Source organism: Oryzias latipes, chromosome 7 (assembly GCF_002234675.1).
Source record: "Oryzias latipes chromosome 7, ASM223467v1".
Lineage (NCBI taxonomy): Eukaryota > Metazoa > Chordata > Actinopteri > Beloniformes > Adrianichthyidae > Oryzias > Oryzias latipes.
In genome coordinates, this window is record NC_019865.2 from 16,448,468 (window position 1) to 16,592,646 (window position 144,179).

General features: G+C 39.1%; 5 protein-coding genes and 1 pseudogene across 10 annotated transcripts; 2 read left to right on the plus strand and 4 right to left on the minus strand.

Annotated features, from left to right (window-relative positions):
• The first annotated feature begins 2,767 nt into the window (after positions 1-2,767).
• On the plus strand, positions 2,768-7,172 carry LOC101167287 (14-3-3 protein beta/alpha-1). Its single transcript, XM_004070523.4, has 6 exons — positions 2,768-2,898; positions 3,974-4,275; positions 4,359-4,482; positions 4,883-5,046; positions 5,191-5,286; positions 5,367-7,172. The coding sequence occupies exons 2-6, from the start codon at positions 3,982-3,984 to the stop codon at positions 5,421-5,423; spliced, it is 735 nt and encodes a 244-aa protein (XP_004070571.1). The 5' UTR covers positions 2,768-2,898; positions 3,974-3,981; the 3' UTR covers positions 5,424-7,172.
• Positions 7,173-7,302: 130 nt separating this feature from the next.
• Positions 7,303-19,611, plus strand: LOC101167536 (embryonic polyadenylate-binding protein). 3 transcript variants are annotated; one of them, XM_011477242.3, is made up of 17 exons: positions 7,303-7,464; positions 8,557-8,763; positions 10,092-10,285; positions 10,384-10,499; positions 10,647-10,733; positions 10,999-11,138; positions 11,210-11,304; positions 11,940-12,077; positions 12,632-12,727; positions 12,949-13,209; positions 14,730-14,817; positions 14,908-15,027; positions 15,119-15,255; positions 17,439-17,547; positions 17,638-17,768; positions 18,141-18,217; positions 19,459-19,611. In XM_011477242.3, the coding sequence occupies exons 2-16, from the start codon at positions 8,571-8,573 to the stop codon at positions 18,201-18,203; spliced, it is 1,968 nt and encodes a 655-aa protein (XP_011475544.1). In that variant the 5' UTR covers positions 7,303-7,464; positions 8,557-8,570; the 3' UTR covers positions 18,204-18,217; positions 19,459-19,611. The 3 variants fall into 3 exon arrangements, with proteins under 3 accessions (XP_011475544.1, XP_020560398.1, XP_011475546.1); XM_020704739.2 differs by lacking the exon at positions 19,459-19,611 and adding an exon at positions 18,290-18,443; XM_011477244.3 differs by lacking the exon at positions 10,647-10,733 and having other exon boundaries at positions 19,459-19,505.
• A 1,039-nt stretch (positions 19,612-20,650) lies between these two features.
• On the minus strand, positions 20,651-26,668 carry LOC101167788 (RNA-binding protein 39). Of its 3 annotated transcripts, XM_004070525.4 has the most exons (16): positions 26,451-26,659; positions 25,818-25,875; positions 25,479-25,529; positions 24,336-24,385; positions 24,061-24,258; positions 23,867-23,920; positions 23,475-23,592; positions 23,232-23,384; positions 22,873-23,010; positions 22,726-22,791; positions 22,451-22,655; positions 22,287-22,373; positions 22,116-22,209; positions 21,487-21,592; positions 21,284-21,362; positions 20,651-21,208 (listed from the first exon to the last, which is right to left on the minus strand). In XM_004070525.4, the coding sequence occupies exons 2-16, from the start codon at positions 25,866-25,868 to the stop codon at positions 21,108-21,110; spliced, it is 1,551 nt and encodes a 516-aa protein (XP_004070573.1). In that variant the 5' UTR covers positions 25,869-25,875; positions 26,451-26,659; the 3' UTR covers positions 20,651-21,107. The 3 variants fall into 3 exon arrangements, with proteins under 3 accessions (XP_004070573.1, XP_011475547.1, XP_011475548.1); XM_011477245.3 differs by lacking the exon at positions 25,479-25,529 and having other exon boundaries at positions 20,992-21,208; positions 26,451-26,668; XM_011477246.3 differs by lacking the exon at positions 25,479-25,529 and having other exon boundaries at positions 20,992-21,208; positions 26,317-26,647.
• A 453-nt stretch (positions 26,669-27,121) lies between these two features.
• On the minus strand, positions 27,122-30,007 carry LOC101168039 (annotated as a pseudogene).
• A 1,381-nt stretch (positions 30,008-31,388) lies between these two features.
• LOC101167708 (solute carrier family 12 member 5-like) lies at positions 31,389-70,051 on the minus strand. Of its 2 annotated transcripts, XM_004070771.4 has the most exons (26): positions 69,761-70,050; positions 51,334-51,437; positions 51,074-51,214; positions 49,435-49,581; positions 48,768-48,822; positions 48,557-48,687; positions 44,472-44,719; positions 44,182-44,393; positions 43,916-44,083; positions 42,108-42,206; positions 41,835-41,892; positions 40,534-40,708; positions 40,173-40,291; positions 39,997-40,095; positions 39,056-39,175; positions 38,824-38,928; positions 38,558-38,726; positions 38,274-38,469; positions 36,314-36,483; positions 36,093-36,224; positions 35,845-35,952; positions 35,641-35,757; positions 33,630-33,811; positions 32,426-32,440; positions 32,201-32,334; positions 31,389-32,120 (listed from the first exon to the last, which is right to left on the minus strand). In XM_004070771.4, the coding sequence occupies exons 1-26, from the start codon at positions 69,813-69,815 to the stop codon at positions 32,029-32,031; spliced, it is 3,351 nt and encodes a 1,116-aa protein (XP_004070819.2). In that variant the 5' UTR covers positions 69,816-70,050; the 3' UTR covers positions 31,389-32,028. The 2 variants fall into 2 exon arrangements, with proteins under 2 accessions (XP_004070819.2, XP_020560399.1); XM_020704740.2 differs by lacking the exon at positions 32,426-32,440 and having other exon boundaries at positions 69,761-70,051.
• Positions 70,052-86,793: 16,742 nt separating this feature from the next.
• On the minus strand, positions 86,794-96,460 carry eif2d (eukaryotic translation initiation factor 2D). Its single transcript, XM_004070772.4, has 15 exons — positions 96,172-96,460; positions 95,733-95,923; positions 95,541-95,624; positions 95,374-95,464; positions 95,155-95,262; positions 93,338-93,603; positions 92,905-93,022; positions 92,786-92,831; positions 92,593-92,699; positions 92,346-92,498; positions 90,704-90,793; positions 90,159-90,254; positions 88,953-89,073; positions 88,147-88,321; positions 86,794-87,568 (listed from the first exon to the last, which is right to left on the minus strand). Exons 1-15 carry the CDS (start codon positions 96,225-96,227, stop codon positions 87,498-87,500), a joined length of 1,773 nt encoding a protein of 590 aa, XP_004070820.1. The 5' UTR covers positions 96,228-96,460; the 3' UTR covers positions 86,794-87,497.
• Positions 96,461-144,179: the final 47,719 nt, after the last annotated feature.

The window sequence follows — 144,179 nt, forward strand, 5'->3', positions numbered from 1 at the left end:
CAGTCAGTCTCTGGAAGAACAGACGGCCACTGTCTGGAACTGAAGACGCGCAGCAACATGATTTCTGTTATTTCTAACATTCCTCGTCAGTCAGTGTCCCCCCTCACCTGTACAGGATTTGGCTTCCTCTGAGGGTGGTAAGACTCATGGGTCAGCCCGATTTCTGAAAGGCTAAGCTCCTCGGGGTGTGGAGGGGAGGTTGCTAAAGATTTGGCCTCACTTCTCTCTATTTAAATGAAACTTAAAGCTTGAAAATAAATAAAAAGCCTAAAAAATTAAACGTTTTTATTAGTAAAAGATCTAATTTATCCAGGTGACGTATTCTTGAAGTTGAGTCACGGCAAGATTTTAAATTCAGATGCTGTGACTCAATGTCAAGATGAATACTCTTGGCCGAGTCGATTTTGCTTTTTTATGATTTTGGTTTAAAAGAGAAATCAAAAGTGATACTTCATTTTCTAATTAGTAGAATAAATCATAATTGGAGAACCCTACTGCCCTCATTAAATCAAATGTCACACAAAAAACAAACACAAGTCTTTTTCTTCCAATTCCATACAATGTTCTTAATAGATAGATAGATGACTTTATTAATCCCACAATGGGGAAATTTCATTTATCTGTGGCAGCAACACAACATTCAGAAATAATCTATATAATATAACATCAATAAAGGACATCACAAATTACAATTATATTAGATAATTAAAAATATTACTAAAATTATTATGAAAAATTATTATCAAAAATGAGATTCTTATTAAATAAAGAAATAAATATTAAATAAATACAGCTGCAAAAGTGTAAAAATGTTAAAAAACATGCGGGACCGCATGTTAAAAAACATGCGGTCTGCAAAACATGTAAACTGTAAAAAAACATTACAAATTTTTTCAAAATACAGAAATAACTAATGAAGTTCACACCAAGAACAAAAACAAACAACTGTTCAGGAACAAAAAACAATTTAAAATTGAAAAACAACAACTACAACAAAAGTAAATGAATCAATGACTAAACTAAACAGAAAAACACCCCTGGGACCGTGGAGTGTCACTTTGACACGGTGTTGTACAGTCTGATGGCTGTGGGGAGGAATGACCTGCGGTAGCGCTCCTTCTTACACTGAGGGTGCAACAGTCTTGTGCTGAAGGAGCTGGTCAGCGCCTCTACAGTTTTGTGCAGGGGGTGGGAGGGGTTATCCATGATGGATGTCAGCTTAGCTAACATCCTCCTGTCCGCCACCTCCTCGATGGACTCAAGTGTGCAGCCCAGGACAGAGCCGGCCTGGGCTTTTGCAGCCTAAATAACGTGCTTTTGCAGCCTAAAATACAAGTTAACCAGGTTTTTAGAACAAATTTATCCAAATGGGTTCAGATAAAACTGATGACTGTTATATATTTTAGCTATTGTTGACTGGTCTTTTAAATCCTATTTCAATCATTCTTAAAGAAATGAAAGAGAATTTTTTAGCTAATTTTGAATTGAATTACAAATTTCCCTTCCATTCAGGACAGTATTTAAACCTCAGATGATTTATTACTTTTTTTTATTGTTTTCTTAATTCTACTGTATATAACCATGACTTGTATAGGAATTGAATCATGGCCTCTGTCTGTGAGGTTGATCCAGTAGTCTATAACAAATTACAAAGGGTTAGGAACATACATTCACTTTTTGAATAGACAAGGAATTTGTGAACAGTTTGAAGATGGATAGTTGAATACACAACAACAGGAACACTTTGACTGAAGATCTGCAAAACACAAATAAAAAAACCAGAGTTGGGATAAATGCTTAATTCACACAAATAAAATTTGGTCAATTTGAGAAAAAGAAAATATTTTTGTAGGCAATTTCTCTTTTTAAAACCGTTATCAAATCTATAACTTTATTAAACCTTTCTCTAAAAGAGTTTTTAAATAGGCATAAATTAAAGGACAGTGTTGATTAGTGTATTCATATTTACGTATTTTTGAGAAATTTTGAAGACCAGTTTATTTATTTTTTTAATTTGCAAACCACATTTGACTATTAGGTGTATTTTAATTGATAAAGCAATAGCTAAAAAATGTGTAGTTTTTAGCTGATTAATTTAATAATAGTTATGTTCCTCTCCTGGTGTGTAAAGAATCAGTAAAATGTTAAATGGACTTGCAAATGCAATGATTCTGCAATAACAATCTATAGAGAAAGTTGTACTTATCTTAACTTAAAGGTTGGAGCCACTACAGTGACCTTGATCTTTGACCTTGGTTTGCAAGATGGAGAACAAAGCTTTTAAAAGCACAAATTAATGAAAAATGTGCTTTAAACATTTTTTGAAGTAGTTGTGGATGTTTACTGGTGGTTTTAGATGTTTATCGATGTTAAAAATGTCAAAAACAGCAATGACAATGACCAAAAATGTAGTTTTAAAAAGTATTGTGCATAGATCTATAGGTTTAATATAGTAAAAATCGATCTTGTGAGTTACAAACAAGGACCAGCACCCATATTTTAGAGTAAATGTATGTTGTAGTTTTTTTTGTATTTTTTTTTTTTACATTTTTAAAATGTAAACGGGTTTTAAAATGTAGAAATACATAGTTGGATCCTTCAAACTGAGAGGCTGACGAGGTTCCAGAAAATTATAGCTGACAAAAACGTCAGAAACGTCAGATCTATTAGAGTATTTTTGAGTATAAATATTTCAAAAGTTAAAATTGTACTATCTTAGTTACACCTTTGCACACAGGCAGCGGCTGCATTACGTAAGGCAGATGTGCGGTGAGAAAGAAGGAAACAGAAGTGCCAGTGTAGCGGAAGTGGTACTGCCCTGTACGTTGAGCGAGACGGAGGACGGAGGCTGAATCGTCCAGAGAGCGAAAAAAAGCAGGATTAAAAGTCACACATTTTGTAAGTATACCGATCTAAATTGTTCGAATATCGCACGATAATACTGCATTTTCATTGGTACCTTATCGGATGAAGAGCTGTTGAAATTGTGTCCGGTTAAATTAATTTGAGAAGCCATCACCAGCGAGAGGCTAGCTAGCTGGTTTGTGAAAGGCTCGCTTTAGCGCTCTAGCTAGCTGCAGAGCTAACCGACGATCGGATTCCATGACACTTTGTTCTGACAGGCTCGTCTGCTCGGGCGGGCCCTGGTGTAGGAATTTAAAATGTATTTAGTCCCGAAGCAGTACATTAAAATACAGAACGTGAATCACTCACAGTTCAACCAAGGATGAATATATTTCGTAGAAAGCCACCACTGGTGTTTTATTTTATTAACGAGTCTCGCGCTGGCCTGCTTACTTCCATTTGGGCAGCGGCAGTCAGACGACGGTAGCTAACAGATTGTTAGCAACTCTTGTTGTTTTGCGTTATCAAGATAAATTAGCATCTTTAACCAACTGAAATCAGTTTGTAACACCCGTTTAAAGCCCAATTTGTAATAATTTCGATTTAGTTCCTTCTCATTTGTCATTTTTAGGGTTAGTGGACAGTGAAATGAATTAGCCCGCTAACGCTGTGTTAGCAACCCCTAGTAGGGGAGGGCATTAAAGCCTGACCCACCGAGGCTTCGGTTAGTTGTCGCAAAAGGATATAAAAATCAGAAGTAGAATATGCAACGAAACACCCACGAGTGTTTTAAATTTGACATAGTTTCGCTTTTTAGTTTCGGTAAAATTCATAAAGAAGAAAATGGGCGTAAACGGAATTGATAGTAGTTGAGCATCGCTAAAACTAGCTAGCAGCTAACCTTAGCAAATGTTGAGAATTGCTGACCCAAATGCCATGAGGCCTAGTGAGAAGTAAAAAAAAGACTAAATTCAGATTTTTTTTTCTGGTAATATTTACAACTGATTTACCTTTTAAAAAATACAAGTGGATTGTAGGTGGGCAAACACACATACGTGCACACACATTCTTTAATATCTGGATTCTTTGAATGTAATTTGATTTTATTCTGTATTTTCTTTTCTTACAGTCTAGAAAATGGATAAGAACGACCTGGTACAGAAGGCCAAGCTGGCTGAGCAGGCTGAGCGCTACGATGACATGGCTGCAGCTATGAAGTCGGTGACAGAGCAAGGAGCTGAGCTGTCAAATGAGGAGCGCAACCTTCTTTCTGTTGCCTACAAGAATGTGGTTGGAGCACGTCGTTCATCTTGGCGTGTGATTTCCAGCATTGAGCAGAAGACTGAGGGTAATGACAAAAAACAGCAGATGGCACGTGAATATCGGGAGAAGATAGAAACTGAGCTGCAGGACATCTGCCACGATGTGCTTGTAAGAGTTTATTTTATTGTTTTTAGTTTCCCAACTCTTGTATACAGGAAGTGTGAACATCATGTCTTAACTTTGTCTTTCAGGGGCTACTGGACAACTTTCTCATTGCCAACGCATCTTCTGCTGAAAGCAAGGTGTTCTATCTGAAAATGAAAGGTGACTATTATAGATACCTTTCTGAGGTTGCCTCTGGAGACATCAAGAAGGGTAAGTTGGAACATAACTTGTATTTCTGTTGATCTAGTGGGTAATTAGTACATTTAGTGATTATCTAAATGGAAAATGAGGTGTAGTTTTTTTTCCCTCTTATATAATTTCCAGCAACAGCTGCATAGTCTTATTAGTTTTTAGGTATTTTGATAACATTTACACACCTACCAGATTTAGAGCTGGTCATTTTGTGCAGGTATGCTTTACGATTTTGCACTAAGCTGGCAAACCATAAAGAATGTTGCAGCTAAAGAGCTTGTCCTTTTACTGAGATGGTGAAAGTAAGAAAAAAAAAAATGAAAAGGGAGTTTTAGACTTTAAAAGATTGTTATCTGGGTTTTATTTTAGTCTTCCACGAGTGTTTTTTCTAACAAAAAAAATTCTTGTTGTTTTGCAGATACCGTGGATAACTCCCAGCAGGCATACCAGCAAGCCTTTGACATTAGCAAAGGAGAGATGCAGCCAACACACCCAATCAGGCTTGGCTTGGCCCTTAACTTCTCGGTGTTCTATTATGAAATCCTCAACAACCCAGACAAGGCCTGCAGCCTGGCTAAGACGGTATGAAATGCTTTCTAAAGTCATAACTTTGAAGATAAGCTTTATGTTTTAACTATCGCTAAAGACTTTCCAAGCTGTGCCTCCTTCATTTCATGTTTAAAGTTTTTTTTTTTAATGCTTCCTTTCATTCATTCAATCTTTCAGGCGTTCGATGAAGCCATTGCTGAACTTGACACTTTGAACGAGGACTCTTACAAAGACAGCACCCTGATCATGCAACTACTAAGGGACAACCTGACTGTGAGCTTTACTCTGCACACTTGACTTTTTTTTTCCTGTTTCACAGGAAGTTGTAACGTTATCTTCTCTTTTCTTGCCAGCTGTGGACATCAGAAAACCAGGCAGATGAGGGAGAGACCGGAGACGGGGAAAACTAATGGAATTGCACTGTTTATCCACCTACACTCTTATCTTAAACACAGACAGCTTATATACATCCCCCTCCACTCCATCAGCCCCTCCCACTTCTGTATGACAAGCAGCCTGAATTGCTCCTGACAAACTAGTTTACCCCTCTCAGTTCACTGTGAGGTGACAGGGTAATTTTCAGTTGTTAGCAGATTCAGTCACTTTGTGGAAACATGTTGTATTGATTAGTGAGTCCATGTTGCTGTTCTTTTTTTTTTTTTGGTCAGCTTTGTGTGTAGGCCTGTGTGCAGTGTGTGAGCAAGTGTGAATGGATGTGAAAGATTGTGTGCATGTTCTGGGGTGGGGTAGGGGTGGGTGGGTGTTGTGAATTCTAATTGTCCTTCCAAATTCCTTTCGTCCCGGCTAGATTGTTGTGCATTTTTCACCCCATCTTTTGTTACTTTCTTATTTTGTGATTCCTCATATTTGCAGGTTTTATTGTATGGTAATTAAACTGGCAGTTAATTTTCCACCAAACACTGTGATGGTCGGTGTCCCCCCCCCTCCAAAAAAAGCAGGTCTTGTTTTTCCAGATGTGTACAATCCTATATCTAGCTAAATGCAATTCTGCTGTGGACTCATACAGAAGGAGGCTGGCTGTATTGTGACACTGACAACTTGGTGTAATGCTTCTTAAATCATGTTCACGAATTCACAGAGACAAATTTCTGAGGGACCCCATAAATTGTTATGTTAGATTTGTTCAGACATTAGGACATTCCACATTTAGCTTTTGGAAATGGCAGTGCTCCCTTTTTGGTTTGCCTTTTTTTTTTTCCCCTTTTTGAAACTAAGTATGGATTGTCATTGTAGTTTTACTCACTGTTCAGGTGCTGCTTGATCTAAGTACAATGAAAATTGTATGTGCGTAAAGATGTGGTTCCATGTATTTTTCAAGATTGACTATCATCTGTATGTAAAACTTAAAAGTAACCTTTTATTGATGTTAATTGAAAATGTCTTACCACACTGTATCAACCCTGCTTGCAAAAATATTCCTCTTAAAGCGGTTGTTTTCTCCAAAAAATATTGTGCCTGGCTTTCTCTTACAGCATTTAGTATTTTCTTATTAGGTAGCAGCATCCGCTTGTTTGGAGTCATAGAAAAGCTTAGAGCAGCTAAAGTCTCACCTCAATTTTTATCCAGGTGAATCTGTCTACTTGTGGAAAAATGATGGGAATTTGCTTAAAAAAAAGTCTGGTTGGTTTTAGTGGGTGGAAACAGCCATTTTATTCCTCGGGAAAGAACCTCAGTGTCACAATACCATTTTATCACCACTACATTCCACATTACTGTAGTTCAAGACACCATTCCACACCATAGGTGGTGGTCTGTTTACACTGACAGTGCTCCATTGAATTGAAACCTGACCTGTTTGGGGGAAAAAAAATGTCAGTTCATTATCATGCTTGATGAAAATGCAGTTAGTGAATGTGGAACGAAGCCTGTCTGTATATCAGGTATCTATTTGCTTTGTTTTTACTGATAAGTCTTATGGCTAAAATTTGCTTCTGTAACAGTCTATTACCCAGTGCACACACGTGGTTGTGAAAATTTAGAATAGCTATAAAATGCATTGACAACATGGAGATAAACAATGGTTGGTGTAATTCTAGCTTTGTGTTTATGTACTTAAAACCATTCTAGTTTCACTATACATGTAAGAAATAGGGAAGTGTCAAAGACCATTCAGTGAAATAAAGTTTTGTTTCAGATAAGAGGAAAATTACGTCTTTTTTTCTGCTCACGTTAAAACTGTAAAATAACGAGTAAAAAAGAAAACATAAAATCTCAAAAAGTTTTTTTGTCTAAAACATGTGATGACGTGACTAGTTTTAGGGAACTATTTCTTACCGCGGAAAGTGACGTTCCATCCAGGCCTTTCCACAGCCTAATTAAAGTAGTGTTGTGCAGTACAGGTGTGTTGCGGTTATAATTAAAAAAAAAAAAAACTACTGACGTGATCCAACAACTTGCTGCTCCAAAAAGTTAGACGTCCACGCTTTGAAAGTAAGTTTTTAAAAGTTAATTTGCCTGTCCCGCATTTAGTAGATTGAAGTCTGAGTCTTCGCCCTGCTAACCATGCTAGTTCTAATATATATGACGAGAAGAAAATAACCGCACTAAATTAAAATTTCACTTAATATTGTGGACAATTGTTACTTTTTTTAAAACGGTATTTACTCTACTTTAAATTTTAACTTCCCTTTCCACATAACATCCGTTTTTTTGAAATTCGTAAATTTAGCTTCAACGTTCACAGATGTCCGTCGTGTAGAACGCCCCCCCCACCCCCTACAATTTATCTTTCTTCAGGCCTCAACACCGTTAGGCTAAAACTCTGTCTACAAACAATGACGTGTGCTAAAATTTTAAAAATTAAATGTAATAGATATTTTTAATGGGTTTTGATAACACAAATTTATCAAAGGTTTTAATGGGGGGGGGGGGGGTAACCTATTAAATACAGCGTACGTAGTCTGAACGTAGAACTGCACGCCTTGATATTACTATAAAGTTGAAGATTTTTTATTTATTTTTTCTTTGCACAGATTTATTTCAAAGCTATGAACCACCTTAACATTTGAAGCGAGGGCTGAAACTACGATGAGGTCACAGGTGTGGAAAATTGACCAAAATTGCAAATGAAAAAGCGGGGGGTGTTCATTTTGTATTCGATCGTCATCGTGTCCTCGCTGAGGAAAACTCTTTAACCCTTGTGCTGTCTTAGATGACCCCACCCTTACATTGACGTGTTCTCCCTACCATGACAAAGGTGGATGAAGGTGGAAAGATTTCATTTAATCCATGGACACCAGTGAAGATTACAAATCATTAAAGAAAATAGGTTCAGAGCACTGTCAAGTGGGTCTAGATGACCCAACTCCCAATGTTAAAGTGCCTAGGATAGCACAAGTTATTTAGAATCATCATGTGGGCAATATCAGTAACCTTAAGACACACGGAATAATATGTGTTGATTTCACTAAGTCTTTAGCTGTATCATCATGGTTTTTGCAAGAGTATGCAAATAAACAATTGTGATGATCCAACGACTAAAAGTCATGTTTACAGCAATACTAATGTGACAATGTTTTGCAGCTGTCAAACACACGATGAACAGCGGTGGACCAGGGTATCCTCTCGCCTCTCTGTATGTTGGTGACCTACACCCTGATGTCACGGAGGCCATGCTTTACCAGAAGTTTTCCCCTGCTGGCCCCATCGTATCGATCCGTGTGTGCCGTGACATTATTACTCGCAGATCTCTGGGATATGCCTACATAAACTTCCAGCAACCAGCTGATGGTAACGCGTTTCTATCTAAACCACTTATGAGTTAACAAGGAGTGTGTACTGATTTACTAAAATATGGTTATTTAGAGTTTAAATGGATGCAGAAATTATTTTAATCTATAATGGAAATGGCAAAAAAACATTTTCTTTAGGAAATCATAGGTCTTGGGTAGATTTGATTAAACTGCAGAAATGACAACCTTTTTGATTTAAATGGCAACTTGCTTGGCAAAAGTCGTGAAATATTTTTTAAAACTTAAAGGGTGTATATCATGCTTTTCTTAAAGTTCCCCTAAGACTTTTTTTTAAATAAAAATGTTCCAAATTGTGTTTTAATTATTATTAAATTTTAACCAAATTCCCACAAGCTAAATGTCTTAAAAAGCCATTTTTCATGTTTTTGCTTGAATCCTGTTTCCAAAACCTCCTCTACATGGGCGTGGCCATTGGTGCTGAGCTGAGTAGCCCCGCCCTTGGCCCCCCCTTTCTGCAAGCTGCGTTTTGATGAGTGAAGAGCTTGACACAATAGGCCCCAAATGACACAGACTGACAGTCTCAATCCTCAAAAGTTTATCTTTAGAGATAAAGAAACGCTGAAAAGTGATTTATTTTTTAAATTTTTATTTTCAAAAAAGGCCATTTGAAAGAGGCTAATTTGTGATGTAGAAAATACGCTGGGTGGGCCACTCCACCCCTCTCCTCCTGGCCTGCTCATGTTCAAGTGTGCATGATTAATGGAAAGATGATGGAAAATAAACACCTATGTACTGTATTAGTCTTAGAAGAGCTGCAGTGCTCCCCCGCTTATTTGCGTTTAAATATTTGTAGTTTCACGTATTCGTGCATTTCTTTTTTCAGTGAGGCGAGTCCTCGGTTCATCCCAAAAGCTCAGACTTATACATAAGACTTTTCAGTCTGAAGGTGCTGCTGCAGGAATTTCTGAGGAAAGGTGGCGGAGATGAAGAGCACACGGTTCTCCGTGTTCATGAATTCTGCATACTCGCCGGGATCTCTGGTGTCTAGCCCTCATGAATATGGGGGAGAATACTGTATAGATGCTAGTATCTGACTCTAAATGTCTTAGAGAAAAAAACACAAGTTTTTAAAATTTTTGTTTAAAATGACACACTCCTAATTAAAATACCACTGGGAAGGCTTTTCTAAAACAGATCAAAAGATGATCGGAGTGGGACTCTGAAGACTTTACAACTTTGATTTGTACTACTTGCACAAATTGTGGGAGAGGTTAAACCCGGTGCAGGACTTTGGTGGCCCGTGACTAACCTCATTATTTTTAAAATAAGGTTTGTTTAGCGTCATTGTCTAAAATCTTGTTTTAGCGGAGTGTGCCCTGGATACCATGAACTATGATGTCATCAAGGGTCGGCCAATTCGAATAATGTGGTCTCAGCGAGACCCGGCTCTCCGGAAGTCTGGTGTGGGTAACATCTTTATCAAGAACATAGATGACTCTATCGACAACAAGGCGCTGTATGATACCTTCTCAGCCTTTGGCAATATTTTGTCCTGTAAGGTAAGTCATAGAACACAGTCCCTGTTGGCTCTGTGAATGGTTCATACTTTGCTATTATATGAAGTGGAAAGTCTCCATAGTTAAGTTTTGCTTTGCAGGTTGTCTGTGATGAGAGAGGATCCAAAGGCTATGGCTTTGTTCACTTTGAGACCCAGGAGGCGGCAAACCGAGCCATTGAAACCATGAATGGGATGCTGCTTAATGACCGAAAAGTGTGAGTTTTTATTTTGAACCCTTGCATAGCAGGTGTCTGACTGAAAAGCTTGGGCAGTGTAGAGAAGAAAGTGTTTAAATTTCACATGAAAATCAATGGAAAAAATGGCATAGACTGTTTGCAGATTACCTCTCTGTTTTTGCTTAGTGAAAAGACAGGTAAAAAGGTGGAACATGGTATTATCAACCCAGAACTCCGCTCCCTGTGGAAAAAATGTCAGTTCTTCCAGAGTAGGTCAGTTGTTGGTAGGCTTTGTATCCAGGGTTTGTTTTATTTTGTCTTTTGTAATTTTTTATAGGGATGGGCATGGTGATGCTAAAAAAGATGAGACTATTTGAAACCCATTTATCATAAGTTCTGAGATATTTTCTGTTTTTGTTCATTTGTATTAACTGTATTGTTTTTTTTTTTTTTTTTTTTTTTTTTATTAATTTTTCTCATTCTTTGACTTGTAATTTAGATTTTTCTTTTGGGGGGGGGGGGTTGTTTCTTGCTCCAGGTTTGTTGGCCACTTTAAGTCTCGTAAAGAGAGGGAGGTAGAATTTGGTACTAAGGTCATGAAGTTCACAAATATCTACATCAAAAACTTTGGAGACAACTTGACGGATGAAAAACTGAAGGAAGCGTTTTCTGCATTTGGTAAGAGAAGTTTAAACTATTTCCTACAGGGTCAAAGGATCGTTGTTTAATGCCGTCTTGTCTGCTCTCAGGGAAGACCCTGAGTGTTCGAGTCATGAGGGATGAGAAGGGACGCTCCCGAGGATTTGGCTTCGTGAATTATGCTCATCATGAAGATGCTCAGAAAGTAACATCTGTCTAATAGTTTGTCTGTCAAGCATCATCTAAGAATGTTACTTCCTAATTTTCTTTATTTTTTTTCCCACCAGCAAAGAGCATGCTTTTAAAACCCAACATAAATATATTTAATACGCCTATTTTCTCCACTTTTTTTTCTTTTTGCGCTCTAGATTCATTTTCCCTTTTTTTATTTAAACAAAAGAAACTGCACACGCTTTTTGCATAAACATGAAAGAATACTTTATTTTAAACCCCCTTATATTGGTAAAAGAGACGGTGACTAAAAAGATTTAGTAGATTTGATAGATATAGTTGAGATCTCATGATGCTGCTCTTAGACCACCTCCATTTTTATGAAAGTGTAAACTACTAGTGTCTAACCTTTCTGGTGACCTTTTTAGCATCAACGTCGCTGTTTTCCCCTCATTTGTTTTTGTTTTTTAGACATGCATTAAATTTATTTCAATATAAATGGGCATTGGTGCTGGAAAGATTAATTTAAAGGGGGGGGGGGCTATAATTAAATATTACAAACTTGATGTCTGGGTAATATTGGAATTTCTGTGACTGCATGGTAATTAATATAGGTACATTTTTTTTGTATATTTTTTTGTGTTTAACTAAACGTGACTTTCTACTCAGGCTGTGGATGAGATGAATGGAAAGGAGATGAATGGGAAGATCATTTATGTAGGGCGAGCCCAGAAGCGTCTAGAGCGCCAGGGGGAGCTGAAGCGCAAGTTTGACCAACTGAAACAAGATCGCATACAGAGATATCAGGTCTGTGTGGTGTTTGTAAATATAATTACCGGTAGACAGATTTCTTTTAAGGAAATGAACCTAACATCCATGTCTTTTCTCACTCGAGTAGAATGACAGGCATTTACCCTTTTCTTGTTTCTATTGGCTTCTTTATATTTGCAAATGTCATGGGCTTTGTCACTATCACTTTGGACTTATAATGTTTAAGTACTTTTGTCCATTATAAAACTGCAAACCAATCGATGTCTACAGCCGGTTGGAAGTTTGGTGCCTTGCTGAGGGATGAGACCCTTGTAGAATGCTCCAGTGTTTGGCAGAACGTTCTTGGTCATGTTAAAATAAAGGTTTCTGTGATTGAAGAATCAGTTTGGAGACTGACCTACAAATGACTTCTTCTAGTCACTGTTGTCTTCAGTGTCTTTTTTTTGCCTCAGTGGATTTTTTAAACTGTTAACTTTATAGATTTAAACATCATGCAGTTAGGAGTAGACATCCTCTTCCTTTTTTTTAATAAGTGCCCTGTGTTTAGTGGTGCAAAACACTGAAAAGAAACTTCTCTAAAAACTTTTTAGGGCGTTAATCTGTATGTGAAGAACTTGGATGATAGCATTGACGATGAGAGACTAAGAAAGGAGTTTTCCCCGTATGGAACCATCACAAGTGCTAAGGTGGGATTTACTCATTCAACTAATTCACGAGTAAAAATGACAAGTGCATTGTACTAAATGAATCACTGTTTTGATAAAATTGGGTTCTGGGAATGTTATCATCTTGCAGGGGTGTCTTACAGCCTCTTGTTCATCTGCCTGAACTTTTCTTATTCCACAAAGTTTGTACTTTAAATACTATAGTAACCTTTTCTGAAGTTGATCTCTTGTGCTTTTCACAGGTGATGACTGAGGCCGGCCAAAGCAAAGGCTTTGGCTTTGTGTGTTTCTCCTCTCCAGAGGAAGCAACAAAAGCAGTAACGGAAATGAACGGCAGAATTGTTGCAACCAAGCCGCTGTATGTCGCTCTGGCTCAACGCAGGGAGGAGCGTAAAGCCATTCTTACAAATAAATACATGCAGAGAATGGCTACACTGAGAACCATGCCCAGCCCAATCATCGATTCATACCACCAGTCTGGATACTACATGACTGTTCCGCAGGTATGGACTTAGAAACAATCAGTGGACAAAAGGGCAGCGTTCCCTTGTTAAATAACCTGCAATAGGTGAAGTAGTATTGCTGATGTTTTCCACTCATAAACCACTCAATAAACACTAAATTCACTTTTCTTTGACCGCCATTAACATTTTCTCTTGCTTAAACTCTATGTTCAAACCTTTATATAGAAAAAAAAAAGTCTAGTATTGTAGAAATAAAAAAAATCTGCTTCGGATGAAGATTTATGTAAGTCTGGCAAACTGCATGTGCTGCGTCTCTATACAATAGACTGAAGAGATTGACTGACGAGATCGAAAGCCAATCAGGATTCAGAACACGGTGTGCTGTTTTAAAAGAGCATAAAAATTTGTGGTGGAAAAACAAATCTGCAAAGCAGCAAGACTGCAAAGGTGAACCAAAATATAGCGAGGGAACAGTGTACAGTGCTGTGAAAACTCAACTGCCTCTTCCTACGTTTTTATATTTTCTTAAATATACATTTGTCATACTTGAATAATTTCAATCCCCTTAAGTAAATATACCAGTATTAAAAAAACACATGTAAAAAGTAATATAGAAATGTTAGTTTTTAGTTTATTTTGTTTGTTAGCCCCGTCTGTACTCATTTCTTTAGTAGGAAGACGAGAGTTTAACCGTTTTTATTTTTGGTCCTGTTAAATGTCATAAGTCCTCTGTGGTGACAGAACACTGGTGAGCAGAAAGGGTGGAGGTAGCAGACAGTAAACGTTTAGCTTTATTACTGTTTTCCACATTTTGCATTTTTCTCACCTGTCTGAGCAGCTTCTGTCAGATTCAAGATTGTTTTCATTGAGACATAAAGTAATCTCGCCTTATGAGCTCAAACATTGTTACATCCAAACAAAGATTCAGGGTAGATGGTACCAATAGTTACTGAACTGTTTTCTATACGCTCTTAATTTGTACTAAGCAATAACAAAGTTTATGTCTTGAAGTTTAGTTGTGGTATCTGGATTTATTGTCTTCTCTTTTTTAAATATTTGCAGGGTTCGTACGGTCATGAAAACCTGGAAAAGTTTTGGAAATTAAAAATGCAATTTCTATTTTAGAAAAAGTAATGTTGGCGTTACTATTGCATTCAATAGAAAAACATTCACAGGTGATCTTCGCTCAAATCTTTTGTGATTTTGATTCTAATATTTTTTAAGAACCACAAAAGCAAAGAACTCCAAAAAGGCAGCTACTAAGCTCATCTGCTCATAAAAACGAAGACGAGCTGCAAATAAAAGTTGAAAAGCCACATTGTGTCCGTGTCATAGACACGATCCGTTCTGTTGACGTGTTCATCACTGTCGCCAGTCTTTCTTCTTCCTACTCTATCCTCAAACATTACACATGCCCTCTTAATTATTTTTTAAATTCTTTTATATTTGAAGTTGAGAGCAGATAAAACCACGGTTGAGAAAGATCTCATGAGGGCCCAATTTTTCTTCGACCATTTCTGATGTGCATACCTTGTATTTGAAACCACTTGTTCCTGCAGCCTCCCACTCGCTCTTTCTACAACCACAATGCTGTCAGCAATGTGAGGCCCATCCCTCGTTGGCCAGGACAACCGCAGAGACCACAGGGTGAGTGAGGTCTTATGTCTCTTTAATCCTTTATGTAGCTGCAGGTAAGTACATTTCTTTAGTGTGTGCATGTTGTCTTCATGTTTTCAGACCCTTACTCATCCCATATTGTTGGTGGCTCTTTTGCTCGCCGTGGATCAACTACAATTACTACAGTGAAGCAGGCTTCCACTCAGGCTCCACGCATCATAGCATCCACACAAAAGACAAGTACTTAATCTGTGATGGTACACATGTATCTCACCCGTTTCTAAATGTTTCAGTCATAAAGATGGTTTGTGGCATGTTTGATATTCTTCAGACAACATTGGGACTCAGACTGTAGGGGGGCGCGCAGATGTAGCTGGTGTCCTCAGAAGTGGCCAGTACAAGTACTCCTCTGCAGTGAGAAACCCACTGCATGTTGTGACGGTGCCTGCACCTATGACGAGGTCACAGGTAATGTTGGCTTTGCTCTGTAGCTCTGAGCTGCTAGGTCTGACCAACTGATAACATTTTACACTACACTGCCAAACCTGCTGTTCACTATTATGAAGTTAGGTGAATTCCCATTTGTTGTCTGTTAGTATGACATTGGCTCATCCTGCACAGGTCATAGTTTCAGATCTTCTGGGAAGGCCTTTAATAAAGTTCTCATTGTCGGCTGACTTGCACTAACATTTTATCTGGTCTGCCATTTTGTGAAGTTCAAGTCCTTCCCAATTGGTTCTGCTTTGCTGCGATATGACTGACAGAGGAATATTTAGTGGAAATGTCATGACCGAGTTTCAAGCACATGTTGGATCCTGTCACAGTACCACCCTGGAATTCTCTGATCTCCTAGGGATGTCCCATTGTTCATAATTCAAAGAAAACATGGTTATACTCCCGATTTTATACACCTTTAGTCATTGAGGTACACTGGAATGGTGTGGGCTAAAGGCAAGGCAAGTTTATTTGTATAGCACAATTCGTACAGAACGTAATTCAAGGTTCTTCACAAAACAGGAAAATGCATTAAAATCACAATACATAACCGTGCAAAGATTAAAAACATACATAATCATTAGAAAATTTACTTTAAAAGAAAGGAAAGGGAAAATAAAATGAAAAGAGGTGCGAATAAGGACCATTCAGTTATATACACGGCTGAACAGGAATTCTTTGACTCTGGATTTGAACCGTAACACAGTAGAGGCATGTCTGAACCTCAGGGAGACTGTTCTAGCTTTTAGCTGCACAAGACTGAAACGCTGATTCCCCTTGTTCAGTCCTGACTCTGGGCACCCGCAGAAGGCCGGTCCCCGAGGTCCTCAGAGTCCGAGATGGTTCTATGGTGCTAACATGTCAGAGATGTACTTTGGTGCAAGGCCATGGAGAGACTTGTAAACGAGCAGAGCTGCTTTAAAGTCTATTCTTTGAGCTACAGGAAGCCAGTGCAGAGAGCTGGGCATAGGACTGATGTGATGGTACTTCCTGGCTCTGGTCAGGACTCAAGCAGCAGCGCTCTGGATGTACTGAAACTGTTTTACAGCTCGTTTAGGGAGGCCAGTGAGCAGGCCGTTACAGTAATCTAACCTACTGGAGACAAATGCATGAATAAGTATCTCCAGGTCTGGCTTTGACACTGTATTTAATTTTGGCAATGTTTTTTAGATGGTAAAATGCTGCTGATGTTACTGACTTGGGATGGCTGTTAAAGTTCAGGTCAGAATCCATGATTACCTCTAGGTTTCTGACTTGATTTGAAGCTTTTAGAGACAAAGAGTGAAGGTAACTGCTGACACTTTCTCTTTGTTTCTGTGGACCAAAGACAATGACTTCTGTCTTGTCTGAGTTTAGCTGGAGGAAGTTGTTTTGCATCCAAGCACTGATCTGTTGGATGCAACAACTGAGTGAATCCAACAGCCCATATTCACCTGCTGTCAGTGACACATACATCATCTGCATATTTGTGATAAGATATGTTATTACTGCGAATTAACTGACCTAGTGGGAGCAGGTAGAGGTTGAACAAAAGAGGTCCCAGGATGGATCCCTGGGGCACACCACAGTTCAAGGCCATGCATTCTGAGACACAACTCCCAATTTCAACTAAATATTTCCTGTCTTCTAGATGGGACTTGAACCAACAAAAGGCAGAGCCAGAACTTCCAACCCAGTCTTGGAGCCTGTGTAAAAGGATCCCATGATCATTAGTGTCAAAAGCAGCGCTCAGGTCTAGCAGGATTAAGACAGACTTCACCAGCGTCTGTGTTTAGGTGGATGTTGTTAGTTACCTTGATAAGAGCAGTTTCTGTGCTATGATGGGTTCTAAAAGATCAGAAGAATTGTTTATTAAAAGAAAGTCAGTGAAGTGTTGGTAAACAAATTTTTCCAGGACTTTTCCTCTAAATGGCAAGTTTGAGATGGGTCTGTTATTGTTCAATACTGTGACATCAAGATTGCTCTTCTTCAGGAGAGGTTTAATAGCTGCAGTTTTTAAGGCCTCTGGAAATGTTCCAGATTGAAGCAACATTTTAACTATTTGAGTAATTGGTGCTGACAAAATGTTCAGTACAGTCTAATACATGAATACACTGCAGGAGGGTCTGAAAAGGCTTCTAGCAAAAAAGGTTTACAGTCTGACTTGATGTGCATAGGTTGTTCCTGTTTCCATGGTGGAACCACCTGTACATATCCTTGGCCCAGAGCCGCTCACTGCCTCAATGCTGGCTGCAGCTCCACCCATGGACCAGAAACAACTTCTCGGTGTGGATTGCAAACATTTATTTTTATTTATTTAGTATACATATTGTAGCAGTTTTTGAATGATTGTTTCTCTCCCTCTCTCCCACACAGGGGACCGGCTTTACCCTCTGATCCTTGCTCAACAGCCAAACCTGGCAGGAAAAATTACTGGGATGTTGCTGGAGATCGACAACTCTGAGCTGCTGCATATGCTGGAGTCGCCAGAGTCCCTGAAATCCAAGGCAGTTGGCTTGTCTAGAGCACTTTATGTTGTTATGTATACAATGTTTGTTCGTTAAGATGTGATTTGTGTTAGGAATTAGTTTTTGTTGAGTATGTGTAAAGAAATTATCTTAAATCATTATCAGAAACATGCAAAAGAGTAGAATTGATTCATTTGAAAGATGTCTTGCCTGCATTTCATAACCTGACATATTGCTACAATGGGATTGACTTCTGTTTCACTCAGTTATTTAAATTTGTCCACTTTGCACTAAGTTAAAATTTTAAGTATAGGGTCCACATTCACTACCTTTGAGCTTTATGGTGTTTAATCTGGTAAATACCAAAAGGGGGAATGTTGTGTAATGACTGTATTTTTTGTGTCTGGTAAGGTGGATGAGGCCATTGCTGTCCTGCAGGCTCATCAAGCAAAGGACTGTTCTCCAAAGAAGTGAAGCCATTCTTTCAGGTTTGCAAAAGCTTAATTCAATAGTTTGTTTTGTTCTGTATCCATTTTCTTAACCCGCTACAGTATTCGCAGGGGTTAGGGACCAGAGACACCCGTGAATCCGGAGAACTACACCCCACCCACCCCACGCTCAAAGAATGTTTCACCGATCCCTTTCAAAAACTCTTCAGAAACCTTTCTGATGCTTAATAAAACATGTATTAAATAACATTGGAATATTGCTCAACATAGAGGTTATTATTTTTTCGTTCAGAGCAATAGATTGTAGCACAACGTACTTTATAACACACATTAGTGTGTGCCTGTGCTCCCTCCATCAGTTAAGTGTGAGAGGTCCTGCATCACGATGTGAGCGTCGGGCATGTAACGTCAGTCCAGAGGGGAAACAAATTCTGGCAGGGGAAACATTTTGGCACAACACCGTTCCATCCATTATTCATTCATTCATTCAGATGAAAATATTGTCACCGATTTTTTTTTTTTTTTTTATTTATTTATTTATTTTTTTAATTATCTTCAGCGTTTCAGGATAAATAGGGGACACTTTAGAGAAACCAATGCGATGTAGCATGTTTTTGGATTGTGGGAGGGAGCTAAAGTAACCAGAGAGAGACCACGCATGCACGAGGAGAACATGTAAACTCCTCACAGAAAGGGCCCTGCAAGAACTGAAACCACGGCCTTCTCACTGTAAGGCGAGAGCGCTCACCACTGCGCCACCATACAGTCTGCTCTATGTCCATCAAACACAAGATGGAAATGAGACGAGAATGTTTAGAATGTCTAATTTTAATTTAGATCAATAGTTAAGCTCTAAAGAGCTCCATCAGTTGTTCCCCTCTGAGTCAACCAAGCTGTTTGGTTACAGTTTGTCTTCAGTTTATTTGATTTTATTTTTATTATTTTTAGTAAAAATTGATTTGGTTTTGAAGACATTTAAGATGGCGGTTTTGTGGATTCTGCTTCTTTATTTAATCAATAAGTGCTTTGTTCCCACTTCTTTCTCCTGAGACGTCAGAAACCAAAAAACAAAAGCCAACAAACGGTTGATTTTTTTTAAAAAAAAAATTCGTTTTGTAAGGAAAGATGGAAACAGTTCTCTGAGAAACATGAAGGAACCGCAAGAAACGAGAAACTTTTTAAAAATGTTTTTCATTGTTTTATATGTGAAAAAACGTTTTGTTTATATAATCCAGTTAATGATTTTCCAAGAAATGCCTAAACATTTTCTTTCTTTTCAGGTGTTGGCGGGTTTCTGGTGGAAGTTAAAAGTTAATATTTTGGGATGAAAAAAAAATCCAACTTCATGTTAACATTGAGAGGTTTTCTGAAGTCAAATCTGTTTTGTTGTTCAACTTTTGTTAGAAGATAAAGTTTGCAGGGCATGCATTAAACCTGTGTGGTGTCGTTTGTTGGTGTTTTTGCAACATTATACAATTTTATCTCAATTACTTTATTGCCATAAGCAGAAGTTTCACTACAATTTACTTAATACTAGTTTCTTGCACCATATTTTCTTCTTGGCTAAATTTAAATTAAAAAGGTTAACCCTTGTGCTATCTTAGATGACCCCACCCTTACATTGATGTGTTCTCCCTACCATGACAAAGGTGGATAAAGGTGGAAAGATTTCATGTAATCCATGGACACCAGTGAATATCACAAATCATTGAAGGAAAAAGGTTCAGAGCACTGTCTAGTGGGTCTAGATGACCCAACTCCCAATGTTAAAGTGCTTAGGATAGCACAAGGGTTAATTAATGGTACTCAAATTAGTTGGGTTCCAGTAGAATTACATTTGGTTTTGTTTGTAACTAACATTCATTTTAAACGTTTCTTAAAGCCATTTTGTTGTGGAAAAAGCTCCTTTAAAATAACTCATTAAATATTCGTTGGAAGGGTGTTTAGTTTTTTCTATGTTTTTAAAACTATTAACTTAACGTTTTTGCTAAAACCAAATAAAACTGTTGTTCCCGATAAAATATCTGAAGTATCCGCGGTAAATCTCGCGATAGCAGAGATCTCGTTGCTACACCATTATGTTTGCCAAATATAGCTGATGCACGGGCGCCATCTTCTTTACAGCGCTGATGCGGTAGAAGCTCAGCGCTGGCTCATTGACCTGTTTTTGACGTTTATATTGTGATGGTAGTCCAAATAAAATAAACGCCGACTTTAATGAGATTCGCAGAAATAAATCCCTCTACCGCTCGATAATTTGCCGTTTAACTTGTATTGACTTGAAACTTTCAATTTGGCCATTAGCGCTGGTTACTCGAATACTGAAATGAGTTGCATTTGTCAGTGAAAGATGCGACATACAGCCAACGTGGTCCCTTTAAAACGTGACAATTGCATGAAGTTCCAGAACTTCGTTTTCACCAACTTATGCATTGCAAATCTTATAGAATAAAAAAATAGAAATGAGTCAAATGAGTGGATCAAATGCTGTAAAGACTTTAATCACAGAAGCATTTCAAATTGAACCTGGACTGACGCTTCCCCTAATGTGGTCAAACAAAACCGACAGGGAGCAGTCTAGAAAGAAAAAAAAAGTATAAAATTACAACCAAGTGTTGACATTTATACACTATTTTTGGCATTTTAAGCCTATAAACCCAAAACATTGAACTAGTTGCAATGTATGAAACTGTTTTAAACAAGCAGGCTAATATTTAAAAACACAGACCAATAGATGCCTGCAGATTATTTATAGGTGGAAACTTACAATACAAAAAGCAAAAACAGCTAAGAAAAAAAAGGGAAAATAAACATTTATGGTGAATATGATGCCAATTTATTACACAAAGCCATCTAGCTTGAAGCATTTGCTTCAATGACATTTCCATGACTTCGTACAAATGTATTTACACAAACTGAAGGTGTCAAACTATCGACGAGAAGGCATTAGAAGCTGTTTTGCCGTTACAGAGTCTGGGAAAAGGTTGTGGTAGGTTGGTAAAGGAACATAGGCAGCGGTTATCATCTTGCCTGAAAGGGAAAAAATAATTTTTACACAAGTTCACTTTGATGCATAATTTGAAAGCAGAAATAAATGTTACATACGTGCAAACCAACGTCCGTGAAGTGCGTTTACTGTTGCCATTGCTGCAGGTATTGAGGGACACTTGACATATACATTGCCCTGTATCAAAAATGCAAGGAGAAAATATTGATATTTAAGATAAAAGACCTTCACATACACTTTATTATTTTTTGCCCCCTCCCCCAAAAATGCTCAACATTACTGACTGAATGCTTCCACCTACCTGGGGTGAGTTCTTGTCAACATAGATGTGAACAACTCCTCCATGCTTGTTGCACTCCTCAATTACATCATCTTGAATTTCTGAGGCCCAGGCAGGATCATTCTCACTGGGAGGAAGGGGGAAAAAAAATTGGTCTGTTTTTCCCCTTCAACTAATTCAGAAAAGCAGAGCTAACAGGTTCGTAATTCATCTGATCTTATATTGCATTAACTTGCTTTGATGACGGATTCATTAACACTAAAGCTTGATTTCTAAGTAAACAGAGATTTAGAGTGCAAGCATCTTTTTTTTTTTTGCAGAAGTTCAATATTGACCAACCACACAAATGAAGAATAAACAACAGGAATGGATCTGCCAATGAAAAATTAAAGTCTTCATTTACCACTGAGAATCAACATGTAGTAAATAAGCATTAAGGATTATCAGTTAGTGTGTTTTTTTCCCTAAAAAACAAAAGTATAAAAACGCCTCATGAGAAGCAGAGGATTTTCTTTGTTCTGCTGTTGAGTGATTTAGCCTGGGCTTGCCTTCAAACTAAACCAGGTTTTATGCACCAGGTTCAAAAAGTCACTGCCTTGAATCTAGAAAATCTTTGGTTCCCTTGCAGGGAAATTAAAGAAACTCCTTACGCTTGTGGGTCAAACAAGTTGGACAACTGAAGGCAGTGAGTGGCCAGTGGCTGTGATGGGAGGTTCAAGGCTTGACTTGGAGCCGGAGTTGGAACTGCAAAAATACACAAGATTTCACTGTTATTTTCTGTCCCCCCAAGAAATACAAAACTGTCTGTTGCTTTGACTCACTTGCTGGAGCAGCCATGTTCCCAAAGGGTATGGACCCGGTCATCTGGAGAGCCTGCTGGGCTGCAGGGGGTATCTTCAAGCCAGTTCCTGGAAACACAGCAACAGTGATTATAGATTAACAATTCTCTTGTGGCATAACAAAAACATTGCTTTCTGTCACACACCTTCTGCTAGTCGAGCCATCAGCTGTAAACGGCCTGTTGTGCCGAGGTCGATTCCAGTCCTCTCTAGTTCATCGTTATCCAGGAACGAGCTAGCTGTTGAGGAGTCGGAGCGCTCTGTAACGTGCCCCACCTTCATGGGACGGCCAGCCAGCTCAAAGCCATTCAGCTGCTCCAGAGCCTTTTTTGCACATTCAGCATCTGCAAACTTCATGGCAAAAATATTAGTTGTGTGACTGGCAGCAAACAACTGTGCAAAATATGGAAATAGTTGTTACCGATATGAAGCCATAGCCTTTGGATCTTCCTGTTTCGCTGTCCATCATGAGCTGGATTCCTTCAATCTTTAATGGAAAAACAAAACTTTAGATGGAAAAATGTAAATCTGCAGATATAAAAAGTTGAAACTTTTGGAGTATACAGACCTTTCCAAAAGGCTCAAAGATTCCTCGCAGCATTTCTTCAGTGATGTTAAAGTGCAGTGATCCAACGTACAGTCGCATTGGACCTGCACTGCCCTTCTGCAGATTGTTGGCCGCAGCTGCAGCTCTGTTTTTCTCTGCCTGTAAATTCAGGTAAAACATTTAACTCTGATGATAAGAATTCAAAAATTGCATGTACGTCACATAGAATATTTATATAAACAGTGAAAACTACACAACAGAATAAACAAGTGTTTAAAACATTCTTTAGCAGTTTTTTAGTTTGCTATGGCTGGCCATGTTTAACGAATTTGGTGGCACAACTAAACAGCTGTAATTTCAAACAGTTTCAGGAAGCAGACCTGAGATGCCTGGACAATGATGGGAACTCCCAACAGCCTCTGACCCGTCAGCCCGATTGCCAGCGGTACAGACGACGTCTCCACAAATTCTATGTATGCAATGCCCTTGGATCTCCGGGAGTTTCTGTCAGAGATTATTCTCACATCTCTTACCTACAAAGGAAATGATTAACAGTTTGATTCATAATCCCAGAAGGGAAAGTTCTACGATTTTTGTAAAAAATTCGGGGGAAAACAACTGACTTTGCCGACAGCGGAGAAAAAATCTTCCAGGTCTCGAGCTCTGATTCTCGCAGCCAGCTGCATGCAGAAGACGGTGCGAGCATCTCTCTCCTCGGGTGTTAAATTGTCAATGGGTTGCCTTTAAAGTACAAGAAAGATTTAGTGCAACATTCAACATTATAATATATTCCTAAAAAGGCTTTGAATCAAGTTTTAGTAAGGAGAAAACTTGAATACAAACATTGAAAGTATTTGAAAAGTATATCTGATTTTTTTAAATCATTAAATATCTTCCTTAAACATACATTTTCTGATAACCATTACAGCTCAATTGTAATGAGGTGTTAAAAACTAAGCAGAAATGCTTCTGAGAGAGAAAAAATATATACTTGGGGGTAAAAAGCATCTCATACCTGACAGGACTTCTCTCTTTTTTAGGAGGGCTTCGACTTTTGGTCCGTTTCCGCCTAAAACAAAAAACAAAATATTGTTTAGTAAAATAAAAAAAGACCACTTTTCAATTTTAGCCTATATTCACAGCATCAGAGAAAAAACTACCTGGACAGCATTACATTGTAGAAAAGAATCAATACTAAAGGGGGCTTACACCGGGCTCTTCCGTGCTTTGTAACGTCCAGTACGATCCTTGCTCCGGGATCGGCTGCGATGATGCTCCTTGCTGCGACTTTGCTTTCTTTCTCGACTTCGGCTTCTCTTCTTACTCTTTTTTCTGTCTTTGCTTCGGCTTCTACTTTTCTTCTTCCTTGAGCCTGGGCTCCGACTTCTGCTGCGACTTTTCCTCTTCCTGTAAGAAACCACAACCCAGAGAAAAGTCAGCAAAATGTAAGAAACAATGAGTAATAACAACAACCAATAACTTACTTCTTGTTGTGATCATCATGTCCATTTGCATGAGAGGACTTGTTCTCGTCCTAAGCAAGGTTTATAGAAGAACATCATGAAGACGTAGAGGCAACATTTCAAGTCGTCAAGGTAAAGGGGGGTGGGGTGGGACAAGAGAAAATGTAGAATACATTTAATTAATATAAAACTGCAAACTTTCAAGTCTGGACAGTGAGCTTCCATCACCCCAATAGCTTTCCATCCCACTTTTTTTTCTTTACATAGCTGCTTAGTACTTAATGCAACAATGCAAAGGTAAGGGAGAGTGTCCAACATATTAGCACAAATCAGGAAGCTTTGACAACAGTCATTTCCATCATTTCCCCTCTAGCAGGTCGTACCAATGCCACTATTTGTGCCTAATCATGTGACCACTCATTGCCCATGGACACTAAAAGAGATCCTGTGTGGTTGGTGTCAGTCCAGTGATCTTCACCCATTTTCGTTCTTGGACTGTAAGAGCTCGATGCCACCTCTGTCACACATCTTGCCCTGAAGCAAACAGGGATTCACACTTCTTAGTAATATTGATGCCCAAGAAAAATAAAAAAGATTAAATCAGCCACCTGTTACATTACCAACATAAGTAGTTTGCTTTATTAATACTTACAATCGTTTGTCTTCAGAAGGAAAAATTACTGATATTATATAATTTTAAAACATCTGGTATGCAAACATCTAATTTTACTCATTCTAATAATGTATTTTTTAAAAAGCCTTTCGTGTAGCATGCAATAAAATAAAAATGCTGACTTAAATGTACAGTTTTCCTATGCAAAGAGGCAGTATTCACATTTACAGATAAAAAAGTGCTCGAATTATTTGTCCTTCAAAACCATTACGGGATTTTCTCAGTCTGTCAGTAAAGTGTTGACATCTCTTCTTCTGCGGGTAGCAGGAAAATGGAAGACTTGGGAAATATCTCACAAGTTCTAAAAGGTTTTGAAAGCATCAGTAGCACATTCTATCTGAAGAAGGTAATTTTTTTTTCCTAACAGCATTTTTAGATTGTTGTTTACATTAAACAGTGGATCTAGGGCCGGCATTAAGATGTAGATTGTAAATATGAATACCACCTCCTTTGCGGGAAAGGCAAATATGGGCTTTTCCATTGGTATTCACCTTGTAGCAACCAAATAGATTAGATGATCTAGCTTGGATCTCTTTTTTTTCCTAGAGTGAACCACAGTACATCAGTATATGCACAATAACTACCTTCCTTTTTTTTCACAGTTCACAGTGGAATCAAAGATGAATTCATGGGAGTAGAGGTGAGATATCATTAGGGAAGTCTACAAAGAGAGATAGATGTGGATTTATTTATAATTCCGTACTGTCTTGTTTACACTCACACACCACAACATTCAAAGAAAATTGTTTTTCACGATAGCAAATCTAAAGTTCTAGTAGTACTATAACAGTGATAAACGAAAGCCTCGGGAGAATACATTTTAATCCCACCTTTCTATATGGAGCTTCCAGCATGGCCTCAACATCAAAGTCGTCAGCCATAATGACCCTGCAAAACAAAAACAATCGAGAGAGAAAAGTGTTACATGTGTGCATGAAACCACGCAGAAGCAAACCACGAGTTCGACGGTAAACGACATGGGGCTAGCTGATTCTCACTACATTTATTTCCCTTGTTTTGTATTTATATAACTGAGACGCCAGCCTCAAACCCTCATGTTAAAAAAAATTGAGTTGCTTTAGAATTAAGAATACTGATGGCATTTTAGTAGCACAAGACTGACAAAATGTTGGGATCTGCAGTTTTGGTAATTTGCACGCGCTCATTAAGCTAATGCTAACACAGGCCCCAAAATCTGGTCTACGCGACCGTCGTAATGTTCACAAACTACAAAGCCTGTTTTTTTAAAAAGGTTTGACGGCCAAACCTAGAAAAGAAATTGACACGTTAAAAGCATGTAAATGGGGAACATTTGGAAGGATATAATACTTATAAACGACCAAAGAACCGAAGATTCTAGTTTCTGACGAAGAAAAAAAGGCGATCTCAGCTCGAGGCAAAAATGGCCGCCAGCAGCATTTCCGCGACAGCGCGCAAGCTGAATTAGCAAACAATGCATTTACCGTCAAAAGCTGATCAAACGACGTCACAAATCCAAAATATCACGGCCACCGTGTAGTTAGAGGTATTCGGGGTGCTGCGTGCCTCTGAAGAAAACACAAAGCTTGGGAAAAGTAAGTTTTTGATGTTATGCAACCCTTTGATACACCCCACCAGTAAGACGCGGGCCAGTGTTCTTCTTCCGCTCCGATCCGCGTCTTCCTCTGCAGTTTTTCTCTGCGTGCCGTAGCCGAGACTGCCACCTGCTGGACAAACAGCGTGAAGCGTTCGACCTGCACCGACGACAGTGAAGCCAAAAAACTTAATGCTGTAATTCGCTGTTTGTCATATTGAATGCACTTTATCATAAGCATGTTTAAAACAAATTTAAATTAAATACATCAATATTTTTGAATAATTAAATGGATGTGTGGATTTTGTTTGAAATGTCGTGTGGTAATTGGAAAGCAAATAACCAAGGTTGGCTTTGAAGTCAAAGCTGAAGGATAAGTGCTTGTTTGTCGTGCATGAATAGTAAAAAAAAAACAGTTTATTACAATTAAACTACATTTTACAATTAAAAATTAACATTTCTGAATTTGAATATTGTGTTTAAGAATGAACAGGATTGAGCCCATCACCATATTTCATACTGTGTAAGTGGTTTTACCAGACAGAACAACAAAACATGATCTCAAGGAATCTGGTTTATTGATAAAATAGATTTTGGCTTCCAAGTTCTACTCGAAAAGTAATAACGAATATTTTCTGTAAATACATGTATTTAATTAATAAACTAGTTGGTAAAATTGGTTTTATTGATATGATTATATGGGAAAAGTGGAACATTTTTGTTTTGATCAAAGTGCATTACATCAACCCTTTAATTTTTTACGATGCACTTGAGATACATTATTACTTTCCTCAGCCAGTCTCAGTTTACCATAGTTTACCACAATTTACCTTACCTTACCTTATCTGTTTTCAAACTCTTCTTATAACAATTATATATAAAGTTTTAATAGATAATTAGAATCACTTAAAATAAATACAAGTTATAATTAGCCTGCTCTTTTCTGTGTAGTTTATTTTAAATACTTAGTCTGCTGTTCTGCATGTAGAGTATATGACGAGATCTCAAACATTTTTAGTTATTCATTATTTTCCTGCAGTACTGAAGATAAACTATTTTGATAGCTCCTTCCTGCCATCTAGTGAACAGTTTTAATAATTGGAGCTTGATTCATGTGTGAGTTAACAAATTAGGGCAGTGGTGCAACATGGACTTTAGGCTGGAGTGTACCTGGTTCCAGTCTCGGGACCAACAGGATTAAACCTGGATGTTTCTATCAGAGTTTGCTTCATCTTTGTCACCCTGCTGTGGTGTCCTTGGGCAAGGCTCCTTAGCCTGATGCAGCTATTCAGTGGCTTACATGTTAATCTATAGAAGCTGAGTGGAAATTCATGTAGTTTTGAGTAAGATATTAAATATAATTAGAAATTATTAAATATCAAATGGAGGTAAAAACAAACAAATGAATATTACCCGTTTATATGTTGCGTTTCACCTTTATTCAAAATAAGATTTGATCATTTTTTATTATCTATTATTTATTCTATCATCTATGGATCTTTTTGCTACTTTTTCCCCTGAAGATGCTTTTGAATTGTTTGATTTAAAATATTGATTTTCTTAAGTCATCCCCTTATTTACCGCCTCCACAAAAGATTATATTTTTGATAAATTGCAAAATAATTAAGTATACACATTTTTACAACACACTGCAATACAAAAACATGATCAGTTGTGCAATGAAACACACATAGATAAAAATATCATTTTTTTGGCAGTAAGTAAAATCTCAAAGGTTACAAACTCTCTTGTCTTTGTGTTGGTAATGCACATCATGCAGAAGTCTCTTCCATCATTATGTTATCAATTCGAAGCGGTGAGTCATAATCCCAGGGGACCTCAAAAAATAGTCTGTCATCAAAGCAAAGGTCATCAGAGGGGGATGCAAAATACGGCAACCTCAACACAAAGCCTGTGAGGAGGCCTCCCAGTGCTGCGAGTCCTATTGTGGAGAAAACAGCTGCGACCTGGAAGAGAGCCTGTTCTTGGGCAGTCCTGCCCAAACCTGCCTGCAACCCTGGAATCAACATCTGGAGTTTTACGAGTTGAGGGTCGCCTTCCACAGGGGCTCTGTGGGCAAAGATCTCATACAAGCTGGGGCCATAAACCTCCTCATCAGCCACCAATATGGCCCAGATCCCTGCAGCGCATGATATGAGTCCTGTTAGTCCATGCAAGTTGTGTATGCCACACTGGTCCTGGATTCTGCAGTGCTTTGCCAAGAAGGGGCTCAGATACTTGTAACCCAACATACATGCAGTACAGCCTATCATACCCAAAACATATGCAGCTGCAGGTGAAATCATCATATCCACTGATGCCCCGACTGTCACACCTCCAGCTAGAGTCACATTCTGAATGTCAGCCATGGTGAGTTTTCCATTTTTGTTCAGCAAAGATGAGAGAGCGAAGGCTGTGATGGTGGATGCGCTGAGGCCGATGAAAGTGTGGAGGATGGCTCTGTGCTGGTCGTCTCCTTTGAAGGCCAAAGCTGAGTTGAAGGAGGGCCAGAAGACCCAGAGAAACAAGGTTCCCATGACAGACAGGATGTCAGACTGGTAACTGGTGTTTTCCTTTGCATGTCCTTCATTTAGACTTGGTCTGTGTAGCACAAACGTCACACCCAAACCAAAATAACAGGCGAAAAGATGAATGAGAATAGAACCTCCTGCATCATTGATCTTCAGATAGTTCAGAACAGCCCACTCTGTGACTGCAAACGCCGGCACCTCCAGCAGAGCCATGACGAGCAGCTGCAATGGGCTGGTCTTTCCCAGTACAGCCCCGAATGATATGAGGACCACGGCACAGGCAAACTCTGCATTTATAAGATTAATTACTCCGAGGTGGATCTTACCATCATGGTAAAACTGAAAGTAGCCCTGCACCAGGATTGCCCACTGGATTGCAAAAGTTGCTGTCAGGAAATTGAAAACCATCCCTCCAAAGCCATAGAGTCGAAAAAAGGCCAGCAGGCATCCAAATCCAAGGAATATCATGACCTGTATGTCAGCAAAGATGGGATAGTCCCTGTAGACTGCATTGTACATTGGAATTGTCTGGTTGGTCTGAAAACTGGCATCAGCCTGCTCATCATAGGTGACAAAAGCAGCGTAAAGGGCAACAATGATGACCTCAGAAACAAACACAAATAAAGGTAACCTCACTCGAAGGTTGGCCGCCCGTGTCTTCATCTCAACAGCTCTTTGGATCTAATGAAAGTCCCTCGTTTCGAGCCTCTGATTATCTGTGTCTAGATAAAGAAGGTCAAAGACACCGGCCTAAGCTGCAGACACTGACAAAGCTGTATGTGGTCTGACACAGGGAAGTTTGACTGTCTGGACTTTGTCCATTGTAAACAGTTACGAAATATCAGCATTCCTGCAGCGGATTTTAGAGCACAATATGGACATCTGAAAAAATTCGAATGTGCATCTGACATCCAGGTGAATTTACATCCAAGCTAGTATTGCCAATCCCTTTACAAATACTTTACAAGTTAAAGTTAAAAGTAATTTTTTAAAACTCTAAAATATAAAAACACAGTTTTGCTGCAAAGCTAGTGTTGTTCACATATGTACAAAAAATAAACAAATTAAAGTGAGTACAAAACCCATGACTTTGATATGATTTGGACTTAATCATGAATTATTTTATTTCCGACTTGATCACAAAACAAAAAGTTGTACTTCTAGGGCATTCCTAAATTTCCTATGTTTTAGCACATTGATTGTGACTACTGAGCCTGCAAAGCAAAACCGAATTTTTCACCCTTTTTTTAACATTTTATCTATGTAAAGATTTATGCGGCAACAGAATGCAAGAAAATCCTGATGTCTTTGCTCAATTTAAGATATTGGATTTAGACAAATGAGACATCACTGAAGTAAAAGTGATTCAAGGTTTTAGATTTTGGATGTGTAGCTTTTTTTACTGCTGAGATCTGCAATCATTTTGATGCTGGTGCCAAGACTTTTCCCTTGGATTGTTAATTTTAAGTCACAGCCAGTTTGGCAGCGCAGGGACAAAAGTGAAATAAAAAATACAAATAAGTTGCTGGTTTTGTCAATGTGACTAAAGATTTTAGGATGCTGTTTTTATGAAAACCCAGGTTTAAATAATATGAGATTGACCACATTTTGGTCTGTTGTAGTCAGTCTGAGTGTAGAATGTAGATCTTATGCTAAGCAGCCATTGTGTTCAAATGTTATTGATAAAGTTAAGTTCAATTCTTTTAGAACAGGTGGCAAAAATATTCTTTTAGATAATGATGCAATTAATTTAATTTAGTTAAAATTCAATTTTTTTGTACAATATTTGTTATTTAATTTATTTAAAAAATACCTTGATGTTTGTATTTGTCAAAATTTATGGTTAGCCATTATTAATAAATCATGGAATGTAAATGGAAGATTTTTGAGATTGTGGAAAAGAATATTTATATTTATCGGACTAAAATAGCTTACAATCCCTTAATGAAATCCTTAATTATTCTAAATGTGACCAATTTTTGTTAAAAACAAAGCAGCAAGGTGTGTGAAATAAGCTTTGACAGGAACCTCAAAGTGATCTCTAAGAAAACTTTATGAATTCACAAAGTTGCACCAAAAACAGCTTTTTTTCTGGAGGAGAGTAAAATTCTAGAACTAAAGTTATTAAAAATGAAGCTTCAGGCTAAATAAATCCCTTAGCTAATGTGCAGGATTGATCTGCACATCATTTATGTCTGCAAACACATTCACAGCAGATCCTCATGATGGGTAAAAGAGGAGGAGTTTCAACAGAAATCACCACAAGCCTTTCGTCAGAGAAAGCAAACACAGCATAATGCCAGATAAAACATTTTTTTTATTATGATTTTACACAATACATCCTTTATATATGCTACCTTAAGGTACTTTCATGTAGATGATGCTATCAGCAAACGAACAGATACAACTACGTATGTTGTATGTGGAAGTATGCAAGAAATGTTCTAATGGCACCACTGTTCTTTCATCACCCTGTGCAGTTTTTCAGACTGTGCAGGTCTCATTTAGTACAGAAAACCTCAATTTAATCCATTCAAAGAGGAAACAAAAAACATCTTCGTTTAGCAAACTTTCAGCATTACTTCCAAGCATACATGGAAAGACAAAAAAAAAGACGAACGACAGTCAGAATTACAAATAGAACTTAATTATTGAAGATAGAAAAGCAACGGTCAAACGTGAAGATAAGAAGACGTCTCTTAAACAGGAATAAAATCAAGGAAAAATCTAATACAAAGGGGACTTGAAACTACAAGGACATCAAGATTTTTCTTGGCCTAAATTCTTTCCGTTTTTTGAATTGCCCAAATATTTAACTGGTAGCTAATGTAGAAAGACCTACATGAGTATATGACACCTGGAAACTCAACTGTCTGAGCACAACATAAAGAGTCAGGTGAGAGGATAGGGATACTTTGGGGGACATTTAAAAACCCCTCAAGAGTAAATGGTGATGACTTCACGTCCACCTCCACGCACTAGCAGAACCCGATTGAGACCTTCAGTGAGCACCTCAAGAAATTCCATGTCTGAGAGAAATTCAGAGTAAAGGACTACAATTTTGCATTTTTATCGCCAGATTTGTTTTCTCTTTTGAATTAAAGGATACAGTTTTCATCGCCCACTCGGTTTTTTGGTGGTCCAGGCATGTTAAGCAGGACAAGCTTAGCCTCCTTGGATTTTTTGGTGATGACGTCATTGAGCCTTACGGCTGTGTGCATGCGCCTCAAGTCGACCTGATTCCTGATCGAAGAAGCATTACAATAAAGTAGATTTTGTTTCCAGATCAGCAGACGGAATGTTTCACACTTCACTACAAAATGCTGATACTCACAAGTTTTCCCATTCCCTGCAGCATGATTTGGAGAAAAGTGTTATCAAGTGGTGCACAGAAAGGGGATGTCAAGACACACAGCGAACTGTAAATATTGGTTATTTATTTATGAGAATTTTTACATGTATCAGCGTTTTTCTTTTCTTGGAAAATCTATGAATCCAGCCTCAGATACGTAGATAAGGGATGTCAATTGACAAAGCTCCACTATTCAGCTAACACAGGTAAACTGACTGGAAACAGTTAACCTTTGTTCAGTTTTGACTGACTTTAAAGATAAGAGCTGAGGATCCGACAGAAAGGCAAAAGTTCATGCCACTTTTTGATGTACTTTCTTGCAAAAGCTACATCCAAGAAATAAGTGCAAAGTCTGAAGAGAGAATTGATTCAATTTTAGATTTGATGCAGATTTGGATGACTTCAGAAAAAAACTGGGGAAATGCAGAAATAAATTTCATGGAAAACTTGTACTCGTCTTGTTTTTTTAACTCAGATTTGTATCATATTTAGCTCATGGATTTTAATTTTTATTGGCTGAGAAACATAAAATCAGAGCTAGTGCGGTTCTTTGGAGAAATGCACTGAATGAATTGTAATATGTGTAACTCGACTTGCTGTATTTACACGTACATTTTCACACTAAGACTTGATGCCATATCACATGTTGGGGTCACCTAAAGTTTTTAATGTTCCCACTTTTTCTTTGACTGACACTCAACTTTATGGACAATTTGGATTAAGAAGTTTCTGATGTAATCAATCTTGTTTTTACTTTGTGCAAATATTTTATTGATATATGTAAATTGAAAAACATGTCCTTTGCTTGCCATCTTTTGAAATTACTTTTTTGATTATTTCAAGTCAAACGTATTTCAAACATGAACACGAAAACAACAATTTACTAAAGTGTTGCAAAATTGCGGTTATTTTAGGTTTTCTCTTGCCGTGTCTCTGCCAATGTTGTATTTTTCTCACTCCTCCGTTTTGTTATTGTATGCTCATTTCTGATGAATGTTTTACCCCAACTTGGTTTGTTCACAAAAAGCAAATTAATTTTAAAGAGGTGTCAAAAACCTCATTATCTAATTATCTAAGGACTTTTTAAACGGGATTTTCTAAAATCCAATTGTCTTTAGTTTAATCACACAGCTTTTTGCCACCTGTGGTGCAGATTTTGAGTACAATCGAGTTCCATGTCACTCACGGTCTCATGCTGAAGAGGTCTTTGCCTGCCTCTGCAGGTGCTGCAGGTGAAAGGGTCCTCCCTTTGTCTGCGCCCTTACTGTCTGTCCAGGCTGCAGCGCCTCCTGCAGGGGGCTCAGCAGGTGGCGTGGGGCTTGTAGGGCTGGTGGGTGTGGAGGCGTTCTTGTTGTAGATCAGCTGGACCTGGAAAGGGTAAGACTCTACTGTCAGTGAAGAGAGTCCTCTGAAAGTGCAAAGACAAACCTCTGTGCGGTCATTGGTGTAAAAGAGACAAAAGAACATCTAAGGTAGTTTTTAATCCTCCACACAGTGGCGGTTCTACCCTGAATTACTCCCCGGGCGAGACCCTCCTCTGCCCCCCCCCCCCCCCCCCCCAATAAAGTCACTTTGTCCGTTTATTGTAACTGAAACTAAGAAATTGATATAAAAAAAAGATGTTTATCAGAATTCTGCACTGCATTATAACAGTTATCGGAACATAAAAATAAAAAAAAAAGGCTACCAGCATGGCAAAAATACAGTTAGGAAATATTTAATCAAACACAAATAAATAATCTAAAATAAATATTATAAACTACAAATCACACTAATAATACACTAGAATAAATGTAACTGCAGCACTAAGAACAGAAAACACTAACTAAAACCTAACCTTTGTGGCCTTCCTGATGCAAGCTTGTCAATAACGTCATCATATGAAATCTGCTCCCCCCCTGAATGATTGATACTAACAACAGCAGGTTAGTGAGTTGCTCCTGAGACTTTGGTGACCTCAGGTATGACTTGATCAACTGGAGTTTTGAAAAGCTAACAGCAGCAGCAGCAGCAGCAGCAGCAGCAGCAGCAGCAGCAGCAGCAGCAGCAGCAGCAGCAGCAGCAGCAGCAGCAGCAGCAGCTGCAGCAGCAGCTGCAGCAGCAGCAGCATGCTACCATCACAGCTTATTTAACATTATGAACTAATATACAACAGTAAAACACAACAAAAACTTTGATAAGCAGAGCAGACAGACACACGAATCATAACTAATGTTACAAGTTAAGGCAGAGCAAACACTTAAGAAGAAAATCTTAAAAATGACGTTATTTACAATATGTGGGCCTACTTCAGTTTTGGTCATGATAGACCAAACAAGAGATTTTTCCTCTGCAACGTTGTTGTTGTTGGAGGGCAGGTAGCATTCGAATTTAGAAAACGTGCATCTAGCTATGTGATAATACCCTTTTCTTTGTCTCTTTTCTCCTCTTCTTCTCTTTTCTTTCTAAATTGGGCACCAGCTTTGACCTTTTTTTCTCCATATTTCAGATGTTTCTGCATTTAGCATAAATGTCCTGACATAGGTATCAAGTCTGTCGACTAAACCAACTGTCATCTTAGTGAAAACATTGTTTTGTTTTCCCATTTTTATTTGGGCATTTCACACAAAAATAACCAAAAAAGCATGATTTTTTTATACCTTTTTTATACCCGACCCCCCCCCCCCCCCCCCCTTCGTCACACATTTCCAGCAGGAGCGCGTGCAGCTGCACCCAGGGGCACCAATTCGCTACATGGCGGCGCAGTTTTTATGTTTTCAGCAAGCACTGAGCCCTGGCCTGTGACCGTCGCACCCCTGGAAGAAGATCCAGCCAGGTTTTGCGCTCCCTGCTCGCCTCTCAACCTGCACCCTTCACCCCGCGCCCCCTCCCTTCTCCTTCTTCACCCCGCGCCCCCTCCCTTCTCCTTCTTCACCCCGCGCCCCCTCCCTTCTCCCTCTTCACCCCGCGCCCCCTCCCTTCTCCTTCTCACACACATTTGCGTGTACTTCTCAAAGACAGGAGGGAGCGCAGGGCGGGGCGGGGGCGCCGCCAGGTTTCAGGCTGTTACAAACTCTGTGATATAAAAAAACCAATAGTGGTGCATAAAGTATTTTACAAGGGCTGAGCCGCTGGCGCCGCCCCTCCGTCATTTTTCCGCCCCGGGCGATCGCCCGTATGGCCCGTGCCTAAAACCGCTACTGCCTCCACAGAATCACCTTTTCCTCTGGTTTTTCTGCCACAGCGTCTCCGCCCTCGGCCTTGTGCTGGGACTGCAAAGTAGACGGATTTTTACGCCTTATGGATCCACGAGATGAATCTGTGATGCTTTGTATCTGTAACAAGTAAAAAGAAGTTTTGATTGTTATTGCAAAACATGTTACCCGGCTCAACAATTTCCGAAAAAGATCATTCTCTTTGACCTCTCTCTCCATCTCATTCTTTGTCAGATGCATTTGTTTGAGGATCTGCGATCGTTGCTCCATTACCAGCGTCTTCTCATACGTGTACGCTGATATGTCATTGTCCAGCTTTAAGATACATAAAACAATGAAAGTAAGTTGTAGAAATGGTTTATCTCATAAATGAAATATGGGCTTAATCAAAACTCAACCATTTTGGAGCCTTGTAAAGAATTGTAAATGGACAATAATTGAACAGATTCTCTCACCATCTCCACCACTTCCACAACTGCATCGAGTCGCAGGTGGTAAAGAAACATAATGAGGTCTTTCTTCATCTGGATGCTGTTGTCATCCATTTGAGCCACGGTAAATATGCGCATCTTGCACTTCCTCCACACCTGTGGCACAAAACAAAAGGCTCATGTTTTATGATTTATGGTGCTATATTCTGTCAGCGGTGTCATCAAACCATGTTTCAGATTCTGACCTTATGCTGACGCAGCAGGAAGGGCAGAAGCATCAACATGCCTCCATCATGGACGATCCACCACACATCTATGTGGCCTTCAGTGAAGCGCTCTCCATTGGATGGATAGCTGGAGATATTTTTTGGGACCAGTAATGCCAAACTTGCTAGAGTTGTCTCTCTGACCACCTCTGCAGAAGAACAGTGTAAATGTAAACAGTGGGAGTCTTTAAAAGGCACATGTCAGTTTTTTACAGTTCAGGTTTATTCATAGAATAAACATAAAGTTAAGAGTCCAACAAATGCTGATTTGCTGACTTTTATAAAGAGCAATAAAAATTCAACTGTACAGTTTGATGCATATTTTTATGTAAGCCTTCTTTGCAGCAACTAATCTGGTGATTTTAAATCGGGATAATGCATCATAATTTAGCCATTAAACTTCACAATTCACAAACATATTTATTAAAACTACTTGATAAATAAATTTTTTTACATTGCATATGTTTATAATTTTTGAAAAAAAATTGCATTTCCTTTATAGTTGTCTAATAATGTATCATGTAATCTATAGATTCACCATCCGCACACAGTAATGAAATAATGGAATAATGATAAAGAGTCACGAACAATTGCAGTCCACCATTATATGTGTCTGACTACGCTCTCTCCAGCAGTTGTTAATCTATTTCAGATTATGATCACAGCACAAGATTTGATCAACTTGTGTGCTCCTCCCTCCACTCGTATAGGTCAACCTATGCTCCTATCCGTTTTGGAAAAATGTGTTAACCACAGTTATTTCCATGTAAGTCCACCACCCTCTTTGCTTCTGCACTCCTTTCCTACACTGAATGTATCCATAATTTCCTTATCACTTCTGTTTCCCTCTGTTTTCCACTCTAGGGATTTTCTGGATCACCTCATCCATCTCCCTCCAGAGTTTCGTCTCCTCTAGCTCGCATCCAACCTGGGATGCAGAACCACTAATAACAATTAGCATCTTTAACTTCCAGCTTCAGACTCATCACTCAGGCTCATTCAATTCTCGCATCACTTCCAGAATATTTTTTTTCTTGCAAAGTCCTCCTTCTGGATTGCTCCTCCCTCAGTCTTCTTACAATGATAACTCAGCTTCAACTCTGCTCTATTATAAACCCAGCTCCCCTTCCATCTGATTTATTGAACACACAATGTGTCCACCTTTCTTCATTCCATCACGTCAGGCAAGTCTTTCATGTCAAACCCCCAACATCCAAAGTTCCTCATCTTCCCATTTCTTCAGAAAATGATTCTATGGTCAGAGAAAAACAAACAGGTAGTCCCATTGGAACTGTCTACAAAAACAGACGAGACAGTTAAAAAGTGGAATTAGGAGATGCTTGATCCTTGAAATGCTAAATACTTTCTATCCAAGGGTTTCATTGGATAACAAAGCAAGAGTACCGCTAAGAATGATTGCAGGTTAAAAGTAGAAGAAAGATGCTGAGAAATTATTCCTCTTTTTACTTCTTTGCATCTATATATTTCTCTTCTTGCACTCAGTCTGCTTGATATGTATTTTCTGCCATTTTTTAAATGGCAGTCTTACTTTTCTTCTATTAGTATCTTCATTTTGTGCATTTTTATTTTAAAATTGTCATATTTATGACTGTAAGTCATTCAAAGTTTAGATGTCACAAAATGCATCCTAAAAAATTGATTTTCCAATTCCTCATTAAAGACAAAACTCACTGACTTTTAAGGCGACTAAAAAGATTTCCTCAATTTCTTTGACTAACTCCAATTTTCAAGTCAAACTTAGTATCTGCCACTGTTCTGAAAGCATTTAAATATTTTTTTTTAATGTGTGTTTTTATAGGTGCCTCACATATTCACACAAATGCAATATCCCAGTAAATACGAATCTGAATTTTTGCCACAGAAGCTCAGCAATGATCGATGATTTTTAGAAGCGATGTCTCAAAATGGGATGCCTTACCGATGAAGTTTCTAAATTGCTGGTAGTATTCTGGCTGTTTCCAGTTACAGGGCCAGCTGACCATAACCGTGTTGTGTTTTAGACCTCCAAGCCCTCCAACTTGTATCAGGTGGGAGGTTCCATCTCTTAGGTTGGAGGAAATGACGACCTGAGAGAAGCCTTTCACTTTCTCTGTCTCCATCAGCTTTCGCAGTGACTACACCAGGAGAAAAATTTCTGTTTTCCTTCACAAATTTTAACAAAAATTATGATTTCAATCACTGTATATAAAAGAAGTAAAGGACCTGATCAGCCCTCTGAGCATCAGTATAATTGCTGAGGAAGGTTCCTTGAACGGTGGTACCAACGATTGTGAGACCTTTGCCTGCTTTCAGCTGATTGGTCAGTGAGAGCAGACGAGGCTGTTCCACATTCTGCGTTGCATCCATGCTCACCAGAACCAGAATCTGAGGTCTTACAGACAAAAGGAAGATAAAAAAAAAGATCAAATTGCTTAAATATCTGTTACAACAAAAAACATCCTTAAACTCTAATGGTTACACTTGCTCACCTCCAGTTCTTTGTGTGTGGAGGTCCCTCCTCCAGCCTCATCAGAGCAAACCGTGCAGCACTGAGCGAAATGCCACGTATGCCATCACCCCACTCCTTCTCAGCTCTGTTTCACAGGAGATTGTCAGTGAGATCTGGATTCAGGGAGACTGAATCTAACAAATATGCCATGAATAAAATAGCAAGCTGCTCATGTCACAGCATTAAAGACAAGTGTTTCAACTAACACTTACCCACAAAACTCAATGTATTTATAGATGCAGGTGGCAATGCCCATGGCAACAATGGCATAATACCAAGAGCAAATGAACATGAGCGACAGGCACAAGCTCATGCCCAGGAATGACAGGGCCCTGTGGGTGAGGACATTGTTTGTAAATCTACACAACACCATGACAGTCAAAAATCAAGAACAAAAACATAGAATATATTAGTGTTTTGACTTTTTGGATCAGTTTTTCTCCACTTCCTAACATTTTCTGCTCATAGATTGCCCTCTGAAAGGATTATTCTTTCTCTAAAATAACTTTATGTTGACATAACCATAGTCTTAATCGTTTTAATCTTATTAAATGTATATATCCACATATGTGTTTAGAAATTCTTTTCAACAGAGACTCTTTTGTCAAGTATGTGGGATAAATTAAAACCTGCAGAGGCAGAGCTACAAGGGTTCAAAGGGAGTCAATGCAAAAGGCTTTGCCCCCTCTCGCCCCCCAATTTTTGAGTCAATGTTAATATAATTGTTGACAAAGATTAAGAAATCATCAATACAAGCTTCTTTAAGAACTGCAAAATGAACAAACAGTTTTTAACATGAAATATTAAGCCCTTGGAAACATTTCCTTTGGCAAACCTTAGAGCCATTCGGCCCATCAGGGACATCAGCACTCAGGCCTTGGCCAAAATTTGTGCCTTTTTTCATGCTAGGGCAAGAGGAATTTCTTATTTTAGAACTCAAAATTCCTGTTTTAAGAAGCTAATCATGACATGGATTGGATTTATTTGTTGGGTCTGAAGTAATCAGTTTTACTCAGTTCGTTTATGTGTACAGTTTGGTGAACAACCCTTTGAGCTGAGAGGAGTAATGGTTGTCATTTGCCGCCCCTCCAAAGTTTTCTGCTCCCCTCCTGAACCCCCGTGTAAAATGTTCTAGCTAAGTCACTGAACTTACCAGTGGTAAAATTTAAATCGTGGTCTCCAGTTTGGCGTCCTCAACAGAGTCTGCAGGGCACATGCAAGATTGACGAACATGTAGCACATCAAGAAAAACCTGGACGGGGGGCAGTAAAGGTGAAGTGAAGACATTATGTCGTAGCTGTTGGGTTCAGTGCACTTTGTAGTCCTTACATGGAGAGGATGGGGGCAACTGAATCCAAGGATGCAATGATGATGCCAATCTCACAGATGCTGGCTGTAAGCAGGAGGGCCCAAGTTGGCTCCCCATTGGCTTTTCCATGTCCAAAAACCTGTAATATTGTAAATATTCTATACTGGAGGAACATTTTGTGGATTTTCCAAAGCATTTGACACAGTCGACCCTGTCTTGTTGTTGACGATGCTACGGGATGTTGGGTTCATCCCAAAAGTCCAAACTCAATTCACGTTCAGTGCTGAGAACTGTAGTGGGTTGTGGCTGGTAGACTGTGTGCTGATTGGACTTTCAGCATCATGCAGGTGCATTTGAAGGTTACAGTACACATGTACTCACTCTAAGAAATGGGATGATGCCATCTCTTGAAATTGCCTGAAGCAGTCGAGGAGCTCCAGTCAGACTCTGCAGTCCTGCTCCACAGGTGGAGAAGAAGGAGCCGAATACAATGACCCACGGAGATGGCCAAGCCAGCGTTCCGATCACCAGATTACCATTGACTCCTTCACCAAATCTGGAAGTAGAAGTGGCGTGGACCTTTTTTCTGTTAAAATCTATATTTTTAATTTTGTGTAGTGAGAGTTATTTTGTGGTGTGAGAGTTGACACAGAAACTTCAGACACAAACATTCTATATAAGATCTATTAGACTATTAGGTCAAGGATGATAAGTCATTTTTAAACAATCTTTTGACTCTTCTTGATAGAAAGAGGTGTCTTTTTAAGGAGTCAAGCTTTTAAAATACATTTTGTGAAAGTTTAAAAACTTCTGCATTCTGAACTATGGAATCCCATCAGGAAGTTTCTGTTTAGGCCTGTTTTCAATTTCAAAAATTATTTTGCTTTAAGAATATTTATACTGTAATTTGTTTTTAACGGATATGATGAGTCAACAATCTCTAACATCCATGTTTATTACATTCACAGCAAGTTCCTTAATGGCAATTTCAATTGTAAAGATGATTTATCAAAATAATCAAGATTTTTGAGAAATACATGAATAAAAGGACATGAACAGTGGAGTTGGCTTTTTTTTGTTGAGTTTAGGAAGGCTTTTTTATATTGACATTTTTTTTTAATGAATATGCATTATGATATGAACAGAGTGAGATAGGTATTTTCAAAGGTTCTTTGTTGTTTTACTGCTAATAGAAGATAATCTTGACTCGCTGTCTATTCACAGTCAGACTGGGTCAATGATGTGTCATAACGGTCTTCTGCTGTCGTATAGATTCCCGTTTTGAGAAAGACCTTCAAGCTCAGATCAGTAAGGTAGAACGTGGTAAAAAATGATTTTTTCGAACCTTTGTCAGAAAGTCATTACATTACCCTTCAACATTATCCTAAGAAAATCTAACACTTTTCTTTTTTTGTTTTTCTTGTTTTTCTGTTTGAAAATAAAAAAGCAGGAATCTAGAATTCTAGTGAAGAGGATATTTGAGTAAGCAGCATAATGAATGTTTGCATTTGTTAAAAGCAGCAGTAACCTAAACCCTAACTTCAGCCACAAACACGATGATGTTCAAATATAAAAGAGCTTGCAAAGATAAACAAAGCAGAAGATATCTAAATGTAGCAGTACTGTAAATAAATAAAAACAGGATAAAGAAATCCTAACAAAATTTGCTTAGTCAGACTCACTTGTCTCGTAATACGACTCCTTCAATACAAGCCCCAAACAGTATGACACACGACATATCTGACAAAAAATGCTTGTTAAGGTAAGAGAAACATGTAAAAATTTGAACATCAATTTTCATGAAAGGAACAAATAAATAAATGAAATGAAAAAAATTAGGAAGGTATGCAAGTGTCAGTATGTTTGGCCCACAAAAAAACACATATTGGACAATAATTCCAAGTACATCTCTATTTTATCATCTTATCCATCAACAGGGAGGCAGTGAAAGATACACACAGTTGATGTGGTGGTGATAGCAGCAATGGTGCCGATGGGGATCGACTTCTGAGCATCACGCAGGTCCCCAGAGCGGTTGGATCCAGCCATGATACCTGTGATAGATGAGATTTCACTATGTGACCCCAGAGTGAGAATTATGATCATTTCATTATTTTTGACGTACCCGTACTTTGAATCCATGTTCTAAATATGACAGTGAAATGTTTAGCTCATGAAACTCTCTTTTGCACAGTTATTCTCAGCTGAATTTGCACAATAGCTGATTTGTACATAGGTTTGGTCATTTACTGATGCACAGTAATATTTTATATTTGGTGTGATTGTTTCAGATATCCTGTAAATATGCTATCCTATATTTATTTATATAGCCTTTAACCTTGTGACATTCAGAGTGGACAGCAAAGTAAACATCTCATTGTACAGGGAAACCAGTTTCTTTACTGTACATATATTCAAATTCAAATTCAAATTTTTTTTGTCACACACACAATCATACACCGTACAATGTGCAGTGAAATGCTTAGGCGACCGCCCGCGACCTCAAACAAAGAAAGAATATCAATATGAAAATAGATATAAGAATATAAAAACATAAAAACAGAATATCCGAATGAGTGCAAATATGGTCTAAAGTGACATATGTGAAAGTGGCTTGTGTGTATAATGTCCATGAGTATGGATGTGCAAAAGAAAAACGGGTCAGTACTGTGTGTTGTACTGATTACTGATTAAGAGACCGTATCGCCGTATCGTGTTTATATAATAACAAACACAATGAATCGATGAATCCTTTGAAAAATAGTTTTCACTTAAGAATACAGCATTGGTTAAGGTAGGAGTCTCACCCTAATTGTTCAGTCTAGGGGTTAACGTTTTCAAAGTCAAAATGCATAAACTGAACACTGACATTTATCATTAAAATCAAAGTAAAGGGAGATTTACAGCATGGAATTGGCCAAAAATGAGAATTGTTTTTTTGTTTTAAATAAGTACTTGTTCTGTTTCTTTCCCAACTCTTTTTTTTAAAAAGGTTTTTGTTTTTTGCAAGTCAGTTACAAAACTCTCATGTGGAACTTGTTTACTTCAGTCCTTCTGAAAGTTAAACCAGCAGAGTTTTTGTCCACTTGGTGGCAGCAAATACAACTGTAAATGCAGAAATTCTGACTCTTTAAAAAAAAGGAGGCATTCCTTTTTTCACATGTTGTCTGACAATACCACAACTCTTGCTCATTTCCTTGGAGGAAGTGGACCACTTATCAGATATATTAACTCCAGTCCTGCCCCTGACTGGGAGAGGTTAATCACAAGTGGATTGATCAACTTGATAGTGATTCATTTGAAAAGTTTAAGCAACATCTCTATATGTCTTAAAAACAAACAACTCTTCCACCCCCCATCCGCCCTTCCCAAAATCTGGAAAACTAGTTGGTAAGAAACTTGACTTAGACCTTAATGATCTCTCTATGCATTACTCTATTCATTACTGTGTTTCTTTTGTTTATGTATTCCAGTCACCTGGCTTTCTCGTGAGCTGAACTTATGGGTTTTCCATCATTTCTTTGGAGAGAATAAAACCTTGAACAGAAAAGCAGATGTGCATGCGATCTGATCTTGATAAGCATTACATTTCTGTGATTCAAATAGTACTGGAAATGATCACATGAAGCAAGCAGTTTCACAGTAGGGCGAGTAAGTGTGGATACTTATGAATCTTTTGGGGTGTTTTCTTTTGTGTTTCATAAATGAAGAAAAAAAAATCGACAAAATGTAATGCCATTGGAATTGTGTTTTCAGTTCTGACCTGTGACGGAGGGGAAGTAGATCCCAACCAACAGGGTGAAAAAGCTGGTGATGTCTGCCAGGACATAACGGTTACTGTTGGTTGTGGGACTGTCAGGATCCACATTGGAGAGGAGTCCACGCTTCTCCAGGAACATGCCTTTCTCCAGATAGTAACCAAACAGGTTCTCTGCAACGACAAGGGATAACTATGGTGATTGACAGACAATGAACAGATTCTAAGGCTCTGTTAGTTCACAGAGCCAACAGATAACAGTTGAAATCTACCTGCCAGAATACCACTGGTAACTCCTGGAATTCCTTGTATCTCTGTGACGTTGTTGTTGGTGAAGTATTCATCGCAGGTGGCGTTAAGGGAATCAGAATCGCAGAAGGAACTCCAGAGTTTGGTGGTAACGGTCTCATTGTCTATTTCTATCACCTTTGCGCAGACATCATATCCTTTAGAGATGAGTGTTCTGTTTCCAAGCAGACAAACACTGAAATAAAAGACAGAAGAATTCACTTCACACACCTAGTATCACAACAGATCAGGGGTCCATAAAAACGATGCTTACGGGAAGGTTGGGGGCTCGAAGGCCGTATTGATGACTCCTGCGTAAACAGCCAGAATAGAGAAGATAACACAAGCCAAGAAGACCAGTGCCAGTTTGTTGACGTATTTGACTCCCACAAACACCACCAGTGCCATTAAGCTCAGCACGATGGTGCCATACACTCGCATGTTGTTAAGCAGAGCAATCTCTGCCTCTGCTCCCTCCAGGCCCTCCAGTTTAAAGATGGCAGCCTGAGGAAAAATGTAAATCTGGAAGAGCAAACAAAGAGATATAATGCAGATAGGACTTAATAAGTGCAAATAAATCTTTAAACTGTGACAAGTGAAGGTGTCAGGCATGTTTAGTTTTTACTTTTATCTGGGGGTAAAGGGCCTTTATTTTGTACTAAGGAGGGTTGTTGGATCTCTATCAGGGGTCACCAACCTTTTTGAAATTGAGAGCTACAGTACTTCATGGGTACTAAGTCATATGAAGGGCTACCAGTTTGAATAACAAATTTGCTTAGTTTTCCTTTAGTTATTTATTAATGATTAATGATACTCATATCATTAATATTTGAGTATATGAGCTGGAGGTCATTTTGCAATGTTATGATTTCAATCTCCACTTGTCCAGCATCCAAGTTCTTCGTATTCACGGGTTTTGGGACCAGAGACTCCCGCGAATATGGAGAATCTGCCAATACGGAGAACCACCCCTCATCCCCCCACGGCTGAAGAATGTCCGTCACCTACTCTTACTCATCAAAAACCCTTCTCTGCTATTATCTTCTTCAGCGTATCAGGATATTTTCCGTCTGCTTCTGAGTCAGCTGATGCCATTTCTCCTTCCAGGGACACACTTCGGTCATAGCGATTCAGGAACTGCTGGAAATAGCTGTTGGAAGCCGACAGGCCAGCGTGCTCTTCATCTCTTCCCCCCTTCCCCAGAAATTCGCGCAGCATCATAATCAGTGCATGTGAAACCAGGAACATTGTATAATTAACATATTTTTAAGATATTGTAATTTTAAAATCTATATAAATGCAAGTGGGACTTAAAAAGATTAGCAACATAAAAGTAAACTTTAGACACAGTTCACTGTTGAGTTGTGCTATTTTTTGGAACAGGCCTGCTGACGATGTGGCCCCCTCTGGGCGACCTGGTGCCCGTGGGCACCGTGTTGGTGACCCCTGCTCTACATTAACACTGCATTAAATCTTAAATGTTAAGGAAAGTTTCTGAATAGGAACAGTAGAGGTCTTTCAGAATCTAAATGCCCTTTATATAATGTGATTTTATGTAGCTATGTGAACAGGAATATTGTACATTTCTAATGTCTTTGTAACAAAAAAGAAAAAAAAAAGAAAAACTAGGCTCTGACCTACAGCCAAACAGCCAAGTAAGGATTCGTTCTTCATTGATTATTTATTCTTAATAAATAAATAGATAAAATTTAATTAAAAATTGAATTGAATCTCGATAAGCACTGCAACAAAAAAAAGGTTCATGAGGGTTTTTCCAGTATTAAATGGAAATAGTAATAATACTTTTAAATCTTTTACAATATTTAATACAATATAAAATTTGACAAGAAATGAGAAAAACTGATGAATTTTTGAAATTGTATGTAAAACTAATCTGTGCATTGGTTGTTGTTCACTTTCTGGCATATCCTTTTGGCAGTGACTTTTACATTAGATGCTCTTACTGACACAACCCTGTATTTTAGCTGCTGGGGACCTGCAAAGGGGGAACCAGACTTGGTTGCACCCCTGGGAATCAAACTTTGGTTTCCCATGTGCCAGTCCTGCACTTTACCAACATAGCTATCCCAGTGGCTATATTCCTATTATCAGGGATTTCATGCAGACAGGTAAAACTCTCAAGGGTCAATCAACTTTGCATGCAATTTTAACCCTCCTGTTATGTTACGGGTCAAATTGACCCGTTTTAAAGTTTGAACATCTAGGAAAAATTGTTAAAAGTATTTTTTCAGCATGAAACTTCTTCTGCTTGCCTTAATTGGCGTAATCAACATAAATTATGAAAATGGTTCATCCCACATGTTTGCAACCACACCTGCATGTTTATATCATTTATATCATCATGTTTGGGTCAATTTGACCCAGCAGTCAAACTGAAGGGAAAATGACGTCTTATTATTATTAGTATTCCTTTATTTGCAGCTGTGAGACATATTTCACCCCAATTACACTCATGGACACAAACACACACACACCCACACGCACGCACACACAGGTGGATATGTGTTATGACTTTTGACAGGAACCATTTATGTTCTCGCGGGAAAACTCAACCCACATTCAGTAGACACTTAACAGGGGAGGGGCAAAACATATAAAAGATTCTCTGCATGGGAGTCCTTCCAACATTACACTCTGTCAGGCAGACCTTTAGAAAATGAGCAGCAGAAGTAGAACGATGACAGTCCAGGAGGCTCTGGAAGTCATCAATGATCATGATCAGAAGAAGGCTATCTTTAGCTAAATTCTGATTCTAATGATTTTGATTTTGAACCAGATGAGGGAATTGCTATTCCTGTTCCTCCTAGCAAGACATTCATGTCAAAGAATGGTGAAATACATTGGTCTTCATCCCCAAATATGCGTCAGACAATCCTATCTGCCGAAAACATGGCAGTGACTCATGTGACCATGTCAATTCAATTCAATCTAATTCAATTCAATTTTATTTGTATAGCCCAAATTCACAACAGTCGTCTCGATGGGCTTTGTACCGGTAATTGAAAGAGTTAAACATAAAATCAAAAGGATGATGAATACATAGAATTCAATAGGAAAATACTAAATTGAACTAACAAACTGACTAACTTAAAAAAAACATCCCTGTCCTTAGACCCCCCTTGGCGGTAAGGAAAAACAGATTCCGGAAAAAACGAAGAAACCTCACTGATGTCCACATGAAGGAGGGATCATCCCCCAGGACGGACAGGCGAATTACCAGAGCTCATAGAGAAGAATTAACTTATCTAACTCTACAACTACAACTACATATTTAAAGTCCAGCAGACGAGCTTCATCCAGATATAGTTGGGGGGATGGCCGGGGGCGCGAGTCGAGCCGGAGACAGGATCCAGGTCAAGACAAACATAACCTTTGCGAAATGTGCAAAATTAATTTGCACAAAGCACAGTGTGATGACTGATCACTCTTGTGCTGTGTAAATGTACAGACACACACACAACTTCATATTGCAATTGCTTGTCTGTTGTATTGTGATTTTGTTTTTTTCTGGTTCACGGTGGATGTATGTAAAACAAAATTTCAAGATTATGTTTCAATGTTATGTAAAACTATTGTATTTTATATGTTAGTCTTTCAAAAGTAATACAGTAGTGACATTTTTTTTTTAAAGTTTGAACATGTATATTTTTAAGAAAAACGAGTGAATTATCTAATAATTGAACCACTGCCTGTTAGAGGTAAGGAACACCATTTCACTAAGTTTTGATAGAATAATTAGTAATGCAGTTAGTACTAAAATGTTTACACTGCTTGTTAGGATTTTTTGGGTTCCAGACATTTTTTAATTAATAAAACATGCACCGAGTCAAATTGAACCAGGAACGTCATCTCTGTTCCTCACAAATGAACATAACAGGAGGGTTAATAGAAAAGTCTGAATTAGAAGAGTTGTAAAAGTTTACAAGTTCCAAATAAAATGCTGTTTTGTTGAGAATAAATACATTTATTTGCACTCAGCAGGGATACTATCAAACAGCGAGAAAAAAAATCTCACTGTAATGAATGGCCTTGTCTGATATAAAACCCAAAACAAAAGTTTACAAGATAAAAGATCTGAGATGAAGTCAAGATATAAGACGAGCAAAAAGAGCCTGTTTCACGGTTCATGTTTTAATATGGTTTATTTGGAAGGTCACAGGTGTAGCTAATGAATTTGAATCTAAACCCCATGTTGCCATTTTACTACAAATGGGGCCAGCTCTAATATAAAAAAAATATTGATGTAGAAAGTGTTCTCAATAAAAATCACAACTGTGGAAAACAAGCACAGACAAAAAAAACAAAAAAACAAACAAACTGTAGGGCGAGTTTACTTACAAGAAGAATTTCAATGCAGCCTAGGATGTACATGGCTCCAGCAAATGTTGTGCCCAAGTAGAAACAAATCCCAACAGCTCCACCAAACTCGGGCCCCAGTGAGCGAGAGATCATGTAGTATGAGCCTCCAGCTGTAAGTCACAAACAGAGACAGGACTAATTGAGCTGACCTGTTGTAAGGTACTGAACGCGCCCTGGGATGTCCATTCACCTGGTACAACCCCATTAGTTGCAATAGCACTCATGGAGATGGCAGTGAGCATGGTCTGTAAAACAGCAGCAAAGAGCAGGTAAGAAAACAAACTCTACATTTCTGGTGAAATTAACAAATCTATGCTAAATTGAGAAGAAACATCTGCCAACTAAAAGAAAAGACTGAAATGTTTGTCTTGTTACAACACTTCAAGGATGATAGCATCACTGTGACTCTTCTTTCTTTTGCATCTGGATTTGTACAATATCATCTATTTTTGGACTTTATGTGCTTCTGTCCAATACACAGAATTTATATTAAAAAAGAACTATAACACTGCTTTAGCCTTCAGTACAAATTTAATATATTTTTAAAACTTTCTGATAGTTTATGGATTCTTAGCTGTAGCAGATGTGACGACATGTGTGAATCCCATTTGAACTGTTGAAACAAATGACAACTGCTGCATATGTATACATGGAATTATTTTTTTGTTTATTTAATTAATAAACATAATTATAGACAAATCATTTTCCTGCATGTCTTCTGCTTCTTTTTTGATTTCAGAATTATTATCATTTTATTTATTTGCATTTTGCATTTAAACTTGAAGCATCAGAAGAAGAAATGTGTGATTTTCTATGGGCCAATGCATTGCGGTTGGAGCTTCTGCAGGTTAACACACCGTGGAGCAACACATGAAAACGATTATGAAGGAGCCAAAGACTCCTCCAATCCCAACCATCCACGTCATCCTCAGGAAAAGAATAACCCCAAAAATATTCTGGATACATGGCAAGTAGACTCCCATCAGAGTGCCCAGCTGTGGTGCCTGAAAAAAGAAACAAAAGGACAGACACACAAGATTGATTTAAAATTTCTGTTTATAAAAACACTGTCAGACTCTCACCTTTTAGAAACAAAGGAATTTCAGTGTTGCTCCTCTGTGCAGGAGCCTAACTTTAGAGTCTGTGGACTGTTCTGTGATTCTGAGGTGAATTCATACTTATTTGTCCTCTTAACTGTCAGCTTTTGGCATGAACTTGGGTTTCTTCTCCACATGTCAGTTTTTAAAGGCCAGTATGACGTCAGATTCTTAAGTATTCCTCCACCAACAGAACCAACAGTGCCTCTTTCAGGTGGTCCAAGATAATGAGGCTGCATACAAAAGCAACCTTATCCCTTCCTGTTTGAGGCCAATTTGAAAATGAAAATGAGTGCAACAAGGTCAGTTCACCAGCTATGCGCTGTGAAAGAGTGCTCAGTCACATGTAAAACAGGCCTGTGTTAGAAACAGGAATATACATACACTTCTGAAGACAAGTTTGTTTTTTTCTCTCTGTTTCTTGATTTATTATAATCCACATTTATTATTGTTTCTGACTGACAGTTGACTGTTTTAACTCCTGGCTGGCTTTACTGGTTAAACAGCTGAGAGGCCTGTTTGACCCGTGCATTTCAATTCAATTCAATTTTATTTGTATTGCCCAAATTCACAACAACAGTCGTCTCAATGGGCTTCGTATCGGTAATTGAAAAAGTGAAACATGAACTCAAAAGGATCATGAATACATAGAGTTCAATAGGAAAATACTAAATTGAACTAACAAACTGACTAAGCTATACTGGCATCCCTGCCCTTAGACCCCCCTTCGCGGTAAGGAAAAACTCCTAAATCACATCGAATGCATGTGCGTGCTGGTTTGTCAGTGCTACTTTCAAAGCACTTATAGATTTATAGCATCTTAAGCCCTCTGCTGGGATGTGTATTTTGTTTGAAATATATACCAAATAATTATTTTCGTCCCTATTGAAAACATCTGAAAAGATATTAGGCAAAACACAAAAAACAGTTAAGTGTTGACAACTTAGTTAACATGCAGACACACCACACAAACCACTAAACACTCTCATACATCAATATAGTTAAACAATCCAATCTTTTCAGCATCAAGCATTCATAATTTCTGTTTTGATCAAGTCTCGAACATCTGCAGCAAAAACAACCACACAGGCAACCAATTAAAAAATGAAACGATAAAAGTTATAATCTGTCTAAATGTATAGTATTTTTGTAGTTTTCTGGCTAAAAATAAATCAGATCTTTGGATTTACTTAAAAATATCCTCTAATTTACACTCCTATTGTAATGGACAATAAATACATTGAATTTTCTATCAAATTTAGAAAAATTTCATAAAAACTGAAAACATTTCATGCTTTCTGAAATGTATATATTTTTTTAACTCTCTCAATTTAATTTTTTAATTTGTCTGCACTGAGCAGCATGAAGATAAACAAAACCCTACTATTTACTGGTCTACCTTGACAGGTTTTTTTGATGGGCGTGGGCCTTCCTCATTGTTCTCAGCCTCCTCATGCTCTTTGCTGCCAGTTGGCAGGTTGGAGTAGTTGGCCAGAGTGCTGAGCAGAGAGGAAACCATTGGACTGGTGTCCATCTCCTCCTGTAACATAAACGCATTCTTTACGTTCCTCAAGTTAACCTGTGACGGTATCCGAGCATCTGCATCACGCCCGACGTGAGAACTTATTTCTCCTGGTGCATGCTGACGTCAGACCACACCTCAAACAGTGCCATACTCTTGCTGTCATACTGCTGGCTCTTCTCCACATCAGTGGCTGCAGTGCTGTTGATGAAAGGGCTACTCTCTTTAGGGTTTGCATCACCTGAAACACAAAGAAACAAGCAGAGCATGGGTCAAAGTCAACAGGGATTTGATTCTTCTCTACTTTATGTAAATATAATTGCTTGGACTTAAATGTCTCAAAAAACAAAGAAATGACCATCTGTTTCCATCATGGACACTCCATCACGGACACACTTTCTGTTAATAATGAAATAATTGAACAAGTCCACACATATAAATATCTTAATTGACCACAATTGACCACCATAATTGGTAAATGCCAACAATGCCTCTTGGCGGAAACTTCAGAAAGTCTAAATCCATCCAGCCTTGTAGCTTTTTAAGAATGCTTTCATTCAAAATTTGAGTTTGGTTTGGTTCACTCAGTCTCAGTAATCCTAACACAATTAACAGAATCATTAAAATTAGTAGCAACATTGTTGGCCGGGAACAGGAGTCACTCACCACACACATCCTTCTCAACCACTGCAGTTTGTTGCCCTCAGGGTGGAGATGCTGATTATTACCATTCAGGACAAAGAAGGCTGCATCAAGATTTGTATCAACCTTAATTTGAACGCCAAGAATCTTAGGCTTTTAATTGTTATTTCGTTCAATACATTATTTTTCTTGGTTGCTTCAGCAGGCCTGAGTTTACGTTGTTTATGTCATGCTGAGTGTATGTGTGTTGTATTAATTCTACTGATTTTATTGTTTTGATTTTATTGATGATTGTTTGTTTCTGCTCTGTGTTTCCACCAGCAAAGGAAGTTCCTACCGGGAAAATGAAGTAACTTTGATTTAATTGATTTGATTACAGTTTTAAGGAATTTCGACCAATTGATGCATCACAAAATACTGTGAGTTGTCTGTGTGAAGAAAGGGAAGGAGTAAAATATTTTATTAAAGTTCCACTACAATCATCTTTTGATCTATTCTAAAAGCGTTCCCATTGGTCTTTTAATTATGATTATGCAATTTTTAACCAAAAAATAAATCAAAAATCATGTGTTTTTTTAGGACATGGTTTCTGCAGGGCGGTAATTTGCCTCTGAGTTGTAGGTGGGACTGTTGGAGCGGTGCAACCCCGTCCCCCCTTCCCCTCACCATTTCTGAGAGTTCTCTGTTTCTGCTATAGCTTACAGCCCCTCACATCCCCATCCTAACAAGCAATCGTACAGCGTATTAGTTGCATTAGTCGCATTAGTCGTATTAGTCGTACAACCAGATGCATAATCAGACGAGAAAACAAATACATACATGGATCTTGTCATCTAAACTTGTAGATGACAAGATCCATGTATGTATTTGTTTATCAGAATGGAGTGGAGCAGGAAGCTTGTGACCTGCCCAGCGTATTTTCTACCTTTAAAATACGCTCTTTTTCAAACAGCATTTTTTCATCTGCTTCAGATTCATAACGATTTGAATAAAGAAATATTAAAAAATACAATTGTAACCTTAATTTTTTTTATATATATCCTAAATCATGAGTAAAATTCGACAAGAACATTTTCATCGGAGTGGGTCTTTAACTGTTCATGACAAATCAGCTTCCACATCTGAGAACAAAGACACGTTTTAGTTTTTTGGCATTATAAGGAGTGACTTGATACATTTGAGAGGGTTAGAAATTAAAATGTTGAAGGATACCAACATATATGACATATTCTTGCCAGAACAAAGTATTGAAACCATCAACGACAGTTTGAGAGTAATTTACTACTCTCAGAATGGTCTGTGTAAAAGCATGGGCCTGTGCACAGAAATAGGAATTCTTGGCCCAAAATCCTAGAAATATATTTTCTTTTTCGTCTCAAGAGACATGGTCACAAATGGGTTCCAAGGCTGTTGCTTGTGGGAAACAAAAGTTTCAGGTTCTCATTTATATGCTGGCAACACAGATGGATCAAAAACATTAAGCGAGAAAACAGAGTCATGTGGAACAAATTTGTGAAAAAAGAAATTTGAAGGATAATTACAGAAGATACTAATAGCATGAGAAACAACAAAGAAAAATAATTACGAGAAGACAAAAAAACAAAATTAAGAATGATCCGGATAATCTTCTGGAGAAATTACAACCAAGAAAGAACAAGTTAAGCAGAACTCCCTCCATATTTATTGAGATCTATGAGCTTTTGAATGCTGAGGCTGAGACAGATGTCCGAGATGCAGATGTTATTGACAGTATTTTTAGAAATCAGTAACAAAAGCCATCTTCTCATACAGCTGGTCAGGGTAAACTCTCCAGACACACAAATTTTTGTTTCAGGGTCTTGATGAAAGCACCACCAGGTTATGTCTGCTACTTTTATTAATTGATTTGGTTTTTTGTACCTTTCAAAAAGCAATGCCTTGTTTTTCTTTTTCTGTATTTTTAAAGAAAATTCTTTATTTTGCATTGGAGCTGGCTCAGACAAGAGTCAGAATCAGGACAAAAATGTTGTGGGTAGGTAGGAGCTAAAAGTTCTCTTTGTGTGCTTCTTTTTGACATTTTGAGAGAACAAAATAGATAAAAGTAGGTATAATATCTCATTTTTTATACTATTATACATCACAGGAGTAGCTTTAGTTCCAGCGGAAACTTTTTAACAAGACAGCAAGCAGGAAGTTAAGTTTAACAAAGCTCCATCTGTTAGCTATGCTCACATGAGAAAACAAAAAACATTTCTTTCTACCATTTTAGACGCACGAGAGAAATCATTCACAATCACATTTACATAAAATCCATATTTTGCTATTGAAAGAAAAACTTGAGACCTAACATTAGCATCTGCAAAGCAATCAAGAACTCAGTTCAACTCCCAAAGCCAGAGCAGTGTTATTCGCTAATCTTTAAAGCAAAGAGAATCAAATGCCTGCCAAAATACTTGCACACATCTGATAATCCACTGAAGGACAGACTAAGCCTGAAAAGACACATTTCATTGCACACTAGATTAGAAACATTTCGATTCCATGTTGTTCAGATTTTGTGACCGGCTGAACTCAGTATGCCATCTTTCTGTGTCACGGAGATCTTTTTAGGACCTATCCAGTCGATAAATTCTGGTAAAAGAAATCGAATTATTAGACAGGTAAAAGATATTCTTCCTTGTTGACTGGAAGTGAAAACACCTCTTTTACTTTTAGATCTATAAATATTCTTTTTAAAATTTGTTTTATTTCATTGTTTGTTTTTACTTGTTTAGTCAGATGTCAGAAATGTTGATTTCATATGCTTGTACGGCTGTAATAAATGGAATTTTAAAAGTTTAACCCAATAATACTAACCAAGGTTATCAAATTTTACAAGTTTTAAAACTCAGTAGCTCTTGAAAGGGCACCAAGAAGGAAGGACAGTCACCCATTGATTACAATTTTTCAATCTGACCTCAAAATGATGATTGTGCAGAGTAATCACATTTATCAAAGAAAACAAGATGTTCACAAAATTGTGACTAAACAAAATAATACTCCGAAACATGCTTGGCACAAGGCTTAGTTATTTAATGTAGGAAGATGAAAGAAGAAGACAAAGTTCTAACTTTATGGCTCTAGGAAAGAACAGGAAAGCAGGAATTATTACAAAAGCAGACTGAGCATTTATCAGACAGTGGAAACTGGCAGAGAGATGAAAAATGTGAAGTGTTAGAGTTTCCTCTTTGTCAAATTTGTTTGGATAAACCAATTTAATGCTCTCCCAGTTTATACTTTTTCTCTGAAAGACCTTAAACTTCTGTAATACAGGAACTACAAAAAACCTTTTGTTCTATTATTTTTAAACTCTGAATGAGTCTCATAAAGAAATAGTTGTCAGTAAAGCTTATCAATTTGTTAAACAGAGTTGCATGCATTAATTTAGCAAGTTATTGTAAAATACATTTTATAGAAACAATACATTTCCACAACTATTTGTTCTATTTGTTCATCTATGTACACTTATACAAAATGAAGATGTATTATTAAACCCACAGTCCTGTCTACCTTTGACAAAAAAAATATAAACTATAAATTTACTGTGGCTGTGCATCTGCTTAATGCATGTCAGTCTGAGGAGTCTATGTGAAGTAGGATATGAGCTATAGAGCTCAGGATAATAATAAGACCTGAAAGAAAAAAAGAGATTTGGAATAAAGACAACCAATATAGATTTATCAACATGGAGTAACCTGTCATAACCTGTCACAACCTGTCATAGTTTAGATTAATTTATTACATATGTTTTAAGAAATAAATCAAATACTTCTCTTTGGATCTGACAGTTTGACTGTAATTTTATGTTTTTTTTCTCAAAAGAAGACCTTGCAAAGCTGTGCTATATTTCAAGACCCAATTCTATTTTTGCTAAAGGCCATGAAGTGATCCATATTACAACTTTTCTGCACAATATATTAGGATTAAGGGTCTTGAGAAGTTTAAGCACTCTGTCTGGTGAGTAATCCTCGAAATTTATCCTACCATTCTTCTGAAATCTATATACCCTGAAAGAAAGTGTCTTTCCTTCAGGACTAAAACAGCAAATCTAGCTCTCCGAAAACAAAGTCAAAGCCCACTGGGCAGCAAACCATTTTCCTTCTCTAAACACCCAATTTAAAAGTAAAAAAGTTGTTTACGTAGTTTTACAACAAAAGCTATAAAATGTCAAAGTTTTTTTTTACTTTCATGAATTCAATTTTCTTTTGTGCAGCTGTTGTGTGATAAAATTCAAGATTATTACAAAGGGGTCCCAAGTCCCAAGCAAGTCAGGAAATACAATCTTTACTTTTGCTTGTGTCTACCACCAGATTTACTCTTAGGTTATATTTAGTGATGATCAATTAGCCTCCATCCATTCATCCGTCCGTCCGTCCGTCCATCCATCCATCCATCCATCTATCCAGTTATCCATCCATCCATCCATCCATCCATCCATCCATCCATCCAGTAGTAAGGGTAGGATCAGTTCACTTGGTCTTGCCTTTTGGGTTAGCTCTCTTCTAACTGAATTAGTATGGGCTGGTAAACTGGACAGCTGGGACAGAAATATGGACCCTGAATCACTGGAGACACATCATAGATTTGATGTGTTCTCCCCTCTCATTGATCTCCAGCTTGTAAAAGAAACCACTTCACATGAAACAGTAACTTTTTACCAACCCATATTGACATCTTTCTGATTCTGATTCCAGCAGCACTGCATTCAGTTGAAACAAGCAGCATATTCAGTCACAGTTCAAGGATGTGAACAACAGTAAATCATCTGCAACGAGCAGAGAGGAGATTCTGAGCCCCTGGGCTGGAACCCTTTTATCCTTTGGCTGCACTGAGACGTTTTGTCAATAAATATTCTAAACAGATTTGGGTGTTGGACATGCATCCAAATGTCTCCTTTGTGTACAAGTCGGTGTTTTTAACTCATCTTTTGCCAGTTTGTAATCCTCTCTTGCAACAGACATTCCTGCATTCTGTCAGGCAAGCTTGCTTCTGGTTTTGATTCAGCTTGGACATGTTTGACCATGCTGTATACTGGTTTGTATAAACCTCTGATTGTTGAGCTGATCATCTGGCAAATGACAAAAAAAACACTACTGAAAAAACATGCATGTTTGGAGCTATGCATTTGACTCTGAACTTTAAAGCTACTTGTTTAACATCAATTTCATCTTAATTAAACTAAATAGGAGGAACATCATAAACACAGATCCATCCCTGGAGACCTTCATTTGGGTCTACCTGGTTGCAATGTACCATTACACTTTATGTGAGAGCCAGCTTCATCACAGCTGTGCCAAAGTTCATCTAGCGGGAGGGCTTTAGGAACCAACCCCACCATTTAGAATTCTGAGTACCCAATCCAGTCTGCTGCTCAATTTTCTCCTAAACATTACCACTATTTGGTGAGTATGGTAGTGGATTAACGTTTTTTTTTTGCCATTCAGAGCTGGAGATAATGTATTCAGAGATGGAGCCACAGTTAATATATCGCTTGTTTTGCTTGCAAGAGCAACTTTCTTCTGTTGTAGAGTCTGTAGACACATGAAATGGTAGTACAGCATTTTTGGATGGGTGGCAATTTATTGAGTGAAATATTCAACATTGCAGTGGTGTGTCAGCAATAGCATTGGGAATTTTCAAGCCATCTGGACCAAAAATATGAAAGTGCCAGAAAAAAAGGTAAACTTAAGTTAAAAAACCAGCTCCAGATATTTTGCAAAAGATAAACCATAAAAAAAGAAAATGAAGAACAGAGGCTCTGGGAAGCTCCTTGTCTTTCATGCTCTTGGGGTGGGAGTCTTTATGAAGGTCTGGATGCTACGCATCCTTGAGTGGGTCCCATTGGTAAACCTGAAATCACCTCATCAGACTGTCTCAGGTCATTAGATCTGCCCACCTAGATTATCTTGAGTTCCTAAAAAAATTATTCTGGCAACTTTCAGACTTTGGCTGCCTTAAAGCTGTTGACATCTTTGTTTACAGGTCTGAATAAAGTCTACATCAAAATCCACAAGAGAATTTGATATCACCACCCTCGCTTTTTTACACAGTTATTTAAAAAGAACCATCCCACAATTTCTGGCAAGGCAGTGGTGCATTTTTATTATGTTATCAGTCTGAGAGGGAACAGTGTTTTCTCTGATAATGCCTATAAATCCACTGGGTAACACTTTATATTAAGATTCCTTAACAAGCTTTGTTAATCCATTAACAAGCATTATAATTTAATTTGTAGGGTGTTAGTAAGACATTTATTAGTACAATAAGTCTAATAAGGTTTATTAAATTACTTAGTTAACACATTTACAAGCATTATTATTAGGATGTTTTTAAAGATGCTTGATACATTTATTGGCATTATAGTTCCCTAACAAATTTGTCAGTGTAAATAAGCTTAATAAGATTTATTAACAACCTTTGTTAATAAATTAAGAAGTATTATTATTGTTTGGGGTTCTAATAAGAAATTTATTAGCATTATAGGTGCCTAACAAGCCTAAGTGTTAATACGCTTAATAAGTTTGATTAACTAACTTAACCGGTACATAATCAAAGATGGGCGGGGCTTTTTTTGTCCCCTGTGTGAAAGCTTAGAGAAAGTCTAAGAGGCCATTCAATTGGCTGAAAGCGAGCACGCCTGTTTTGCTGATGAGTTTGATTGACAGATTCATTAAAAAAAAATTGTTTACCTGCCCATCTTTGATTCTGTACCGGTCGGTCGTTAGCGTGTTAGCTTTAGCATGGCTCAGGTAGGTTTATTGCCATGGTCTTCAAAAATTTCTGGCTTGTGCAACTTTCCAGTGGATTTGGAAACAAGGCAACAGTGGTTGAATGCAGTTGGCATTGAATGCAGAGAACTGTGTCCTGGTGATGGGATTTGCAATGAATGTTTCACTCAGGATAGTTTGCTAATACTTTATCCATATTAGCTATGATGCTAGCGTCATCCGACACCGGTCCCTATGTGTTTTTTTTCTTTTTTTAAATTTGTCTGAAATAAATTATTATATTTCTTTTACAGAAAGATTTTTGTATGTTTAGTCTGTTTTAATGTTTAAAGTTCTTTTTACAAGCTTTATGCTTTAGTGTTGTTTGTGGTTGAATGTGGGTCACAGAGACACGGATGTTACCGCTGAAAGCTGCTTTTGCGGCCGGACGGAGAGCATATCCTGTTTATGAATGACTTATGACGTGAATACTTATTTCGACTTCATTATTTTGTTCGCACTAATTAATTATTTAGAGGGAACGAAACAACGGAATAATAATTAGTGGGAACGAGATATATTTTAGTTTTTTTATGTCAGGACAAGGGCTCTGTATTGTTATATTTCTTTTACAGAAAGATTTTTGTATGTTTAGTCTGTTAATGTTATAAAGTTCTTTTTACAAGCTTTATGCTTTATGCATTATGGTTGTTTGTGGTAAAAGCATTTCTCACTTTAGATGAGGTGCTGCAAAACAATTAATAAACTGTTAACAAAATGAATTAATACATTTGTAAAGCTTATAACCAGTTTAGTAATATGGATTTTGAAGACAATGGTTTGACTTTAGATGTTCTTCTTTCTCTTTGGGCTTTTCCCATCAGGGGTCGCCACAGCGAATCATCCTTTTCCACCTCACTCTATCATGGACATCTTCTACCCTAACATTAGCCAACTTCATGTCCTCTGTTAAGACATCCATGTATCTCCTCTTTGGCCGTCCTCTTGCCCTCCTGCCAGGCAGCTCCATCTCCAACATCCTTCTACCAATATATCCACTATCCCTCCTCTGAACATGTCCAAACCATCTCAGTCTGGCTTCTCTGACTTTGTCGCTAACACAGGCAACATGAGCCGTCCCTCTGATGTACTCGTTCCTTATCCTGTCTAACCTGGTCACTCCTAAGGAGAACCTCAACATCTTCATCTCCGCTACCTCCATCTCAGCCTCTTGTCTCTGTCTCACTGCTACCGTCTCTAACCCATAAAGCAGAGCTGGTCTCACCACTGTCTTGTACACCTTTCCTTTGAGTCTTGCTGACACTCTTCTGTCACACAACACTCCTGACACTTTCCTCCACCCGCTCCAACCTGCCTGCTCTCGCCTTTTCACCTCTTTTCCACACTCCCCATCACACTGAACTGTTGACCCCAAGTACTTAAACTCCTGCACCTTCTTCACCTCAGCCCCCTGTAACCTAACGCTTCTACCTTGATCCCTCTCGTTCAGACACATGTATTCTGTCTTACTACGACTGACCTTCATGCCTCTTCTTTCCAGAGCAAACCTCCACCTCTCTAGCTGTTCCTCCACCTGCTCTCTACTCTCACTGCAAATTACAATGTCATCCGCAAACATCATTGTCCAGGGAGATTCCTGTCTTACCTCGTCTGTCAGCCTGTCCATCAGCATAGCAAACAAAAAAGGACTCAAAGCTGATCCTTGGTGTAGTCCCACTTCCACCTTGAACTCCTCTGTCTGACCTACAGCACATCTCACCATACATGTCCTGAACTACTCTGACATACTTCTCTGCCACTCCAGACGACCTCATACAGTACCACAGCTCCTCCCTCGGCACCCTGTCATACGCCTTCTCTAAATCTACGAACACACAATGCAGCTCCTTCTGACCTTCTCTGTACTTTTCCATCAACATTCTCAAAGCAAAAATGGCATCAGTGGTGCTCTTACGGGGCATGAAACCATACTGCTGCTCACAGATCTCCACCTTCTTCCTAAGCCTGGCTTCCACTACTCTTTCCCACAGCTTCATTGTGTGGCTCATCAACTTTATTCCTCTATAGTTGCTGCAGTTCTGCGTGTCACCCTTGTTCTTAAAGATCGGAACCAGAACGCTTCTCCTCCATTCCTCAGGCATCTTCTCACTCTCTAAAATCCTATTGAACAACCTCGTTAGAAATTCCACTGCTGTCTCTCCTAAGCACTTCCATACCTCCACAGGTACGTCATCAGGACCAACGGCCTTTCCGCTCTTCATCCTTTTCAGAGCCTTCCTAACCTCATCCTTTCCAATCTCTGCTACTTCCTGCTCCACAACAACCACATCTTCCTCCCTTCTTTCCCTGCCGTTTTCCACGTTCATCAGCTCCTCAAAATACTCCTTCCATCTTTTCTGTACACTCTCTTGGGTTGTTAGCACCTTTCCATCTCTGTCCTTAATCACCCTTACCTGTTGCACGTCCTTCCCATCTCTGTCTCTCTGTCTGGCAAGTCTGTACAAGTCCTTTTCTCCTTCCTTTGTGTCTAACCTGTCATATAGCTCATCGTAAGCTTTCTGTTTGGCCTTTGCCACCTCTCTTTTCACTCTACGCTGCGCTTCCTTGTACTCCTGTCTACCTTCCTCAGTCCTTTCTACATCCCACTTCCTTTTAGCCAACCTCTTCCTCTGGATGCAGTCCTGTACTTCCTCATTCCACCACCAAGTGTCTTTACCGTCTTTCCTCTTTCCAGATGACACACCTAGCACCTTCCTACCTGTTTCCCTGATCATCTCTGCTGTAGTTTCCCAGTCATCTGGAAGCTCATCCTGACCACCCAGGACCTGTCTCAACTTCTGCCTAAATTCCTCACAAGTTTCTTCATTCTGTAGCTTCCACCACTTGGTCTTCTTTTCTGTTTTCCCTATCTTCTTCTTCCTGACCTCCAGAGTCATCTTACACACCACCATGCGGTGCTGTCTGGCTACACTCTCTCCTGCCACCACTTTGCAGTCACTAACCTCTCTCAAATGACCTCGTCTGCATAGGATGTAGTCCACCTGAGTACTCCTACCTCCACTTCTGTATGTCACTCTATGTTCCTCTCTCTTCTGGAAGTAAGTGTTGACTACAGCCATTTCCATCCTCTTCGCAAAGTCCACCACCATCTGTCCCTCCAGATTCCTTTCCTTCACACCAAACCTGCCCATCACCTCCTCATCACCTCTGTTGCCCTCACCAACATGCCCATTAAAGTCTGCTCCAATAACAACTCTCTCTCCTCTGGGGATACTCTCTATGACCTCATCCAACTCACTCCAGAATCTCTCCTTCACTTCTAACTCACAGCCAACCTGTGGCGCATACCCACTGACTACATTCACCATCACCCCTTCAATTTCTAACTTTAGGCTCATCATCCTGTCTGAGACTCTTTTCACCTCTAGGACACTGTTTACAAACTCCCCCTTCAGAATCACACCTACTCCGTTTCTCTTCCTATCAACACCATGATAGAACAGTTTGTATCCTCCTCCAATACTACGTGCCTTGCTGCCCTTCCACCTTGTCTCCTGCACACACAGTACATCTACCTTCCTTCTCTCCATCATGTCTGCCAGCTCTCTGCCTTTCCCTGTCATTGTGCCAACGTTAAGAGTCCCTATTCTCAAACCTATGTTCCTGCATTTTCCCTTCTCTCTCTGGCCACGGACCCTTCTGCCTCCCCTCTTTCTTCCACCAACAGTAGTCAAATTTCCACCGACACCCTGTAGGTTAACAGCATCGGTGGCGGTCGTTGTTAACCCGGGCCTCGACCGATCCGGTATGTCTAAAGTGTTGTGGATGATTCGCATGGTTATTTTGGCAATTTTTACGCCGGATGCCCTTCCTGACGCAACCCTCTCTATTTATCCGGGCTTGGGACCGGCACAGAGGCAACTGGCTTGCAACCCCTGTGGCTAGATTTTAGATGTTAATGAATCTTATTAACACTTTCAGGCATTTGCAAGACATCTATAATGCTAATAAATATCTTACTAGCATCTGACACATTAATAAAGCCTATTAATTTGTTAAGTTAGTTAATAAAACATATTAAGCTCATTAACACTTAGGCTTGTGTGAGGCATGTATAATGCTGAATGTCTTACTAGAACCCCAAACAATAATAATACTTCTTAATTTGTTAACAAAGGTTGTTAATAAATCTTAGTAAGCTTATTAACCCTGACAAATTTGTTGGGTATCTATAATGCCAACAAATGTATCATTAGCGTCTTAAAAAAAACATCCTAATAATAATGCTTGTAAATGTGTTAACTAAGTAATTGAATAAACCTTATTAGACTTATTGTACTAATAAATGTCTTACTAACACCCTAAAAATTCTATTATAATGCTTGTTAAAGCTTTAACAAAGCTTGTTAAGGAATCCTGATACAAAGGGTTACCTCCCACTGTCATATTTCATTATAGCTGCTTTTCCCAAATTCTTGATTTGTTTTCCATATACATAGGTTTTTTTACTTCAGGTCCACCTTGGTTGTCACTTTCCTTATTTGTTCCTCTGTGGTTGTTCTGAGCATAAAATTTGTTCCAACTCTTGCAAACATTTGTAAAATGTTTGCATAGAATTTGTAAAATGTTTGCAAGTTCACTGTTGTGTTCAAAATATTGTTTAAAATTGAGATATAGGCTACTCATAGGCTACTCATCATCACACAAATGTGACAATAAAGTGCTGCAACTGACCAGACCTATGTAATTACTTATCTGGATCTATATATTTAAACAAATTATGAACCACTGGACATGACATTAAAAAAACAAAACCATAAAAACACATTGTTGCCTCAAATTATTAATTTGTGTGGACAATAGTATTTTGTGGGCAAAAATGAGCATTTTGTGTGGACAAAGTAGTATTGTGTGCACTAAAAGTAGCATTTATCCACACAAATTAGTATTTTGTGCGCTCAAAATAGGATTTTGTATAATAGTAATAGCGTTTTGTGCGCTAAAATACTAATTAGGAGCCACGATTCACAAATTTGAGGGAACAATTCATTTATTTACATTTGAATGTAATGTCCAGGGCTCTGTAAAAAATGAAAACTTACGGCAAAATAATTTTAGAAAAAAATTCAGTATTTTGAAAACTTTTCTTATTGACTTGATTGGACCTGAGAAGATTGGAATAATCTCAGGCTCCTGCTTGATCACAAAGTAAAGCGAGTCTACAAGACTGGAGATAAATTATTGTACAAGCAATCTTCCCAATGATTGTGAAACATATAATAAGGAGAAATGGTATCTTTGAGTTAAAGAAAAAGGCTAGACAAGCCAGGCAGGTGTTTTTCCACCATGGCTACTAAAGCCATTCAATAAACGGCGCCCTGAATCCTTCAATGTTTGACAACTTAGGTGCTGATTTTATTGGAAGAGTGATTGAAAAAGCTGTTTTGATCCAGCTAAACTATCTATTGAATCCAACAGCCTTTTAGACAGATTTTAGTCTTTAGACTTTGGACAGCACCACATCACTGAAATGTGTCCAATTGGCTGTATAAGAAAAAAAAAGTCTTTATTGAGGTGTTGCTTTGTCTGTCTTTCCATTGGAGACTCAGAAATACAGAACTTCCTTCATGACATTTTCTACCACTGTTGTGTATGAGGAAATCTAATTAATTTCTGTCCCAGCTGTCCAGTTTACCAGCCCAAATGACAGTAGTGTTATCTGAAAATTTAACACACCTATTTGAAGAGTGAACTCGGCCATATGGTGGGTAAATCAGGTGGAGCATCTCTTTCATAGGGTATAACGGACAACGTTTTTTATAAATTTGTATCCACTTTCAAATATCACCAGTCTTTTTGAACTTGGGAAAAGTAGAATAATAACGCATTAAACTCCATGTGCATGAAGTTTGGGAAATGCTATTGTTGATAAAACATGAATGAACCAATAAAGCATGACTTTGCTGATAGAAGAGTGTTTGCACTGATGCCGTGACGGCAGCTTTACCATGCTGTGCTGTAAAAAACGCCATGGCTGCATGGGGGGAGATTTGTACCCTTGATGTGACATGGCTATTAAAAATGAACTGTTCATACCAGCTTTTTAAAGCTTAATAGGACACAAGCTCAAGAGGATTATCTAGCAGCTGCTGAGGTTCAGAGAGAAAGGCAAAAAAAATTAACCTTTAGATTGGAGAGGAATGCTTTGGTTAGCCGCAGCACAGCCGCTACAGCAGCACAGCCTCAATAGCAGCACAGCCTAACCATCAATCATTTTTACATTGCCTGCTGCAACCTGGGAATTAAGGCTCATTTGATTAAGTAATTTGTTTAATTGACTGTTTTTTTGAAGGACGTTCAGCTCTCTGCATAATGCTTAATAATATTGACAAATTTTTAGCCAGTGAAGGGCAAAAGTGACTGGATTGGTCCATGGTAGTCTCATCAAACAGAAACTAACAGAAAATTTATTACAGAAATGACATAAAACTTTTGAAGCATCAAACTAAAACTTTGTTTTTTAAGCTTTTATTTGTTATGTTGATCATAAATGTGGACATTTTTAGTACATTACCACACAATTTCCATTTCTCAAGTTGATTTTAAATTTAGAGTCCTTTTATGAATCTTCTCTGAAGCTGTTGGGGGTCCTTTGGGGCGAGGAAACAAACTCACATGCTTGGCAACTGGAATCCATGTCCACGTGTTGTTTGGATTTGGCTGTTTTAATTCTAATTTGTTTCGTCTACAGGTTATTACTCTGAAGGTTTTTGAAATTGCTCCTTTTAGGGTTGCTGCCACTAAACTACCACATTAAGATTACTACAGCATCTAAACACATAATGACCTTTTGATAAACATGTCATGATGTCTCCTCTGCAATTCTGGAAACTAATTTGATCGTTTATTCTCTAGGACATTTGTAATGCAGACTGAGTGACTAAACCTTTTAATCAATTTACCCATTTCAGGTTAATTTGGGAGAGGCTGCCCCTCTTTGGAATAAATGATTCATTAAGTGTGTTATATTATCTGATGAAGTTATTTTCCAATGAAAAAGAAGTGCAAGTATTGTGGTACAATGCACTGAAGAACATGATATCAAAGCAAACAAACAAATGTAATGGTAAAAAATAAGTACTGCAGTTAAACAGTAAAACTGATTTCTGTTATTTTTGTTTTTGATTAATTTTAGAAGTCAGTCAGAGAACGATGCCAAACTGAAAATCATTTCTCTGTGCGGCTTTGTCGTTGTGACCTGTGCTCTGTGCATTTAAATCTTCAACGTTTGCAGAGTCAGCAGGGGATCTGGAGTCTGTCCCCACTGTCATCATGCAAAGAACAAAACAAACAACCACAAACAAATAAACCCTTTCCTGAATCCAGATTAGAATAATCTGCATAAACAACAAACCCCTTTGCAGTGTGGAGCGACTAATGTGGTTCACCCAGGCTACGGACCCCAGTACAGTGCGTTTTTTGAATAAAAGCTATGGGCTGTGGCATAGGGTTATAGTGCTTTTAATTAAGCCAAAGCAGTAAAAGACTATCTAGTATGGACCAGTCATGCATCAATTTCAATGCACTATCAAGCAAGGACACCCAAAAATCTATTCCCTGCAAAAACAGGGATATTATGTTTTTAGAGAAAGCTGTAGTATGTATGTACATAAAAATAACAGAAGGTATGAGAAAGCATGAGAATTCAAGAAAATCATTATTTAGTTGTTTATTACTACAATGAGAGAATGACGATTGAAACCATGACGCCCCATGAGCTCTCCTGGGCCTCAGGTAGAGGAAAGTAAGAAATGAAATTGTTAAAAAGCAGCTTTCAAATTTATTGCTAATTTAATAATCCATTATAGTTTTAGCCTGTTAAACTGAATGAAGTTTCTCAACACTTAACAACATGATAAAATATTGAAAGAAAAAAAAACTGGCATATTTTAAAACACATCTGGTAGTTTTAGTATCAGTTAAAGGAAAATTTGATTTCTTAACTGGAAATACTTACTTTTTGACAGATAGCTGATCACGTAAAAGTTTTTTTTTTAGGCTGATGTTATTTGTACGTATTTTGGTGCGACCAGCACAAAAACTGATGGAAATTCATGTTGGGCATGTGTAATAAGTGCAGCCAAGATGCACACTGCCCGCATGCATTTTAAGTGCGTCCAAGGTTGCATTTCGTTGGCTGCACGTGTTTAAAATGAAACTTAAAGTTAAAGTTCCATTATATGTCACGCACCAAGGTGTGTGAAGTGTGTTCTCTACATTTGATCCATCCCCTGGAGGAGCGGTGAGCTGCAGAAACAGCCGTGCTCAGGAACTATTTGGTGTTTTAAACCTAACCGCAACAATAATCCTAACCTTAACCCTTCAGTTCAGGGCTGGCCACTCATATTTAGAAACTTAAGTGTGAACAGCAACCGTTGATTTATTACGAGTCAGTGTAAATAACACATCTCAGTAGTAACATTGAAATCCTTAAAATGGTATTACGAGAAGAGTTTTAGATAGAATCATTCTGCAAAAAAAGAAAAAAACACAATGTACAAACAACCCTATGCGTTTTTGCTGCCATAGCAACCTAAACCTTAAAAAAAGAAGGATGGAGCTTGTTCTTCATTTCCTTTCGGCTTTTCCCTTCAGGGGTCGCCACAGCAAATCAGCTTCCTCCATCTAACCCTGTCTTTTGCATCCTCTACTCTAACACCAGCTACCTTCATGTCTTCATTCACTTCATCTTAAACCTCCTCTTTGGTCTTCCTCAGACCTCTTGAAGAGGAGCTTAAACTGTCTTCATGTCATGTCAGACACTCTGGGCAGCATTGTTCCATGATGATGAAGTGAGTGCGATCTGATGATTGAGACATTCTGATGAACTCTTAAAAAAACTACCGTTTACCAGGTCAAATACCTGACAGCATAAATCTGATGACACTTTTCAACAGTGAAGCAAAACAGAAAATCATTGTTGACAGCTTTCACTCTGCATAACTAGATAACGTATGGGCAATAAATCAGATTGATTTAGATTTATGCATCATGTGGCTGAGCTATCAACATCTGGCAAACAGATTAAACCACTGACTGCTCTGTGGATGTAATAGTGAGGGACACTAACTGCATGATTGCACAACATTTACTTTATTTACTCGTGCGTGATTAACACATTTACCCGCCCTATAAGATAACTAATTACAAGTGAAAAAAATCCCTGTAGAAAGGAGAAAGCCATATCTTGTGATCATCAGAAGTAATCAGCACATTATTACAGATTAAACAGATTAAATATACTTAGTTTATGCATTTACACTGGGAAAGAATTTCTTATAAATGTAATTGTTTCACGTTTTATGTTAAGCTGAGCTGAAGAGTGAATAGATGAATAAATCCTTTCCTATAATAGTGTCTCGAGAAAGCCAGTGTTTCATCTGATCTGCAATTTTAACTCACCAATTTTTTTTCTCAAAAACAAATTGGAGAGCATTTTAAAATGGTTGTATTTTCTAGCATTTATACCCCTGCAGGGACAAAGGTTTCACTCAATTCACTGACTTTAATCAAATTTTGGTCAGCATGATCCTGATGTCAAAACCCTCTTGAAGGTCAAAATACAAACCTTTAATAATAATAGTACAGTTTGTTTACGAATAATGTATATATACATATCTTTTTTTTAATTTGGCTTCACACTGAGGGACCTGAAACAGAACACCAATGGGGGACCTTTCTGTGTGGAGATGCATGTTCTCCCTGTGCATGCATGGTTTTCTCCTCCTACCGTCCAAATACATCCTTCATAGGTTAATTGCTTACTCTAAATTGTCCATAGGTTTGAATGTGAGTGTGAATGGGTGTGTGATTGTGGCCCTGCGACCAACTGGACTCCTGTCCAGGATGTACCCTGCCTTTGTCCATGAGTAGCCAGGATAGGCTCTGGCAGATAAAAACAGACAATAAGTGATGAAGGAATCATACATTCTTAATCGTTTTACACTTTTTACAGATTTGTATCAGACCTGCCAGTCATTTTCATGTAAAGCAACAAAGTGCCATTTTTTTTATCTGTCCCACATTGTCTACTACAATATTTTTTAGATCTATCTGTGTCAGCTTTATTACATTACAGCATATTCAGATCATCATCTTTGACCCTTCATCATTCACACATGATTTCATTACACTTATAGAGGCCGTCAAATGATGCTCATCTGTTGCTCTGCAGCATCTGGTCCACATGATCAAAACCGTCTATCTGTCTGTCTTTCTGTCTGTCTGTCTGTCTGTCTGTCTGTCTGTCTGTCTGTCTGTCTGTCTGTCTGTCTGTCTGTCTGTCTGCCTGCCTGCCTGCCTGCCTGCCTGCCTGCCTGTCTGTCCATCTATCTATCTATCTGCCTGTCTATCTATCTGTCTGTCTATCCATCTCTCTGTCTGTCTGTCTGTCTGTCTGCCTGCCTGCCTGCCTGCCTTCCTGCCTGTCTGTCTATCCATCTGTCTGTCTGCCTCCCTGCATGCCTGCCTGTTTGCCTGTCTGTCTGTCCGCCTGCTGCTTACCTGCCTGTCTGAGCAGAAACTTTGGTCATGCTTTCAAACTGCAGACTTGTTTCATAATAAAGGCAGACATCTTCAGGCGGATGATCTTAATGGGCAAAGACAAAGAATGGGCCAAACAATAAAAAGCTTGTTCATTCAGAACTCAACACACTTGGAATTGTTTTGCTTTCATTTTGACCTCTGGTTAACTAAAATTCAGATTTTGCCATTTGTTAAATCAATATTTATTTTTTACTAATCTCAACCAAAAAAAATTAATTAAAAAACACAGTGAATTGACCACAAAATAAAAACAATTTGACGGGTTAGAAAGTTTCTAAACATGTCTGCTTAAAGGAGAGTGCGTTCTGACGGCTACAGTTTAAAGACTGTTTTTGCAGCCTAAACCACTTATTTGTAAAAATCTTTTTAATGTTTCTTTATGTAAAGATCATACGATTAAAAGAAATGGCTTAAAATGATCTACATAATCCCTTCTTAATTCTTCCATAAATGTGATCTTTTCCAACACTCACACTGAGACTGAATCACACTTTAAGTGATGCACCCACATGGACACACTCACAGACACATGCTGCTCCCTCATTAGTCTGTGAATGGACTTATCACTCACCCTGGCTGTTGGGTCCTCCTTCTCCCTCCTCACTGTCTGTCACGTTATTCATCATCCTTTGCACAGAATGTGCACATTGAACGGGTTGTTAAATTTCCCAGTAAAAAAAAAAATTCTGGACTGGACGGAGCTTTACTTCATCTGACTGTTTTTCCTCCTGCTTTTATATCACTAAGCAGCAACTGAGAGCTGCTGCAGGGGCAAAGTGGATGCTGGTGCACAGTGTCACTCTGATGCACGCTCTCTACATGCCACTTGCCCCCCAGTCAGTTTAAGCCTGATGACTACTTTCATCATGTATTCAGAAGGTATTATCCTCCTCCTCCCTCCCTTTTTTGCTTCTCTCATGCACTGTCACCATCATCCATCTCATCACGAGAGATGGATGGAAGAGGATTGAGAGATCCACGTCACGTATCAAAGTAGTGCCTACTCATACAAAGCGTCTCTTTTGATGTTCTCTTTGGACAGAAAACAAGGTTACATTTCAGAAATATGTGTTCATCCCCTCTTTGTTGTAAAACCCCCTCTTACACACACACACACGCACGCACGCACACGCACACACACACACACACACACACACACACACGCACGCACGCACACACACACACACACACACACACACACACACACACAGACACAACACACTGCATTTGTCTTTTATACTTTTAATATGGTCAAACTCATGCATGGAGAAGAGCTGGAAATTGCATTTCCATAATTTTGTGTGCTTTAGAAGCAAATTGTTTTAAATGATAAATGGTTTATTCTTTAGAAACTGTGTTGCTTCACAAAGTACTGTACTGCTAACAAATGTTCATGCAATAATGATGGAAAAACTGCCATGCATCAGCAAGGCATTATTTTCACAATTTACACTGACCCAAAATATAAGCGCAACACTCTTGTTATTGCTCCCATTTTTTATGGTATGAACTCAAAGATGTGAAACATTTTCAACATACACAAAATAACCAGTTCTCTGAAATATTGTTCACAAATCTATCTAAATCTGTGATAGTGAGCACTTCTCCTTTGCCAAGACAATCCATCCCATCTCGCAGGTGTGCCATATCAAGATGCTGATTAGACAGCATGATTATTGCACAGGTGTGCCTTAGACTGGCCACAAGAAAAGGCCACTCTGAAATCTTCAGTTGTATCACACAGAACAATGCCACAGATGTCGCAAGTTTTGAGGGAGCGTGCAATTGGCATGCTGATAGCAGGAATGTCCACCAGAGCTGTTGCTAGAGAATTGAATGTCCATTTCTCCACCATAAGCCGTCTCCAAAGGTGTTTCCGAGAATTTGGCAGCACATCCAACCGGCCTCACAACCGCAGACCATGTGTAACCACACCAGCCCAAGACCTCCACATCCAGCATGACCACCTCCAAGATCGTCTGAGACCAGCCACTCGGACAGCTGCTGAAACAATCGGTTTGCATAACCACAGAATTTCTGCACAAACTGTTAGAAACCGTCTCAGGGAAGCTCATCTGCATGCTCGTCGTCCTCATCGAGGACTCCAGTTCGTCGTCGTAACCGACTTGAGTGGGCAAATGCTCACATGCGATGGGGTCTGGCACATTGGAGAGGTGTTCTCTTCACGGATGAAACCCGGTTTACACTGTCCAGGGCAGATGGCAGACAGCGTGTGTGGCGTCGTGGGGGTGAGCGGTTTTCTGATGTCAATGTTGTGGATCGAGTAGCCCATGGAGGTGGTGGGGTTATGGTATGGATAGGCATATGTTATGGACGAAGAACACAGGTGCATTTCATTGATGGCATTTTGAATGCACAGAGATACCGTGACGAGATCCTGGGGCCCATTGTTGTGCCGTACATCCAACAACATCACCTCATGTTGTAGCATGATAATGCACGGCCCCATGTTGCAAGGATCTGTACACAGTTCTTGGAAACTGAAAATATCCCAGTTCTTGCATGGCCAGCATACTCACCGGACATGCCACCCATTGAGCATGTTTGGGATGCTCTGGATCGGCGTATACGACAGCGTGTTCCAGTTCCTGCCAATAGCCACCAACTTCGCACAGCCATTGAAGAAGAGTGGACCAACATTCCACAGGCCACAAAAGACAACCTGATCAACTATATGCGAAGGAGATGTGTTGCACTTCATGAGGCAAATGGGGGTCACACCAGATACTGACTGGTTGTCTGAGTCCCCTGACCCCCTCAATAAAACAAAACTGAAGATTTCAGAGTGGCCTTTTCTTGCGGCCAGTCTAAGGCACACCTGTGCAATAATCATGCTGTCTTATCAGCATCTTGATATGGCACACCTGTGAGGTGGGATGGATTGTCTTGGCAAAGGAGAAGTGCTCACTATCACAGATTTAGACAGATTTGTGAACAATATTTCAGAGAACTGGCTATTTTGTGTGTGTGGAAAATGTTTCACATCTTTGTGTTCATATCATAAAAAATGGGAGCAACAACAAAAGTGTTGCGTTTATATTTTTGGTCAGTGAAATTAACCAGGAGGAAGAAAAAAGTGTCATGTAAAATCTCATGCTGAGGATAATTTTTCATATTTTTAATGGTGGGACAGTTTAAAGCTTACGTCAGTATCTTAGCCAAAAGGTTTATAATTATTTTAAAAATTCCACCAATTAAAGAATATAAAGATTTTTTTTACTCAAACATCTGTTGTTTTTAATTCCAAAAATCTAAGTCCTATTTCATTATTTTTTTAATGGACAATGCTCATGGACTCCTACAACTTTATGCATCTTTCAATAATAATGAAGTCTGGCATTTGTATAGGAATTACCATGTATTCCTATTAGGCCTTTATTTAAGCAAAAGTTTACTGTGTAATTTCCCTCTTAAAGTAAAGTAGGCAACCTCCCCCACCACAAGTAAGTTGTAAAAGTTATGTTCTGCTCGTAAAAAACTTGGATTAAGATTGAAAACCTTTTAAATAAGGTCAACATCTTTGATATGAAAATGTTAAGTGAGTTTTAAAAAATATAAGTTATTGTGAAGGTATTAAATTATTGAACTTTTTTTCTCCAAATTCCATCAAAGAAAACTTTTAAATATAATAATCTGAGAATAAAACTTCATTTTTATTTTGATCTTTTTTTTAAAATCTTTTTCTAGTTGTGTACATCACTTCAGTTGTATGCAATTATTGTGCCCTGGATGACACTGAAATGAATCAAAGCCCCAGTGTCTTTCTTTTTTCAACGTAAGAGGAATGTGGCATCCCTTCATTGGAGAAACAATGAACAGACAGTATAAAAAAGAATTACGCAAAAAAAAGGGGATGTTATTTAGCTGAAGGTCCAAAGTAGAGTATGAAAAAATCAAAAGAGGGTTATTCAGGAGTAAAAGCTGCAGCCCTGGATTAACATCTTTGTATGAGAGACTGTTCATGTTTTTGAAAAACGTTACTAATCCACAGCACCTGTTTCACAAAGCATAATACAATAACCTCAAACACAACATGCAAAAAAAGGCTTTTTAGAACATTACTGTACTTAGGTTTTGCATACTATCCAAAGTAAAGCTGGACTTTACCTAATAACAATCTTTAAACATTACTTCCTCTAACTTGACTTTTGTTGATATTCAAATAAGAAAAATAATCCTCATCTTATCCCAATCTGAGGAAACTGCTCTGGTGAGATTAATAAATTAATATGCTATAAGCCCCGTCAGTAAAAAGGAGTTTTGTCAATTGTAACACAGTAATTTGTTAGATTTCCTGTTAACTGAATAAGTAGTTGTGTCCCTTTAGGGATCACTAATTGCCAGAGCCTCTCCTGGCTACTGTTTGGCAAAGGCAGGATACACACTGGATTCTGGACAAGTTTCCAGTCTGTCGCAGGGCACACAATCACTCCAAAATGCACACCTGCGGACACTTTACAGTAACCAGTTTAACTATGAAACATGTTTTTGGGCTGTTGGAGGAAGGTAGAGTGCCCAGAGAAAGCCCACGCATGCATGGGGAAAACATGCAAACTCCACACAGAAAGGGCCCAGCAGGAATACGAACATGAACCTTTTCACTGTGAGGTGAGAGCACTGACCACTACACCACTGTGCAGCAATAGTATTGCCATGTGTTCATAATTCTTTTATACGTTCTTCTGTCTCATGGTTCTCCCTCTGGTCATATTTAGGACATCTGCAGCTGCATGGATAGTCCCTGCATAAACAACACATGAGTTTGAATGTGTAACACAACTCAATGAGGCAGTACTGTGGCTTTGAAAACAGAAACATCACAATTACCGGTATACTGATTTTCACAAAATCTAAATGAAGAGGGAATGGATTTGAATGGGTTTATTGGCAGTTCATGCTGGCTGACACTCCATAAAAGTAGTCTGATCTTTAGATGAGAACTGTGAGTACTTCTCTGATACAACATCCGGTAAAATATACTATTTCCAAAACAAGAAGGTCTGTGGTCTCACAGGCAAAATGCAATTTTGACAGTGGAATTAAATGCAAAGGCCTGGAAAAGCACAAGAGTATTGTCATAAGTTGTGTGTCTGTCTGAGGGGGTAATTTTGTGAGACAATGTGAGACCCATGCTTGACAGGGGATAAGAAAAAGGAATGTGGGAGGTCAGAAGGGAATAATGGGATGTCTTGCTGGATAACTGCTAAAGGAAGTTGTTGGAGAGCCAGGGTCTTAAAAAAAAATAAAAGTACAGTGGACTGCTGAATTGAAAATGAAAAAATGCAGGAAGTGAATCACAAAAACATTTGCAAAAGTTTTTTCTAGTTCATAAAACATTTTTGCCTTTTTTTTGACAACATTTTCAGGTTCTGTAATTCTGATGTGTGATGAATCACTGCAACCAGAAATGTTCAGAATATAATGAAGCATCAAAACGAGTAAAGAGCTCCTCAGGTTTTCCTGTTATTGCCATAATAAATAAAGCTGTGTGTTGCTGAATTTGACAATCTAAAAAAAAAGAACGTTTATTCGAACATTTATTTTAAATGAAAAAAACCCAAACAGCAAAATATCAAGCTTACAGTTACTGAGATTTATTCAATTTTGCATCTATCAGTAACCACAAAATTTAATTCCTAAATCTCAAACAGATGGTTTTTTTTCTTAAATTCCAGGGTTATCTTTGAGTGGGCTTCTTAAGAAACTAGTTTAAATTTTCCTAAAAATATCTACAGCATATTCCAAATGCAGATTGTAGCTCACATCTTTATCTTCACATACAGACTCTATATTCATCCACTAAGCCAGATTTTAAAACAGAAAATGCTCTGCACTGAGCTCATGTCTGCTTACGTCAACAGGCTTTCACAGCTGGATAAGTGAGCCAAGAGCACAGATTTTAATTTGAAAATAAATGTCTGACGACGAGCTCGCAAAGAACTGCTGGTTCCATGTTTTTTTCAATCAACCCAGATCAGTTCTGCATCACTCTCTGTTGAGCTAATTTTTGTGAAATTAGTCAAATAAGGATGCAGAACAAGTTGTTTGACTCTTTGCTCTTCTTGAAACTTAACATCAAACATCTTGAGTAGTGAATTCTACAGAATTTTAGATACTTTTGAAATAAATACAAGCAAGTTATTGTGGGTTTAAGATGACTGAATAGTCAAGCAAACACTTGACTGTGGTTGTCTTATTAAACTGTAAGCACAATCCTCCTTGTTTCTAGCCATGCTTGTTGCTTAAATGACTCTTTTTCCTGTCTGTCAGTGAGGCTGTTGGCTGAACTCCAACAAGCAGAAAGCCAAAGAGCCATCTTCCTCCTTGCCAAGCAGCTTTTGCTCCTAACTCCTCATCACTTAGCTACTACACATGTGGCATTTCATTAGAAATAATACACATCTTATCTTTGCAAGTGTGCAATGCAAATACAAACAATCCTTATGTACATGTTTATTTTTTTTATGATAATCTTATCTTAAATGCACACAAAAACACCTAGAGTGACCTTTCTGACAGCCCAATCTGGCAGATTAAGGCAACGGAGAGATGAGATGAGATGATGGATGATATTTTTAACCATGGCTGTTTGTGTCCTTAACTGATTCATTTGTTATTGGCAGTTATGAGCTGTGTAGTTGGGGATTCCAATTTTAGGATTGACCGTCTTTCAATCCTAGTCCCCACCTTCTAATCTGAAATTTGACACAAACCAGGAAATGCCAGATGCTGCAATTCCACAGAAAAATCAATGGAGGCGGATTTATTAATGGAGTTATTTTTCTACACCCAAAATAAAGAGTCTTTTCCATGCATATCCCTATATTTCGTAATTAATAATAGCTGAGGGTGTGTGTGGGTGTGTGTGTGTGCATGAACGTGTATACAGAAATAAAAAACTGACGTAGAAGTCAGTAAATTTTTAATAGCTCAGTTTTCTTTTTTGAGAGTTTTTTTTCACTGAGCTTGAAACTTTGCTTTGTCCCGCCCACATGCCTTTTTTAAGTTGAGCGGTGAAAACTCTAGCCAACATAGTGACGTCAAAAATCCAGTTTCATATGTCTGTTGTCCTTGAGGAAGACACTCAGTCCCACTTGTCCTTCACTGAATGACGCTGCTACTCTGTTATAACTATAAGACCTATCATTTCTTCCTTTTCCTTGTGTATATTCAGCAGCTGAAGTAACAGCAGCTGATGAAAGTTCAGTGTCTCTAGTGCATTTATAGTCGCTGACGTACACAGTCTTTCTCTAGTATTTGTTAATTAAAAAAACACCACTCGTTGATTCCCCTTCCCACAGTTTGCCAAAGCCGTTTTCATTCAAAGTAAATTAATGATCATGCTGACTGAGTTACATCCCAGTCAAGGCAATAAAACCCTTTTATTCTCCTGTTAAAAGTTTTTTATACTTGTAAGTTTAATGCTTTTCTCCAAAACTTACCTATTATTTCAACACCCAAGATTTGGATCCTTCAAGTATCTGAAGAATCCTGCTAATAAAATCTTTGTGGGACACACAGCTTTGGTCAAAGCTCCTTTTTTTAATTGATAAATTAGTGTAAAACAATCCCACCCATACCTTATTAGCCACACTGACTTTTTCAAAAAAATGAACAAAAAAACAAAAGAAAAAAATGAGGACAAATTTTAAACTAAAGTAAGATCCTTCCATCAAAAGAAAATGTTAACACAATTCAAACCTTATTTTTTGCAAAGCAAGATGTACCGAGAACTCTGCTGCTGTGAATTAGCTGATTCTGATGTGGAGAAAATCGGCTTTGCACTGATATGCAACACTTCATAAAGTGTTGCAAAACCAATTTTCTCAGAATCAGCTGATTTCCGTTGATTGTGTAAATTCTTCACTACTAAAAAGGGTTGCTTGTCAGTGCAAGGTTACTTTTATCCAAACCAGCATCTGATGAAATTACGTTAACTGCGTCAACGAATGATGAGTCACGGCAGTACAAAGAATATCAACACTGGAGCTAAAGCTACCTTTCTTTTTTAGTTAGGACAAAATGTTTACACTTTGTAAGGCATGGTAAAAACAGAACACAGTGCCAATGGGTAATAGTAACCAATCAAACATATTTTGAATGTGCGCACTTTCTTTGTATTTCCCAAATCAAACCAGCAGATGGTTCAATCTATGTTCCATTCTTTACAACAAATGAATGGTTTACATCTGTTTATTTAAAATGTACTCAGAAAGATCAATAAAAAGTTGTTTCATAAGTGTAGCTGAGTACATTTATGTCATATCTTCTGATGATATTTCTAAGTGGCAGCATGTAAAGATTAAATGGATCCAGCACTTAGTTTATGGGCTTGGCAGTTTATAAATCCCTTTCTGTGTGCACTTTTTTTGAATGCTGTGGTGTAGGTTTAATGATCCCAGTCTCCCTATCCATTACCTGGAATTTCTAAGGGCCTGTGACACCCCACCACATGGAGGTCCTAAAGAAAAAGAGAACTAAACCAATCAAAAGGAAAAAATGAAACTCAAAAACCTGCAACCAATTCCAGACATTCATACATATGGGAAAACATGAAGATTAGTGAAAGCTGCTTCGCTGTGGCGACCCCTGAATGGATAAGCCGAAAGGTGAACAACAATGATGGAAGCTTTCAGCTGCTAAACCAAGCTGGCGCTCTAAAATGGAATCAAATTGAAAAACCCCTAACCCAAACTAAAAACATTAAAGACTATACGATATTCTTACTGAAATATGTTTACAAATCAATATCACCAAAAATACTTTGAAACAAACAGAAATTGCGGCAGAAACATCTGATACAAATTCTAAGTGTTTATTGGTTGAAAGAGCCCTGGTAAAAACCTGCAAGTAAAACACAACAATTAGACAGCAATAGGAAAAGAGCAAGACCTAGGATAAATAAAACACATACCAATATTCAGACATGCTTCAAAAGAGATTTTAACACAAGCACCTTTTTTATGAGCACACATTGTTGCTTTTCCCATGACTTACTGCAGATTCGTTGCAACCATAAGGTTGCAGAAAAACAGCAAACCTATATTTCCTGTATTGGGCAAAAATTGGAGAAATGTTGAAAAAAGTGCATCTCATAATTTACTGAACTAAACAAAATATTATGCAAACCTCTTAGAGGCTGCAACAAAAAATATTAATAAGATTCATAGTGAAAATGGATTCAAGCTTTTGTAATTTTGGGTTAAAATGTCAGTACTACGCATTTTATCGCACAAGGGTTTCAATTTAACACTTGAAATTAAAAGCTATAATGGTTCCTTAATGATCAGTTTTTATGTCATGATTTATCACTCGAAGAACAATTGTCATCTTTGTTTTCAAAATTTTGTGGTACATGTGTTGTATGTTATTTTATACTGTTAATATTCTTGGTGCATGCCTAATATATTAGATATTAGGTTCAAATCATCTTCATATGATAAAAAAAAAAATTATAATCCACTTTAGAGTTTTGTTTCACTACTTTCTTCAAACATGTTTAACATCACAGTAACAAAGACTGTTGCAGGGCAGGATTTTGGTTTGTGCAGCAACTTCAGTACATATTCAGTTCTCCACTGTATTTTTCCACAATCAGTTTTATAAGCAGTTTTTTAGGAAACACGTCAAATAGTGTAATCTTTTTTAGCCATACAATCCTCTTATGAGCACATGAAGCTCAAGAGGGATTGTTGACTGCAGGGAGACATTTTAGTGATGCAAGTCGAGTAATGTCAGGATGTGACACATCCAAATTTCATAATTTTAGATTTTTATTGCTGAATTATAAAAAAGAACATTAAGTATCACTCTTTGACTTATATCTAAGCATATTACAATAATGAGAAATCTCATGTGAGTTTAGACTTGTTTGTGATATATTTAGATGTGAATGAAATAAATGTATAATCCTTGGCAGGTAGAGTTTTGGATCAATGACATCTTGTGTCCTTGGGATAAGCTTGGACTATAAAACCCAGAGTCCTGACCCTGAAGGTGGTTCAGGGCCAGACAACACCAAAGCATCACCTCTAGCGTACAACAGGGTGGAGGAAAGCCAATAAAACATTCTCCAATGCCGAGAGAAAACCATCCATGAATTTAAAGGCAAAATAGGATTGAGATTGGTCGAGAAAAAAGGCAGCAGAGTTAGCCATTTGTTCAGAGTAAAGCCTAACTGATCAGTATCATAATCTTTCTTACTGAAATTGTGCCAAAGCTTCTTTTAGTAAAGTGTCAGGTTGACATCTGAAATTTTAGCCTTCTTGATTTTCACATTTTTTCTTACATTAATGCACATTATATTTTGTCTGTTATTATTATCTTAAAGACCCACTCCGATTTATTTTGATCTATTTTAAAGCATTCCTAGTAGTCTTTTTAATTATGAGTATACCGTTTTCAGCCCAAACCTAAAAACCTGTGTCATTTTCTAAGACATGGTTTCTGCAGAGCAGCAACAGCTCATTAGAAATCCGCTTCTGATTTGTGGGCAGGACTATTGGCATGAAGCAAGTGCCCCACTTCACGTCACCCATCTGTTTACATGTTCTCCCACTAGCCTGCAGCCCCTTTTACTCCCAACTGAACATTACTGGTGCAACAAAAATGGCAAGGAATATTGGAGCTAGCTGCATGGTGGCGCAGTGGTTAGGGCTCTTGCAAGAAGGCCCCAGATTCAAGTCTCGGCTGGAGACCTGAAACAGAACATCAATAGGGGACCTTTCTGTGTGCAATTTGCATGTTCTCCCCGTGCACGACTGGATTTTCTTTGGGAACTTCCTCCCTCCGTCCAAAAACATGCTTCGTAGGTTAATGTTTTTACTCTAAATTGTCCCTAGGTGTGAATGTGAGCATGCATGGGTGTGTGATTTTGGCCCAGCGACAGACTGGCAACTTGGATGTTATTTTGCCCACTACGAATAGGCTCTGGCAGCCCCGTGACCCTGAAAGGAACAAAACGGGTTTAGAAGATGAATGAATGAATGAATATCAGAGCTGTCCAGCCAATTTTATCCAGATACCAGCTCAGATGAGGAAAATGAAGATGTACATGGATCTATTTGTCCATAAGTGGATGCATCATATTATAGCAGACCAGGGAGCTTGTGACTTGCTGTATTAGCTTCTAGATCACGGCTACAAGCTTTTTCAAACAGCATTTTCTTGTCTGCTCCTGAATCACAATGATCTGAATAAATAAATACTCAGAGATGCAATTGAGCTTTATTTTCTTTATATACGTCCTCCATCAAGAGAAAAATGCCACGACAACAAGTTAAAAACACAGCTTTCATGGGAGTGAGTCTTTAACAACTAGATAAATTATGAAGCCAGACTCCACTTTTCAGTTTAAGTCGGCGTGCAGGCTGGTCTGAAGTCTCTTTGTTTTCTGTAATTTCAATGGCAGAAGTAGCAACACAAAACAAACCCTGCAAAAAGCACAATTTCTGTGCCTCAATTAAGTTTTATGCTGATTACCACAGATGTTTTTCATTGGGACTCCTATAACAGGTGACCATGCCAGTCATGCTTTCAGTCAGTCCGGTGCAGGCCTCGTGGACAGGATTCAGTTACACTGTTCTGGTTTGTTAGATGTGTCCAAGTTTGTTCCTCTGCTTCCCTTTGATGAATTGAACTGTGGAGGAATCATGTTGTTTTCTAATAACCAACAGATGGTGACATTGAGTGGGTTAGCTTGCTCCTTGTCTGTTCTTGGTTACATGTCTTTTCTCAGAGAATCATTTTGTATTGTGCTTCGCCCACTGTGTTAGTGTGCTGCATACATAACCCAAACCATTCTGATATTTTTGAATTTGTTTTTAAGCACATCTGCTTTTTGTGCATGCCTGTCCTGAGTTTTTTACTGTTTTGTTTTGTAACACCCCACCGGAATTTAAATTTTCAGCATCCAACTGGGTAGGGCAGTTATAATCTGAGTTTCCACCAAAACTGTGAGAAAGGTTTCTGAGAAATATTTTAATCTGTGTCCTGCAGTGGCATGACACATCTAAAAGGTATGGAAAATATGCCAGGAGACATCACTTCCTCACAACAGGGGGGACAATGGAAATGTTGAGAACTGAACAGATTTACGAGCTCAGTATGCTCTTTTGCCGTTAGCATCATGGACCACATTAAAAGCTCACAACATTGTGGATTACCATCCAAATCCCTGTTTTTCCCCTTCTTCTAATCATCTAAGCTGTAAATCATATATCAGACCAGAATGGGTCCAGTTGGCTAAGAAAAAAAAGCTTCACTTCTCTCACTAAGCTTACACAGTTAGAAAATTGTTATCTAAACAGACACTGACGCACAGATGTCTGTTCGCACACACTACCTTTTTTAAGGCCTTTTTAGCAACAAATATGAAAGAGCTCTTCAGCTCTTCTTGCACTACTTGAAAAAAACAACAACAACAAGACTTTATTCCCTCTGGTGCTAAAAAAGAATACAAACCTACGAGGAAAATTTTACAAATTCAACTGAAAAATTAATTTTTTCCCCACAGAAACTGACAGGAAGTGACACAACTTGCATCAAAGTCTAAAAGACATGTTTGCAAAATGGAAAAAAATAATCTTCCATAACGACTGGTCTGCAAGCTTGTGTAAGTGCGCAGTATGTTTTTGGCAGAGCATCCATAAACTCAGATACTCCTCAGTGGGTTGCTGCAAGGAGCATGGACCCCTGCTGCACACTGAACTAACCAGAGCCAGATTGCTGTGTGCAGCCTGGGAAGACAGTATGTGTGAATTATTAGATGACCCTCTATGCAGTCAAAGACATTAAATCTTCTCCAGATGGGTCCTCTCACTCAGCAGAAAGCAGATCATAGAACTTTGTATCCACAGCAACAAAGCAATATGGATGACATAGCAACAGAGTATGTGCTTGAAGGTGTTTTTCTCTCTTTTCTTTCAGTCTTTTTTGTTGTAATATTTAATCCAGACTCATGCTTCTGATGTGAAGATTTGCTGAATGACGGAAGACTTCAACAAACTGTTATCCATCAGCTGGTTTGTAGAGCAGTTGGAAAGATGAGAAACTAAAGACAACATTAAGAACTTTGAGGAGAACTAAGCCAGAAACTTTATCTTCTTTAACGTTAGAGCAAGGTTAAAGTGTTCTTTCCCTTGAGAAGCAGTCTAACCCTTGTGCTATCTTAGATGACCCCACCCTTACATTGACGCCAGCTCTGGTCCAATTGGAGGCCACACCTTCATTCACCACACCTGCAAATAATCACAAACAAACACAAAGATGCACGAGAAAACAGAAGTCCCACTCCCATACAGAAATAATACACAAAACACAGAACAAACGGAACCAGACAAAACCAAATACGGCCACAGCCGTGACAGGTCTTTCAAACATTAATTCTAGTCTAAACTATTCCGCAGTTGTTCGTCTCTGTGCTCCCCTACAATGGTCTGGGTGTACCCCATCTTTGCCCTTGAGTAGTTTGGTGGTTTCCTGTATTCCCTGGAATCCAAGAAGGAGCAAAACAGGTTCAGAAAATGAAAGAATACATTTTTTTAGGGACACTGGTGCCTGTTCTGTTTTGTCTCATTTTTTTCTTTTTCAGAGTTTTCTCTACATTTTTCAAATTTTCATAAACTAAACTGTCTTGAGCTGACAGGCATTTTCAATTCATTATTACGCCATTTTGCCCCTCATATTAATGAAAATTTGTTGGTGTTGGTGGTAAAAATGAGTGGTACTCTTGTCACTTTAGATTTCTCATGATGAAAGTAAGCTTTAAATAAAACAAGATTCATGTGTCAACAGAGTCATTTGTTAGGGCAAGATATTACTTTTGAGCAACAATAACAAGTTATCTGTTATGTATTATAGCTTAAAAAACAAAACTTGAAAATCATTGCAAACCAATTTTAATCTTCTTAATCCCAGGGTTCTGAAATGTTGTCATTCAAATCATAGTCACTCTAGATGTGGCTTAATGACGACCTTTAATAAAATTTGCTTTAACTTTCAAAACCTGGGTGGTTGGGGCTTGAAATTTCAACCCAAAATTTTGGGAGCCTCAGGTCAGGGATAAATTATAAATCTGTATGTTTAGCATTAAGCAAATTTACAATAATTGAATAAATATTTTTTCTCTTCTCCAAGAAGTGACATGATCCAAATTGTATTTCAAAACATACTTATATGAGGCAATTATTGAAGTTTCTCAGGATGAATTGATAACAAGGCTTTATAAGCTTTCCTAGTGAGTGTTTGGCAAACTAGAAAAATAAATAAAATAGCAAGCTAGACATGAGACTTTAACTACTGGGCCAAAAATAGAAACCTTTAAAACAATTTATCACAGACTAGAGCCAAAAGCAAAGTGAATAAAATATAACATTTAACTAACCTGTCTGATTAACTAGAAAATGTCAGATCATCATCGAATTTTTGAAATGCAAGGAAACAATCTTGACTGGCCCTTAATACTTAATGGGCTTTCGGGACAGCGTGACAGTGTTTTAATACCTTAAAAACTTTTGTAGAAGGATGTAGAAGAAATTCAAATGCTTGAGACATGATGGAAACCCATCTTGGAAGAGCTTTACAGGCCTTTGCATGCGGAGGATGAATAATCCACCAATTTATTTGGACATTAAGTCAAATTTCTCTCATTAAAAAGCTATTTCCAAACTAAAGACGCATGATTAATATTTATATCCTTTGTGTGGCTGTAATAGAACTTGTTGGTGTAAGCAACAAAGCTCTGTTTTAATGCTGGAATGGACAACAAAGCTCCTCAGATTTATGGTCCCTAAACCTCGTATTCCTAACTTTGTAAATGAAATCGCTTGTTAGACTTTTTGCTTACCACAACAGCAAACTGACTTTTCCTACAATGAAGGGATCTTAGCGAACTCTACAAATGTAAATTTGCTGGCCAAGATGTCAAAAACAAGAACAAAGAGCAACAGTAACTAAAGAATAAAAAAAGTTACTACAAGGAACAATAAACAAACAGAACTTTGTTTAAATAGGCAACTTTTTTCTCAGAAAAGTACAATCTTGATGGGTTTTTTCTTAATCAAATGACTAAAAATAACAAATTTTAGAATAAGTGTCATAATTCGAGCACAGATTTTCCATTTTTTTTTAATTGTATAAATGCATCTACTTTCTACTGCTGCTTTTTCCTAAATAAGTTTGTGGGACCAAGAGTTCTTTAAGTTTACATGTATCACACAAATATCAACCACACAAACATTTATCTACAAGCACTTCCTCAGAATCCCCAATCAACCTTCGATGTGTTTTTGGACTGTGGAAAGAAGTCAAAGGATTCATTAAAATACTCCACAATAATCCTTGCTGTAAATTTTACATCTCATTTCTGCAGCTCCTGTATCAACTTCCATATGTTTGAATTCCAGCAAAAATTGTTGGATATTGAACATCAAACAGTGTTGAGGGTGGATTCATTAAGACATTCTAATGAGTTTCTGTGTTTTTTTTCTAAGTTTGTTGTAAAACCTTTTTTTTTATTTCAAACCTACAGGAATTTTAGTGGTTTGCTTCGGAAATTCTATTAGTTCATTTCTACAGCTCATAAACAAATACTTAACACTCCAAGTCCAAGAACAATTATTTTTAACCTATTCCATAATATTTCACATTTAAGTTAAGACACATAAATTTTGACAATGACCAGATGACGCACAGGACGTTTATTAGGCCCATGTTTCTTTAATGGCGTTGCACTTTACAGCTTCATCCATGGAGGTAATCATTATAAACTTTTCTTGATGGTGATGGTGCTAGTAATTTTCCAACCGCACGGTTGTAGGTATTCACCAAAAAACTCGTTTTTTTTGCCAGATGGTAGTGAAACTACGAAGTCTGCTTGAATGTGAGAACAAAGATGCTTCAATTGTTTGTTTTTCTCAGCCATCAAGAGTCATTGTGGCGTTACCAGCTGTGCAGCAGCCTGAGGGGCGTGTTTTTTACTTTGGAGTTTTTGGTGTTCACAGTGAAATGTTTTACAAGCAAGACATGGAAAGTGAAAACTAGTATCTGCATTCCTGCATGTGTTACATGCACCATGGCAATTTCTCTGTTTGGCAGTCTGTCAGCTTTCAAACAACAGATCTTCTGCTTGTTTAAACAGGAAGTCCCCAACACATGTATTTGCTTTGGTTTCAGGTTCCCCTTACTCCCTTGTCCCTTGTTTTAAATCTGGACCATTCTGTGTTTGATTGGTTCAATATAATTGCTTATTTGCAACTATAATAGCTCTTAACTTACAATAACCTTAATGCGGTTCACAGAGTTTAGTTCTTTGTAAGTTTTAGACAGATGTATTGCATAGAATAAGAGAAAAAATCTGTGTGCTCACCAGATAAAAGCATAAACCAATAGTGTTGTATGTGCAGATAATTTTACAATTTTTATTAAATTAAAAAAATATATTTTTGTTAAGGTCCTAAGCAGCTGTTGTGGTTTTTTTAAGGAACAACAATAAAACTGGTTCGTGATATGGAGACAAATGAAAAAAAAAGAAAAGGTCTGAAGGTGGTTAAAGGTAAACTCCAAGGTCAAGGTCTGCATAATTCTGTTGCTGTCTGAGTCAAGGAGGATTTTCTTATAGATGACCAAGAAGGACATCACTGCTGAAGGCAAAACATAGAACAAGCAACATTGGAATATTTCCCAATTCATGTCAATACGTAACGATGCCTTTGGAAGAGCGGATGAGACTAAACTGGAGCTTTTTGGCTTTTTGGTAAAATCAGATCCATGATCACAGAAACAAAAAAATGAAACACGCCAAGGTATCCTGCTGGTTCCAGGGTGGTCTGACGGTTTTCTTAGGACCCGGCACAGGACCCCAGGCATGGTGGCAGGAACTACATCTTTAAAGATGCCAGCTCAGACAAGGAAAAGGAAGACATACATGGATACGTACACGGATGCATCAGTATGGAGCTGAGCAGGGAGCTTGTGGCCTGCCATCTAAAGAGGGCAATTTCTTGTTGGCTTCTGATTCACATCAATTTGAATAGAGAAATACTCAGAAACACAACTTTGATTTTCTTCGTACATGACCTCCATCATGAGAAAAATGCCAGAAGATCATGTTCGGAAAAAAAAAAGATTTTCATTTGGATGGGTTTATAAAACATAACATATCTTCTTTCAAAAGCCAGATAAAACCTTCGTGCATTTCATATATTTTAAAAAATGAAACTCATTCATCTTCTAAACACCTGGACTATTTAGAGTAACCAATTAAGCTATGAAGTATGTTTTTGGACGGTGGGAGTAAGCCAGAGTCCCCGGAGAAAACCCGTGCATGGGGAGAACATGCAAACTCCAGACAACTCTCCAGTTGGGACTTTAAATGAAACTCATTCCAAATGATTGTTTCAGAGACCAGTTTTGCAGGACATGTGAAGCTCCTGTCTGGCACTGTTTGATCTCCAGTTCATATTTTTAGTTTTACTACTGTCATCTTGTCTAACTGCTGGACAGGAAAACCCTAAAGCTCAGCTGCCAAGCTGCATGTTTCCTTTTGTTTACTGCCGCTCAGAAGAAATGAAGGCAACACTGTCGTAAATATCGCTCATGGTTTAATAACTTGTCATTCTTTGGACATAAAATAATTGAAACAATTTTAATCACAATGGCATGGTCGGGTCTGCTTCAACAACTGTTAAGGGGACATTCTTTCATCAGCCTTACTTAACCTGTTTTTCCCCTGTTGCACATGACTTCTGATTTTAACCGAAGAGCTTCGACAGACGAAACGAAACATGGGTGTGGCTTAGCATGTTTCACATGAAGATGCTGTTCAAAGATTCAGTCCAAAAGCATGTTCTTCACCGGTGAGGACAATTTAATGCTGACTGCCAGCTGCGTAAAGCTTCAGTTAAGATCCAGCTGAGCACATTTGGTAGATATCATCCGCTGTCTTTATGAGATGTTTCATAGCTGAGAAGCTCCATTTTCATCCAGTGTCTTCAGGTTCAAACTGCCATGTATAACATACATCAAACTGGTGGAGTTTGTTCATTTGTGTGTGCTTTAAACACGGACAACATGGCGGCATTGTGGGAAAAAAATAGCAGAAAAAGAAGTACAGTGACAAAGTGGTTTATTTTAGCTGAGTTCTTAAAGAAACCAAACACCTTTATTCTGAAATGTATTTATTTATCTACTTGAAATATGAACTAGCATTAGCTCAATGAAATGGCTGATCAAAAACATGGTTTTCCAGGACAGACCATTGTTAAAGTTGGTGATAAAGTCTTGAATTGTCACTTCTTCTTGCCACTTTTAGAAGCTTTGTCGAGTCCTTGGATGTACTTGCGGGCAATATGATAATGGTCTAAAAAGAAAAACAGAGTGAAACAGATCACAGCCTAATTTGGTTAGAAAAAAAGTGAAATTGGTTAAAAAAAAAAAATTCTTTTGTTTGAAATCTGTTTTTACAGCATTGTTTTAATAATTTAGGATTTCCGGGGATTCTTTACTAAAGGTCTTAACTTCCCCATTTTTATGGAGTACTGCATTTCAGTTAGGTTAAGGCCTTGACTGGTCCCATTTTATGGCCAAAATGAATAATCGCTTCAGTTTTTGTACATAATTACCATATGAGTGTTTAAAATCATTAAGAAAATAGTGGCAGGCCTGAAACTTGATCTGCGATTCTCCATCAAGCACACAAACATCTACAGTTTGCTTGAAAATGTTCACTGAACACTTAAACCAGCAAAATGTTTGTTATTTTTTTAATGACATGAACCGTAACATTCAACAGGTTTTCCTTAAATCCTCAATGAAAGACATTTGAGAAAGTGAAGCTTTATCAGATAAGGTTTAGTACATTTTTTGGTTTTGTATAATTTCAGAAAACATTCTTTTTTTATGACTGCATCATTTTAGTCAAATAATCATGGTTCATACCGAGTAGCAAGTTTCCAACTTGATGAACCTGGTTGCCTTGGATCTGGACCAGGACTCTGTCTTTGGCTCCGGGTACAGGTTGCAGCACCGCGCTGGCCTGGACTCTGTGCTGCAAAGTGGAGGCAATGACCCCGGGATTCAAACCATACACTTCCAAGTTCTTTATTAGAGTCACCTACAGGAAACAAAAACAACAAGACGAGCTGTCAGAAACAGAGACACAAAATAAAAACCAAACAAACATCATTTATATTAATAAAAGTAACTACAATATTTGGGATTTAACTGCAAGATAACCTCGTTGAACAAATGTATGGAAGCTAACGGCAGATGTTTGAATGGTTTATTTTTTATCTCCAGATATTTTGTAGATACATTTTCAAAGAGACACAAACAAAAGGTCAGAGTTTGTTGGTGGAGGGGGTAGGAAGGTGAAGCGGTGTAGTTTGACCAAATGTGGATGTTTTACCCGAGTTTGAATATTCAAAAAAGGCTTTTATTCTGCTAAACATTGTTGTTCAGCTTCTTAAAAAGGAATTGATTTCACAAATTTAGACCTCTGTTGTCTGCGGTTCTTTCAGGTGTGTTCTGTACTTGACTTATTCTACTCATGGGTTCAGCTGACTTGGTGATTATATTTCAGATGGCCATCGAGGAGTTTATTTGTAAAATGTGTTTTAATTATCCTGGTGTAATATGATTCCTGCCCTGAGCTCAAATAAACCTAAATTCAGGACAAGGCAGTTGAACATCAGAAGTGTGACACAAGTCTTTATGTTTTAAGCAGCTTTAGTGAACAAATTCACCTTCTTATTTGAGCCTCGAGACGCCACAGAAATATCTATAGGCTCCACATGACCCTTCTTTATTACAGGCGCTCGTCCAGGAAAGACCAGCTGATAGCATTCATTCATTCGTCCCAGAGTCCTGCAAAACAAAAGCCTTTCGGTAAAATCTGTGCCTATAATGACATGGACATATCACTTCTGTCCTCCGTTCTAAATGCAAATTGTATTTACCATAGAGTGTTCAAAGTTCTTCTAGACACAGGCATGTTTTCTCAGCCAAATGCCAAAAAAAAAAAAAAAAAAAAACTCCGTCTCAAAAAGACGGTAAAGTTCTTTCTCAGAAAAAGAAGAAAACTGCTTGGTAATGAAACTTGGACCTGCTTTGAAATGTAATTACAGCCTAAATCTGTTTTTCACTAGAAACTGAGCACCTAAAATTCAGCTAAACAAGGCATAGAGTTTAACGTAATTATAGATCACAGACTTCCTGCTGCACAAAAAGCATCTCATCAATTCAGGGTTTTTTGATTTGTGTAACATTTCAAACTTCCATGTAGTCGTTGTAAATAAGAATAAGTTCTTAATTGACTTTCTTGGTTAAATAAAGGTTGAAGTTTAATTTTATGAAAAAGGAAACACTAGTATTCTATTGTTCAACTAAACATGTACACAAATGTAAAGTTTTCACAACTTTTGCAGGCCACTTCTAGACTTGTAGGCGTTTGTGCGCACACGCTCACTTCATGTTTTCTGCCAAGCAGCCATGCAGATGACAGGTCAGCACAGCTGCAGTTCAACTGATGCAAACAAACCCGCGTTGACAAAAAATCCCTCAGATGATAGATTTAATCCTTACAGGTTTTATTTTGTAAAACATACGTGAAAAGATTTGCCCACCAAACTAAGCATGAAAAAGGAAAGAAAAAACATGTATATAAATGAAAACAACCATGAAATCATGTAGAATAAAGGATGCCTGTGCTGTTTTTGGGTTTGTTTACATGCTGTAAGTATTGCTTCTAGTTTTTATGACTGCTGTGTAGGGTAGCAATGCTGTCTGCAGCTTTTTAGGGATTTCCTCTCTTTTTTATAGCTTTGAGAACCTGCATTAAATTATACTTAAGTACTAGTAAGTAGAATAAGTGTACAAATATGGGCTAAAAAAGATACTAGAGCTCTAGTGAGGGAAAAAGGAAAAAAAACAACAACAAAAAAAGCTTTTACCTGCTAAAAACGTCATCCCATTTCAGAAACTCCACTTCTTGGTATTCCATTTTTTCTAGTAAACAGTCACACAGAGTTGGGTTTATAGTCACGTAACTGTTGAAGCAAAGAAAGGACTTTGGTTAGGAAGGAAAATGTAGCTGGAAACTAGCTTCAAAGCACCAATGGCTCCTTCACAGATTTAAAGTAATTTAATTTAAACACTTGTTTAAAATTGGCTTCGTCCCAGACTCTTCGTTTCATGGTACAAAGAAGAACTTTTGTATTGTCAAAAGTTCTTCTTTCTCAGCAGTGCAGTCACATTTAAACATTTAGGATGATTGTTATTATATTACATGGCTTAGAAGCCATCACTTAACGTGGCTCCAGAAAACAACTGAGACATGAGAGCGTTCGGTTATGTTAGAGTAACTCCTGCCTTTACGTCAGCTGACAAGCTAAAAGAATGCATTAGTGAAATGAATTCAATTATTTTCAAATAGTAACATATGTAAAACATCCAAAGTGGGTCTCCTATGGGGCGTTTTTGTAAATCATGCACTTACTTCTTATTATTTTTGTCCACCAGTTCATTGTTCTTTACATAATCTGTGATAATACTTCTTACTTCAGCAGGATGCAGTGTTGCTCCTTTCCTGCAGAGGCACCAAAACACAGCATATCATAAAAGAAAACGTTTTATAGTTTAAACATCCTACAGATAATGTTTAAGATAGTTTCTCTGCACAGGAAAACTTTATAAATCTTAATTTCACAAACAAAACATTTAAATCTTAAAAGTTGTCTTTAAACTGTTTTTTTTCTTATTTTATGGACTACCACGGTTCTGATCGTGACCTCATTTGTGCAAAAGGAACTAAAGCAGTGATTTTTACTTTTTCAAAGTTGTTCCTTATAAGTCAAATAAATAATTGTCAATAAACAAATTGTCATCTTTTTTTCCAAATATTTTGATTAAAAAATATGTTGTTGGAGGGATGAATACACCAACAAACGTAATAACCTGTCACACCTCAGCATGGGGTGGCTTGAAGAGCAACAATGAATCAAAATTAAATCTTCCTTAAAAAATGGACCATTATTTTACCCAATTATTGATTTTCCTTTAAAGCAATTATCTTGCACTTGATTTTCAGACAAAAAAGCAGATTCTTGTTAGTTACTTTTGTAAGAATTTATAACTATATTATCAAAAAGGCTCCTTTGTTCAGCTTATGTGAAAAATGTTTTTAAAACCCTAAAAATGTGGTTTTAAATGCAATTTTGGCAAAAAAAAAGACATTTAGGTAATCAATTTACATAGAATCATTATTTCAATCAAATCGGCAACTTGTGAATTTTAAATATATATCTGGTTTGCGGCGCCTTCCGTCCGTGAAACCCGGGTTCGACTCCAGGCTGCTCCCTGTTCCCTTCTCTACCTCTGCCGGTCCCAAGCCCGGTTTGAGAAGGTTGCGTCAGGAAGGGCATCCGGCGTAAAACATTGCCAAATCTACCATGCGACTCGTTCGCTGTGGCGACCCCAGATGGGAGAAGCCGAAAGTGGAAGAAGATCTATATATAGATATAAAATCAATATTTTTGCATTAATTTTCAACCATGATTAAACTTTTGACTGAAACATTCTGAAAAAAAAGAAGAAGAAAAAACTGAGTTTAATGAAGAAAACAGGTAAAGTTTTTATCCCAGCACTAAAATAAACATCTTTTAACTAAAACTAGCTTTGGGGATGTATCTCCACATAGTTTATAATTTGGTTTTTAGTCTTACTAAAGATTTCTCATAAAAATACAAATGCAGGCTGTTTGTTGTAGTTCTGTTTTTCTTTTTTTCAAAGTCATGGCAGCAGTGCAATTTGCATGCATGGCAGAGGATTTCTGCACATCTCTGTTATGCTTCTAAGCCAGTCTATGACTTAAGTACCAGAAGCAAATTGAGCATTGGAGGAACTGAGTGAGTCAGACCAGCCTTTAACAATAAAATGATTCTCACTAAACTGACAAGGCTCGGGCTCCCTGCTGTGTTTAAGTGCACACAAATGTTGGTGGTCTCTTTTCTTGAATTGCTAACAGAGGACAGCTGTACTTTTACCAGGAATGTTTTTTTCTTTAGCTGCATGCCATGATCGCCTTGTGAAAATGATCCCACATAAAAAGTTAAAGTGAGGAAAAAGAAAAACAAACAAACCTCTTATTTGCACCAATAAAGAGAGGCTCCACCCGAGCAGACACAGAGTACAAAGTTGTGATCTCTGGAGGGTAATACGATTCTTCTTCCACTTCTTCCTGAACAGGAGTTGTCTCCACACTCGTCTCCTCTGGAACTCTAAAGGAACGCAAGCTATACAATTAAGAGATAACACAAAGGGGGAAATGAGATTAAATTACAATTCAGAGTTTGAATGAAGCATTTCTTGAAGTTGGGTTCAGCTTACTCTGGGTTTTTCCAGTCCACTTCCACGATGCTTTCGACGCCTTTGGAGAGTTCTTTCACTCGCACAAAATGATACTGCTGCTGCATGACCTGCAGAAACTTAGACAACTGTTGAAAACACAAACACAAAAAGATCTTAATAATTCCAAATTAAATATGTCATGCATCTATCTCTCATCCTGCAAACTGCATACCTTCTTATAGCTGGATTTTTTTATATCAAGTTGCTTTCCACTTGGGCTGGAATATTAAACAGTGTCAGACATCTTTCAAATCTACCAGAATAATATCAAAAGGATGGAGCATCATTTACCAGCAGGAGAACATGTGGTTCCGAAGAAAAGTGCTGGTTAACAGAGGGAGCTCCGACTTCCTCACTTTGCTCTTGAGGGCATGAAAGAAGCACTGCAACAGCAGGGCATCCATTTCCTCTGGAAGAGCAAGGAGAGCATTGTTTTACTGAATTATTTTTTTTTTTTCTGAGAAACAAAATCTTTTTCTCATGGCAACGGAAAATATGAATGAAAGAAGTTCTAAAGAACTGGACAATATTTCAGTATCAAAACAGATTGAATTTAAATTTATAACCACACATTTAATTGGACCTAAAGAAAAAATATCTTTAGGTTACTTTTATAAAATATTAGAAGTAGTCAAAATATTGAGAAGTACTTACATTTTTTTAAATAAACTTTTACCATTTTTATATCTGATGATGAAAAGGCAGGTGTGCATTTAACAGGTACCTTGGGGTGTTTTCTTTTCTTCCTGGTGCTCCTCTTCGAGTTCACTGGAAGGTTCACCTTTATCTTCCTCTGTTTGAGTTAGTATCAGTTTCTCCAGACCACAGCATGCTGGATCAGAGACAGTTTCACCAAAGCTCTGGCGCTCCTCACACTTCTCAACTTCTGTCTCTGCTTCCTGCTCACTGGTCTCACATTCCTCGCTGTTCTCTAGATCTTCACTTTCTGTATCAGACAGTGAAGGTGGGCTTGACTTATCCCCAAATGCCCTTAAAAAATAAAGACATATGAAAAGGTTAGCCCAGTGTTGGACCCTCTGCATGACTGGCATTGAGGTGTTGTGACCTGCCTGATGCACTTATGGGGTCTTTTCTCAGGAAACCACCAGAAGAAATGTGACTTCTCTAGAGCTTTAACACCATCAAGGCCTCAAACTTTTTAGAATTTCAAAATTACATGGCATGAAGTCATTAAACCACAAAAATGTATCTAACACACTGCAAAAACTAAACATCAAGAAAGTAAAAAGACACTTGCTTAAAAAAAAAAGTTTATCTGTCTTGTAAGAAAAAAATTCTGATTGAGAAAGTTTTTCCAAAAACTAAATTTTCTTAGTTTGAAAAATCTACTTAATAAAACCTGAGCTGGATGACTAAGACAAAACCCAAAGCATTTATGATGCAGAACAACGTTTTATGCGTAAAGAACAACCAAACTATGTATAAGGAGTTGCAGCAACAGGAAAAATTGTCGAAACAACCAACCAACCTAAAAAAGTCTGGGGAACCCTCCGTAGGATGTTCAGCTCTGAACTATCAAAGTGTGTCGCTCTGCTGTAAATATCAGCTCAGTTTGGGTTTGTGGGATCAAAAACTGAGAGACAACTCAAACAGTTCAGTTTGTTTTCCAAAAAGTTGTTTATGGTCCATTTTCAATTGAAATTATTCATCGCATTTCATACTTTTTACCACTTTAGCATGTAATATATTTGATTCAGATCTGCTGTTTATTACTGTACAATTTTTTTTTTTTTATTACTGTACAAATGTGCCTGGTTATGGTCTAATGGAATCACAGACCTAAAGTTGTCACACGTCAAAATCAACATAATGAAATGACAAAGCAGTAGTAAATGAATTACTGCTGCATACTTGACATTGTGGACTACTCCAAAAAGTTTTTGTTTTATTTATTTTTATTTAGAGATAGCATTTTATTTGTCTTTAAGATCATAATTCTGAATATCATTTTTGTTATGTTTTATGAGAATTATAATATCTCATTTTTGTCAAGACAAATCATAAAAGTAAAAATGATACTTGACATTTCCTTAACATCCTTACCATTATCATTATTAGTTGTTTCTAATATTTACTGATCTATGGAGTGTTGCAAACGTCCGTGGTTTAACACTGGGCTGATATTTTCAAATAAAAATAAAAAAGTGCAAAAATATAACAGAAACAAAATAGTTGGATTCTTGAGCAAAATCAGATTCAAGTCTTTAGAATAGATACCGGTATTTTTCTTTGAAGATGTGAAACTGAACCTTTAGAACCTGATTAATTTCTCAGGTTAACCTGTTCTGAAAAAGTCTGACGATGTGACCCAATACCAGGTTTGCACACATGATTATGTCGCCAATATTTCTTAGTTTATTCATCAACCCAGTAGATCCTACATAAGTGATGCATATGTTTAAAAATATTGTTTTTCTTCTGTGTATTGAACTATGCCAGAAATCCCCCCCCCCCACCAAACAAACAAACAAATAACTAACTAAATAACTAAATAAAAATAAATAGATGTATACCACTAACCAGAGGTAATCCATGTATGTGTGGAGAACAAAAAGTCCTCTCCCTTTCATTTCCAAACTGGTCATCTCTGACGTGGACACCGCTGCTTTGCCAACTGCAACCGGAGCCCTGAAAGCAGTCACGATCAGTGCTGCATGGTGACTGCAATGCCTTCAGGGCTAAAGTGGGATGCTTCAAAACAAAAACAAAAAAAAAGAAACCCTATTATTTCCAACATACCTGTTGTTAACCAGTGTAACGGAACAGCAGTCTCCCTGGTTCACCTCTGGAAGACCACGTGACGGCACCACCACTCCAGGCAGCATGAGATCTTTGGAAACACACGGCTTTATTATTACAAACACAACAAGAGTTAGCTAAATATGTTATCTTCAAGAGAGATCTACCAGCTCCGCCGATTAACTTCTGAAGCACAGGGGGCCATGTTTGAAAAACTGGAAGGAGGGCAGGGTAGCGCCAAAGCAGATACACTGTACATAAAATAAAACAAAACAAATGTATGACAAAGAAAATGACAAAAATGTGAATAAATTAGACTTAATAATATAAGTAGCATGGCTTCATTGCACATGTATGACCTGTGGGATAAAGACGCTTGTCCAGTTCAAAGAGCAGTGGATTTTTCTGCAGTACATAAAGAGTCACAGCTTCTCCCTTGTGTGCATAAATCTTCACAACGTTTAACTCTTCTTTGTTGGGTAGCAGCTCAGAAATGTCATCAGGAGACAAAGAAGGAAACGCTGAGAGAAGGTCTGCTTTAAGTTTTCTCCTAAAAGAAACAACAGTTCAAAATATAAATTAGAATAAAGATTACACTGCATAGATAGTATTGATGATGAAAGTAACAAAAATGTAAGGTCACAACATGTTTTTCTCATTCAACAGTAAAGCTACATTTGATCTTACAAGTAAAAGACTGGCTACCAAATGAAAGCTAACGCTTGGGACACTAACAGATTAAGTATTAAGGGATTTCACAAATTCACAATTTCAATGGAAAAGTTTCTGCGGACTCACCTGTCGGATCCTTTGATGACAATGTTAGATTTAACCCGAAATGGTTTAGAGAACATCTTCAATCTTCTCTTCGTAAAACAAACTAAAGTGTCAGCAAATACATGTGCATGTTCGTCTCGTAAATAATGTCGAAGCCTCTGGACATATGAGTACACAATATTAAAATTTTATGCTCTTCACACGGAGAGTTGTTACTGAATTTACAATCAATTTAAATTTGCACAAGAAAATATCCCCAGTCCTCGCTGGACTCGGCAGTCCGACGCATATTTACGTCCCCCGTGAATCTGCACCGCATTACGTGGAAACTTTCGTTCCGCAAGATTACCTGACTCGCTTTCTTTGATTTCATTTGGCTTGAAATAAATTGAAAATTGATTTCAAGCCAAATTGATTTATTTCAAGCAAGCAAACAATCAAATAAATAAATAGGGGGGAAAAAACCGGCAAGCTAACAAAAACATCCATCCATCCGTCTGTCTGTCACTGCAAGAGATAGAACAGAAACAGATAGTATGAAGGGGGTCGGGAGGCCAGTTCAGTTATGCTTACTCTGTAGGACAGAGTTGGATGTTTTGCCCTATTAGTTTAGCAGGGGAGTTAACTGCTTTGCCCCACACCTTTGGTCTTTGCAAAAAAGAAATATGTGGAGTGGTGCAACACACAAAGGAACACAAGATTCAATTGTTAAGCTACTTGCAGAAAAAAAAAAACACAAGTGCCATACACTTGCACCATTATGCATAAAATCACAGTTGTTCTCAATCTCTTTGGTGCATTTCTCACAATACAATTGAACTTCTCTCAATAACTTCTCACAACAGTTAGTACAACTTACACAACTTTTAGTCATTTTGGCTGAACCCAGTGGGAATTTAATGTTCATTTTATCCAATAGCATATTTTGTTGGACACAAAGCAATTGATTAAGTACAAATCTTTACAAAAGGATCACATTTGACTCGCTTTTGATAGTTATTAATTTGTTTTTATCATGCTTGTCAAAATTATCTAAACTTGTCCAGGATGATTGGTCATTAGGGCCCGAGCACGGAGTGCAAGGACCCTATTGTAATTCGAATGTTTATTATTATTATTATTATTAGGGCCCGAGCACGGAGTGCAAGGACCCTATTGTATCTGTTAGGTTTATTATTATTATTATTATTTTTCTTCTGCCGGAAGAATCGCATTTTTGAGGCCTTTAACATACCCCAAAACTCACCAAATTTGGCACACACATCAGGAGTCGCGAAAAATTTCGTATTTTATGGGAAATTGGCATGGGTGCGCAAAAATGGCTCGACAGCGCCACCTACAGTGACTTTTGTCCCGACGCCCCGCATACGCTTTAACGTACAAGCTTGATTTTTACAGGGCATGTTCTTCAGATGGAGACCTACAAAAAAGTCTGAAAGGACCCACCTGTCACTCGCACAGGAAGTCTGATATATTGAGGTCAATATGTCATTTTTGCTCTATTTTGGACATTTGCAGGCCTCCTTCTAGAACGAACTCCTCCTAGAGATTTGTGAATAATGACTCCAAACTTTGGTTTTGTAAACTAAACACATGTCCGATGTTAAATTGCAAAGCTTTTAAGTTTTTACAGAAGTTTGTGGTCGTGGCGGCGCGTAGAAATTTGACGTTGTTTCGAAAACACGCCATGAAAAGAAAAATGGCCATAACTCAGCCATGCATATTCCAATCTGATCCAAAATTGATATGCATGATTGTAGTCTGACTCTGAACACATCTGCAGTGAAAGAATCTGGAAAAAGTGTAGCGCCACCTGCTGGCAAGATGAAATGACATGTTTTACTTGGAGCATCACTGCTCTGAGTAGGATGAGCCGACACACCTGAAAATGACATCCACCTGTTGAAAAGCCATTGAAGTTTACTCTGACAAAAAACCATAACTTTCAATGCGGGGGTGTGGTCGTGACAGAGCGGCAAAGTTGGGCATCTCGCCATGCACACAAAAGTTGCTCTCACGTGCACATTCCTTGTCCAATCTCACTGAAATTCAATGGATATGATGAAGCTTCTATTCTGAACCCATGGATATGACAATCTTGGACGAGCTCTATAGCGCCACCTAGTTATTGCATTGGGCACATTCTGCCCTGTATTTTCTCTTTGCTTTGTCCGATGTGCATGAAATTAAAACTGGAGATACTCAGAAGGGTCCTCTCTCATAATCTGAAGTTTCATGGGTGTACACCTGACGGTGCCTGCGTAACAGGAAGTGGTCGATTATGTGCACCCAAATAATAGAAATTTATTATAAATCAGCCGTTTGTCTCAGGAAGCTGAGATTTCAGAATTAGATGCCTTTAATAACCTCCAGCTTTGATATGTAACACTATAGGGTCTACGAGAAACTTCATCACTTGATTTTTTTAATGAAATTTTGGACTGAACAAAGATTTTTAGCATAAATTCTGTTTAGGTTATCAGCACCAAGAATTCAACTTTCATAGGCATTTATGTGCTACTGCTTCCTAAAAAAATTCAGAATGATTGAAGTTACAGGTGACATCTTAGAGAGCATTACATCCAAAAAGGTCCGAAAACGTCTTTTTAGGCAAAACTACAAACACCTATTTTTTTTCATAACTTAATCATCATATATCAACACCATTTATTTTTTTAAATGTAGGGATCTGTGTTTGCTGCCTTCCATATTTTTTTCAGAAGTCCAGGTGAAACAGATGATTTTAAAAAAATCCTGATTCATCCCAAAACCTGTGCTTTTTCCGTCTGGACTCCAAACAAGTGTGTTTTAAAATTACTTATGCTTCAAATATCCACACCAAGTTTCACACGCATATAGCTGAACATGTCTAAATGCTTCTTGAATATTCTTTACAGATATAAAATGAACTGGTCAACTGTAGGATGTCATTTCCTCTTACATGCTTAAGTCTTTTCCTCATGCTGCAGCCTGCTCCTCAATCATCCCTGTTGCTGGAGTCAAATTTCACCCCCCCCCCCCCCCCCCCCACACACACACCAGCTGCCAGTTCATATGCTAACTAACCCAGAAGTGAGGTGACAAGAGTTTAGACACAAGAGGGAGGGCAGACTGCTTTTTCATTTGTTTTGTATGTCTTTCATAGATTTTTATGAATAATCATTGCTTTTCTAGTCATGTAAAATGCAATTAACCTAATATTTTATCTTTTTTTTTTACAAACAAAACATATGAATGTGCTCCAAAACAAAACCCAACTCTCAGTACAGTTCTACAGATGTAACATAAGACTTAGACAGTAAATGTCTCTTTTATCCTTTTTTAATCAATGCTGCAACTTCTTTTCCTTAATATAAATCCAATGAAATTAAACTACAAAACCAAAAAACACAACGTATAGCAAATTTCTCTAAATAAATTATGTGTATATACAATATGTAGCACTTTTAAACAAAATAATAACAAATCCTTCCAATACAAGCACAGAAAAATGGAACACAAAATTTAAAACCCAAATTTGAAATGGCAATTTTAAAAAGATAATTTTTTCAGCCTGCTAAAAGTGCACAATTGTAAAAGCTCTTTTATATAGACAACTGTTTGGTTGCTTAGAGCTCTAAATATAAAAACAATGCCTTTATGGACGTGGCACGGATGGCACGGATGTTCAGCAGGGTAAACCCCAGGAAAGCGGCGGGACCTGATGGAGTTCCCGGAAAGGTTCTGCGGGCCTGCGCCGATCAACTCTCCCAGGTCTTCACAAAAATCTTCAACCTGTCGCTAGCTCAGGCTTTCATCCCTGCTTGCCTGAAGTCATCCACTATCATCCCGATACCCAAAAAGTCCTCATCCACAGCCTTCCTCACGGACTTCCGCCCAGTTGCACTCACTGCTGTCATCACAAAGTGTCTGGAGCGGCTGCTCCTGGGACACATCAAAGACTCCCTCCCTCCAATCTTCGTCTTCGTCTTCGATGATGGGCACCACCATCTCTGCTGACCTCACATGGTCTAACAACACCATGACTGTCATCAGGAAGGCCCAGCAACGCCTGCACTTCCTGAGAAAACTTAGGAGGAACGACGTCAGCCAGGAGCTGCTGGTAACGTTCTACCGCTCAACCATTGAGAGCATTCTGTCCTATGGCATCAAAGTGTGGTTTTCCCACTGCACTGAAGCAGAACGGCAGAGCCTCCAGAGAGTGGTAAAGACAGCGCAGAGGATCATCGGCTGCCCCCTCCCCTCACTGAAGGACATTTACCAGTCTCGCTGCCTCAGCAGAGTGACTAGCATCACCACTAACTCCACCCATTCTGCTTTCCCTCTGTTTGAACTGCTGCCCTCTGGAAGGAGGTACAGGTCCATCAGAACCAGGACAAACAGACTAAGAAACAGCTTTTTTCCACAGGCAATTATCATACGGAATGCACATACGTCCACCAACCACACCTCACTCTAATTTTACTACAATGCGTGCAATATCCTGACTGTCTAACCGGGTCACTGTGCAATAACTTGATATTTATTAAGCTGTGCTCACAGCAACTCATGTAATTCCATTCTATTTTATTCACAAATATTTAATATTTAACAGTTTCTGTCCATATTGTTCATTTTTTGTTAAGAGTTGTAAATACAGTATTTCTTTTTCTATTCTATTTTTATTTTTATTTTATGTAACTCCTTCACTCCAAGGCTGCTGCAATTTCATTGTATCCCCATGTACAATGACAATAAACGATTCTGATTATGATTATATCACTTAGACACAGATGGAGAACCATATCAACTGGATTGGTAACAGCAACAACCACCGACCAAGCCGGCAAGCCCTGGCAGAAAAGATCCCCACAAGAAACACTGCAGGCTGTTCCATAAAAAATATAGTTTTACCATTGCCTTGCAGATCACAGTTGAAGTGGTTTAGTTTTCCTAAAAAAATTCAGAATGATTGAAGTTACAGGTGAACTTTTAGACAACATTTGATCCAAAAAGGTCCGAAAACGTCTTTTTAGGCAAAACTGCAAACACCTATTTTTTTGCATAACTTATCTTTCAAATATCAGCACAAAAAAAATAAAAACGGTAGGGGATCTGTGTTTGCTGCCTTCCATATTTTTTTCAGACTTAAAAGTGTAACAGATGATTTATAAAAAATCCTTTTTCATCCAAAAACCTGTGTTAAATCTGTCTAGACTTAGTATTAAAAACTCTCCAAGATGAATGTGCCTGACTCCACCTGCAGGTGGATCACAGACTTCCTGACGGACAGACAGCAGTATGTGAGGCTGGGGAAGCTCGTCTCAGATACTCGGACCACAAGCACCGGATCCCCCCAGGGCTGTGTCCTTTCACCCCTGTTACTCTCCCTGTACACAAACAGCTGCACAGCTGGTCACCTGTCTGTCAAACTCCTGAAGTTTGCTGACGACACCACACTCATCGGCCTCATCTCTGACGGAGATGAGTCGGCCTACAGGAGTGAAATAGCCAGGCTGGTGTCATAGTGCAGCGCTAACAACCTGGAGCTTAATGCTCTGAAGACAGTGGAGATGACAGTGGACTTCAGGAAGGCCCCAGCCCCCCTCCCCCCTGTCATCCTCTGTGACTCCCCGGTGACCTCTGTGGAGTCCTTCTGCTTCCTGGGAACCATCATCAGCCAGGACCTCAAGTGGGAGCAGAACATCAGCTCCATCACTAAGAAGGTCCAGCAGAGGATGTACTTCCTGAGGCAGCTGAAGAAGTTTCACCTCCCTGAAAAGATGCTGGTAGACTTTTACACCGCCATCATCGAATCCACCCTCACGTCCTCCATCACAGTCTGGTTCGCTGCGGCCACGGCCAGAGACAAGGCCAAGCTGCAACGCGTCATCCACTCAGCAGAGAAGGTGATCGGCTGCCACCTCCCGTCTCTCCAGGAGCTGCACATCTCCAGGACCTGGAGGCGGGCAGCCAGGATTGTAGCCAACCCCTCTCATCCAGGACATAATCTCTTTCGGCCCCTCCCTTCTGGCAAGAGGCTCCGGTCCATCAGGACCAGGACCTCGCGCCACAAGAACAGCTTCTTCCCCACTGCAGTCAGCCTGCTGAACAGTACCCCAACTCCCCCAGGTGACCCCCCCTCCCCCCCCCCGCCCACCAAAGGACTGTCGGTGCCACTTACAGGCCCCACCATCCCAGCCCATCTGTGCTCCCACTTTAATTCACCTTACTCTACTGTATATAGTGTGTTGTTGTTGTTAACTTAATTTTTAACTTATTCTTAATTGCACTATACACCAAGTCAAATTCCTCGTTTTGTAAAGTGCGCTCTACTGAACCTGGCAATAAAACTTTTTCTGATTTCTGATTCTATTAATCATTGTTTTTTATTCATTCAAAATGCAATTAAATCAATATTTTATCTTTTTTCTTTTCCTTTTTCTTTTTTTTTATCTCTTATATCCTTTTTTATAATCAATGTTTGAACTTCTTTTCCTTTCTATTGTCATGGTTTCAGTTTGTTGTCTTGTTTTTCGCTTTAGTTCTTGTTCTGTCTTGTTTGGTTCTGTTTCCTGTTTTATTTTGAAAGGTTTCCTGTCTTGTCATGTTTCTTGAGTTTTACTTCCTTTGGTCCCCATCTGCCCTAATCGTGTTCACCTGTGTCTTGTCTGCCCTGTCTGTATATAAGTCTTGTCTCTGCCTTCCTCCTGTGCTGGTCCATTAACTTCTGCTCATGTTGATCACGTCTTCTTGTCTGGCGTCCATGTCCCTTGCCATGCCACAGTAAGTTTTTGTTTTTAGTTTTGTCATCCTGCTCTGCAGCACTTTTTGTTAGTTAAATAAACCCACTTGCCCTGAACCCGTTTGCCTCCCGTCTCTGCGCCTGGGTCCTACCTGCTCTCGAGCCTCCCCCCCACACGACATCTATACATCCAATGAAATTAAACTACAAATCAACAAACACAACTGATAACAAATGTCTCTAAAAAATGATGTGTATATTTGCAGAACCTTAAAAACACCAAACAAATAACAAATGCTTCCCAATTAAAGCACAAAAAATGGAACACAAAATGTAAAACCCAAGTTAGAAATTGCAATTTGAAAAAGATACTTTTTTCAGCAGCTTTTCAAAATCAATCACCAATTCTACTCTTCTGTGGATGAAACAAAGAACTCCAGAACAATGAAGCCATTTCTCTAAGTCTCTCTCACCTTCAGTTTTAAACAAGGTCTGTGAAAATCCACCATACATTGGTCACATGAACTCAGAGACCTGCTAAAAGTGCACAATTGTAAAAGCTCTTTTATATAGACAACTGTTTGTTTGCTTAGAGCTCTAAATATAAAAAAAATGCTTTTCTATCACCTAGACACAGATGGAGAACCATATCAACTGGATTTATAACAGGGTGGCATGTTTAGACAACATGAAGCTGTCCATCACATTTTTGACCTAAACATGTAAACACATCCTTGGCTCTGCGGTTAGGAAATGGTATTTGGGAATCTCTTTATACCAGGAGCCAGCCTGGCCATTGGAACATCGCCACAGTGCCCATCCAGACTGGGACAGCAACGGGGTCCACTTCAGAGCCGTGAGCTGCTGTGTTTAACTCCAGCTGTCCCAGCAAAGGAGACAACTGCCAGCAACATCCACTGACCAAGCTGACAAGCCCTGGCAGAAAAGATCCCCACAAGAAAAACACTGGCTAAGGCAGGCTGGTCAAAAAAAAATAGTTTTGCCATTGTCTTGCAGCTCGCAGATCAAGTGGTTTAGTTTTCCAGTAATGTCAGTCAAGAATGCAAGTTCAGATTCACAATGTTCATATTCACATATTCAACAGACATCTCCTCCAATAGCACCTTATTTTTTTTTTTGATTTTTTTTTATAAGAGTCATTATATGTCAGAGCAATCACTTCTGCACATAAGCTGCTGTAATACAGTAATGCAGACATTTTGGAAAGTCTGGTCAGTTCAGTGAGTGATGAACTGTTTGTCTATTGATCATGGTCCATCTGCAGTCACTGCTACCAGCTTTTCTAATTGTACCTTTTTCTGCACAAAAACTCCTTCACCGTGTTATACATTTCAACTCCTCTTGTAGTTGTCTGTTAGGGCAGATGTGTCAGGAGTTCTTCTCTTGTGGAAACCAAAAGCTATGCTGTACTGTTGCCGTCCACAGACTCATCACACTGGACGTTAACCACCTGCACTTTGCAAGATCCCGGTCCAGCTAATTGGCCAAGTTATCAGACATAGCTGACACTCATCTAGACATTGTAGTGGAAATTGAATGAGTTCTATTGTTCTCATCCTTAGGGACAGTGATAGCAATTATCATCATTGCTTGAATTTTTTTCATGCTATATGCAAAAGTCTTTGTCCCTTAAGGCAACAGATTACAGCCCCCCCCCCCCCCCAGGCTGCTGTCGTATTAACAATAGCTTGGAGCTCCAGAATGGACAAGAAAAAACGACGAGAATGGCTCGAGCAGGGCGTTGCTCACGGGGCGGTCGCTCGTGCCGTGCGGTCGCACGTGCTCGGGCCCGCTAAATGCTACTTGTAGCTTTAATTATTATTATTATTATTATTCTACCGGAAGAGTCGCCTTTTTGAGGCCTTTAACATACCCCAAAACTCACCAAATTTGGCACACACATCAGGAGTCGCGAAAAATTTCGTATTTTATAGGAGATTGGCATGGGCGCAGAAAAACGGCTCGATAGCGCCACCTACAGTGACTTTTGTCCCGACGCCCCGCATACGCTTTAACGTACAAGCTTGATTTTTACAGGGCATGTTCTTCAGATGGAGACCTACAAAAAAGTCTGAAAGGACCCACCTGTCACTCGCACAGGAAGTCTGATATATTGAGGTCAATATGTCATTTTTGCTTCATTTTGGACATTTGCAGGCCTCACTCTAGAGCGAACTCCTCCTAGAGATTTGTGAATAATGACTCCAAACTTTGGTTTTGTAAACTAAACACATGTCCGATGTTAAATTGCGAAGCTTTTAAGTTTTTACGGATGTTTGTGACCGTGGCGGCGCGTCGAAAATGGAGGTCATTTTGAAAACACGCCATGAAAAGAAAAATGGCCATTACTCAGCCATGCAAAATCCAATCTGATCCAAAGTTGATATGCATGATTGTAGTCTGACTCTGACCACATCAGAAGTGGAAAAATCCAGAACAGGTGTAGCGCCACCTGCTGGTAAAAGGAAATGACATGTTTTACTTGGAGCATCACTGCTCCAAGTAGGATGAGCCGACACACCTCAAAATGATGTCCACCTGTTGAAAAGCCATTGATGTTTACTCTGATAAAAAGCCATAACTTTCAATGCGGGGGTGTGGTCGTGACAGAGCGGCGAAGTTGGGCGTCTCGCCATGCACACAAAAGTTGCTCTCACGTGCACATTCCTTGTCCAATCTCACTGAAATTCAATAGAGGTGATGAGGCTTCCATTCTGAACCAATGGATATGACAATCTTGGACGAGCTCCATAGCGCCACCTAGATATTGACAAATACATTTTATGTCACATTCTGACCTATCTTTTCTCTGTGCTTTGTCCGACATTCATAAAATTACAACAGGAGATACTCATAAGGGTCTTCTCTCATCGTCTAAAGTTTCATGGGTGTACACCTGACGGTGCCTGCGCAAGCCACCGCCAAACAGGAAGTGGTTGATTGCGTTGCAGTCAGATAATTAAAAATTCATATAAAATCAGCCGTTTGTATCACGAGGCTGAGATTTCAGAATGAGATGCCTCTTACATATCTCCAACTTAGATACACAGCACTTGCATGGGTGAACAAAAAACGGCTCAATAGCGCCACCTACCATGTTTGTTTTTGAGAGCCCCGCCATGTTCTTTAACATACAAGCTTGATTTTTACAGAACATGTTCATCAGATAGAAACCTACAAAAAAGTCTTTTGGGACCAAGCTGTCAGTCGCACAGGAAGTCTGCTATATTGATGTCAATATGTCAGTTTTGCTCTATTTTGGTCATTTGCAGGCCTCGTTCTAGAACGAACTCCTCCTAGAGATTTTTGAACAATGACTCCAAACTTTGGTTTTGTAAACTAAACACATGTCCGATCTTAAATTGCGAAGCTTTTAAGTTTTTACGGTTGTTTGTGACCGTGGCGGCGCGTCAAAATTTGAGGTCGTTTCGAAATCACGCCATGAAAAGAAAAATGGCCATTACTCAGCCATAAATAATCTAATCTGATCCAAATTTGTTGTGCATGATTGTAGTCTGACTTTGAACACATCTGCAGTGGGAAAATCCGAAACAGGTGTAGCGCCACCTGTTGGCAACAGGAAATGACATGTTTTACTTGGAGCATCACTGCTCCAAGTAGGATGAGCAAACACACCTCAAAATGACGTCCACCTGTTGAAAAACCATTGAAGTTTACTCTGATGAAAAACAAATCTTTCAACGCGGGGGTGTGGTCGTGACAGAGCGGCGAAGTTGGGTATCTCGCCATGCACAAATGTTGCTCTCACGTTCACATTCCTTGTCTGATCTCACTGAAATTAAATAGATTTGATGAAACTTCCATTCTGAACCCATGGATATGACAATTTTGGACGAGCTATATATGTTCATAAATGATCATGAAGCATGATCATATAATCAAGCTTCATAGGAAATCAGCCGTTTGTCTCAGGAAGCTGAGATTTCAGAATTAGATGCGTCTTACAAAGCTCCACGTTTGAAAAGCAGCACTATACGTACGAGAAACATTTAACCACCTTAATCACCCTATTGTGCTGAAAGCAAATTTTTGGACATTTTGACTCAAGCAAATATTTTTATCATAACTTCTGTTTAGTTTATCAGCACCAAAATAAAAAATATTTACATTTATAAAATGAACTGGTCAACTCTAGGATTTTATTTATTCAATCTTACATCCTCAAGCTTTTCATCAGTCCCCCCTGCTGCAGGAGTGGAGTTAGCCCCCCCCCCCCCCCCCCCCCCCCCGGCTGTGTGCTCACATGTAAATTAACCAGGAGTGGCAGACAGAAAGTAGAACAGTTAGAAAGCCTAGTTCAACACTAAAATACAGCAATTTCCTTTGTTTTGTTTGTCTTTTATACATCCTTAGCACTAATCATTGCTTTTTTATTCATCCAAAATACAATTAACTTTATATTTTATCTTTTTTTTTTTTTTACAAACAAAATATATGAATGTGCTCCAAAACAAAACCCAGCCTCAGTACACTCCTACAGATGTAACATCAGACAGTAAATGTCTCTTTTATGCTTTTTTAATCAATGCTGCAACTTCTTTTCATTTCCTTTCAATACATCCAAAGAAATTAAACTACAACGACAACAAACACAACATATAGCAAATGTCTCTAAGAAGATTGTGTATATACAATATGTACCACCTTTAAACACCAAATAAATAACAAATCTTTCTAATACAATCACAAAAAATGGAACACAAAATGTAAAACCCAAATTAGAAATTGCAATTTTAAAAAGATACATTTTTCAGCAGCTTTTCAAAATCAATCACATATTTTACTCTTTTGTGGATGAAACAAAAAAGTCCAGAGCAATGTAGCCACTTCTCCAAAGTCTCTGTCACCTTCAGTTTTAAACAAAGTCTGTGAAAATCCACCATACATTGGTCACATGTATTCAGAGACCGGCTAAAAGTCCACAATTGTAAAAGCTCTTATATAGACAACTGTTTGTTTGCTTGGAGCTCTAAATATAAAAAAATGCTTTTCTATCACCTAGAAACAGATGGAGAACCATATCAACTGGATTAGTAACAGGGAAACATGTTTAGGTTTAAACTTACATCAATAGACAACATGAAGCTGTTCATCACATTTTTGACCTAAACATGTAAACACATCCTTGGCTCTGCGGTTAGGAAATGGTACTTGGGAATCTCTTCATACCAGGAGCCAGCCTGAACATTGGAACATCACCACAGTGCCCATCCAGACTGGGACAGCAACGGGGTCCACTTCACAGCCGTGAGGCTGCTGTGTTTAACTCCAGCTGTCCCAGCAAGGGAGACAACTGCAGCAACATCCACTGACCAAGCTGGCAAGCCCTGGCAGAAAAGATCCCCACAAGAAAAACACTGGCTCAGGCAGGCTGGTCAATAAAAAAATATAGTTTTGCCATTGTCTTGCAGCTCGCAGATCAAGTGGTTTAGTTTTCCAGTAATGTCAGTCAAGAATACAAGTTCAGATTCACCATATTCATATTCACCATATTCAGCAGATATCTCCACCAATAGCACCTTAAAAATCCTGTTCTGTTTTGCTTTGCAGCTGAGGTTTTTTATGATTTTCACAATAGGAGTCATTATATGTCCAGAGCCAATCACTTCTGCACATAAGGCCTACTGGTGAAAGAAGCAGCAGTAATGCAGACATTTTGGAAAGTCTTGGTCAGCTTTACAGTGAGTGATGAAACCTGTTTGTCGGTCAATCATAGCAGGAGCCCCGTCTGCAGGTATGGCTACCAGCTTTTCTAATGGTACCTTTTTCTGCACAAAAACTCCTTCACCGTGTTATACATTTCAACTCCTCTTGTAGTTGTCTGTTAGGGCAGATGTGTCAGGAATTCTTCTCTTGTGGAAACCAAAAGCTATGCTGTACTGTTGCCGTCCACAGACTCATCACACTGGACGTTAAACCACCTGCACTTTGTAAGATCCCGGTCCAGCTAATTCGCCAAGTTATCAGACATAGCTGACACTCATCTAGACATTGTAGTGAAAATTGAATGAGTTCTATTGTTCTCATCCTTAGGGACAGTGATAGCAATTATCATCATTGCTTGTTTCTTAATCTGATAAAAACCTTCTTCTACTTGATGAGAAAATGAGCAGGTCTAAACGAGGCTTAGATTTAAGAATTTTTTTCATGCTATATGCATAAGTCTTTGTCCCTTAAGGCAACAGATTATAGTCCCCCCCCCCCCCCCCCCCCCCCCCACAGGCTGCTGTCATATTAACATTACCTTGGAGCTCCAGAATGGACAAGAAAAAACGACGAGAATGGCTCGAGCAGGGCGTTGCTCACGGGGCGGTCGCTCGTGCCAGGCGGTGGCACGTGCTCGGGCCCGCGTAATGCTACTTGTAGCTTTAATTTGAAATGTAATTTCAAAAGAGCCATACAATAATGTAGTGTCCCTTTCCCACACTGAGGCACGGAGACTTAACCTCTTTTAGGGTTCTTTATTCTGGTTACTGCAGACCACAACAAATGCCGTAAAATTAATTCAGCAACTCCTGAATCTCTCCCGCTGAGACGAGAGCGCTTCTCCCAACTTTATATTCCCCTGCTCCCGCTCCAGCCCTCCCATTTCCCTTATTCGGCCCATAGCTGAACCCCAATTGGTCCAAACTCCCTAACAACAGGCTGAGCGACAGAACTGAGGGCCAATCAGATCTCTGCATGATGCGATCAATGAACTCCAGAACTTTTAACGCGGCCCAACAGCCATCCAGTCCAAGTCAGTAAGCAACGATATGTTTAAAACTAAATATACAAGTGAATGTGTGCATTTGATGTAATTTCAACATTTTTAAAGTACAATAAGTCTGTGGATTCTTTTTAATAATATTGTTATGCTGTTGCTGACAAATGAGGCGTTGAAACTTTAAACCTGATCGTAGGTTGGTCTGAATGTTCTGTAGATGTGAGAAAGACTGCTCACATGCAGATGTGAAGACAAACACACACACCCACGCTGCAGTGAGTGACGGGTAGCGGGTTTTCCGTTATTACAATCCCTGCGGGATTCACCTGCTACCTGTGCCCACAACTCCACCCCCCACCCCCACCCTCTGGTTTCTTCCTCACACATCCCGTCCCCGCAACTAAAAAAAATAAAAATAAATCCCGTCCCCGCAACTGCGCGCTCTTTTTCAGAGATGGGAGCGCGCAGTTTTAGGCACGGCAATTCACAGGTTTCCGGGTGGTACAAACTATGCGTAATAATAGATAACAGTAAAATGATAGTTTTCTCTCCAAGCACCGCTACTACTGCGCGCCTCTGGCATCGCATCGCGCCCGAGAAGGACTGGTCTAATGAAAAAAAGAAAAAAAAAAGTATAATCAAAGATTTGTCTGCGAGCCACATGTGACCATCAAAAGAGCCATATATGGCTCGCCAGCCATAGGTTCCCGACCCCTGGACTAAGCTATACTGGCATCCCTGCCCTTAGACCCCCCTTCGCGGTAAGGAAAAACTCCTAAAAAACCGGATTCCAGAAAAAACGAAGAAACCTCAAGGGTGCCCACATGAAGGAGGGATCCTCCCCCAGGACGGACAGGCAATCCTCACCACCTTTATCCACCTTTGTTATGGTAGGGATAACACATCAGTGGTCATCTCTACCCCATAAGGGCTAATTGGATTTGTCCACTTAAACCATAAAAGCTGTTACTTTCCTAACTACATGAGAAGGTATATGCATGAGTGTCCATTAATATTTGGAAAAACCAAGGAGAATCTGTCGCTCAATTCACTGGGGGCAAAAGTGAGTACAGTTTATGTTTTTTAACTGTCCACTTGCAGGACAATTAATGGTTTGCTCTTCCAAATGTCTCTATGCTACATCCACGGAACCCTACCATCCATTTTTGTGACAGACATCCCTGTCTCCTTTGAATTATTACATAGAGACTGTTTGCTGGGATAGCCTGCTACATTTCAATTGCGCTCTGATTTACACCAGCATAGATCAACCATCTCCAGACTGAGAACAATCTTAAGGTACAGTACGTACACACCAGCTAAGTTGACTTGTGTTCAAGTGGCCACTTTCAATAAAACGTCAATGAAGAGAGATCTGGCGTTCATGCGCTGCTACACAACTTTTTAAGACCGGTCTCGGGTTCCATGTACAAAACAAGCCTTCATTAATGTCACACTCAAAGTTCAACCAGTTGAACGAAAACGCTGAACTTTCCCCAATTAGAGACTTTCTAGCCAAACTGCCAGATCCCACTCTAAGCCTTTTTTTTTAAACATTATGCAAGTATGAGCTGTTTTTATGATAACAAAGTGGCTAAAAACCAGTACTCCAACAGAGACGGTGCTTTTATCTCAAGCGAATAAAGTTTGGAGAAACTGTCAATGTTTCATTATAAGAGACCTGCTCAACCTTATAAACCGGGTTTGGCGCTCTTTTTGTGAAGGCCTTGGCGCCACGATAGCCTGTCCTCTGTCTTTATCACTTCCCAAAACAAAGTGGGAAAATGATCTTTCTATTGCTGGTAACACAGAATTCTGGGCTCAAATATGTAAAAACATCTATATCATGAAAAAAAACACAAACTTACAACTAATACAATACAAAACCCTCCATAGAATTCACTACACAAGAGAGAAAATGTCAAGTATGGAATTTGAATCAGAGATCTGCCCATTTTGCACTCCGGACACATAAACACGCAACTTGGGACTGCACACCCATTAAAGAATTTTGGGAAATAATTACCCATATTGTATCTACCTTCTTGGCCTGTCCCTTTATCACCTTCACTGTTTCTATTAAGAGACCTTTCAGAACTATCAAATTTGAATCTTGACCCGTCTAAGAATAAATTTATTCTTGTTGGAATAACAATTGAATCGGTTAGTTCAAAAGGGGCCCAAGTCCACAATTTTTCAAAATACAGAAATTATGTGTTCCATGGTCTTCAAGGGAAAAGCTATCTGATTATGTGCAAATCTGTTTGTAATGTATAGACTGTTGTAATGTATAGACTATGCTTGACATCGAAAATGCATTAAGTGCAAAATGTCTGGACGTGGGCCTCTCTTGCATGGGTTTTGCTTTATCCCATAGATGGCAGCACTAAGTTAGTAAGTAAATTTTATTTGTACAGCACCTTTCATAGACAGAAGTCCCAAGGTGCTTCACAGGTTAAAATATGTTTATATACATATAAAAACATACAAGATAAAAAGCAGAAACCATGTAAAACAATCATCTCAAGCACAATAAAAGCAGTTTTAGTTAAAATGCTTTGCAAAAATAAATGTTTTTCAGTTGACTTTTAAAAGAATTCACAGAGTCCAGGGAACGCAGGGACAATGGAAGCTCATTCCAGAGTTTGGGAACGACAGCCTGGAAGGATCTTTCTCTTCTGGTTCGGAACTGTGTGCGAGGGACCATCAGCAGGTTCTGATCCGCAGACCTCAGTGCACAAGATGATCTGTAGGGAGCGATCAAATCAGAAACATATGGAGGAGCTTGAGAATGAAGGGTCCTAAAAGTCAAAACTAAGATTTTGTACTGATAACGGTAAGCAACCGGGAACCAATGAAGAGCTTTGAGGATGGGGGAGATGTGAACTCTTCTCTTGGTGCGGGTCAAGATCCTCGCAGCAGAGTTCTGGATCAGCTGCAGGCGAGACAGCTCCTTCTTATTATGACAGGAAAGCAGCTTGTTACAGTAGTCTAGCCCTGTGGAAACAAAGGCATGAATAAGAAGATCTAGGTCTTCATATGACACCATTTTCCGTAGTTTAGAAATATTCCTTAACTGTAAAAAAGAGTTCCTGATCAGCTGTTTGAAGTGCTGCTCCAGCGACATATCTTTGTCAAAAATGACACCCAAATTTCTAAAGCTGGGTTTGACAGCCTGGCCAAGAGAACCCAATTGCTGCTTAATTACAGTACTGTTAATGGCATCATCAGGGGCAATAACTAAGGTTTCTGTTTTCTCTGAGTTAAGCTGCAGAGAATTTTTACAGAGCCATTGTTTTATCTGACTTAACCAGTTCATCAGAGAATCCAGCTTGTGTGTCTCAGAGGGCTTGAAAGAGCAATATAGCTGGATTTCATCAGCAAAGAAATGGTAGGAAACATCGCTGAAATCCTGAATGATCTTTCCAATGTGGATCATGTATAGAATAAACAGAACAGGGCCCAGAACAGAGCCCTGAGGAACCCCACACAGTAAGTCTAGCCATGACACTGAAATTCCGACCAGATAAGTAAGAGGAAAACCAGTGGAGAACTGACCCTGACAAACCAATCAGGTCCCTCAATCTGTCCAATAAGATCTGGTGGTCAACCGCATCAAAGGCTAATGAAAGATTTAGTAAGACGAGGACTGTGTATTTGCCAGAATCAGCAGACATCAAAATATCACTGGACACTTTAAGCAGGGCTGTCTCTGTGGAGTGATGTTTACGAAAACCTGACTGAAAAGTGTCATAGATGCTCCTTTTATCCAAGAACTCTGACAATTGTTCAGAGACCACCTTTTCCAGAATCTTTGAGATAAATGGAAGCTTTTAGATGGGTCTATAATTTTGCAAGACTGATGGCTCCAGATTAGACTTTTTCATCAGAGGCTCCACTATGGCATGTTTAAATGCGTTTGGAAACACACCAGTGGAAAGTGAAAGGTTTATCATTTCAGTGACACTTTGGCCGATGGTATCAAACACCTTTAAGAAGAGTTTGGAAGGAATGACATCAGATGGACAAGTTGAAGGTTTCAACTTGGTCAACAAAGCAGCTATGTCCTACAGAGTGACAGGCCTAAAAGTAGACCATTTGTGTGAAACAGGCTCCACCACAACACAATCATCACAACAAGAAGGTGGGAGCTGCTCTTTGATCTTCTTAGTCTTATTTGCAAAGAACTTGAGAAAGTAATTGCTGTCGGCTTTGCAGGACACAGGGTGTACTGGGGCTGCAGGACTAACAATAGAATTTATAGTGTCAAACAAAACCTTTTGGGTATAAACCTATGTATATGGAAAAACTTGTTTCTTGAATCCATTTCTTTAGCCAATTCATTACCTTCTTCCACTGACATGACATGACAAACCACTATCTGTATGGTCAGCTCTCTTTGAGTTCCTAAATGAACATTAAGTTTTATTTGAGAACCAAATACGTGACTGTCTTGGTCTCTATGGGGTGTTGTCTCCTCGCCTTTTTCTCTCTGCAATACCCTATTCATCTAATTTCTAACTGTCTGATAGTTATGGGTCATTAATCTCAATATTTTTATTTTTGGTAATAATGACAAGATTATTATTTTTTAGAGTGGGATTTATGATGGTCACTGCTATTGACTTTTGTAATATCAAGAATATAATTAAATGCATAGTTATATATGTCTCGACCCTTGCCTATCTATCTATATGAATCTCTAATAATGTATCTTTAAATGTGTATAGTTAGCAGAATGCATGACAGTTGGTTCAAGCTTGTGGATGGAATTCACTCTTGTTGTCCTTACATCACACACACACGCACACACACACACACGCACACTTTTCCTTTTATTTATTTTTCTTTTTTTACCTCCTGTTTTTGTGTGTTCGTATTGGTAGTTGTCTTTGTCAGATCTGTCTTTCCAGTGTATTTTCGTTTGTCTGTTGTTGTTTTCGTTTTTTGCTTTTGTCTCACTTAAATAAAAATTAAATAAAAAAAGTAAAAAAAGAAGAAAGCCCATGGACTTAAAGTTGGAGGCGTTGCCCCTGGCGCAGGTTTGACAGGCAAGAACAAAGGTACGAGTATCCTTATCCATGGTGGGTCACCAGAAGTGGCGCTTAACCAAGGACAGAGTCCAGTTTACACCTGGGGGGTATTCCAGAAATCAGGTTATGCTAGCTCCCGCGGTAAGTTTGAGGCTAAAGAAGTGTACAACCACCGCTTTTGGTTCCAAAAACAGAGATATGTTTCAGGGTTTGCTTAGTTCCCCTGGCAACTCATGCTCTGAACATAACCTGGGGGGTATTCCAGAAAGCAGGTTATGCTAGCTCCCACGGTAAGTTTGAGGCTAAGGAAGTTGATAACCTCAGCTTTCGGTTCCAGAAATGGAGGTATGTTTCAGGATATGTCAAGTTGCCATAGTAACTCATGCTCAGAACATAACCTGGCCTGGAGCAGGTTTAGTTGAAGGATAGTTTGTTTTCAGAGAGGTGAGGCAGCATGGCGTGTCCATTTGAAGATGATTAAGTGGATGAAGAAGCTCAGATAATTCTTTTTCCACCGTGAGAAAGTGATAAGACCACGTATGGATGTTGGAAAGATAAACTTTTTTACTTTGATCTAACTAAATTATTTGCTTCAGTTAAGATAAATCATTTTATTTTTTGTTAAGTCACATTAAAAATAACACGTGTTTTCAGACAGTTATTTTACTTTCATTCAAATTAATTCAATTAAGTAGATGTAGCTTTGGTGCTGCTGTTAGATCGGCACCGCAAGGGATTGTGGGATACCATTCCCTTTGCCTGTCTGGACGGATTTGGGTTTAAGTGTGGGTTTTTGACCAAATGTGTTTAGTTGTTTAGCTGTTTCATTGTGTTTTGCCGAGTTATTTTGTCCTACTATGCTTACGTCTCTGCACCATGAGTGAGAGTGAATGAGAGGATGATGAGTTTATATAGCACCCCTACCATTTACTACTGTGATGTCAATGACAGAAAATTCTTTAATGAATTTATGCACTCCGCGCATTTTTTTTGTCCTTTTTCTTGTTATAAAAATGAGCATATCTGCCGGCTCAAACTTAGACATATGAGAGCTCAAGAAATATAATTAGTTAAGATGGAAAAAAATATTAATTAAATTGGAGTAATATGACATTTAGTTAGATAAATACGTAAATTTGAGTTGTATAAACTATTATTGAGTTTTAGAGACGTAACAAATTAGGTTGAATAAATTTAACTCAATTACTTTTTACCAATAGAAGTAATTCATTTAAGTTGGAAAAATTGGATAAGTTATATATATATATATATGCGTCACAAGGAAAATGGAAATAAGATCAAAAACTCGTGCGTTTACTTTGTCTGTTCTTTTACTACAAGCAAAAACCCTTTCTTTTGATGATCCAGCCGTGTTAATTTTTTGATGGACGTATAATCTTCATACGCCGTCATTAAAATCTCAGACTCCGTCTCACTGAAGTATAGCGCTCTCTTTTGTTCTCCACGCGTTTCCATGGTGACTCCAGAAATCGGTGATCCATTGAGAATGTCTTTATGTACTTGACATTCACGTGCATTAACCCAGGGTTGCCAAGTCGAGCGTAATTACGCCAACTCATATCCGATATTTTGGAACCGACATACCCAGAGTAAGCAAGTTCAGGCGGATTTCAGCCAGAGTTCAGGCTTAAAGTCAGGCTAGTTTAAACATGCTTCCTGGAATACCCCCCTGGTCTGGAGCAGGTTTAGTTGAAGGTTAGTTTGTTTTCAGAGAGGTGAAGGAGCATGGCGTGTCCATTTGAAGATGATTAAGTTCATGAACAAGCTCAGATAATACTTTTTCCACCATGAGAGGGTGATAAGACCACGTATGGATGTTGGAAAGATAAACAACTTACAATCCAGACCACATAGCTTCCGGTTGGTTGATTCGGTTGTGTTTACTGATGTTGAAGCCATTTTGAGAGGTACACAGTTCCGTCAAAATATCAATCTTTTATTTTTAAGAGTTGCAAACAAGGTTGGGTGTTTTGTAAATATGCTTAATTGTATCAGTGTCAAACTGTCTATTGTCTATTCCAATATGGGTCCTTATGAAAGACCTTTCATGCTGCTGCCTAGCTAGGTCGGCTTCAAAGCTTTGAAATTTCAGAATGAATATTAAAAGATTGAAAAAAATTCTTAATCTGATGGATTAAAAAAACTTTCATAATCGTACAGTATCAACTAAATCACAGTTCATGAACCATAAATCATTTCAAAGTTAAAGTCAAATTAGCTGTAACGTTATGTGTTTGTTCTCCGCATTTGACCCCTCCCCTGGGGGAGCGGTGAGCTGCAGACACATCCGCGCTTTGGGCTTAGTCTAGCAGTGAGGCATTGGGTCCCATTTTTAGTCTTGGGTATGACTCAGCCTGGATTTGAACTTACAACTTTACAGTTACAGGGCGGACACTCTACCACAAGGCTGAGCTGGATACAACTCACCATAATTGATTCAGCTACAAAATGAATCCTTCCAATTCCAAAATTCCCAATTTTCTGAAATACTTATCTATATTCCTTCACAAATAAGCAGAAATCCGTACGTATGTTTAAATACTTTTAAAAAGGAGCATGTAGCTGCATGTGTAGTCAAAAAAAGATGGTGGAGAGACAAGTCGGTGCTCAACTCGCCCTCCCCCCACTCCTGTCAATCACTGTTAGCAACTTCAAAGAACTTGCGTTTAAGCTAGCTAGCACTCACATTTGCGTTCATAGAACTCGACTGTTAGGTATTTTTTGTTGTATAAGCTGTCCTCCCTAATCTTAACCTGATACTCGTTTCAGCACACTTACAAAACAACTTCTTTCTCTTACAGAATCATATATTTCATACAAAAACGTCAGTCCACGCCGGTGCATAATTAGCAGCTTACAATGAAATTACACTTCAGTCTCCACCTTAATAAGACATAAAAAACAGTATAACAACTTTTTATCAAAGTTAATGGCATTAAATATGTCACTTACCGCTTTTATTTGGCTTTCATGGAAATAGTTTTGAAAGATGGCACAGTGTCTGCTGCTTCCATTAGAACGAGAAGACATGTGGCGGGAGTCACAATGTCTCGCGTGACTTTGAATTTGATTACGCAACATTCATGGGATGTTAGGATAACATAACAGAGTTAAGTTGGGGAAACTAAATGAGTCAAGTAAACTTGGCTTCGTACATTTTTACGTTGAAAAAACACAACTGATTCAAGTTGATATGAGAAACTCACAATTTTAAGTAATTCAAACGTAATAATATTTTTTATATCCAACAGCAGTGATAATTCAGTTTTTTGAGTGTAGATGAAGTTGGCTTCCGATTGGCGAGTGCACTAAGATCACCTAGAATCGGGTCCTGTTCAAAAACCGCTGGACCTGGACTGCTTAAAACCTGGATTAAATTATGATTTTTTTTTAACTTGTTCTGTCCAACAACTGAGCAAAAAGATTAGAGCTGAAGGCCTTTTGTGTTGGACCGGTTTTACTATCACAAAAAGAGATTATATAACTTCGACAAACCAGAGTGTAAATTTGTATAAAACCCTTTTTTGTTACTTTATTATTTTTTATTTCTTTGTTACATTTAGTGTGTGCGGCGATGGAGAGGGGAAGAACGTGAGGGGGGTGGAAGAGAATAAAAGGAAGAGAGGTGGAGAATGTGGGGGATACAAGCGCTGATTTGAATAAGTTATTATTTTAAGCTGTTATACCAGATCTGCTGGAAAGATAAATATTACATCAAAGGTGAAATTCTGACATGATCTGTCCACCAATACACTGTGGGTTAAGAGGAGGGATAAAGCAGACAGGGAGTAATGTGGTAGTGTGCACATGGGGATGGAGATACATGCATGCTGCCGAAGTGAAGTGTGTTCATAAGGGGAACCAAATCCTACCCAGCCAGACCGGGGGGGGGGGCAGGCCGGGAGCGCCCCAGACGACGACACCCAAGCAGCCCGGGAGAGGGGGAGGAGGAAACCGCCCACCCACCCAGCCAGGCGCAGAGGGGGCCCCCCTACAGGCGCCGAGAGGCATAGGCGAACCCGGCGTCTGGGGCCACAGGACAGGTGTGCTTGGCCGTACCAGGTGGCAGCAATGGGGGCCACCGGGCACCGGACACTGAGACGTGGGCCAAGGACGAAGCCAGGGCCCCGAGAACCACCGAGCCACCCACCACCCAGCCGGAGCCCCGTCTCCACAAGCCAGCCCCAGCACCCGACCCAAGCAACCCAGAGATCACAGCTCCACCACAGCTCCACCACCCCCCTCCCCCCCCCCACACACACACACACTACTCTCCCCTTTAAAACCCTCCTCACCCACCATATTATCCGGCTCAAACCTGGATTAAATTACAACCTTTTAGAGAATGAGGAGTGGGCACAGGGAAAAGCATTGTGGCTAAATGAAATCGGAAGATTCACAGGATCAACCTGGGATGCTTTTGAGGCAGAGGAGGACACGGTCACATGTATTTGAATTCCTTCACAGTACTGAAGTTGTACAAACATGTCATAATCCAGCCTGTCCAACTGCAAAAAGAAGATACAACTCAATAGATATTGTGTAAGTACATTGTATTTATTGAAAAAACTTTTACATACACTTATTTAGCAAACTGTTTGCTTGTTTTTACTGTTATTGTAACAGAAACAATAGTTTACGTATCATGTAACCATACATGTTGTATACCGGTGTTTAACGTATTCTTTACTATCTAAATCAAAATTTAATCCAGGTTTGAGCAGTCCAGGTCCAGCGGTTTTTGAACAGGACCCGGTCTAGGTGATCTTACTACACTCTCGAATCGGAAGCTGTGAATCGGAAGCCAACTTCAGCGTCGTGAAGATTCATCTATATAATTTCTGTATGGACAATGACGTCACCTGCATGGTTCCGTTCTCTCTCCATTTCTCTCTGCACTCCTGGTTTTTGCCGGCTGGTCTAAGCCCCTCACACCGGCGCGTGCTTGTTTCTTTTTTATGCGCGTTGCTACGTGTCTAGACTGGGAAGCAGTTGCGTTGCTCTGCACGGAGAGCAAGATGATGCTGAGATGAAAGCCCGACTTCCCTCTAAATGATCGCTAGGTCCCGTCAGAAGCGAGCATTTCCTAACAAACTTTACACTCTGTAAGAGCTGGAAAGATTGAGTTAAAAGGCTGGAAATGGAATTAAAAGGAGTTGCGTGTTAGTTGAAATTTCCTAGCCTGAAATTTCACCTCAGTGCAAGCGGGGAACTCTGTCGGAAAATCACAAACGTGCGTGGTCCCAGGGGAACATTGCGCTGGTATTTAAATGGAGCTTTTTCCTGGCATTTGCAAGATTCGCTCCACACATTTCAGAAGCATCACTTACACCAAAGCCCGCGTGTGCGCGCGCCTTTCCTCTTTAACAGCTGGTGCATCACCCCTCTGTCGGACGGAACCACCCCCCTCTCCCTCTCTTTGCCTCTGCTCTTCTCTTCATCCATACTTGCATACCCACTCCCCTCCCTCTCTGTCTCTGCTGGAACGCACGTCAAGGGATAACATCCCCACTTTTTCCTTCTTTGCGGCTGCAGAACGGAACGTAAAGCTGCACGCAGGGTCTTCTCTCCTGCTTTCCTTTCCTGCCAGACGGACGGAGACTCCAATCAAGGTAGGAGCAGCGTTGGCATTGCCGTCTTTTATATTTAAGTGTTGGCGGGGCACTTCCTCACTTGTAGATACGCTATGCAAGGTGCATGGCATGCCACGTTGATGCAGCCGGCTCTGGCTGGCTGGGAAAAGTGGGGCTGCACATATATCGTGGCTCACTTTTTTCACACACGAGTGGAATGGTCAGAAGAATCAGTTCATTTCTATTTGACTCAGCCGAACCGGACAGCTGTTGAGCAGAGGGGCGTGCCCTCCCCCGTATAGGTTCGAGAGATCCCGGGATGGTCCGGTCAGACAGAGCAGGGAGGTGGTTTGCTTCTTTGCAAACATCCAGCTGCTACTTTTGTGTGTGCTGTAAACAGAGATGAAAGGAGATGCTTGCATGTAGCATGCGCGCTGGCACACATTGCCATCTTCCACATCAAAGTGTCTGTTTTTAAAGATTTTTTTTTTCCAGACGAGGGAAATATAAAGTCTGTAGGGTCTCTGTCTTCCCTCAGGCCCATTTTCATTTATTTGGCAGCAGCGCCGCGCGCGCTTGGAGACGGGCAAAGAGGGGGGGGGGGGGGCACGGGAGATGGGGCATTGAAAAGGAAATGGAGGCAAAATGAGCAAGCGGAAGGTGAGAGGAATAAAGCACAGGGACAGGGATGGCGCCCTCAGCCAGCCTTTCTGATACGGATTGATTTATCGCATCTCCAATGCGCACTGACTCACAGCTCCGGGGACTCCCGCGCGCTCTCCTCGCTATCATCTTAACCACTGATGAGGCTGCGCACCGACTCTTGGCGACCACCCTCACTTAGAGATGACACTCTGTCACACCTCAACACCTCTCCCTCCTTCCCCAGTCCAACCTGCAGGGCTAATGAAGTTGTATTTAGATGAACGCTGCTGCGAATTCATTGATTGATCCAATGTGACGAGCAACTTAGTGGGCATTTAGCAATAAAATGGTGGAATTTGAGTGTTGGGAATTGCTTTCTCAAGCACACATTGGTGTGTGTTTTAACATCAGTGATGTGTAGATTCTGGCCGTGCAGAGCAGAGGAGAGTGGACGCCAGACTCACGTGCCCAGGCTGTTGGGAAAGTGCCCAGTTCAATAAAATTAAAAGTTGATATCAATATATCAAATAAAATAGTCATGACTTTTCCAAACAAGGGAAACGTTTTTTCCTTTAAAAGGTCCACTCTGATAAATATTTATTTTGAGCATGTTCCTGCTGCATTTTTTGTAAAGGTAAAAATGAGCAAAACTCATAAGTTTCAATCACACACACAAGTAAAACTCTATGTGAAGTTGCTAGAAAAAGAAAAACATGTGGCAATACTTATAGTAAATAAATGAGGAAACTTGCCTGACAAAAATCTTAACTTGTGTGTAAAAATGTTCTAATGTAAAACACACACAAACATACAAAAAATTTTATTTAAGGGTTGCTGAAAGAAACGTAATTGTAAGACTATGTTGAACCAAGCTGGGCAGCTCCTGAGAAGCGCTCCAGAGACAGAGTTTTGATCTCCCGTTCTATGATTGGTTGATTTCTGACGAGAGTTCCCCTTGTCCACCTCCCCTCTGCCCCTCTATCCCACACACTGGCACAAGTTAGCTTTGGTACAAAAATATCTTGCAGGGATTGCACCATAAGTCAGAAAGACGCTGAGAGTCCCAAAACTAACTCTTACAGAAGAAAATTGAACCTACAAATAAAGATTAATTCAACATTGTCATACAAGTACGATTTCCCAGCAACCCGTGTGTGTGTATATGTTTCTTCACATTAGAACATTTTTACACACAAGTTAAAATTTCGTCAGTCAAGTTCCCTCATTATATACCACAAGTAACAATTTTTGCCACATAGGACATGTTAACACTGCAGGGCTTAATGCTCACTTCAGATTTTTTGAAAAAATCTGATTTTTTACAAGGCCGTTCACATTTCCAATTAAATCCGAAGTTTTGTGATCTCCTGTGTGACCGTGAAATGACCCAGAATTGACCCGCATGCGCAGAAGAGTATTCAACGGTGACTCACTTGTTGTTTGCGGAAGTAGCTAACGTTAACAATGGATGTCAACAACAGTGTTGTCAACAGTGGAGCTCTTCTTGCATTAATAAAGTTATTTTCACGAAGGAGCCAGCACAATTACAATCTTCTCATTTTAAGAAGGCAATGGAGCCGGGATTGTCTGGACCCACTTTTGTGGAATGGGGATGTTTATGTGCTGCGTCCGTGCATGTGTGTGTGTAAAAGAGAGGAGAAGAGCGCCTGCAGCAAGTTAGAAAATGGGGGGGGGGGGGCATTCATGTTGTGTGTTACGGAGGAAGGAGAATGATAATAAAAGGAGGCTTCCCCCAGAATAAATGCTATTGACTCTTTATTAACGCGTTCTGGAGAATCTAAGGGTTCGAACGGGGAAGTGAACCCCGGAGGAGGATCCGCCTTTGGTCCCCCGCACTTCTGACCACGGTTGGAAAGGGAAAAAAAAGTCATCACGGTAATGGGAAAGGCTCAACACCACGCTCGGCCATTTCGCTGGAAATATTTTCAAAAACCGCCCGGTTGCGATAAGAGCCCTTTAGTTTGGCCTGAATGGAGCAGTCACCCCAAATATTAATCCAATAGTGACCTCGCTTCCCTTCCACTGACTAGTCTCAGCAGCATCGTCCGGCATGGTTTATGTTTATGATTTCGTTCCCAGCTATTTCAACGCAGAATTATGACTCTTGTAGCGTATCAATGACGTACGGGTCGGATTCATGTGGCCTGGCCGGTCAGACGGCGGTCGCATTCGAAAAGATCAGATACGTATCAGATTCAGGACCACATACCCAAGTGGCTTGGGTCGCATTTGAAAATATCGGATCTGTGTCGTTCAGACTGTCATGAAAAGATCAGATACAGGTCGCATAGGGGCAAAAAACATCGGAATCGGGTTGTTTCAGCCTGCGGTGTGAACGTAGCCGTAGTCTTCTTTTTCCCTGTTCTGCTCCATTCTAATGCATCCACATCAGATGAGTAAATGTCTGTTTCGTTTTGCTCATCTGAGCTCATCTGAACTGTAAGGCTGGATAACTCCAATATTGAATGCTATTTTTGGAAGACCAGTAATGTCAGTTTAGGGGTGTGATGCGTTGTAAGCTAGTGGGAGAGTGTGTAAGCAGATGATGGGAAGTGAGGGCTGGATCACTGCACAGCAACAGACCCACCCTCAACTCAAAGGCAAATTTTAATGAACCACTGCTACTCTGCAGAAACTATGTCCTAAAAACAACACAGGTTTTTTGATTTTGACTAAAAATAAATAATAACTGAAACATCTCTGGGAACGTACTTACAACAAATCAAAGGTAGTGGAACTTCAATGACTATACTTTGCCTGTATACACCCAAATTCTATTTGTTTTCACAGTCACTGTTTCCTCTTCTTTCTTATTCTGAGGCAGATCATCACCTTCTGCCTCATATGTGCTCATTATATTCTATATTTTTCACATGCGCTATACTCCTGTTATCTTTCCACCCCGTAAAGTCATTGATAACATCAGTATCTATACAGCTGGATTAATCTTTGCTCTGCCTTTTATCTTGCTGGTCTTCGTTAATACCTTCAATATTACTCTTCATTCCACTTTGCTGCACACCCCCTCCTCCATGCTTGCTTGTTATCTTTTTATTTTATTTTTTAAATTACCATATATTCCCCTGGTCTTATCTACAAAAATCTTTATTTGATTTCAAAGCATCATCCTTATGACTTCTGACAATCAACATTTCAAGAATGCCAGCCTCATCCAAAGACCTGATCTTCCTCTTTTTTTGCATTGTGTCATGGGAAAGAAACCCCTTAAAAATGATTTAAAACTCTTTCCCCATTGAAAGATTTTGTTTAAATAAGCAAAAAAAAAAAAAAAAATCTGTCAATGGGGTAAAAAATTCCAGTCGCTAAGACATGTAATGTCAAACTAAGATTATTTTTCTATTTAAAACTTTCCTTGATCAGATTATTTTTGGGAGGACAGAAAAAAAGTCAGATTTCCTTGAAACAAGGGTCTTTTTAACTTTCTTAAGATTTGCTGTGGGAGTGGGAACCATATTGAAAAGTGTTACGTTAATTCTTGACTTTTTACCACTGTCAAGTAAGTGTTTAATCAACTCTGGTTTCTGCAACAATGGCAAAAAGGGCTTTTTGTGTGGTGTCATTGAAAACTTCTCTAAAAAAATATTAAAACGAATTCTAATGCTTTTCTGTTTGGCCTGTTCAAATGATATAGACAAAACTAGTTTCTGGTTATATTAACATTATATTGATGTTAAATAGGGAAATAAATATTTGATTTGGATGTTTATCACGAAATTGTAGATTAAAATAGTAACAAGTAACCCTTAAAATAAATTAATGGTATCCAGGACGATATCCAGGACAATTATGGAATGTGGGTTACTTCCTAAGACTCTGGAATGACTCTCTAGTAAAAACTGGGTGAAAAAATATGAACTACCAAACTATAAAATGATGTAAAATGATGTAAGGCTCAATTTCTTTTTGAAATGGCTGCCTGTTGGGCTGGCATGGCGGGTTAGTGGTTAGCACTTTCAACGGTGAAAGCCCAAGTGACCCTGAAAGGGATTCAGCAGATCTAAAAAATGAATGGATGGCTACCTGTTGGGGCTACATGGTGGTTTAGTGATTAGCATTCTTATCTTACAGAGAAAAGGCCCATTTGAAGGCTGTTCAAATCTTAGATGGTCCCTTCTTTGTGGAGTATGCATGTTCTCCCCATGCAAAGTCCAAGACTATGTACTGTAGTTCTCCAGGTGAATCTGACTTGTCCCTACTTGCGAATGTGGTTGTGTTTTGGTGTGGTAACTGCAATGGACTGTTGACCAGTCCGGGATGATACACCCCCACCTTTACCCAACAGTGGCTAGAATACACTGTAATAAATCCAACTTAAATGTTTTGACTTAACACAATCTTTTATGTTGTAATAACTTTATAATCTAAGTTCTACTAATCAATTCAACAATTTAAGTCAGTTCAGCAAGTTAAGGTAGTCGTACACTTCAACATTATTTATTGAGTTGTCTGTACTTATATATCTAAGTTGCAGTTCATTACAGTGTGATAAAGTTCTGTGAACTTATCTTTTTTAATTGTGAAATGCGGGAATTCCAACTTTTGGAGTTGGCATTGTCCACTGATTGAGTGGTTTGTCAAGAGGCGTCTGCAGAAGTTTTTACTCTTATTTAATGACATAAGTATTAGCAAGTACATAAAGTACGTTGTATCCCACAATTCCTTGCGGTGCCGATCTAACAGCAGCATCAAAGTTACACCTACTTAATAGAATTGATTTGAATGAAAGTAAAATAACTGTCTGATAACTACATGTTATTTTTAAGATGACTAAACAAAAAAATATATTTATCTTAACTGAAGCAAATAACTAAGTTAGATCAAAGTAAAAAAAGTTTATTTTTCCAACATCCATATGTGGTCTTCTCACCCTCTCATGGTGGAAAAAGTATTATCTGAGCTTCTTCATCCACCAAATCATCTTCAAATGGACACACCATGTTGCTTCACCTCTCTGTAAACAAACTAACCTTCAACTAAACCTGCTCCAGACCAGGTTATGTTCAGAGCATGAGTTGCTATGGCAACTTGGCATATCCTGAAACACTGGAACTGAAAGCTGAGGTTATCAACTTCCTTAGCCTCAAACTTACCGTTATAACTATAACCTGCTTTCTGGAACACCCCCAAGGGCTTCAGCCATTTTGTAAACAATGTTTTGGTGAACCGGGCCTTAGCCCCGCCCATGGCAACTAAGACTCATGGGAAGTGTTGATTCCCACACCTTGAGTTAGAGAGCTGTGAAGAGAAGTGACCCTCATGCTGTTGCAGCGATCGAGTATGGATAATTTTAAATATTTTTCCTGCTGCACACATGCAGGTGAGCTGTAACTGCTCACCTGTGCCCCAATGATCCTGAAAAGATCTGGGTTGCATGTTATTAGTTATTTCAACCTTGGTGAAGTCACCAATAATCGGAATTTACAGTTGTTACAGCCTAAAAAATTAAGTTTGGACATCTAAGCCTGAGTTGTGAAAAGTTAAGATTCAGAGTTAGGATTACGTGACATTTTAGGTCACTGTAACTTACATCAGAGTTGGTCAAAAGTTCAAAGTTAATCCAACTTTAACTTTTAAGTTCATACAACTTACAACTGAGTTAGAAGAACTTAGATAAATGAGTTTGAAAACTCCAACACAAAACGTAAAATATTGAGTTTATGTCCTTAACTCAAAATTTTACCGAAGTTTGTTGCCTTACAATTTTAAGTTCTACGAACTTTTCTTTTTTTGCAGTGTAGGCTCCAGCAACCCAATATCCCCAAAGGGATTAAGCAGGTTCACAAAATGGATGGATGGATGGATGGATGGATAGATGGATGGGTGGGTGGGTGGATTGGGGGCCATTTGCTCCCCTCTTTATTCTGTTCTGGAAAGTAAATATCAATAGGATTAAAGCTCTGTACGAACAAGTGAGAGAACTGAATATATTAGGAATATATTCCTTTTTTTTCTCATGGGAAAGAAGCAGTGTAAATTGCCAAATTAAATATCTGAGGTGAAGGTTCCACCCTATACTTTGATGAAGCCCATTTGATGAAGTCTAAACTGCAGTGTCACCTCAGAAATCTTTGAGTTTTAGCACAGTGACCGAAAGAGTTTTCACAAATTATTTTAGATGAGCTTCTTTCTATTTTTAGGCTGTTTATAATTCATGAGTTGCATCTCTGAAAATATCTTTTCCACAGATTTGCAATCGGGCAGAGAGTGTGAACATTTAATTTGTGTGCAAGTCTTTTTTTCAGTTGCAGTTGTGCGAGTTTGATTTAATTGAAACCTTTTTGAATTACTAAAGGCGAGTCAAAGGTCTCCTCTACCCCTCTTCTTTCCAAGTCTGCTTTGAAATATGAGACTCTGTCAGCACGGAGAGGTCTATTAATGCCTAGAGGCCTCTGAGATCTCATTCATAAATCTTCTGTTGGGCGGGGGGCGGACAGGCTTTCCTCTGCAGTCAGACTTGCAGACCAGAAATGTAGAGATTTTCTGCAATTTAGATATGTCGACAATTCTCCTGAGAAAGAATGAAAGCGTGTCATTCAAAACATCAGCAGACAAAGGCAACAGTCATAATGAACAGTTTTAACTGGTCAAAGCTGGAAGTAAGACTGTAAATTAAGACAAAGTGTAATTTTTTTGTGCCTAAAATTGGAACTTTGTGACAAATTAGCATTGGGTGTTTTTTAGTGATACAAAAGACATAAGAATGCCAAAAAATTACTCAATATTCCACACTATAGAGTGCACCACATTATAAGGCAGACCGTCAATAAATGGTCTAAATTTTTGAAATTGCAATTTATAGGCGCACTAAACTATAAATGCATATTAAATGAAACAAAAGAGTCTGAAATAAGTCCATCAGTCAGTCAGACTTTAATACCTGCATTAACGGTAACTCTAGAACTTTTTTTCAACACGCTAAAACGATTAGCAGCGTTAGCCTAATCCTAACCCTAACCACATTTACCAGTAACTCTAGAACTTATTTGTAAAATGCTACACGTTAACCACGTTAAAAGCCTTAGCGTATTTACAATACCTGTAACTTCCAACCTTGTTTCCAACACTTAAAAAATAGTTTCATGCCTCTAAAACAAACACCACTGTGACTATTTTAACTCCTAACCTTGTTGGTGACACATAAAAAAACACAGTCTGACACTGCTACATGTTAGCGTATTCACAATGACACCCTACCTTGTTTGCAGCATAATTAATCTATATAAAATTTAAGGTGCTCCAAGTTTTAAGGTGCACTGCCATTTTTTGAAAAAATATCGTTTTAAATGTTCCTTAGTAACCCTTGTGCTATCCTAGGCACTTTAACATTGGGAGTTGGGTCATCTAGACCCACTAGACAGTGCTCTGAACCTTTTTTCTTCAATGATTTGTGATCTTAACTGGCGACCATGGATTATATGAAATCTTTCCACCTTTATCCACCTTTGTCATGGTAGGCAGAACACGTCATTGTAAGGGTGGGGTCATCTAAGATAGCACAAGGGTTTGGGATGGGTATCGAGCCCCGGTATTGAACGAGCCTGGGGGCAACATTCTTCAAAACCGCAGTATCAGTAAGATCGGACCTCAACAGTTCTGATCGGTACTGGAGAAACTTTTTTTTTTGTGTCCAACAAGATATAAACGTTGTCTGCCATATTTAACTCTACGAATCAGTACATTTTCCTTTACTTAATGATGATATTAATTTTGCTATTCTTGTTGAAGAGAAGAGGTCTGTCTGGCTATTTGTGTGCACGGGTGTGTGTATGGGGGGGGGGGGGGGGGGCGCTGTTGTTCCGACAGTACGAGGCGCGCATGTAAGATTAAAATCAGCGCCCCAACTATCGTGTCAACCTGCTGCTATGATGACTTATTTTGCACTCTCTGTACTCTGTATTTTTGACTGACCTGGGTGCAAAACGTATTAACGTAAAAATTCTATTTCATTGTTTTTTTAATGATTAATTAAATTTTTATATAGAAAAATATGAGAGTAATTCGTGATATGGTGTGACAAATGAGTATTTTTGTATTTTGTTTTATTGTCTCAGCAAGTATTCAGTTGCCATGGCATCATGCTCACATGTGTTTGTGCAGCTCTTCAGGAGCACAAATAATTAAGCAGATCATTGAAGTCATGCTGCGATGACTTTAACACTTGTGTGTAATTGAACATCAGTATTCAAGCATACAGCCAGGAAGACTGCAAGAATTATCCTCTTATGCACTGGGCATCTCATTTTTTTGTATGTGATATTTGTGCATGTTAAAACAAAGCCCAAAGCCCTGATCCCAAATGTCCTCGTAGAGATGGATTAATCCTTGTGAAATCTGTCTCTGTTAAACTTGATCTGTTCATACCATGACGCAGGAAGTGGCTGATGATAAAAACACAACAATGAAGGCAATGCAGTATTTGATTGGCCCTCAAACTTTGTTGCAACTGGCCACAATAGATTTGCTGGGCCAGTTTTGTGATTATTGTAATAATTTTTTTTTCATATTTGTGGATTAAAATTAATATGAGTCTCTGCCTAATTGTTTATTTTGTAAAACTACATTTTTATGTTTATTGTAAAAAATAAAATATTTTGAAATGATTCATTCATTCATTCATCTTTTAAACCCGGGGCTGCCGAAGCCTATCCCGGCCACTGGTGGGCAAATGCAGGGGACATCCTGGACAGGTCGCCAGTCTGTCGCAGGGCCACAAATCACAAACCCACGAACAATCATATTTACACACACATCCATAGGGAGAAAATGCAACTCCACACAGAAAGGACCCCCATTGGTGTTCTGTTTCAGGTACCCCAGCCAAGACTTGAACCGGGGTCTTCGTGCTGTGTAATTAGTGTTTTTAACCCTTGTGCTATCTTAGATGACCCCACCCTTACACTGACGTGTTCTCCCTACCATGACAAAGGTGGATAAAGGTGGAAAGATTTCATGTAATCCATGGACACCAGTGAAGATCACAAATCATTGAAGAAAAAAGGTTTAATGCACTGTCTAGTGGGTCTAGATGACCCAACTCCCAATTTTAAAGTGCCTATGATAGCACAAGGGTTACAAAAAGCTGAAAATCGTAGGGAACATATTCGTTTACATGGCATGTTGCAGTCTCTGCCTTTTGAATATAACCTTAACATAAAATATCCAGCCCAAAATGTGGGCTCAGATTTGACTCATTTTAGTTAGGCTACAATGAAATTGGATTGTTTCAAAATTTTGGTAGCTGAATTGGTATTTCTGTGAAGACAAAGATTATATATAATTTAGATTTAACATTTAAGATAAACATTACAATTGAAATTTATTTTTAACGTTCATGTTTACTTCTGTATTTAGGGTTTAAATACCACATGTACCACATTTTTTTGTTGCACCGGATTATAAGGCACATCATCAAGGAATGGTCTATTTTTGAATTTATGTAAAAAATAAGGCGCACCAATCTATAAGGCACATTAAGCAAGACAAAACAGTCAAGATAAGTCCATCAGTTTGTCAGACTTAATTACCTGCATTCACAGTAACTCTAAAACTGGTTAGTAACACGCTACACGTTAGCAGCCTTAGAAACATTAGCAGCTTTAGCCTATTCACAATACCTGTAACTCCCAACCTAGTTAATAACACATAAAAAAACAGACCGCAAAAACAAACCTTACTGTGACTATGCAAACTCCCAACCTTATCGTAAAAAAAAACACAGTTCGACACCACAACATGTTAGCCATGTTTTCACTCAACACCCAACAAAACATTTTGACAGAGTGCCATGTACCTCCTAAAATCACTTTGACATCAGCAGGCAGAACCACAATTAATCCAGAAACTTGATTTTGATTAAAAAAATAAACAGCCTGCGGCTTTTAAGTGGGCCTTATAGTGTGAAAATATGCTAATTCTGGCTTAAAGAAAATAAAAATGTTGCAAATATTAGAAAAAGGTAGTAAAATTTAATTTGGAGAATTGTTATGTATTGAGTGTGTCGTCCTTTTGACAGTTGAAGAGATTGTCTGCATACGGACTTTGAGCCAACTGTCTTAAGTGTCTTTCCGTAAAAGTGCCTCTTTTTTTCACAGAAGTGTTCTGATTATTGGAACTTTCCCCTTGCAAGACGTAACATCAAACTGTTTTTCGCTGGAATATCAATAAGTTCAAGCCCAAAAGTGAGTCGTGGTCAGTTTATATGGAACAAGCCGAACTTTTCTTTGAGGCTAATGATGTCAGTGATGACGAGCATTACATCTGTCATTGTTGTGATGACATTTGACAGTAGGAGACGCTGTGGTTGCTTGGCTGCTTGCTGTCTTTGAGCCGACCGTTATCAGTGTCTCTCCGTTTTGATGTCAGATTAAAAGTGACGTTATTTTACACAAAAGTGTCCGGATTATGGAAATGTCCTCTTTGCAAGACGTACAAGAATGTAACTATTTGGTTAATATAAATTATTTGCAAGATGAAAAATATTGAGTGTACGGCATTTAAAATAAAGAAAATGTCCATTTGCACATAATTTTCGAAATACGTGCGGCCAGTGCTAAACCTTTTTCTTGGCTGCACGGACCCAGAGGAAGGTTTAAGGTTAGGATTATTGTTACAGTTAGGGTTAAACCACCAAATGGTTCCTGAGAGCAGCTGTTTCTGCTGCTCACCGTTCCTCCAGGGGACGGATCAAATGTGATGAACACATTTCACACACCTAGACGAATGACAGATAATCAGACTTCAAATTTAAATATTCAGCCTTGGACGCACTTATAATATGTGCAAGCAATGCAGCAGTGTGCATCTTGGCTGCACGTATTACGTACATTTAAAAAAAAGAGTGCTACTTATTTATTATTTTAAGCAAATATTTTTATGAATAAAACAAACAAAGAGATATGACATGGTGCTGTAATAAAAGAAGACATAAACTGTTCAAGCAGAGCCGACGATGAGCGGATACAAGTGCCGGGATGTTATAAAGAAGGACTCTGAAATGAAAAAAAGTTCTTTCAGAAGCAGCGGTGCCTGAGAACAGAGCAGTGTCGAGATGTGCAGCAGTGCGTTAACACCAAAGCCCAGACTACAGAGCTATTGCAGGACGGAATAGTAAAAATGAAAGCAGCACTAAACTGTTGACTTAGGGTGGATTAATACCTGGGTGCTGGCCCAGATGTAAAACCTCAGCTGAATTCTGATGCAGACCTAACACACAACATTGATATGGGTTTATTCGAAAGTAAGTTCTATTGTTTCACATGGCTGGCTGAATGCAGATGACCTACTCAGTGAACTGAAGAAGAGAATTAAAACAAGTACAGCAAAGTTGAAGCATGAACTAAAAGCCTTAGTGCTTTGATTAAGGAACCACTTTAAATAGTCAGAGCAGTCCAAATAAAAGCCCCGCGGTCCAGAGACGCCCCAGGAGTTATCGACTGCACTGTAGCATCAGTTGTCTTTTCTGCTGCCATGCAAAGGCCCAGAAGTCTTAAATAATCCATGTTTACACTGACAATCTGGAAGCACGACTTTTCAGTTCCATGTCACACAGGCAAATGTTAAAAATTGAGTAAGCTCAGGTGCTTATTGACATTTACACCATGATCCGGGTGAATATTTGATTCTGATTGGCTGCAGAGTGTCCATCAGTGTCGAACCTAGAACCCTATGGGGTCGGGAAGGGGGCAAAAGAGAACAACAAAGTGGATGGTCATTAAAAATGAAATATAAAAAATTTGTATTTAAAACAGTTTTATTATATCAATATTAAAGCAGCACTTCTTTTAGGTGCTATTTCTAATGCTTAAAGTAGTTGTATTGATGTTTTTTTAATCTCTGTCAATAATGATACTAATATTGAGTCAAAAATTGGGGGGTGAGTGGGGGTCAAAGCATTTTGCTGTGGGGGCAGCTGCCCCTCTATTGCCCACTGTACCTCTGCCCCTAGTCTCCCTTAAATGGTCTATATCAGGGGCACTCATTACATTTATCGCGACTGCCCGGTTGATCTTCAAGGACATGAGGGTAGATCGCTGGCCAACAAAGATATGTATATATATATATATATATATATATATATATATATATATATATATATATATATATATATAACCTGCAAAGTGTACGCTCAGTGGCAGGGTCAAAACGGCCGAGCAGACCCACCAAGTCTAGAAACTGAACAGTACTGGAAAAGTATATGGGAGAAAGAGACAGCACATAACAGCAATGCCCAGTGGCTGGTCTCTCTGAGAAAAGAACATAGCAACCTCCCTGAACAGAATCCAGTAACCATCACAGTGGCAGACATCCAAGAAAGAGTCTCAGGTATGAAGAACTGGACAGCTCCGGGCACTGACATGATACATGCCTACTGGCTAAAGATGCTTACCGCACTCCACGAGCGCCTGGCAGCACAAATGAACCAGCTGCTAAGAGATGGGACTCACCCCGAATGGCTAACGGAAGGGCGAACGATCCTGATCCAGAAGGATCCTTCAAAGGGTGCAGTCCCATCCAACTACCGGCCAATAACCCGTCTCTCCACAACATGGAAGCTCATGTCAGGCATCATTGCAACCAAGATAAATAGGCACATGGATCAATTCATGAGTAACACACAGAAGGGCATTGGTAGAGACTCCAGAGGAGCCAAACACCAACTCCTGGTCGACAGAACAGTCGCTCAAGACTGTAAGTTGCGACACACCAACCTGTGCACAGCCTGGATTGATTACAAGAAGGCCTATGACTCAATGCCACACACATGGATCACTGAATGCTTGGAGCTGTACAACATCAACAGGACTCTAAGAGCCTTCATAGGAAACTCAATGAAGCTGTGGAAAACCACCCTTGAAGCCAATGGGAAGCCACTTGCACAAGTGTCCATCAAATGTGGTATACACCAAGGTGATGCTCTGTCCCCACTGCTGTTCTGCATAGGTCTGAACCCCCTCAGCAGAATAATCACCAAGACTGGCTATGGATACCGACTCAGAAATGGGGCCAACATCAGTCACCTCCTATACATGGATGACATCAAGCTATATGCTAAGAGCGAGCGTGACATTGAATCCCTGATCCACACCACCAGGATCTACAGTACTGACATTGGGATGTCATTCGGGCTCGAGAAATGTAGCCGGATGGTGACTAAGAGAGGCAAGGTAGTCCACACAGAACAGGCTATTGTTCCAGAAGGAACAATAGCAGACATCGAGGACAGTTACAAGTACCTTGGAATTCCACAGGCAAATGGCAACCTGGAGCAGGCAACAAGGAAAGCTGCAACAGCTAAATACCTCCAACGAGTAAGGCAAGTCCTGAGAAGTCAGCTCAATGGCAAAAATAAGACCCGGGCAATAAACAGCTACGCACTGCCAGTTATCAGATACCCTGCAGGAATAATAAGATGGCCAAAGGAAGAGATACAGACCACGGATGTTAAAACACGAAAGCTCCTCACCATGCATGGAGGGTTCCATCCCAAATCCAGCACCCTGAGACTGAATGCTAGCCGCAAGGAAGGAGGCCGAGGACTAGTGAGCGTAGAAGCCACAATCCAGGATGAAACATCCAAGATGCATGAGTACATCAAGTTCAAGGCCCCAAATGACAGTGTGCTCAGTGAATGTCTCAGGCAATGGAGAACAGAGGATACAGTGCTGGAGGACAGATCCTCATGGAAGGACAAACCCCTGCATGGGATGTACCACCGGACCATAACTGATGTGGCTGATATCAAGAAGTCCTACCAATGGCTAGAAAGGGCTGGCCTACAGGACAGCACCGAAGCACTCATCCTGGCAGCCCAGGAACAAGCCCTGAGCACCAGAGCAATAGAGGCTCAGATCTACCACACCAGACAAGACCCAAGGTGTAGGCTGTGCAAAGAGGCGCCTGAAACAATCCAGCACATAACTGCAGGGTGTAAGAGGCTGGCAGGGAAAGCTTACATGGAGCGCCACAATCAAGTGGCTGGAATAATATACAGGAACATGTGTGCAAAATATGAACTGGAAACCCCAAGGTCAAAATGGGAAACACCTCCGAAGGTGGTAGAGAATGAGAGGGCAAAGATCCTGTGGGACTTCCAGATCCAGACTGATAGGATGGTAATGGCGAACCAACCAGACATTGTAGTGGTGGATAAAGAACAGAGGAAAGCCGTTGTGTGGATGTGGCAGTGCCAAGCGATGGGAACATCAGGAAGAAGGAACATGAGAAACTGGAGAAATACCAGGGACTCAGAGAAGAACTGGAGAAAGCATGGAAAGTTAAGGTGACAGTGGTGCCTGTGGTAATTGGAGCACTCGGGGCAGTAACCCCAAAGCTGGAGGAGTGGCTACAACAGATACCTGGAAAGACCTCAGACCTCTCAGTCCAGAAAAGCGCAGTGCTAGGAACAGCTAAGATACTGCGCAGGACCCTCAAGCTCCCAGGCCTCTGGTAGAGGACCTGAGCTTGGAGGAGAAACCACCCGCGGAGGGTGAGAGGGGCGTTTTTTTATTTTATATATATAGATATATCTATATATATATCTATATATATATCTATATCTATATAGATATATATATCTATATATATATATAGATATAGATATATATATCTATATATATATATAGATATATATATATCTTCTTTCATCAGCGAATCAAAATCCTTACCGAGAAGTACGGGACATCCTCTGATACATACGTCACTGGACTTCTTTCTCTTTCGGCTTTTCCCATCAGGGGTCGCCACAGCGAATCATCCTTTTCCACCTCACTCTATCATGAACATCTTCTACCCTAACGTTAGCCAACTTCATGTCCTCTGTTAAGACATCCATGTATCTCCTCTTTGGCCGTCCTCTTGCCCTCCTGCCAGGCAGCTCCATCTCCAACATCCTTCTACCAATATATCCACTATCCCTCCTCTGAACATGTCCAAACCATCTCAGTCTGGCTTCTCTGACTTTGTCGCTAACACAGGCAACGTGAGCCGTCCCTCTGATGTACTCGTTCCTTATCCTGTCTAACCTGGTCACTCCTAAGGAGAACCTCAACATCTTCATCTCCGCTACCTCCATCTCAGCCTCTTGTCTCTGTCTCACTGCTACCGTGTCTAACCCATAGAGCAGAGCTGGTCTCACCACTGTCTTGTACACCTTTCCTTTGAGTCTTGCTGGCACTCTTCTGTCACACAACACTCCTGACACTTTCCTCCAACCGCTCCAACCTGCCTGCACTCGCCTCTTCACCTCTTTTCCACAATCCCCATCACACTGAACTGTTGACCCCAAGTACTTAAACTCCTGCACCTTCTTCACCTCAGTCCCCTGTAACCTAACGCTTCTACCTTGATCCCTCTCGTTCAGACACATGTATTCTGTCTTACTACGACTGACCTTCATACCTCTTCTTTCCAGAGCAAACCTCCACCTCTCTAGCTGTTCCTCCACCTGCTCTCTACTCTCACTGCAAATTACAATGTCATCCGCAAACATCATTGTCCAGGGAGATTCCTGTCTTACCTCGTCTGTCAGCCTGTCCATCAGCATAGCAAACAAAAAAGGACTCAAAGCTGATCCTTGGTGTAGTCCCACCTCCACCTTGAACTCCTCTGTCTGACCTACAGCACATCTCACCACCGTCATACTTCTCTCATACATGTCCTGAACTACTCTGACATACTTCTCTGCCACTCCAGACGACCTCATACAGTACCACAGCTCCTCCCTCGGCACCCTGTCATACGCCTTCTCTAAATCTACGAACACACAATGCAGCTCCTTCTGACCTTCTCTGTACTTTTCCATCAACATTCTCAAAGCAAAAATGGCATCAGTGGTGCTCTTACGGGGCATGAAACCATACTGCTGCTCACAAATCTCCACCTTCTTCCTAAGCCTGGCTTCCACTACTCTTTCCCACAGCTTCATTGTGTGGCTCATCAACTTTATTCCTCTATAGTTGCTGCAGTTCTGCGTGTCACCCTTGTTCTTAAAGATCGGGACCAGAACGCTTCTCCTCCATTCCTCAGGCATCTTCTCACTCTCTAAAATCCTATTGAACAACCTTGTTAGAAATTCCACTGCTGTCTCTCCTAGGCACTTCCATACCTCCACAGGTACGTCATCAGGACCAACGGCCTTTCCGCTCTTCATCCTTTTCAGAGCCTTCCTAACCTCATCCTTTCCAATCTCTGCTACTTCCTGCTCCACAACAACCACATCTTCCTCCCTTCTTTCCCTGTCATTTTCCTCGTTCATCAGCTCCTCAAAATACTCCTTCCATCTTTTCTGTACACTCTCTTGGGTTGTTAGCACCTTTCCATCTCTGTCCTTAATCACCCTTATCTGTTGCACGTCCTTCCCATCTCTGTCTCTCTGTCTGGCTAGCCTGTACAAGTCCTTCTCTCCTTCCTTTGTGTCTAACCTGTCATATAGCTCATCGTAAGCTTTCTGTTTGGCCTTTGCCACCTCTCTCTTCACTCTACGCTGCGCTTCCTTGTACTCCTGTCTACCTTCCTCAGTCCTTTCTACATCCCACTTCCTTTTAGCCAACCTCTTCCTCTGGACGCATTCCTGTACTTCCTCATTCCACCACCAAGTCTCTTTACCGTCTTTCCTCTTTCCAGATGACACACCTAGCACCTTCCTACCTGTTTCCCTGATAATCTCTGCTGTAGTTTCCCAGTCCTCTGGAAGCTCATCCTGACCACCCAGGACCTGCCTCAACTTCTGCCTAAATTCCTCACAAGTTTCTTCATTCTGTAGCTTCCACCACTTGGTCTTCTTTTCTGTTTTCCCTCTCTTCTTCTTCCTGACCTCCAGAGTCATCTTACACACCACCATGCGGTGCTGTCTGGCTACACTCTCTCCTACCACCACTTTGCAGTCATTAACCTCTCTCAAATGACCTCGTCTACATAGGATGTAGTCCACCTGAGTACTCCTACCTCCACTTCTGTATGTCACTCTATGTTCCTCTCTCTTCTGGAAGTAAGTGTTGACTACAGCCATTTCCATCCTCTTCGCAAAGTCCACCACCATCTGTCCCTCCAGATTCCTTTCCTTCACACCAAACCTGCCCATCACCTCCTCATCACCTCTGTTGCCCTCACCAACATGCCCATTAAAGTCTGCTCCAATAACAACTCTCTCTCCTCTGGGAAAACTCTCTATGACCTCATCCAACTCACTCCAGAATCTCTCCTTCACTTCTAACTCACAGCCAACCTGTGGCGCATACCCACTGACTACATTCACCATCACCCCTTCAATTTCTAACTTTAGGCTCATCATCCTGTCTGAGACTCTTTTCACCTCTAGAACACTGTTTACAAACTCCCCCTTCAGAATCACTCCTACCCCGTTTCTCTTCCTATCAACACCATGATAGAACAGTTTGTATCCTCCTCCAATACTACGTGCCTTGCTGCCCTTCCACCTTGTCTCCTGCACACACAGTACATCTACCTTCCTTCTCTCCATCATGTCTGCCAGCTCTCTGCCTTTCCCTGTCATTGTGCCAACGTTAAGAGTCCCTATTCTCAAACCTATGTTCCTGCCTTTTCCCTTCTCTCTCTGGTCACGGACCCTTCTGCCTCCCCTCTTTCTTCCACCAACAGTAGTCAAATTTCCACCGACACCCTGTAGGTTAACAGCATCGGTGGCGGTCGTTGTTAACCCGGGCCTCGACCGATCCGGTATGTCTAAAGTGTTGTGGATGATTCGCATGGTTATTTTGGCAATTTTACGCCGGATGCCCTTCCTGACGCAACCCTCTCTATTTATCCGGGCTTGGGACCGGCACAGAAGTTACTGGCTTGCAACCCCTGTGGCTAGATTACATACGTCACTGCACATGGGTGTTTAAATACACTGGGCGTAAATTCTGTATGTCATCAGAAAGTCGGACTTGCCCCACAGCACATCAAGTCCCCGGTAGAGGACCACTCCAGCCCACTGGAGTGCTTAATGAGGCCCGGATTGCCCCGCGCGCCTCTGCAGTTCCCGCATGATGGATTCGAGCCCACCAAGGCAGCAGTGTTTTCCTGTAGCACATGCTTCTGGAGCGCCGCTCACAGAGCCAGCAGCGCTTTAGAAATGCCATGCTCCCCCCATTGCACAGTTTACAGCAGAGCATCAATGCGATAGTCACTGCTTTCTGATTTTGTAATAAAACGCCTCATCTGTTTATGGTAAAGTATCTCCTCGCATAGATTTGTGTACTCTTACTGTGTAGTTTTTTAATTATCAGTACTTAAACAATGTTATGTGCTAATAGTTCAAATACTATGTTTATTTAACTGTATTTAAGTCTCAAAATACTATATATATCTGATACTGGTCACCCCATTGGGCATAATCTTTTGCTTCTTTATCGAATGGTCAACATTCTACTAGTTAGGTTTCACGATTGAAGCTTTTTTTAAATCTCCAAACCAGCAGCTGTTGAAACTGTGTGACTTTGTCAATTGTTCATTTTTGTAAGTGTGTAAAAGTATGTTTTTGCTTCAGTTGTATGTAAAAATGAGGGAAAATAGAATGGGTACTGACAAAATGTAACAGAAAAAAATTTACTTAAACTTACATCTCCCCTTCTTTGCTTTTTCTGTTTTATATTTCTGTTTTATTTTTCCATGTGTTACTATGTGCATTAAAGTGTCATGTTTGTTTTCACTGTGCATGTCTGGATATTTGTTAACTAATGTTTCTGTGGCTTTCCCTGACTCCATTCATTCTTCTTTCCTGCTTCCTTCAGCACAAATACAAGAGGCAAAGGCAGAAAGAGGGAGGATGGGAAGGAGACAGATGGTTTTGAATGTTAACTCTGCTGTCTGCAACAATAACACCAATGCACTGGAAGGAAAAATCTTATCGCTGGCCAACTGTTCATTTGCAGCCATTGTGAAGACCAGACTATGGCTGGTGGCAATAAGCTAGGAAAGAAAATCACCATTTTGCTGTTTTTTCAAAATTATGCATACAAGGAAAGAGGAAAGTGTGGAAGAGGGACTGCCATAGGGTATTGCAGAACTGTTAGAGCAACATAGACTTGACAAAATACATCAATTTATTTCAGAAATGCTGTAGGCTTTTCTGTATGCTTATTGGATTAAAGAGGACACACTTTAAAAAAACATCATTTTATTTTGCAAATGAATAAAACTAACAGGCATTCAGTGATGTGGCTGAGACTTATAATTTGTAATCTTGACAAGAAATATACTTTTAAAACGTAAGAAAGAGAGATGGATGGAAAACACAGATTTACCATCACAACCATATCTGTAGTGTATTTTAACATTTTAACTCCTGAAGTAACATTTCGCTCATCCTTTCTTTAGATGTGCTTGATATAAAAAGAAGTCACTGTCTCCAACAACAATTCCCCAAAGATTAAAAGACCTCATGCTACGTTCACACCGCCCTCTGCATTGCGCATTCAAGCGACAACTTCTAATGAAGTCTATGTAAATGAGTGTTTATTCAAACAGTAAATGAAGCTACAGAAGCTGAATCGGAGAGTCACTTATTCATCACCTCTCTTTTAACAATGGAAAGGCACCAACTCCCTTGCAAACCATAGCTTTTGAATAACTGCACAAACATTTGACAAGAAAAAGGAAAACCAAGGTTGCTTTTTATAGAGAGACATAGACAGAAGAGATGCTGCATATACAGAGTGGGAACTTTCTATGACGTGAACTGGTCTGAATGACAGGAGCATTTACAGAAGCTTGGTTGATGACGTAAACTTAGTTGGCAACAAGAAGGACTCGTGAAAATTTGTTTGGGGTAGAAGTAGTCAAGGGGCAGACAGAGATGTGGTCAGTAATGTAGCCTCCTCAGACACATGAATTTGATAAGACTTGAAGAATACAAACTGCTCCTCTTTACGACCCTTCAGTACAACCCAATAATCCCTCAGCACCTGTACGGGTCAATCCTGGTATGGGTGCATGTGACAATATCCTAAATTGACACAGTTCGCTGTAATCACAAACTGCAAATTTCAGATGAAGCAAGTTCAAATAAAAATTAAAAACATCTGCATGTAATAAAAAGCCATTCTGAGCTGTCTGGGTGAGCTCATATAGTAACACAAGGACTAATGCACTGCAATACAATGAGGTACATAAAAAATGTTCATTGTAATGTGAGACTGGGCTTTACTAAAACATTTTCCATCAAATAAAGTACTAAAATGGGCTTTTTGTCTTGTATTTTTCAGATCTACATTGTAGTTTAATGTTGTTTTAAAATCATTGCCTATATTGAGCTTGGAACTTTTTTCTTTGGGTGTGGTAGAGGTATAGCAGATGACCTCTAATCGGAAGGTGGCAGGTTCGGTTGCCACCTTGTGTTGAAGTGTCCTTGGGCAAGACACTGAACCCCACATTCCTCTTAGTTGTTTCAGGTTTGTGCCAGTGTTGGGCAGCGAATCCGCCATCAGTGTTTGAATGTGTGTGTGTGGGTAATTGTGAGTGTAAAGCACTTTCAGCCTTGAATTAAGGTAGAAAAGACCTATATAAGTGTACACTATTTACCCTTAAGTCAAGAAACACATTGTTGAGGTTTTGACTTCACTGATACCGGTAAGTCTGACCAGTTACAAACCGGAATTATTCATTTCTCCTCCATGATCAACATTCAAACATTTTGTACTTCCATGTTTTGAATAGGACACTACTCATGCCTCACTACCAAATCTGAGTGAGTCCCTGATTGGTCAAAGTCTGAACTGGTTTCAGTGAGCTTTCAGTGCGCGTTCATCGGACAAATGTTTAGTTTAAAAAGTCAGAAAATGGACTTACAAACTTGCGTAGCGAGGTGTGAAGGTGAGAGTTTTGAATTTAGAAGGATAAAAAGGGCATATGCGTGTGTTTACATGTAGTTTTCACTGAAGCGGTCGCTCGAACGTGTATTTCTGAGCCCGATGGGAACATACCATGAGTAAGACACTGAGCTCTTACAAGTTACCTAATAAGGAGCAAGAAGTTTTATTTCCTGCATGGCTGTGAAACAACAGTTGTTTTGTGGTTGCTTTTGTCTTTAACCCCAAATATGGAGTTCCCACAACCTGTTTCCAACACATCACCAAAGTCAAACTCAAACATTGTGGTGGTGTTGGTACAACTTATTCCCATAGTGCTTAGGGGGATGGGATGTATATAGAAAGGATATGATTTAACTAGATTTGGTGCGAGCTTCTCAGAAACTTGGAAACGTCTTGACCTGTCTTGTTCTCAAGGCAGTGCTTGAACCATTGGAAAAAAGCCCCTCTTGAGCAGTATACTCCAGTTTTTACTTGACTCCATTTGGTTTAGGTGAGTAGAACTGCCTCATGGGTGTATGAAAAGCAGTGCAAAAGCCTTTCTGAGCACAGCTAAACTAGTTTTGTCTAAGGTTCAAAACTGTGCCTGACCCATGTTTTAAATGCTTCGAAACCATTGGAAAAATCTCCATGTTATTTACAGCAGTCGTCTGAAATCTTTTTCAGGCCACAGACTGGTTTAATGTCAGACAGTATTTTAGTGGATTTCTCTGGAAGGGGCAAAAGTTTAATTGTTTTAGGCCTCTAATTTCTGAAAAATCTATTTTTTAAATTATAGTGCTACTGTAGAAAGTTTAATTAAAAATAATAATGGTGGTCAAGATTCAATGAAACAAAGTTGTTGATTTGTAGAAGTTGTTTTTGATTTGTAAAAATTCTCTGAATGCAAAATTACAGTTTTTTTTTCTTCATAGAATGCCATTATAACACTGAGAACCCAATTCAGGCTAAGATTATGTCTCAGGGCAAAATTATTAAAATCATATTTTGTTTTTAATTAACTGTTGAGTATTTTCTGTGTTTACATTTCTTTCCAAATGGCTGCATTGCTGTAGGGAAGTTCTTAAATGTGCCAAAATTACAAGTTTCCACAAATCATCAACTTTATTTCATTGAATCTTCATTCTCTGTAAAATATTTGCAGCCAGAGTATTTGTTGGAACTATATATACGTGAAATGGATTTTCCCTTATACATATAACTGGAGGCTCACAACCGGACACTAACTTAAACCGCGACTAACTTTAAAAGGCGTGACGGATAAATAAAGCAGAACAAAGAGACACAACCATCATAAAACTGGTCATTTCTAAATGTAATATTGAAAGTGAATCCAAAATGTTTTGCTGCTCTTTTATCAACGTACGTGTAACAAACAGTCAACACATACAGTATACTTCCAAAGGGGGAAGAACTGTCAATAAAGCTATATTCAGAGGAAGACTTCTGGTTTTTGTCTGTCAATAGAAGATTTATTTTAATTTGAAGTAGAAGACTATTCCTCCATTTTCTCAATGACTCCTTTTTCCTAAACAAAAAAGTTTTCAGAGATGTTTGTTTTTTATTGACTTTGTTAACTTTGGGCTTTTAATTTAGCGGTCGAAGCAGCTGTGTAACTAACTCGCACGACTGTGTGACATATGTCCTTATGTCAGTAAGGAAGTCACGGACGGATGTGGTGCACATAATGCAGTTGTTTTCCAAAGTTCCTTCCTTTAGGATTAGCAAATAACCAAACAGAAATCATTTCAGTTACCGTAAGTACCAGGTATCAAGTGACCCATGGATTGGTACTGTTCCGTCCCGCCCTGGAAGTTGGGGTCCACTGATTTACAACACAAACACAGCTAAGGATACGAAAATGGGTGTTGGAGAGGTTTCATTTTCCAAAATTGGTGTTTTATATTTCTAACTTTCAGTTTTGGTGTGAATCTTTTTTTTAATCATTATTACCATTTGCTGTTGACCAGAGTATGGTCTTTACAGACTATTGATCATTACACATTGAGGAGGGAAAATGGGATGATGGAGGCTACAATGCTCTTATTTTATTTGTAACCACCGTTTTTGCATTTTTCCTTAAATTTCTGCATTCTTAAAGTCTAACTTGCACCTACAAAGAAGGACATATTTTAAACCCACTTTATTTGTTTTGCATGACACCAAAACAAATGTCCAGCCTTCTAGAGGTCACAGTTAAGGCACATTCATTTACTGCACACTGATATTTTCAAAAGTTATTAGCATTGCTTTAAGTATCTCAAATGATGCTGCAAAATTTGATATGACAAAAGAAATGCAACAGGAGGTTTAATCAAGTCATATAAATCACTCACTCTCTGATATAATTTCACTACGTTTTGCTCTTACTTCTGCATTCATCTATTTCTTTTCTACATTAAACTCAGCAAATGCAGC

What these genes read in the sequence shown, in the direction of transcription:
- LOC101167287 (XM_004070523.4), top strand. Translation starts at nt 3,982, where the DNA reads ATGGATAAGAACGACCTGGTACAGAAGGCCAAGCTGGCTGAGCAGGCT. An exon ending in ACATCTGCCACGATGTGCTT is followed by an intron (nt 4,276 to 4,358) that starts GTAAGAGTTTAT and finishes TTTGTCTTTCAG; the next exon opens with GGGCTACTGGACAACTTTCT. An exon ending in CTCTGGAGACATCAAGAAGG is followed by an intron (nt 4,483 to 4,882) that starts GTAAGTTGGAAC and finishes GTTGTTTTGCAG; the next exon opens with ATACCGTGGATAACTCCCAG.
- LOC101167536 (XM_011477242.3), top strand. Translation starts at nt 8,571, where the DNA reads ATGAACAGCGGTGGACCAGGGTATCCTCTCGCCTCTCTGTATGTTGGT. An exon ending in CTGCTTAATGACCGAAAAGT is followed by an intron (nt 10,500 to 10,646) that starts GTGAGTTTTTAT and finishes GTTTTTGCTTAG; the next exon opens with TGAAAAGACAGGTAAAAAGG. An exon ending in AGCATCCACACAAAAGACAA is followed by an intron (nt 15,028 to 15,118) that starts GTACTTAATCTG and finishes GATATTCTTCAG; the next exon opens with ACAACATTGGGACTCAGACT.
- LOC101167788 (XM_004070525.4), bottom strand. Translation starts at nt 25,868, where the DNA reads ATGGCTGACGACTTTGATGTTGAGGCCATGCTGGAAGCTCCATATAGA. An exon ending in ATCTATTTGGTTGCTACAAG is followed by an intron (nt 24,386 to 25,478) that starts GTGAATACCAAT and finishes AACCTTGCTTAG; the next exon opens with GACGAGAACAAGTCCTCTCA. An exon ending in GAACATGGCTGCTCCAGCAA is followed by an intron (nt 22,210 to 22,286) that starts GTGAGTCAAAGC and finishes GTATTTTTGCAG; the next exon opens with TTCCAACTCCGGCTCCAAGT.
- LOC101167708 (XM_004070771.4), bottom strand. Translation starts at nt 69,815, where the DNA reads ATGATGAATAACGTGACAGACAGTGAGGAGGGAGAAGGAGGACCCAAC. An exon ending in CATCAAAAAAACCTGTCAAG is followed by an intron (nt 49,582 to 51,073) that starts GTAGACCAGTAA and finishes TTCTTTTTTCAG; the next exon opens with GCACCACAGCTGGGCACTCT. An exon ending in AACTAATGGGGTTGTACCAG is followed by an intron (nt 48,688 to 48,767) that starts GTGAATGGACAT and finishes TGTGACTTACAG; the next exon opens with CTGGAGGCTCATACTACATG.
- eif2d (XM_004070772.4), bottom strand. Translation starts at nt 96,227, where the DNA reads ATGTTCTCTAAACCATTTCGGGTTAAATCTAACATTGTCATCAAAGGA. An exon ending in GTGGACAAAAATAATAAGAA is followed by an intron (nt 90,255 to 90,703) that starts GTAAGTGCATGA and finishes TTGCTTCAACAG; the next exon opens with TTACGTGACTATAAACCCAA. An exon ending in CTCGAGGCTCAAATAAGAAG is followed by an intron (nt 88,322 to 88,952) that starts GTGAATTTGTTC and finishes TGTTTCCTGTAG; the next exon opens with GTGACTCTAATAAAGAACTT.